We start from the raw sequence: 135374 nt of genomic DNA on the forward strand, positions 1-135374 counted from the left end.
GCGCCGGTTGAGCTCCTCCGTGGCGGCCGCTTCCTCGACACCCTTTAAGGCCACTTATTTTGGTGAAGCACCCCCACCTCCGGTCGAACATCTCTGCCGGCTCGATGTCTCCAATGGTCTCCATTTCTTGAGGTGCCGAATAGCCTCGACCTGATGCGTCGACGAAGCCGGCGGGCGAGGCGTGGTATAGCGGCTATTACTGGCGAGGCTGAGCTCACCCGTCGGTGTGGCAAAGTCTTCTTGTGGCAATAAATGACATTCCGATGGCCTAAAAGGTTCCAGTGAGTCCTTGCACCTTGCCCATTCACCTAGAACACTAATTACTGCTTGACAAACGAAAATTCGTTCATTTAAAACGTAGAAACACCGAGCGGATAAAAAACGCGTCGGCGTCCTTCGGCTCCCTAACGGCTCTTTGTTCACTCAGGGAAAAACTGGTCCTACACCGGCGGGTCTCCTTCCAAACAATTCTCGTCGCCCAGACATGTGTCGTTGTTCGGCTGTACGCCGCTTACCGAAAGAACGACGTATAACCCGAGACCTTACGTAGGCTGGTCTCCTCTTGAACACCGGTTGCCAAAAATTCTGCGGCCGTTCGCTTGCCGTAATTCGGCCGATGACCGCTAACCGAATGAAAAATGCACATTCTGGGGCCGTCCGTCGGCCGGTCTCCTGTGTAACACCGTTTGCCCGAAGAAAACAAATATTCTGACGCCGGACGCGCGGTTCCCCATTGAAAGACCGAATGCAAGGCAGCCGCGCTCCGGCCGGTCTCCTTTCGAACGCCAATTGCCACAAGAATACGCATATGCTGTGGCCGGTCGCTTGCCGTGCTTCGGCTGAACACCGCTTCCCGAAGGAAAAACGGATGGCCTAAAGCCGTACTTCGGCCGTTCTCTTTCTCAACATCGGCAGCCGGAAGTGAACTGAATATCTGGCAGCCGGGTAGCTCCCGTTGTGCGTCTGAACACGGGCGGCCGGAGAAATACCGAAGCACTGGTTGCCGAATGTTGGCCGTTCATCCTATGATCAGTGGCGGCCAGAACCTGGATGCTGGCCGGACATGCCAGAAAGCGGCCATAGACGGGCCGGTCTTAGGACACACTTTCTGTGCCACCTGGGATGATATGCTGCCCGATAAAGATCGAAGGAGCTGTTATTCCATGTGTCACGCATCATAAATTTCTCGGCGTGACAATTGATAGAGATCTGTCATGGTCAAAACATGTATCGGCCCTAAGAAGGAAATTACAAAGTTTCACCCACGTCCTTCAACATATGACAGGGAAATCATGGGGCCCATCGGTTTCATCGCTGTTGCGCCTTTACCAGGCGCTCTTTATTGGCTATTTGCAATACAGTTCCCCTATACTGTGTAACCTTCGGCGATCGTCATTACGCGTGCTTCAAAGTGCACAGGCACAAGCCCTACGAATCTGTTTGGGGTTGCCTCGATGCACATCAACACGTGGAACGATCGCAGAAGCGCGAGTCTGCCCAATTCAAGTCTACCACGCGCAAGAACCTCTTCGCGTGCACCTCCGACATGTGACAAGACATGAGTGCCATCCACTGTGGAGTGTTTTCAGGGACCGGCCGAATGCAAAGTACTCCCGAAGTATTTCGGCGCAGCAACATTTGATTCCCTTCAGATTTGCAGTCGCCAAAATATCAGAAGTGCCTCTATGGGTTGTACCTGATCTACAGGTGCGGTTGTCGATTCCTGGAATCGGAAAAAATCCCACATGGCGTCTTCGGTCTTAAGACAACTTTCACTATTTTACATCAGTGAAATGTACGGAGAGGCGTCGCATGTTTTTGTTGACGGCTCGGTCACGGCGTCTTCGTCGGCAGCGGCAGTGGTTATGCCTGGGAAGGACCTACCCAACGTTTCAAGATTGCTTACAGGACGTCGTCTACCGCAGCAGAACTGGTCGGTTTACGCGAAGCGATCCGCACTATTTCTTGTGAAAGGCCACAGCAGTGGATTATCTTTTGCGACTGCAAACCAGCGCTGCAGGTACTAAGGTACCCAATGAAGCGAAGCGCGTACGATCAGCTGACCACTGATGTCGCTATCCTGTTTAAAGAGCTGAATGAAAAGGGCCACACGGTGGTGTTTCAGTGGATACCATTCACTGTGGCATCGCTGGAATTGAGTTTGCGGATGCAGAAGCACAGCAGGCACACCACAATGGAACTCTCCTGTCTATACCGATCACAAGGCAGGATGCTAACGCGATACTCTACGGAGCACGTAAACAAGCTGCAGCCTTGCATTCATTGGACCCGCAGAATCGACATGAACGCCTTCACAAGCTCGATCCAGAGCTGAAGTTGTGGGTCAGTCATGCTCCTCGTCTTCGCCGAAGTCAAGAGACATTGCTACACAGGCTGCGTCTTCGAGTAGCATTGACTCGGAAGTATCTTCACACAATCGGACGAGAGGACAGCACAGACTGCCTTCTGTGCGGTTATCCTGAGACTATCGAGCATTTGCTTAGTGCTTGTCCCAAGTACTCTCATGAGCGGATGAACCTTGAGATAGCTTTACTACGCTTGGACACTCGCCCTCTGTCCGAACAAAAGATTTGGGGCACGTGGGCTGACAACAGGAAGCAAAGCCTAGCCGTTTAAGCCCTGCTTACATTTTTTGGTGACTCCTCTTTGGATTCTCGTCTCTAGGTTGCAACAAAATTGAACAGACTGCGAAATAATGTCTCAGCAGTTTCTTTTTTTTTCATGGATGATAGTTATGTGCTGAAAAGTGAACTGTAGTCATCTGATTCAGCGCCCCGTTGTACGTGAAACGTTTATTGGTTTTACTGCTTGTACATAGTTCATTTGTCGCTTTCATTGTCATTTCCCATACCTTCCATATTCATTCCTTTCTCTTTCTGTCCCCAGTACCCTCCCCCCAGCGGGAAGTAGCAGGCCCAAGATCAATTTCTCAGGCCGACCTCTTCTCCTTTTCAATAAACATTCACTCTCTCTCTCTCAAATAAAATCATTTCCTCCCTTCTCAAAATATGGCAAAAAATTATTTCAGCAGCTGTCACCGTTACTTTGGTGGCAAAAAACGACGTTTTTCTCAATTTCACCGAAGGGGTCTTGGCTAATTTTGAAAAAAAAACATATGATAGAAACTTTGTCTTAACTGTTTTTCTTTTATTGCCATAGCATACGAGTGTAATAGCCTTTCTTCCACGGTAACAGCAGCGTCAGACGTCCATAAGTATTGTGATCCAAAAGAAGTAATACAACGGATCATTTAGGAATCATTCGCAATTCATTGTGAGCCAAAATAAGCTCTAGGATGGACCATTGAGGGATCATTTACGATATCTAATCCTGTGGATGTCCCCTGGACACCCAGAATAGGATCCAGGACGTTTGGACCATTTGAAGACGTCCTTAGGACGTTTTGCGTTATCTGGCCAGTGTAGAAGGCACGGCAAATGGTAACCCAGCGTTCCCCGCGCGCAGGTTCCTGCTCACGTCGGCGGGCTCTTCAGCGGTACTGCTTTGTCGTCTGCTTTAGCGACGGTTCTTTTGAGCCTGTTTAGACGCAGCTTCACGTCCATTGCGCGTTCCTTCGCACAGCTTGATTAACTTGTTCGACAGTACCTCCTGGGTAACTCAGACCCGACAGAATTAAGCGGTCGTATGGGATAGATACATTAAGGATTGGTTTGCAGGGCGGGAAACAAAATGTAGAGACCATGTGCACGTACAGACACCTGGCCACTGGAGAAACGCAACCTTTCGCGCACTGCCTGCAACGAATGGAACTCCGTTTTCTAAATTAATGAATACCAATTCGGTTGTGCTTTAATAGGTACTACAAAAGAGGAATGTAGAAACTGGTTCTGATAAATAGCTAGTATAACAGTTCCGTCAGCTTTCTCGCAATTCTCAAACTTACTAAACTAACTAGTTTTAATCAGTATGAATGGGAATCACTAAGCTCACATGCTGGATTGTTTCGGTGTGCGCGCTTGTGTCGCGCGCTGGTTTAGCCCCGACCCAGCAGATCAAGATTTGCTAGGTTCCGCTGTCGCACCCTTCGAAAGACGCTCCCCCGTTTTTCTTTCTGCCGAGGAACGGCCGGCTTACAGTGGCGGCGTCCGCCTCTCTAGCCCGGCCGTGGCCTACGCTGCTGCTGCGCTCAAGACGCCGCCCCCGCGAATTCCAGGTAACGGCTGGCAGAATCTCTGGTTTCAGTTTTAGATGCGACGCTGAGAGCATCTCTTGTCGGCGGCCCTGTCCTTCCTGCGTGCGTCCGTCGTCGTCGTCGGCGTCCGCACTCTCCTCCGCTCACCCCCTCTCCTCTCCGATAGCGAACACTCTCTCGCGAGGGGCATTGGATTGGATTGGCTTGGATTTTAATTTGATTGGATTAAAGTGGATTGTGTTTCGTCACAGCCGCGGCAGACGCACTGGCGCCGGCGCGTGCCCAGGTGAGAGCGAACGCTCTCTCTCAACATCTGCGGGTGTGCGGCCCAGCGCGCTCTCACTCCGCCGGTGGGCGGCGCTGCGCGCGGTGCTGCGCATGTGCAGTACTCTCTCTCTCTGCGGTCTCCTCTCCTTCGGGCGCGCTGCGCATATAACCGGTGTGCCGCTGTCCTGCGGCCTTTCGGTCGACAGTTGCTCTCCACTTGCGCTTGAACCCCCCTCAGCGTCGCATCACACCAGGGTTCCCGCGAGGGGAGGTGGGCGTAATTTTTTTGTAGAGCCACGTGTGTGAATGCAAGTGACGTCGCATGGGCAATTGTTGTGGGTGTTGTTTAAAGCTTTGCTTTTCAACCACCTTCACAGCGTGGATTGGAGCAAATTCTTTGTGGACTCGGAACAAGAATTCACGGAACCCTAGCCATAAACAGCTTTGCTTTAAAGCATACGCTTACGCTGTGCCGCACATCTATCTAGAGGGTACTGGACCAGCAATTGATAAAACGTGTGCTGCCTAAAGAATTAGGTGGATGCGAATAAATTCCGCGATATGTTATCGCGGCGGACAAAGTTCTTTAAGCTATTGTTGAACTATAACACTGCCGTTTATGTGTCTGAAAAGATAACACAGATAGCGGGACTGTGCGCGGTCCTTTGCACCGCGGCCCCGGGTCTTTATTTGCGCAGAGCAGTGTCCAACCATTTATCATTCCCGTACCTGAGCAGGAGACGACGAAGCATGAAGATAAGATAACACAAGACAATAAAAACTGGATTACAATTAAAAGGTGCCGCAGTGCACAAAAAGGGTATCGCGGCATGATCTCTGATGGGGTTCCGGGGGCCAAAAAGGGTGCCGAACCGCCGCGCGGTTGACAAGAAATTCGTGGAGCTCTGGCGCCCAGAAACTGCCACGAGAGCAAGTCTTCATGCGACCGCTCTTGGCCGCAGCTCCGGACAAACTCGGCAAAATTGCGCATGCACTCGCAAGCGAAGCCGTCCCCGCACAGCAACACACGTACCAATAAGGATTTTGACCCCCTTTCCCCCCTGTCCGCCGCCCCCGAAAGTCGGAAGGAAACGAGTCTTCCCAAAAGCCGCGTATAAGGTCGCCGGCAAGACCGTCCCAGAGGGCTGCCACTCCGCCGACGGCTTGGGGGACACGTCAAAGCGACGAGAAGGGAGGAGGGTCACCGTCCCGACTGGGTCCACCGGCGCTAGCATCACTACACCGCCGTTGTGCATAGCTGCCATTAATCACAATGGCTGTCAATAAACAGTGCCGCTGTCACTGCCTTTAGTTTTCCAAAGGAATGCCGCCGGTGTCTCTTGCCGCGGTACAACTGCGATGCGCGCCTTCGCTTTGTCACCCTGCTGTCGTCGGGCTTGGTAACGTTCTTGAGCTTCCTTTTAAGTGCGATGCACTTTATAAGCGACCCTGAATCCGCCGTCCGCATTGCTCCTCCTCCTCTCCCCTAGCAACGGCGCGAGGAGCGGAGAGGAGCGTCTGTAGCAACGGCGCAGCGACGTCACACCCCACGTGACCCGCGCGCGCTCTGCCTCCCGCGCCGTGGCTGCGCGCGCCCGCGCCGGCTCCCGCACCGCTCCTCGCGCCGTGACGTCACACTCCCACGTGACCGGGCGCTGGCGCCTTTGCGTCTGCTCCCCCTCTCCTCGCGCCGTGACGTCACATGCTCTGCAGCTGGCGCGCCTCTCCCCCCGTTAGGTTTGCACTCACCCTCGGCGCGCGCCTCTCCCCTCGCCTGACAGCTCCCCCTCGCCGGTACTGCGCCTCTCAAGGCGATGGCAGAATTACTACGCCGTGTACTCTCGGCGCAAGAAATGCATTCGCACTTCCTCACGATTCCCTTCGGGGAGGTGGGGGCAATTTTTGAGCGATCCTTCTTGTCCAGACGGACGCACCGATTGTGGAACAGGGCTTTTGTACTCCCACGGTAGCTTTTCCTAAGCGGGCGTAATGTTAGAGGCGCCGGGCGATGGGGTCAAGCATCCCCTCGCGCCACTCCGCTTGTCGCCATCCGGTTCCAAGCCCTTGTGTCGCCCTGGCTTGTTCGGCGGACGCTGCACACGTACGCGAGCCGGACATTGGAAGGCATTGCGTAAAGAAACCCTACAGCAGGTTTTTCTGCAGCAAGCAGACTTCTTACCATTCTTACCGAAAAACGCAAAAGTAGCATTTCCACGAAAACTAGTGAAAAACGCGCTGTGAGTTCGACTCAGATAAAGAAACGGTTGAGGCACAAACACCAGGCATGGGCAACAGTATCCGCCGACACCACGGCGCACTAGGATGTACGGATTTGTTGAATGTTTAAAACAAAAATTTCTTCCCCACCAAAACATATGCGATCCGAGCCGCTGAAACCGCAACCCGGGCGAAACAAGCGATAAGTTAGTGCTGCCCGAGAGAATAGTAGAAGCACCGATTGCAGACAGACAGGGTAAAGGAAGTGCAGCGAATTGCAAGTGGCAGCAGAGCACGAAGCCACTGTACAGCGGTACTGGCTTCCGTGTAAACGGAGCAAATAAACCCCGCCTGTTTTTTTTTAATCTCACGTTTACCGCCAAATGAGGCATCTTTTTTTTCGAAATAAACCTAATTCACAAACCAAAACTAAGTCAGATAAAACTGCACTGCCAAGAAAATCCCGGCAACATTCCCCTAAAAAAATGTGGCAGGTAAATTGTTGAGACAATTCCCTGCAAACGTGTACGCAGATCTTACTTCGTGTGGTAAATGAGCCAGACGCTGCTGTGGCACGGATCAAAATGAGCCAAATTCATTTGCCCAATGGGATTTCGCGTTTGGTGTGACGTTTCAGGTTTTTTTTTGTGCGTTTTTTCATCAATTTTTGTTTCTTTTGAGAGCTGGCTTATCATAAGTTCAGATAGCAATGAGGAGATCGGCAAATGGTCTGCCGCCACACGTCTACAATAACGTGAACTGAAGTGAACGCAATGAAACTGAGAGGTGTGATACTATCATTACCTCGTCTCCCTCGCCCTTACGGAGTAAATCTGGTTATTAGTGTGTAACAGGAAGAGGAAGAGGTTGGCGAGGAGCCGGGCAGCAGCCAGAGAAGGAAGAAGAAGAGGAGGCGAAACGAGAACCGGACTGTTGTTTGTCTACTTAGTGAACTCGACCCAATAAAGGGGAACGTTACATTTGGCGCAGCCGACTATTCCGGACAATGTGGGTGTTGTTCAATCTGACCCAGCGTGAAGATGGTCGTCTGGTGGTCAACGGTTACCAAGAGGGCGGGAATGATGCGGCTGTGATCCTCCCGGAAAAGGTCAGCACACCTGACTTCATATCTTTCCTTGCCACGAAAGCTAAACTGACGCTAGACGAGTTAGCATTGAAGAGTAACATCAGGGTGAACATGCGCGCTGCTGATTTTAAAGCTTGGGTGATTAAGCCAAGTGAATCAGTGAACGCAAGGTCAGACCATCCAGAGGAACTCACGCGTATCATGGAACACATTTTCCGTTTGCAAGAACAACTTCAACAGAAACAGCAATTTATGTCTTTCATGGAATTGAGTCGTGATCCGTCCCGGTACAGACAGGAAGTTAAGCCTGATTGTTTTGACGGTACCACCTCAAGTCCAGCGGCATGGATTCAGTTCTACGAATACGCGTGCTACAACAATCACTGGATAACAGACTCTGATCGGATAAATAACCCACGAGTATACCTTTCGGGGAACGCGAAGTGGTATGAGTTGCGGATGGCAGGAAACGCTGACAAGCCCTGGGCCGACTGGCGAGCCAGCTTCATCCGCGCATTCGACTTGAACCCCGTTGAGCGTTGGGATCAGGCCATTTTCTTCAAACACAAGGAGGGGACGTTGGTGGATTACTTCTACGAGAAGCGAAGACTCCTGCAGCTTGCCGAGCCTAACCTCCCCGAGTCGTCCATTGTACCACTCATCATCCATGGTATGACGAAAGCCGTTCAACGCCAGGTTCTTCGAAGGGCTCCTACCACAGCGGAAGGACTCCTCCATGCGCTGAGGGACGTCTGCGCCGACCTGCTGCCACCAATAGGCCAGACCCGACAGTACGACACTTCTCGGAGGGCCATACTATCGGTCGGCACGCCTAGTGGTGCTCAACAGCCAAAAAACGACTAAAAGAGGGTGATCGGTCCCACCCAAAGACCCCAAGCGAGACTGTGTACTTAATTAAATCTGAATCCAGTTTGCTGTATGCACCAATGTATGTCAGCGGGCGACTAGAAAACGTCTTAGTGGACACCGGAGCATCAGTGGGCATCATAAGTACAGGACTTGCCTCGCCAGACGACATATTTCCTGGTAGGGTTGTCCAGGTACATGGCTACGATGGGACTGCTAGGGTGCTTGATAAATGGACGCGCGTCGAAGTCGAGTACCAGGGAAGTAAAGTGCTCGTAGAAGCATTACTAATAGACGACGCGAAGTTTAATTTCATCCTCGCCCGTCCTGACATGAAGAGATTGAGGCTCAACCTTTCTTGGAAGGATGAGGTGCTCGTTGACCACCTCACTGAGACAATATGCGCGCAGCCAAAGGCGTTCATCAAGCTGGTCACGAATAGCGAGAACGTCTGTTCACAATATCCCGAACTTTTGTGTGTAGGCACTTATCCGCCAGCCGCAGCAGTCATGGAAGTGCCGTTTCAACTGCGCGATGTTACTGCGGTACGAAAAAAACCATATGGCATGTCCTACGAAAAAATGAACGGCTAAAAACTGAACTGCAAAGTCTGCTGGAGTATCGTAACATCCGACCTTCCGTATCAACATCTGCGTCACCTATCACAACGGTTCTCAAGGAAGATGGTACATATAGGCTGTGCACAGACTACAGGCTTGTGAATCGCCAGACTGACCTGTTCCCGTACCCAATGCCAAGAATAGACGACATCATCAATGAAACCGGCGGTTGCTCTTGGTTCTCTCAAGTCGATCTGTGCAAAGGGTATTGGAAAGTACCACTTCAGGAGGAATACAAGCACTTCACTGCATTCGCGACTCCTTTTGGTACATATGAGTACAACAGACTCCCCTTAGGATGGAAGAATTCTGGAGCATGGTTCCAGAAAATGATGGATACCATCCTACAAGAGTTCACTGGACAATTTTGTGGAGTGTACGTCGACGACATAATAATCTATTCCAGGAGCAGAGATGAGCACATATCACATCTCTCACAGGTGCTAGACGCCCTTAGTAAAGCCAGAGTCCTTCAATGCTTTTCATTGAAGGACTCTGGTAAAGCTAAACTGAAGAATAATTTCAAAAAGAGTGAGTTTTTTTTTTAATTTTGTTGTCTTTCTGGGAATAGTTTTTGATGGCAAGACGAAAAGCACGAAAGAGGAATCCGTCAAGCGAATTTTACAGCTATGCAAGCCCCATGACGTGCATTCTCTAAGCGTCTTCCTAGGACTCGCCGGCCACTTCAGGGCATTCAAGGATTACGCCACTAAGTCGAAATGCCTCACAGCATTGACGCAGAAAGATGTTCCCTTTGAATGGACCAAGGAATGCAACAGCGCATATCAGGAGCTTACAAAGATAATATCGTCAGACGCAGTGTGGCGCTCGCAGATTTCACCAAACCGTTTGAACTGACCACAGATGCATCGCATTACGGAGCCGGGGCGATTTTGTACCAAAGAGATGACAAGGAATCACCGAGAAGACAGCTCAGGGCCATTGGTTATTATTCTTACACATTTACTAAGGCAGAGATTAATTATTCTACGACCGGAAAAGAGGCCCTGGCGGTAGTGATGGCGCTACGTTACTTCTGAACGTACTTGGAGGGCCGACGCTTCAGATTATTCACAAACAATCAAGCCTTGACCTATATACTGAATTTGTCCAATCCAAAAGGGCGGCTGGCCAGGTGGGTCAGTGAACTGCAGCAGTTCGCATTTGACATTGCTCACAGACCGACAAGCTACCGGACGCCGATGCCATGTCACGACTTCACATAACTGCCCCACGTGATGATCACCACGTGAGCGCGCTCTTATGGGACGGCACAGAGGCGATGTTGCTGAAAGATGGTCGTTTACAGGTACCGAAGACTAGTGTACCAAAAATCTTGGCTCTTTACCATGATTCACCTCACTCTGGCGGACGTGACGGATTTTGGCGCACATACTGGAAAATCAAGCAAAGATTTCATTGGAACACCATGAAGCAAGACATCTCTGAATACGTACGGATCTGTCACCAGTGTCAAATCTGCAAGGCCAAGTTCAAACCCAGAGGTAGTGCAATGATCATCGCAGAACATTCCAAAGAACCATTCGCAACGATCCACCTTGATTTCGCAGAGCTCAGAAAAAAAGGCGGGGGAAGAGGCAGCACGCAAGCGTTCCTACTGGCAATTGATGAGCGCACGCGAATGGTCGCGTGTAAAGCCGGAAAGGAAGATGCAAGGAGCGTCATCTCTCTCTTGAACCGGGATATGTTTAAGGACACCAAAACAATTGTGGCCGACAACGCACCAGCCTTTCGGAGCGAGCAGTTGAAGAATTGGGCTCTCCAGCGTATGTGAAGTTGTGTTTCTCAGCGCCGTGCCACCCTGAAGCCAACGGGTTAGCTGAGAGAGCTATACGTGACATCAAGCAGTTCATTTCCCTCTATCCAGATTTTAAAGGGGGCTGGAAATGTGCTCTAGAAGCCGCTGTTACACACCACAACCACTCTCACACAGAAGCTTTAGGATGCAGTCCATACTTTGCATATCATGGGAAATCTGAGTGGCTGCATGCCAATCACCTCCTGGCGATTACCGATTCAATAGTACTCCGTGAACAAGAAAGGTCCGAGAGGGAAAATGAAGGGTACCGGATCGCAATGAAGAAGCATTACGACCGTCTTCGCACGGGCAAGGTTCCGGAAATCAACGTTGGGGATTGTCCTTATCCGGAAAGGCTTGCAAGGTTCAAAGGCACCTTTTTCAGGGCCTTACATGGTTGTGAAGACTGCTCGCAAACAAGGAATTTTGACGTACTTATGCTACAATGGACCTAACAACATGTGGAAGCTGCGTCTATGTGCAACGTAGTACCGTATCAACCCAGGAGAGTTGACAACAGAGGGGCGGCCTGTGTAACTGGAAGAGGAAGAGGTCGACGAGGAGCCGGGCAGCAGCCAGAGGAGGAAGAAGAAGAGGAGGCGAAAGGACGAAAACCGGACTGTTGTTTGTCTACTTAGTGAACTCGATCCAATAAAGGGGAACGTTACATTAGATGCGACTGCATCTCATTCACTCGCCTTGTCCCTGCATCCGGCGTCGACGGCGTCCGCCCCTCCCCCATTCTCCTCGCCGCGCGAGCTGCGCTCTCCGCCGCTCACCCCCTATCCTCTCCGATAGCGAACACTCTCTCGCGAGGGGCATTGGCTTGGCTTGGATTAAAGTGGATTGTGTTGCGCCGGCGCATTTCCTCACCGTTATGCGCGCTATAAAACAGAGTGCCTGCGCCGCTCCGCTCAATCGTTCCAGCGCCGTTCCTCCGCTGTCCAACGCTGCAACGTGAACCCCCTATGCGTCGCATCTACACAGGGGTTCCCGCGAGGGGAGGTAGGAGTTTTAAATGCCGAGCATTTCTTAGCCTCGCCTGTTCCTGCGTCGGACGGTGTCAACAGTTTCGCGTCCGCAGCAGGTGCGCCTCTCCTTCCCTCCTCTCTCTCAACAGCAGCTGGCGCGCGCATGCGTCGTAGTCAGCCCGTTCGTGATAGCAGCGCGGTGGGTCGTGGAAGGGCGCGCGCTGCTTGCGCATGCGCGCTCTCCCCCCCCCGTACTGCTCTCCCTCTACTGCACGCGCTGCAAATATAGCGGCTAGCGGTCGCTCGTGTTTCAGTCACTGCGTTGCTCCTTCCTTCCTTGGTTGACGCTCGTGCCCACGTTTACTCGTGTCTGCTACTCCAGCACCACGGAAGAAGCGATGGAAGCAACACTGCCTTCAATCAGTACTGAGGCCCCAATGCTCTGCATTTACTCGTGTTCCCCTCGCGGGAAGGCGCGGGAATTTTTTATTATTGTTATTACTCCCATATTTCCCATTTACCTAAAAAATTAGGTACCGCTTACAAGCCATGGCAAACCATGAAAGATGATATGAGTGTCACGATTTAGCTCCGCGTTCGTGAACCTGGGCGGGTAGGGGTACCCTCCAGCCGAGAGGCGACCTGCAGCGTGCTGGTGGTGACGGTGACTGACCCCCGAGCAGCCGTGCTCGGCGGTGTTTATTGCCCGGCCACACACAATGTTGCCCACCGAGCCTGGTGGGGCCACTGAACTTAGCGGCCAACAAATATCAGGGATGGCGGGCGCCACACACTTGTCACACCCCTCACCCAGTGCCGGATTAGGAAACTTTGGGGCCCGGGGCTACTGCGTCTTTGGGGCCCTAATGATGATGATGATGATGGTGATGAAAATTATTCCGCGTTAATATGCGAAAATTTTTCAAGCCCATGTTATGCTCTCTGATCAGTGATAAATTATACATAATTTTACGCTTTTCGGGAACTAATTTCTTGGCTTTATGTCTAGTATTATATAACGGATTTTAACAGGCGTAAAAGTTAGTATGGTTTGATTGCCGGTCCGTCACAGATTCACAATTAATCGAAGCGCCGTGCCGGCCTGCACACGCCATGGTACAGAAGAGTATTTTCTTACAAGAAGCATATTTTAATTACCCTGTAAAGTTTTAATTTTATTGTAAAGTTCTCCACCTGCATATATGGGAGGACTTAAAGTCCGCGCAGGCAGCTGTCACTCACAGACATCACAGCCAAACAGTTAGCCGCAACGGCTTACGGGCCAAAATCCTGTAGGTTACCCGCGCAGACGAAAAAGCACGCGGCGGTTAGAACACGCGCAACCTTCCTATCGGAGCACGATTAGCACAAAAAAATGTCGCTTTTTTGGGCTGGGGAGCGGTCGGGTTCATGCGTGGGTTTGCGCATGGCCGTCGAACTTTCAGCGGCGAGAAACTCTTGTTGCGCGCGCAGCTTTGATGGTCTTGCTAGTCGGCAAGCCGTTGCACATTAACGGGTCCCCTTTGGGTTGGAGACGACAGGTGAGCACGAGGAGAGATGGCATCAGACAACAGTTTAATAAGGATAGAATGTCTCTGCTCCTCCCCCCCCCCCCCCCCCCCCGCGCTGCTGCTCCCGTCGGTGCCGCGCAACAATTCCAGCAGTCCGTAGTTCGTTGTCGACCGGTCAGGTCGTTGTTCGGTCGTAACTGGCAGTGGAAACACGCTGAAGCTTCTCGTCTAGATTCGGGGTCTACGACGGAGGCGAGTATGGGTGAACCTCTCGTTTTCGACTCCTCAACACGTCGGCCGCGTCCAATGTTTTTCCCGCGCTCCTTCGGAGGTTCCTCTCCTCCTGTCACCACGCCCAAGCGCGACCAGAACTGCGGGCGGCCCTTTGGTCCGCGCTGCGCCGTCCGGCGGCTCATTCCAAAGCGAAAAGCGCCCACGGGGACAAGGAGCTTAACATCCCCGAGTCGCGGCGGAGGTCCGTTTTCAAAACGGCATCGAAAGGGCCGCACGCAGGATGCGTTTTTAAGTGGGCACAGCTTTCGTCATCCCGAACGGAAACAGACGTTGTTGTTGCTTTGTTTGGCGTCCACGCCTGAGCTCTTCACACCGGCTAGGCCTGGGTCGGGCTGGCCCGGCGGCCTCTGCGTCCACACAGAGTGGCGCCTAGAGAATTAGCTCGAATGGAGTCGCGCGGACGTATAGCTTCAGCAACGCTTGTTGCTCAGACAGCCTGCAGAGGCTACAGCACAAAGGCACGGGCTGAAGCCGAACGACCCCACGAGTGACCTACACAACCTTTGAACATTTAAATAACCATACGCTGACCATTGAGCGAGAAATATCGAGTCGATGTCAATCACGCTTGTACGATTCAACTAATCCACTAGCTTTATTGAACGGGTCGTCGTCGCAATGAACTTCCTTGTCAAGCGCTATACATTGAAATTTCTGGCAGAAATTGTGTATGAGAGGGCATTGCTTAAGTTGTCAATTATGACATATAACGACCCTAAGGTTTAAACAATTTACAATGTTCTTCAGACATTATTTTATTATTCGCATGCCTGACCCTTTCTTATACCGAAAAGTGCGCGTGCCGAAACGTCCGCGTACTTAGATGTCCGTGTACCGAAAAGACTACCGAACCGACCTGTGTCGCGAAAAAGACCGGAGCCGAGCTCGGGGCCTTTTTTATGTGGCTTCTTAGGCCCGGTCAAGATGTGTACCCACGAGTTTTGGTCAAAGAAGTATTCTCATAAACCTCGGGAAAACAAGAAAGAGGAGTAGGAATAACTAATTTAAATTGAAATGGACTCGAAGGTTGTCAACCATAACGTGAGCCCCCCCCCCCCCCCTACCTCCTTCACACCTGTAGTCAGCTCCGGTGTGAAGGTGAGGTTGAAGCTCCTACCTTCAACTTTCAATGCGGGCAGCGAGCACACTCAACAACTTTTTGATATGGTCGAGCGGGGCCCCTGACAGCTGTGGGCCCGGGGCTGCAGCCCCCGTAGCCCCCACCTTAAAGGGACACTGAAGTGATATGTAAACATTGCGGGATTACTTGCGCAAATTGTAGTCCGGGGTCCCCAGGCCATGTTACGATCACTCTGGGCGCGTTTACGCGCTTTTATTTAGTAGAAAACTTAATTCGAAAATGCTGTCCTCCTCTCTTTACGCTCGCCCATTTTCTGCGGCGTTTTCGTGTGACGTCGAGAGGAGCCGAGCTCGCAATTGGCTGCGCTATCTGCACGGCTCCCCGGCCTTCAGACAGAGTCAGTCGGCCCAGCGTTTGGTCCGCCGGACGCCGACGGGTCGTCGCAATTCGTTCGCTCAGTTGAAACGAAGCCAGGACACGTTTGTGAATGGAAGAATGCGCCTTTCTTTACTTCGTTAGTTTGTACTCTGTATCTAGCTCCAAGTCAAGGTCGCTTCACTCAAGCGCTGCACAAGCGCACATGCGACGCTTCGCTGACTGGTACGCCAGTAGGAAAATATAAGGCCTCTTGAAGGAGGGAGAAGAGTCAGCGAAGTCAATATAGGTACTAAGGAAATAAAATCAACTGATATTTTTACCGTACAGCGTAAAAATAGGGTGCGGGAAGCACTTTTTTTGCGCTGGGCGAACAAGCACAGCGGTCAGCAGCACGACTACGCATCTGCGAACGCTTTTCCGTCTACGAAATGCAATTGCTAGACGTGAGCTAGTGTGGAAACTCGGGGGACGCTTACTGCACGAGCACAATACAACAAATAGTCACCTAAGCTGCTTGAAATGCCAAAACTAAATAAAAATGTAAACTTGTTGTACAATATATACCTTATATTACCATGGTCGGCGCAGCCCGTCTCGTGGCCTAGTTGTCTAAGGCTACAGGTATGTCGCCGCTGAGTGTTTTGCAAGTCACGAGTTCGAGTCCCCGTAGGTACGTGTTTTTTTTTTTTTTTTTTTTAAGATAACTTTTTTGTTTTCTGCCGATATTTTCTACATTGAGTTCACCTTTGTTTGGGCCGCAACGTTCATGGCTCCACGAACTAGTTCACAGAACGCGCGCAGGCTGGCACTGGCGCGCTAGCGAGTTCTCGTTGGCGTGCTGTCCATAAGCACCGACTGCTTGCGGGCAGTGGGCACAGGCCAGAATGAACAGACCCTTGGCCTGGTGCGAACACGCATTTTACGGTACAGGCATGAGTGAGGCAAGCTCCAAATAGGGGGGGGAAAGCGCGTGACATTTGTGCGTCTGCGGGTACGCGGACGGCGTCCATGCACTGCGTAGGCCTCGGCTAGTGAATGCTACGATTCCAAGCCGTCCTGGGAGGCTTATCTTTATGCATTTTTACAGCTGACAACATGGGAGAAGCGCGGTACGATGATTACTGAGTTATTGAGAATGCCCATCCAACAACGCCACAGGTTGTGTCTTACAGAACCGAAACCGAAACTTGTTTGGTTGCTCACCGTGGGCATCGTCCAATCACGGTCCCGCTCCTCCCAACGTCACAGCTTTAGTTGGTGCGGCCGCCGCAAACCGCGCATGGTAGTTTTTCTTCTTTGGCGCTTTGTAAAATAATTACCGATTTGTCAACCGGATAAACGATGAAAAGTGGGCTAATTTGAGCCAGTCTACGCAGTGCAAGCAAAAACGGGAGCTTGACAAATTCACTTCAGTGTCCCTTTAATCCGGCCCTGCCCTCACCCCCAAGTTTCTTTGTCCTACGCAAACACAAAACAACACTTGTCACCCCAGCGAGTAACGGTCTGGCGGTTTCCGTAGTCTCGCACTCTGCCTGGGCACTTAAGGTTGCAGTTGTGGCAGCATTGGGTGCCACCTGTGTCACTCTCGCACCAGCTGTCAGCCTTCCCGGTGTTGCAGGACTTGCACGTGGCGCCACAGTGGCGCGAGTAGCACCAGCCCCTGGTGCTGTGCTGGCAGAGGTCGGTGAAGCTGGCTCCACTGCCTGCTGGCTTCCTGAAGGGGCGGCTGAGGTCGCCAGGCGAGGTCTCCCATGGTCGGTGTGCCGGTGCCAAGTGGTCTCGTCCGACATGCGGATGAGCAGCGACGACGCACTGGCAGGACAGACCACGTGCCCCGCAGACCAGGTTGGACCCGGCCGGAAGTTCCTGGAAAAGACCGGAGCCCCAGACTCCGGCAAGGCCCAGGAAGGAGTCCAGGCTGAGGCAGTGCGGCGGGCCCGTGGCCAGGCAGTCCGGCTGCGCCAGCAGGGGCGCAAGCACCTGCTCGGGCGCATACGGGTCCCCGCACAGCATGCACAGCATCAGCCGCAGGTCCGGCCGGGGCCCCGCGGCGGCGGGCAGCGGCGGGCAGATGTGCAGCCGGCCCGCCCGCCGCTCGATGCTCTCCGCCAGCGCGCACAGCGCCTGCTCCAGCCGCACGGGGTCCAGGCCGCCGCCGTCGTCCACGAAGGGGCACTGCAGGCTCTTGGCCCGGTTGATGCCCTCCTCGCACATGAAGTCCCCCTGGCCCGCAAACACCATGACCAGGGGCAGGCCGTGGAAGGGCAGCCGGTCCTCCTGCTCCAGGTTGGCCAGCAGGGTCTTCTCGAGGCTCTCGCGGATGTACTCCAGTCCCCGCTGGCTGGCGTACACGCACAGGCAGCTGTGGGGCAGGGGCTCCGGGTGGAACGAGTTGTGCGGCAGGCCCACGTCGCCAGCGATGATCCTGAAGTTCAGCGCGTACTGGACCTTGTCGTCGAGCCGGAAACCCTGCGGGTGCGCCTGCCGCATGGCCTGCGCCACCTGCTGGGCGCTGCCCCCGGCGACCAGTACCACCAGGTGCAGCAGGCGGCCGTTGGCGCCCAGCACCCCGCCGCCGTTGGTGCCGGCCCCCCGCCGGTGCAGCAGCTGCTCGAAGCCGTCCATGCAGTCGGGCTGGGCGGGGTAGTGCTCTCTCCGGCACCTGAATGCTTGCCGCCGTGCCGGTGAATGTCCCCACCCCGGGCTGGAACAGGGCCTCGAACTTGATCAGGAGGCTCGGGACGTCTTCCACCGCATGCACTGCTTCCTGGAACTCCGGCAGCCGCACACCCAAAGCCTGGATCCAGTTCCGGCCCAGCAGCGTCGGTGACGGCCCCTTGGTCAGGTACAGGGGCAGGGTTGCCTCCCTGTCGCCAAGGCGGACGCTGACCTGGGCTTGACCCTCGACTTGGGCGAGCTGTCCGGAGTAGCTGCGCAGCATGACGGCCGACGCCCACGCCAGGGAAGGTGCGCTTGAAGGCTTTCCCGGCCATGACCGACACACTGGCCCCTGTGTCCAGCTCCATGGAGATGGGGCGCCCGCACATTTCGACGGTCAGCCAGTATGGTGGCACCGGCGGCTGCACTGTGGCCGCGTGCCACATGTAGAAAATCTGCGGGTCTTCGGCCACGACGTGAAGCCTAGCCGCTGCACCGGAAGCCAGCTGCTGCCGCACGCCCCCGTCGCCTACCCTTGTGCCGACTCCCTTGGCCGTGGGCTGGCGCGGAACCTGTGCTCGACGCCGGCTGCTGCTTCCGTCCGTCCGCCGTCGTCCCACCTCGGCACGCCCGAGCAATGGGCCCAGTTCTTCCGCACGCAAAGCACTCCGCTTGCGCGAACTGGCACTGTGAAGGGGGGTGGTCACCACCGCAGCGAACGCACCTGCTTCCTCCATGGCACCTGCCATGCCGTGCCGCCATCTTGTTCACCGCCGCCTCCGCCGACGGCGAGCCGGCTGCACGCGCTAGCTCGCCCGCGTCCTTGGCCGCAGCCACCATCGCCAGCGCTGCCTTCACGGCGTCGTCCAGCGAGGGGTCGGGAAGCTCCAGGAGTCGCGTCTGCATGGCGGGGTCGTTGATGCCGCAGACGAAACGGCCCCGGAGCAGCGAGTCGAGCTGCTCTCCGAAGGCGCAGCCGCTCGCCAACCCTCACAGCGCTGCGACGAACTGCCCGAGCGTCTCTCCGTCTCGGCGGCTCCGGTTATTGAAGCGAAAACGCTCCATTAGCGTCGACGGAGCCGGGCTGTAGTGTGAGCGTAGCGTCGCGAGCAGCTCACCCAGCGGCTTCTCGTGCGGCGTGGCCGGCTTGGGCAGGTCGAGCAGGAGAGCGAAGACGCGGGTCCCGCAGCTGGCCAGGAAGATGTGGCGCTGTTTTGCCTCGGGTGTGTCGTTCGCCCGGAAAAACACGCCGACTTGTTCCTCGTAGACCGGCCAGGCGGACCCTTCACCCTCGAACGGCTCGAGCCTCCCGTACAGCTAGAGTGTACTAGAACTCTAGTACAGCGGCATGGCGCAATGGCGGCTGGCTTGAGGGGGCGGTGTCTCGGCGTTGTCGGTGGCGGCGCTCTCGGTGGCTTCGGCCGCTCCGCTGGCTTCTTCCCTCGTCGCCAGTGTCACGATTTAGCTCCGCGTTCGAGAACCTGGGCGGGTAGGGGTACCCTTCAGCCGAGAGACGACCTGCAGCGTGCTGATGGTGACGGTGACTGACCCCCGAGCAGCCGTGCTCGGCGGTGTTTATTGCCCGGCCACACACAATGTTGCCCACCGAGCCTGGTGGGGCCACTGAACTTAGCGGCCAACAAATATCAGGGATGGGGGGCGCCACACACTTGTCACAATGAGCAGGCTTCTTGTGAAGCGTTTTGGAAATTTATGGCAAGGCAATGAAGAGCTTCACGAGTGTTTTCAGGCGTGCCCAAAAAAGTACTCTACGGAGCCATTCGAAAAGAGCGGCTAATGCTGTCAAGAGGACACACCGGCTCTTCATGTAACGTTTTGCTGTTCTTGAAGCTGGGTTGCATGTTTATTGCCTTTTTGGCTTAAACCTCTATCGTAATGTTCTTGAAAGTCGATTGCAATAAAGTTTTCATAAGAATGCCACAACTTGTCTGTTTCAACTGAGTACGACAAAATCTGAACTTATCCCAATATTGCTCAAATTCTACACATAATTATTAATTACTTGTCGCTATAGATTTCCCCTAGCTGACATGTGAAACATGCCATTTAATAGCTTTGACAGCACTGCATTTAGGTCCGGTTCCAAACTTTCGTTTTCTTTCCCCTCAAATTCCCCTTACTCCACATAAGGAAATTTTGAGGGGAAAATGGGAAGAAAAAACGCCTCAGGGGGAAAAAAGGGAAAAAATAAGGGGAAATAAAATGCCTCAAATAGATATCAAGCCCAGGATTCATATGGCAGCGCTTTAGAATGTATGCGAGGGGGCAGGAGACGTGGCGCGTGGAAGGGGGCTATGGCCCCCAAAAAATGACCACATCTTTCCGCGGGGGAAACAATGGGGTGATGCAACGCATCTAGGCGGTGCTTGTTACGGTTGCGCCGACCATCGCGGTAGCAGACCTGTTAGTCTCCATTCAAATCATCGGTGGTCATCGGAGCGGCGGCGGTGGAGCGACTGAGCTGAGCGGCGCAGTTATCGCGTTTATATGTACCGCGCGTTAACGGTGAGGGGAATGAGAGAGTAGCGCATGCGCATATGTTAACCGAGCGCTAACGCTCGCTGACGCACAGCTGGCATGGCGAGGGGAGCGAGCGCTAACGCAAGATGGCGCTGCGGTGAGAGCGGCGTTGCCGCGCAGCTGGCGTGGCGAGGAGAATGGGGGAGAGGCGTGCGAACTACGGATGGATGGAGGGACAAGGCGAGCCAGAGATGCGTCGCATCTAAAATTTCAGGGGGGGCCCGAGCCCCCCCTCTGGATACGTCCCTGGTTGGTTGACCACGAGGACAAAAACGAGATGGAAAAAAGGTATTAGGGATATGATGCAAGGAAATACTAGAAACTAAATACGAGGAGATAGCACTAGAAAAAAACTGACACAAAATAGGAAGGAAGCAACGCAAAGAGAGTGGATAATTCCAAACCAATACAAAAGAAAACTATAGCCAGGACAACGCAAATGAATATATATATGAAGCCCCTTCCACTGTTGTTTTTCTAGACGAAAGTCCTGTTGAAAACTAACCGTCACTGCGGTAACCCTAACCCCAGGGAGTGGCAGAGTGATCAATCCAACACTATTCACATTCCGCCTTTCTATTCTGCTTTAAAGAAAAGACAAAGCCTTAAACCAATCTTTATGAAAATTTTAAAGGAGATTATGCACGCGGAAACCATCGGTGCATTTGCGTTGCTGAATGATATCCTAATGGATGGGCGCTAGCTATAACGCAAATTCTTCTTCGTGGATATGCTATATGTGGCGAAGCCCGAAGACAAGGAAAGAGCAATGACCTCCCACGAGCGCAGTGTATGTCAGAGCACACTTTGCCCTCGCTAACTCCGGTTTCGCCGCTACTTATCGGTCCTATCAACTTCTCTTCAAAAGGAATTATTCATAACAGTATGTTTATTTTTTGCATTTAAGCAAGACTCCCCTACCCTTCCAAACAATGCGAACTTGCTTCAATGCACGAGATATCATTCAGAAATGCAAAGGCAGTGACCATATTTGTGTTATCAGCTACGCCCGGAGAGTTGTATTGGCCATAGCAGCATAGCATTTAATTCAGTGCCACACCTTGCCTGCTGTGCACATGTTAATCGTTCACTGCGGGCCCAGTCGTCCCGTGGTCGTGCAGCAATGCCCAACGGCCACTGGCACCTTCTAAGCGACGGGACAGCCGCAGTCAGTCTTGGTTGCATTCAAAGCGAAAATATCAACCTCGGCAGTAGGGGAATGCCGCAAGGGTCAGTGTTATCTCCCTACCTTTTAAAGGGGTCCTGAAATACCTTCCGCCGATGCGTGGATGTACATGTAACCAAATAAAGCAATGTATTGGCAATCTCCTCCTGCAAGAATTTTGTTAAAGCGATGAGTATTAGCTGAGAAATCGTAAATCAAAAACCGCGCATTATCGCCGAGCCGCGTTTCCTCCTCGTTTCAACGTACTCTCCGCTGTTGACGGCGCGCGAGGCCTCCCTCCCATGATGCTGCGCTCCTCGGCGGAGACGTACTTCCGCTATTGCGCTGCTCACACTGCATGCCGTCTGCTACGGGCAAGCTTTGTTGACACCATGAATACCGCACTACGCTAAAGGCTGGAAAAGCGAACGAAAAATCTACCCCCATGTGTGCGGCGGCCTGGCCTTGCCCTTTCGCGGTGTACGTTGCTGCAGAACTTTGCTATCGGCGGCACGCGACTTATTATCGGCGGCGAACTCGCAGCCGCACGGGGAGGATCGTGCGCTCGCTCCCTTGGATGCACAGCGCACTGTTTATCCAAAAAGCGCCGTATCAGATGTGGCCCCGCTGGTTCCGGGTCTTATTTTGTGGCGGTGGTAATTCCTGCCGGCGGCATGTGAAAAAGACATTTTAAACCGATACAGAACCCGTGCACAAAATGCCAGTTCAGCTTGGGGCGACGCGTGGTGGAGAGCGGCAACGTTGGCAAAACATGCTCCACCGCGGCTCTGAGCTTTCTAGCGCTAAAGCGAGCACCATTTCTTTGACAATATCAAACATCGGTTGCCCTGGCAACAAGGCACAAACCGGTCTAGAAGTCAGTTACGGTTGCGTGATCCCGGTTCAGCTTGGGGCACCACCTCACGGCATATGGGCACTGCAGGCATACTACTCACTCTCATTTGGAAGTGCGAGATGCGTTTGGCATTACAGGAGGCGATGGTGTGTGTGTTGTGGACGCCTTTGTTTCGCGATGAAATGCGACGTTGTGCTTCTGCGGGTGGATAGTGCTTCCCATGGTTTGGATTATCTTTCTCGAGCGGCGTACGACTCAACCTCGCATGGGGTATGTGCAGTGTGCGTGGCTAAAAGCCATCTCGGCTTGCGCGCCAGAGTTAAGTGACTTGCTGTTCGTCCCCGCAAACCGTGCGCGAGGAGAGTGCCGAATTTACGACGGGCAGGAGGAGGCAACCTATCGTCTGTCAATCGCGGTTCAGACTTGCAACGCATGTTGTGACGTTGTGTTCGTTCGAAACACATCTCTGGATTGTTTTGAAGTGGAATAAAATGTATCCGTCAAACCCGGGCATTCGGCTCAGGGCGTTCTCTGCGATTGCACGAAAGAAGTGCCACGGGGCTTCAACGCTTTCTTTACGGAACGTACTCAGGTAAGAGAATATCCATGTCGTGTTATGGCCGTGTTGCATTCAATACGAACGGTTAAGCGTTTGTTTACACTTGTTTCGTTTGTCGTAAAATGCCCAAGCACTCCGACACTCCGCTGGCAGATCAGCCGGCGAGCCGACGCTGAGCAGACGACTCATCTCTTTGCCGGAAGTGTGTGAAAAAGCCGCCCAATAGCAGGATGTCTAGCTCATGACGGACATCTGGGAATCGATGATGTAGACATGTGAAGATGGCGGCGTCTGAAAACACGAAGGAAAGGGTGAGAAAAAAGCGACAAACTTTGCAACAAAAGTGTGAGCTTTCCGCTGCGCGTAAAAGAGTAATACTTGGCCCAGATGACCTTGACGACCCAATCTAACGATTGCGCTACTTCATTTAGTGTGCTCAAAATGCCTTTCAGGGCCCCTTTAAATATAACTCTATTGGAGCTACCTAAGAAACTAGAGGAGATAAAGGACCCGAAATTCAGTTTTTATGCAGACGATATCACGCTCTCGACTAATAAAGGCACTGACGGAGAAATACAAGAACGGCTACAACGCGTCACAGTCGCATTTCAGCTGTCTCAGTCAATTAAGTCAACTGAAAGAGAAAGACATAAGAGGCGAAGTTTCACCCTTGCTGCAAGTATGGGGCACAAGATTTATTATTAAAACTTGCAAGGGACACAGGAACACTCATTCGAGTAAAGATTAGAGATTAGATTATTGGGTGTAATACACCACAGCTACACCTGGGATATGAGACACAATGTAAAGAAGGCCTCCAGACTAATTCTGATCCCTGGGGATCATTAAGGTGTGCCAAAACCTCCACACATAGACGTTAACACATTTCGCCTCCATGTGAAAAGCTGCCACCACGGCTGGGAATCGAATCCGTGTCCTTGGGCTCAGAAGCACAAAGCCTTAGCCACTGAGCCATCGCGGCAGGCTTGTTCGAGCAAAAAGAAGTCCTAATTATACAATGCCTGGGAATCGAATCCGTTTCCTTGGGCTCAGAAGCACAAAGCCTTAGCCACTGAGCCATCGCGGCAGGCTTGTTCGAGCAAAAAGAAGTCCTAATTATACAATGCCACGTGCACATTATTGCATTTAGCGACGTGCACCAGTTAGAATGATCCGACGACCTAAATTGGGCATTTTCAGGAGTGAGACAGCTGAATCAGATTTGGGAGCAGTTTTTGGAGCAGCAAAATCTCGATTTCGGAGCAGAAGAACCTTGATTTGGAGCAGAAGGACATTTCTTCTGTCACCTTAGGAGCATAAAAAGTCAAATTACTCACGTGCACTTCTTAGTCGGTTTTGAACGTACCTAATACTGAAACAGCCTTTCAATAAAGTTTTTTCTACCAGCGTACCACAAGGTACGAACTGCACCACATTTTTACAAAGCATTTTTAAATTCTCAGACTCTATGCACACATAGCGTGGAGCGCTGCTGAGAATATCGAATTGAAAAACTAAGCAATTGTACGGCATTTTTATCATGCGAATGTTGAAATTGTTATTTTTTTATTCCCAGACTGGGCTTTATGCACAAGTGTAGATCCAAGGCAAAAGTTGTGCAAAGTGAGGTGACAGTCCGCCCAACGTCGGTATGTTTAACAACCTCCCTCTTGTCACTAAATTTCACGTCAGATAGATGAACCATTATTACCACCGTGCATTATTAGCCCGTCCTGCTATCGGACACTGCTTGAACATTTTGCGGCGATGTAGCCTGCGCCGCCACTTCTGCAGTGTCGATCGTCCTATTCCCACCGCTCGCAAGCTCGCTGTCAAAGGCAGCAATAACTCAGCGCTTTATAACACCGCAATGAGTCCGAAATTTCACTTCAAGCACGCACAGCGCCTCACACTCAATGCCGAAACCCGGCGAATTAGCGGGCACCATGTTGTTTTTGAACTCCTGTCTTTCGAGTCACGCAAACCCAGCCACTCCCATCACCAAAACCACGGTAGAAATCGGCGAAAAGCACTCTGCCTGAACCCCAAGCAACTGCTTCACCCCCCGGCCATGTTTTCCAATCTTCAACCCATCAAGATGGCGGCGCCCAGTGATGTCGTTCCGGAGTTAGGGTGCTCCAAAAATTGCCATTTTTTCATCAACCTGCACAAGTAGTTGGTCGCCTCAGTACACAAGTGTTTTTTCTACAAAACTTTGGATTGGTTTTTGCTGGGAAAACTTTAAAAACTCACAGAATATAACATGTGCAACCCGACATTGTGACTGTTTTATTGAATAATCAATCAATTAAACCTTTACAAACAGCATCACCTCGGGGGCACTGGAAAATTATGCCGTCAGTAAGCATTTTTCCCCACTGAAACTGACGGGAGCGTTAAAATCCTTGGCTGTCACTGTTTTGGAGCGTTTGGCACAATTTTTGCAATGTTCAAGCTTTTGGAGCAGCCTGGCGCAGGAAAACAAATTCGTATCAAAACTGCGCAATATGCGCAGCTGTCTCACCCCTGTCTCGTCGAGATTCCACTAAGCAATGCTCTTAATAAAGGGAACGAGTGAATTCCATAGATGATAGGTGGATGTAGGCATCTGAACAAGGATGCCAAAAAGAACTGTACAGATTTTTTATTAAAACTTGACACACCCTGAAACAGCACAGCACTAGAATGAGAACCATGGCCTGAAGGCTTCACTTCTTACATTGGTAACTGCCAAAAAGAGCTTGCCCCTGCACTTAATATGCATTTTGTGCTCAAGTAGTACACAAATCAGTAAGGAAAGGTTGAAAGTGACAGATTAGCATCAAAAGATTGTGGGATAGTGTGGAAATAGACTATCAATCTATAAAAGCATGCAAAGCCTTCCTCTTTGCAACAGCACTGACAGGGGTAAGTGTACACCCTAGATGGAGCAACTTTACTCCTAAGGTGACCAAGGCCAACAGCCGTTCCTTGTTCTTGGCCATTAACATACAGAGACCAAACTCCATTTTTACTATCATTACTGTGAAACACAACTGTGAGAAAATACATTCAATGAACAAGATATTCTTTCTACAAAGCCAGAAAACTGTATGTGGCACACCCATTCAGTTTGCTGAAAGCAGGAAACAACTTATCATGAACTCAACACATGGTCACGAAAGGAAATAAACATGTTTTCAATGCCTGAAGACAAAAACACACACTAAATTTAGGTTGACAGTTCTTAACGCTGATTATTTTGATATTATTACAACAAAGAGAACATCTCATATTTGGTCTTAAGAGCATTGAATGTGACCAGCAAAGTGACGCACACAAGCGAATCCTACACGGTAACTAACCACACAGACGGTGCAAGATGCTTTGAACTTTAAAAGAAGCCACAATATACTTTACAGGCCTAAAAAAAAGAAAAGTGCTCAATAGTGCATTCCTTGCTAAGATGTGCAGAAGTAGTCGGCATTTTAGCCGATGTTCTTTAGGCGGTAAAAGCAATTACAAGACGTGCACACAGGACAGAAAAATGTGAAAATTGGGATGCTTGGGGTGTGTGACAGTTCCACATTTCCCCTTGCAACACACTTCCACTATGAGAAATGCACCCGTTTGTGCAAAACACTAAAAATTCCAACAAAAACCATAAAAAAAAAAAACGTGACAAGCGAAAAAACTATCGTGAGAGCAAGTTCCTAACAAGGCACTGCAACTGGCTTTTTCTGTGTTGGCAACAATGCAGGCACATTTTGTTACAAATGTACTGATGTTGACCGCACACGATGCGAAATTAAAAAGAAAGTGTAAGCACAAAGGTGCCACCTTGGGGAATGCCATGCTTGCAAAAGTGAAGACGACGAGGCAAACATATCTGGGTCACTAGAATCATACACAGCCGTCACCACTCAGGCAGGCCAAAGCGACGAACCACTTTTTCCTGGTCTGTGAGGTCCTTCTGCACCTTCTTTCGCATGTAGAAAATGGGGCAGTCACGGCTGAAACAGAACATTCAGAAGACACTGGAGTTAGAAGATGACCAATTTTGTATGAGCATGCTACAGACTTGCAGTCCTTTGCTAGCATCATATTCATGCGACCCTCTAGGGGCATCGTCCTTTCAATGACGAAATGAGTTTTTGACCGAGCAGACCATATCAATGAAAATCCTGCAAAAGGCTCAGACAAAGTTTAGGAGAGAGGAAGGGTAACAGTGTATCCTGGATGAATAAAGCACACTTGTTTTTCACCACAATTATCAAGTTATCGCTTCACCAAATGAAGTATGAAAAAGTGCAGCTGTTTTTCTGCTTGTTCCTTTTTACTGTCGTAGTCTACAAAGGCTTAACTCTGGAAACTAACGCACAATCTTGAGGAGCTGTTATGTCACAAATTTTTAAATATTTTCAATGTTTTTGTTAACCTTTATCTCCACACAGTGCATTCCCTTGGGAAAGAAGAAAACTCGCTTTTTAATTATTATTGTTTATAAAAGTGCGCTACACATACCAAGATGTACCTACACAATTTCCATCCCTGAAAGTATAAACATTTGACAGAGGTCTGTCTCGTTAAGAAGTTAAAACTGAGAAATTTAATTTACAGACTAACAAAAGGTACAGTGTAGACCATTTATAACGTAATCGCTTATAGTGCGGGACGGGATATAACGCGGGTTTTTGTGACCACCGCTTTGGCTCCCATAGAACTCAATGCATAAGCATACCGTTTATAGTGCGGTTTTTCGGCGGGTCTGCTGATCGACCAGCGCAGCTGGGGCATCGTTTTAGGGCAGCAAAAGAAAAAAGAAAGAATGAAATCGGCCATCTGGCGCAGCGCGCACCCCTTGCTCTCCTCTAACTTCAACACACAAGAAACGAATAGGCACCCTTTAGTTCGCGCATATGTGATAACCACAACAGTCCTTGGTTGACGCACCTCAGAAGACAGCAACCCCTTTCCCCGTCCGCGCGCGGCAAGTTGTTTCTATTAAGCGTGAACCGCATGACCTGTTTTGGCACACACTTCGTGCATGTTGGCGTTGCGCGTGCATTTTTTTCATACTCGTGTCGACGATTCCGCGCTCGCAGCGGATTCTGCACGTGGCAGTGGGAGGAGCCTGACGACTTGCACCAATGGGGAGACGCGCAACTAATGGCGGGAGATTCAACGCGCTCTGAGCTGGCTGGCCGCGCCAGAGATGTTTAGGCTTAGAACTGTGGTATTTCTTGATGGGCGCTTTCACAAGCAACGTGGATGGCAGTTTATATTACACTTTCCACCCAGATTATCAGCTCTTTTTCTTGCACGAGCATCTTCGTTTGCACCTCATGCAGCATTTCAGCGAGCAGTTAGAAGCGGTTGCTGGAGCTGCCGGCACCACTTCGCGGCCAGTACCGACGCCATGTTACCACCTCTTACTGCGCCGCAAACACCACGCCAGTTGTACCCGTGCTGGCGTCGCTGCGCATGCGGCGTGCACTGCACGTTTTCGAGGGAAGAAATCGCTCCCAGCGGTTCACGCTTTACAACGTTGGTTGTGCAGATAAGGAATCGCTCTTTCATTTTCCGAACAAGCGAGCGGTGCGAAGCTGAAGATTTCCACTACCAGTACATTGCGCTGATAAGCAGCTGCCTTCGGCATCGTGAACACAAGGTGGGGTAAAAAAAAATCCTGGTGGCGTTCTTACCACGTCCTGCGCCATCTGTTCATCGACGCTAAAAACGCAGCCATGGTCTTTCAAAACACAAACACAACGGAAGAAGTAAAGCCGCGCTCGCCATTTTGTAGGACTGCGCTTTCAATGTGTAAGACCCTGCAGCAGCGGCTGACGTGGGAAAAAAAAAAAAAAACCCGCAATAAAGCTTTGTTTTTAAGTGCTGTGCATTTGAGTGAGGATAAATATAGGGTGACTGCAGAGGTAGGTGGCGATGTGGTTGAATTCGCGCATGTTTCGGTTATAGTGCGGTAACGCTTATAGTGCGGATTTTCGTGGCTCCTGCGACATACTTTATGAGTGGTCTACACTGTAGAAGAAATGGAGAACCCGATGTTTCAGAATCAGCTCTGTTTCGATAGGCCACCTCCTTCCCTACCTCAAAAACCTGTGTGACAACAGAAAAGCGCCCAAGTGCCACCTCTGCATGTATTGGCGAGAGCAAAAATCTACCTGAATGAATTAGGCAACACAATAACGACGTCCACATACAAAACAGAGAGTGCAGCACCGTCACCCAGCACTGCGAGGAGGCTAACCCCAAAACTGACTTTGCTGGAACAGCCATCCTTGGGAATGAAACAAACGGGAGAAAGACGCTTCTCCTTGAGTTTTGGCACATTCGATGAACTGAATCCACAAAAGCTTAATCCATCCTTTGGAACTCTCCTGCCCGCACACGCACGGGCTGTGCTCCGCAGCGAACAGCTTTGTGAGAGACCGCGCTGAAAGACTACAAGGCACCGCTGCAGCGTGGGCCCGGTCACCGCTGAGGAACGAACCGAGCTGGTTCCAAAATGCCAGGTTCTTTATTTGCTCTACCTATGGTTGGAGTCCGTAATTATATTTCTCAATTTCCATCCCGGACTCAACAGTTACAATGGCAGAAAAAAATTACGGACAACCACATGCATTTTTGTGAGTGAACTTTGCACGTTTCAAAGGTACACTAGGCAGAGCGTGCAATGTTCACTCCTCCACTGTCATGGGAAATTTCCTAAGACTTTCCTGACAGCCCTTGTAGACACGATTAGGACACAAGAAAGAGACAAAGTCGATAGACAGAGAATTTCAGACCACGAAAAATGGAATGCAAGTCACTTCCTTGTTCACGGACCACTGGTTCTTAAGGGGAGACGTGGGTCTTGAAATGAACTTTTTTATTAATTGGTCTGTGATAATGAAAATCACTGTGCATATGTGTTTTGTCTTCCTCATTTCAAATATGTAATTAGTTTTCAAGTGGTAGAATTATTTTTTGAGTTATAAAGAAAACACTGGAGCCTAATTAAGTAATTTCTTACGGGCCTTTAAGGAACTTTTTATTCAATTTTTTTTTGAATAAATGGTATGGATGTGTAGCTTAAGACCTGCCATGCATGCTGAAGCTATTTATATTCCTGTAAAGATAGTTGATTGGATAGAATTAATCTAATTATGCCAAGTACAGTTTTCTGAAAACTTAATGACCTCTAATTATTACTCATAACATATATTTGAGGCAAAATGAGCCAATTAAAATAGCTTCAGCATGCAGTTCATTTTATCCCGAATTCAACGGTATAACGCTTGTAGAAATCCTTTGAAAAAAACTACCTCAAAACCCCTGTAAGGCTAGGCACATATGCAAAAAAAGGGAAGCTGAGAAAATCGCAGTTGAAGTTTTACTACAAGTGACAGTTTTATCTATTGAGCATATGAAAAAAAGAAAGGTTCTAGAATGTAGCTCGCATTTCGCTCAACACGAGCATACCAAGTTTGCTGAAATCAGTTGGTGGGAAAATTATGAAATCCTCTGTCTACAGATGGCACCTGGCAGAAAAACTGAACAAAAGCAAAGACAGAACGTTGCTTCAATTTTTATGCTGTTGGCATCGCGCCGTCTCTCTTTGGCGACTAGGGCTGAGGTGCCGATCGTGCACCACAGTTGTAAACGCTATTTTGTTATGTTACTGCTTCATTTGTAGCAATCAAATCGGATTTGCATCGCGTGAAGTGAGTTGCAGCGAAGGGGCTGGTAACGGAATGCCCGCCACTGTTCTGTAACGTGCATGCGCTTGGCTAGGTGGGATAACCACGTTTTCGGTTTAATCTACTCGTTTATCACGTCACCAACGCACATTGTGCACAGTGCGAACATTTATAATTCTCAAATCGCTCATCTATATGGTAACCTGCCGACGAGTAAGCGCGCGCCGGAGTGCGGGCCGAACCGCCGCAGCATCGTTGATAACAGAATGAACACACTTCCCTTGCGACGTCGGCATGCGGCATCCTCCACTTTATAATTTCTTTTCTTTCTATTTGCTGCTGATCGAAAGATAGACGCACCTTAGTGCCCCCGCAGGCGTAATCATATCGCTACGCTATCGTCTCAGCAGCCCGCGCGGGCGCTAAGCCTACCTCCGTCTCGGCGCCGTTCTCGCGATAAGTCGTCGTCACAGGAGCAGAAAATCGTATTTCAGGCGCTTTTAATAATGCCTGTTCTTCCTTTCGGTTATCGATAGACATCTTTACTTTATTTTTACGCCATGCGGGGCTTTTGCCGGTCCTCGCATAGACGAATACATGAGCCGTTGCACTGTGATGAGAGTGCCGAGCAGACGACCCACGGCGCCCAGCCAATAAGGTTGCTCCCTGCGGTCACGTGCAGTCAGTAACCAATTAGGCGGCGTGATCCGTCTCTTTTCTACCCCGGTTTTACTCGCAACCAACGGACGAAACGGAGTGGTTCTGGCGGGGAATTGAAAACGAAAAGACGCGCTTTCGAACGAGACCAAGATGGACGCCGTGGCGCATGTAGAACCCGAGGGGCGAGTCGTCGAAAAAATGCTATTTTCGCGTCGAATCTTGGCCGATTTTAGCGGGCGTCGGTGCTATAGATTGATATTATGGCTCAAATACGTACTCCTGGGTCTGGATATTTTGCTAACCGGTAGAAAAATAGCTCTACTTTCCGAAAATGGCGATTTCTAAAAATCGATTTTTTGGCCAAATTTCGGGATTCCAAGACCCGCGTCTCCCCTTAAAGGAGCACTGAAGCGAACTTTCCATAGCACTCGTTCATGCCGGCATGGATGAACTCGCGTAATGCTGGTCTCTATCATTTGGTAGGAGTGCGACTATCATTTGGTAGGAGTGCAAACCTTATTTACGCATGCTAGCCATGTGCGGCACACCATTCCTGTGGTACACATGACTCATGCTCAGCCATGCACAGGTGCTTGGACGAGCGTGTGGTTGTTTGGATTCCACCACAGGGCTAGTACAGCTTGGCAGTTTCTGCTTCAGGGCAAATACCTCGGGTTCCACTGAGATCCCATATGCCGGCCCACAAAGGCCATAAATGTGGTAAAAGGAAAAATGTAGCTGCCTTTCACTCGAGGAAGTCGTCCAGTACATGAAATGCAAAACTGAGCCTGTCGATGCAGAAAGCACGGAAGGGAAACCCGCTTCAAAAGGCACGTGGCACAAAACTCCTCCGCACGGAAGTTTGCAACGTGTGGGGAACGTGTTAATCAGCCTGAGGCAGTTTATTTTCTCTACACGGGACAAACCTAGAGATCAACGTGGCAAAGGGCTTGCCTGTTCACAAATGGCATACCTGCCAACCTGGTGACATGGAAATTCGGAATATCTGCGGACTGGGGGAAGTGGCGGGCAGCGCACTAATTTTTAAGTCTAAAAGGATTCACGTTTTCTGACATGCGTTCTCATGTTTTCCGAACCATACGTGAAAACCGTCAGTGTTGAAGAGTAATGAGCAGCAACTCCATTGGGAAGAGCAGCAAATTCGGATATGTACGATTTTGAGAACACTTGGTAGTGCTTTCGCGGCTTCGAGCCCGCCATTGCACAGCAAAGCAACTACATGGGTCTTACTGCACAGGACGCAGCAGTCATACAAAGAGCGCCATGAACACGGAATTCGTAACCAGCCCATGAACAACATGCTAAAAGCAGGCTTGCCAAGGTAGCCGCGAGTTCTGGATATGGATGCGTAGCCCACCCCGAGAAGACGACAGAAATCGCAGCTTCGCAGATGGTGATAACAACACTACGTATTGCTTTCTCGTGGCGGCGCAGGTACCACAGTGTCGTTTAAATAGATGGTCCCATTTTTTTTTTTTCAAAAATTCGTATAATTTCAAGCAAGATTCGTAAAATCGTAAGACGCGTCAAATTTCGTACATTTTACGTAAAATTCGGAAGGGTTGGCAGGTATGCAAATGGTCACTCCCCTATGTCAGGTGCGGGTATAGGCACTACAAAGAACTGGAGGACAACGTGGAGACTTTTGCCCGCAAGCATCAGGCAAGGTCTCCAGGAGTGGATGGCTGTCGACAATCCCAGGATGCCTGCTGGCTGTCTGTCTACACAGACCGCTTCTCACAACAGTCTGCACAAGAGTGTCCCATGCTTGGCGCTTGCTACATGATGACATGGTTTTGCGAGCATTTAAGTGCTGCTCGAGTCCTGGACAGCACTTGGAACAACGTGCTGTGGGAGACAGCTAGTCGAGAGCACTCATTCGACGAGAGCTCAGACAAGTGATTGAGTGGAGACAGTAGATTTCCTTTTGTAGAAGACAGTAGATTTCCTTTGATTGTCCTATTGGACTGCTCCAAACTGCTCCAAAGCTGCTCCGTATTTTATTTGCCAAGAGCAGTTCTGGGCTACCCAGTAACTGCTCAAAGCTTCTCTGAGCAAGTGAATGAGAAAGACCAAATGTTTTGAGCCAAATTTTTCTTACTCGGATTTCTCGACCACAAGATAAAGGGGTTGGCCTACATTTCAGCTCGACCTACACTACGGTTTGTGGAGTGTGTCCTACCTTACGTGTAGCATTAAGGTCAGCGAGTTAAATGAAACTTTCCTGCTGCTACCACCCCCGCCCACCCTTAGCCACTGTTCAGACCGACTTGGCAACTTTCCAGTGCACTGTGCACTGGGGGCGCACTGCCCCTGCACTGACCTGGTGCAGAGCACCTCCTCGTGCAGGCTGCCCGAGCACCGCTGACACTGAGTCCAGAGCTCGGCAAACTTGCTCTCCAGGCTGCCCAAGTGGTTCACCTGAAGAAGAAAAGAAGGCACACACTCACAAATTTTAAGGGAGGTCATGCCATTTGCAGGGGTGAGACAGCTGAATCACATTTGGGAGCAATTTTTGGAGCAGTGAAATCTCGATTTTGGAGCAGAAGAACCTTGATTTGGAGCGAATAACGACATTTATTATGTCACCTTAGGAGCCTAAAAAACAAATTTTTGGCGACTTGGTGGGGAAAAGTGCACGTTTTAATCGGTTTTGAACGTACATAATACTTAAACAGCCTTTCAATTGAGTTTTTTTCAACCAGAGTATCACAAGGTACGAACTGCACAACCTTTTTACAAACCATTTTTAAATTCTTAGGATTTGTGCACAGATAGCGTGCATAGATAGCGTGCATAGACAGTGCCCTTGAAAATATCGAATTGAAAAACTAAGCAATCGTAAGGCATTTTTACTATCATGGGAATGCCCAAATTATTATTTTTGTAATCCCAGACGCGGCTTTACGCACAAGTGTAAAGACAGGGCAAAAGTTGCGCAAAGCGAGCTGACAGTCATCACACCCCCCCTCCCATTTCAATCCCCAAGTGCACGTTCACTACGATCGTAATTTGAGTTACTTTGGTATGTTTAGCCACTTCACTTTCGGCATTAAATTTCCCGTCAGATAGATCAACCATTATTACTAGCGTGCAATAATAGCCTGTCCCTCTATTGGACACTGCTTAAACATTTTGCGGCGATATAGTTTGCGCCGCCACATCTTCAGTGTCGGTCTTCTAGTTCCTGCCGCTCGCAAGCTTGCTGTCAAAGGCAGCAATAATTCGGCATTTTATAACACTGCAATGAACCCGAAATTTCACTGCAAGCATGCACTGCGCCTCACACTCAAGGCCCAAACACGGCGAATTCGCGAGTACAGTCTAATCCCGCTGCAACGAAGTCCGCTTCAACGAAATTTCCGCTCCAACGAAATATTTCCAATTTCCCGTCAGCTAGCCATAGAAGTCAATGCAACAAAGTCTTCGCCACAACAAACCATTTGTCTGGCTTGCTTTCGCTTCAACGAAAATTTCGATGATTTGGGCTGGGTTTGAACAATTATTTTACAATAAAATGAGCATAGTGCCAGCTATCTGTAAAATCTGTAACTTTTTATACATTCAGGACGCTTAGTTCCGCCGAAAACATGCACGGCGCACCCACACGGCCACCCAATACAAAAACAAATTCATAGGTGGACACCATTGTTTGCTGGTGATAACCATGTAGCTGGCTATCTCTGCGCGAGGCACAGCACCGGTTCGCCAAGCCGGAGCTACAGCCAATCAGTATCCAGTTGAAATTGTGCAAATGTGCTCTGCTGCTGGCACAGCGCGGTCATGTATGTGTTGTGAGTAGCTGTGCCTGCAGTTTTCCCTTCTACAATTCTTCAAAGTCCAAAGCAAAATTAATGTTTTCGTGTTTAGTCTTGATCCCGCGTCATCCTATCATAGTCGCGAGCGGGCGGTCGCTTTAAATACTAGCACACTCAGCTTGCCTGCCAAGGTCAGTTGCTGCCGTGCCTAGTCAGAGGATAAGATAATGGCGCCGTTCCTGCCACAAGCGAGAGGGGGGCTTCCAACCGCCTAGCAGCTATCAGCTGCAAGTAATCAGCTCGGTGGAAACGCCTTGCGGAACAGCAATACACTTTTTTTTTAACCTACATTTTGTCATTTCTTCACCTCTCCCCTCCTCCTCAGTATCGCGCTCCTTGCGTGCTGTTAAAAAAAACATAACCATTGGTGTGTTTATCTTAATAAACTCGATGTTACTGCGCGTCACGCCTTTTACTAAAAATTGTATTATGCTGCCAATGATGCGGAAATATCTGGGGCTGTTCTTTTGCCCTTCCGTCCTCTATTGGGGCAGATTTCGCCTCAACGAATTTTCGCTTCAGCGAAATTTTTTGCACGTCCCATCAATTTCGTTGTAGTGGAATTCAACTGTACCACAAATCAAACGACTATGTGCGAACCCAGCCCCCTCCATTACCAAAACTGCGGTAGAAATTGGCGGAGAGCACTCTGCCTGAACCACGAGCAAGTGATTTGCCCGGCGGCCATGTTTTCCAATCTTCACCACACCAACTTGGCGGCACCCACTCATGTGGTTTTGGAGATACGGCGCTCCGAAAATTTCCGTTTTTTCATCAACTTGCACAAGTAGTTCGTCGCCTCAGTACCCATAAGCGTATTTTTCTACAGGACTTTGCAATGGTTTTCTCACAGAATATAGCACGCGCAACTCGGGATTGTGACTTTCGAAAAACTATATCAATCAATTAAACCTTTACAAACAGCATCACCTTGAAGATGCTGGAAAGGTATGCCACCAGCAAGCATTTTTCCCCACTGAAGCTGACGGGAGCGTTAAAATCCTTGGATGTTTTGGAGCAGTTTGGTGCAATTTTTGCAATTTTCAAGCTTTGGGAGCAGCCTGGCGCAGGAAAACACATTTGTATCAAAACTGCGCAATAGGCGCAGCTGTCTCACCCCTGCATTTAACACCACTTTCCTCATTTCTTCACTGATTTTGATGAAGATTCACACAGCTGCTGCAAATGCATCAGCGATACCATCTGAAGCCAGAAAGGCGGTTGGCATTTTCAAAACCCAGCTAATTGGCCAGACCATTTATTGAGGGAATCACCATCATCATCATCAGCCTATCTACGCCCACTGCAGGGCAAAGGCCTCTCCTATTAATCTCCAGTTATCCTGGTCTTGTGCTAACTACGACCAATTCATCCCTGCAAACTTTGTGATCTCATCTTCCCATCTAATTTTTTGCCGCCGCCTGCCACGCTTGCCTTCTCTAGGGATCCACTCTGTTACCCTCAATGGTTATCTTGCCTTCGCATTACATGCCCTGCCCTTGTCCATTTCTTCTTCTTAATTTCTACTATTATGTCCTTAACACGCGTTTGTTCCCTGACCCGTTCTCTTCTTGTCACTTAAGGGGGGACGTGGCTTTCAAAATCAACTTTTTTATTTCTTTGTGGATTTTGATGAAAATTGGCACAGCAACTGGAAATGCTTCCGTGATAACACCATAAAAATTTTAAACTAATATCTTGAAAACTTTTTTATGTATTAAATTTTCTTTCTGTTCCGCTTGTACCGAGCTTGAGCGGCTTATAAAGCATGATAGAAAATTTGTTCGAAGTGCTTTGCATTCCCAAATGAATGGACGAGGTCGTGACAGTTTTAGAATTTTTTTTTTTACAACACAATGTTTTTTAGTTTTCATTTTTCTAGAGGTTAATGTGCAATAGGCATGTTGACTGTGAACGATTATTTGAATAAAAAAATCACAAAAAACAAATCTGGAAAACCAAGAGTGTCACGACCTGAACTGTTCATCAAGGAATGTAATGCAAGAAACGGAATCAAAATAGACCCAGCGGTCACAAAGAAATCCCTGGTACAAGCGACACAGTTGGCAAAAAAAAACTGTTTTGAGAAAACGGCTTCCAAAGTTGCAACATAGGTTTCACTTATCAAAAGTCGTCCCGGTTGTAGCCTTTCATGTCCTTTTGAACATGGGGCTTCTGGAATGCCTTGCCTTGAAATTGGAGTGCCTTTTACAGCCTTTCTCTTTCCAGAAAACATCATTTTCAGCTCCTCTGTGAAGAGTACATACCCCACTTTGCAGACCAAATGAAGGGGGAGATGGGTTTCAATGGGCTTTCAATGCAAAGTAGGTTAGCTGGTTGGCTGTATCGCACTGAACAGCCTCCTTTTGCAGTGTTGTCACCATGGCAACAAGTTAAGCATTTTTTTTACTTAAATTTGAACATTTTTGGCTTTTTTTTATGTTTTATCATCTTGCCTGGCACAGCAACTTAGTACTCATACGTGCAGGTGTTCATTGCCAAAAGTTTGCATACCACAAGGATGAAAATGAGCTACTTTGAAGCTTGGTAGAGTATTCTGCATAACTCCCAACTTCAATGCAAGAGCATATTTTTTTACTACTTTTGACCTTCAAGGCATCCAATATTTCTCGCAGCAAAGCCAGTATGCCCTAAGCAATGGAATCAATAATTTCACTAAAAAATCACTGTTAAATGCTGCGACAAACGTACATTTTTAATGCAGAGAACATATTTTTATTCCTATATTACTAACTCAAACTTGTTTGAATAAAAATTACGAGTGCCCGGGAAACGTTGCGCAAGAAAGGCGATATGGCTCGCGCGCATCGCAGCGCACGCTTACCGCGACATATCGAACTTTGATTATAGCTGATATGGCTGGTCAGGTCGCTTTTAAGATTAAATCTAACGTCGCAGGCATTAATTACAACTACTGGCGTTCAATCGTAACCGGTTGCCCAGTCATGTGCTGCTCCAATGCGCGTCGGCTATGCCTTGCGCGCCGCAGCGTTTGACGCGTCGACCGTTTCTTTCTCAAGGCTAGCGAGCCCACAGTCAAAACACAGCAATAACTAAGCGTGTAAACATCGCAAACCCGACCAAAAGTTCACTTTACGAACCGCTATCGCAAGCGCGCACACCGCGTCACCCTCCGGGGTCTGGCGACGGTAGAGTCACGCGCACCACGAAGCGTTCGATGACCTCCGCCTTTCGAGCCACACAACTTCCCGTAATCTGGCTCGTTATCTCCGGCATTCCCACCGCGATAACGTCCGTGTTGAATGCCATAGATTGAACAGAAACTCGGCCGAGCGAAGCGGCGAAAATGAACTCAAACCGCTCGCTACGCAGCTCAGGCGGTCGCCATCTTGCATTGCGCCCGTGACATCCAATCAGGAGGGTCGTTGTTCTGTGCCCCGACCGAGGACCAATAGCGCTTCAGCATCTATTTCTAGCTTCGTTTGTGCGTCGTTTCTTTTCTGCCGTTTGTGCGTTTGTGAATGAACGAAGATAAAAGAGACGAGCAGAAGCGGAAAGGCGATCGCTCGGCCGATCTAACCATATCAAAATGGCCGCGCCCGGTGGCACCGTTGCGAAGATAGAGCGCTCCGAAAATTGCCGTTTTTTTCGCCCTTTGGCGCTGATAGTTTGTCACCGCGCCTGACAAAAGTATTTTTTTATGCCACTTTGCGACGCTTTTCAGCCTAAAAACTTTGCAGACGCATAGAATAGGAAACATAGAAGCCGAATATGTGGGTTTCAAAAAAACGATGTTTTGGTCATTTTTCCGAAGTTGAAAGCCGCGTCCCCCCTTAACGTTACACCTATCATATTCCGTTCCATTGCTTGCTGAGTTGTCCTCAATTTAAGTTGAACCCTCTTAGTGAGCCTCCCCGAACAACACCAATTGGCTTTAACACACAATCGTCACACCTGTGCAACCAGCCGCTAAAAAGCATAAAATAAAGCTCAGTGATTATTTGGGATTCGGACAACAGTTTCGGTGCCTAAATCTTCTGTTCTCGGAGCAGTAAAAGAGAGGCAGGTCCACTTAGGAAAAATAAAGGAGGTGAGATATACCTGTAGCAATATTTGGACTCACTACTAAAAATGCCTCTCGCATTAGCCTCTTGCAGCTCTTGAAAATGTCGGCACCAAAGTAGGTGGCGCACAAGCACAGTGTTTATTCCTTATTGCATCTAGGCTCGCTACTGTGAAACTTTGGCCCTCTTTATTGTTTATCAGTCCATCCACAAGGCAAGCAGACACCACTATGCAAGAAAATGAAAGATAAGCAGACACCACTATGCAAGAAAATGAAAGATCAACATAATAGCATCAGCCTGCTAAGGTCCACTGCAGGACGAAGGCCTCTCCCATCCAACTGCTCCTGTCCTGTGCTGCCTGAGCCCATTCCTTGCCTCGGAATTTTCTAATTTCGCCCCTCCACTGAGCCACCCCGTCTTCCAGTCCCGTCTCTAGGCATCCCTTCTGATACCTTGATGGTCCATTTCGTTGCATCACATGGCCAGCCCAAGTCCACTTCCTTTTCTTAATTCAAGCTATATTGCCCTCCACCTCAGATTGTTTCCTAGTCCAAGATGCTCAAACTAAGTTTGGTTTCCAGTTGTTTAGTAGGGTGCCAAGTTTTTACCCGGCAGAACGCATTGGTTGTGCATGTTTTTCTTAGCGAGAGAGGGCATTTAACAAGGGCACACATCTCGCAGGCAATCTATTCTATTGCAGCAAGAAACTGCACTGAATAGAGAAATCCAGGAATTCTTCGATTACCCCTCACGAATGCACAAGACATTCGTTGATTCAAACTTCACAATTCCGCGCTTCCCCACATGTAGCGCTCATTTTAAGCCGCGGCGCACTTGCCTCGACGTAGTAGATTTCCGCCTCCCGTGACTTGCAGTGCTTGCAGACCGCAGCGTCTGAAAATAAAAGTCAGTAACGAAACGTCAATTTAAGAAGCGCTGATACATAACAGTTGGCTTTTAAAAGGCTTAACTGTACTGTCACAACTTCAGTCTAGTCGCCTTATAACATTATCCAAGTGCCAAGAAAATCCCATCGTTACAACTGATCATTGTTATAAGCAGGTCGCAAAAAAAAAAAAGAAAAAAAAAAAGAAGAAGACGAAACAGAGACCAAACATTTTATTCACACACAAGCAAGGTCGTGCTACTCCTTATTTGCAGAAAAGGAGCCATAGACGGCCAGCTGTGTTTGCTGCACGCAAAGCTAGCGTCCATCTTTTCAAGAGCATCTGTAGGTGCTTCACCTAGCGGACCGAAAGGTCCTTGGCGGAAACGAAGTCCCTGAATGACTGTACCATGCGTTGGGCCTCCTGCAAAGACCCTACCCGAGTAGGCTGTGCAACCATGTCGTCAGAGTTTTCACTGTCACTGCTGTCCGCAGCACTGGAGCATTGTAACACAGTAAAACCTTGTTACAAGAGACACTCAAGGGACCTGGGAAACGTGTCTCTTGTAACCAAGGTCTCTTGTGTGCAATGTTTCTAACATGGCAAACATAGGAAAACCAACCAAACCATTTTCATTCAAATGTCTCTTATAACCAAGTGTCTCTTGGAACAGTGCCTCTTGTAACGCGGTCTTGCTGTAGTTGGTTTATTCTACCATAGAGTGCATACGAAAGTGGACGTTGCCGCAGTTGTTTATCGTATTGTTATAAGTGGCTCGACTGTAATGGCGCTGGGGCAAAAACAATCACATGTTCGAAATATCAGTGCTGCCAAGATGACGAAGCACAGCTTTCCTTTTCCTCCCCGCTCTGTTTCTTTTGTTTGTTCTTGGTGTAGGACGCCAAGGAAAGGTGGCAAAAGAAACTGTCCGCATATCTGCTCCCTTCCCCACAAATGTTGTCGAAAGACGATGCTAGTTTACTACCCCCCTGCCATGTAAACGCCTCTCTTGCCTCTTCTGCCCCCTCTCACGCTCTATGCCTCCAGTCTCCTTCCTACCACAATAAGCACAGAGGATGTTTGCTCAACTAAATTCAACTTTGCCATATCCCACTGCTCGGGCTGTCTACTGGAGCCTTTTGTGACTGTTTAACTTGAAACACTGCCACGAGGGCACACCACAAGCAAGGTTTGTATTTTGAGGTCAAAAAGATTTTTTCTAGGCACATTTTTTTTATTTGCTACCGCAAATATGAAGCACAGATGTATGTTCAGTGAAAAGAACATTGCCTAGCTCCAGTTATGTACTCACGTTCTGCCTCAAATATGGCTAATGTCATCTTTCTTGCCTAACATTGTTGACAAAAAAGAAGTGTGCTTCCAGATTTCGTGGTGTGGAAATGTTTTTGCTTCCATAAACTTCTTGTCCTAGAAGTCATTGTAAGTTCTGGCCAACAGAACAAGGGACCGACAGACAGAACAAAATTTTCACGTTTAAAGGGACCATGAAGACAAAACACACGTTTGGTTCATTTGAAAGATTGCCTCGTTAGAATCATACTGACGCCACTTTTAACGTACACTTCGCTCCAATTAGCTGTATAATTATGAAAAAAGGGAAGGGCCATGCGACCCACTCGCTCATTTCCCGCAACATTACCTATGATGTCATGCCAGCCAGCTCTGTGATTGGTGGAGGCCAAAAAAAAGCAAACACAAATGAGGCAGAGCTTATAAGCTTGCCGAACGAGCTATTTGCGCTTAAATTTAGGGCACATTCTTTTTTTAGCAGTAAGAATGGTGGGATAAACAGTGGAAGTTACGAAAGCACTTGTAAATATAGAAGTGCGGATGCGTACTGTTCTTGGCACTGCGCACACTGTTTCAGCTGCACAACAGTCCGCCGCTTTCGAGTTGTCTTATATGACGTTGGCCGATTGGCGTAAGCAACGTTGTCTTACAAGACCCTGTTTGTCGAGGAGATTCCATGTTTCACGAAACGACTACTTTCTACAGTAACAAAAATAAGCCAGGTGCAAATACGGTCAAAAAACAAAGCAACGGCAGACAACAGTCCGTGCATGAGTACAATAGCGCCACCTGGGAAGACTGACGGCAAGCAGCGCTACAGCCGAATCACGCAGTTCGTTTGTATACGCACGCTTATGATTTCATTGCTGACATCCTAAAAACGCACGATTTGGCGGGAGAATCAAAGCTTTAACCTAAATTGATTAATTTCTCAGTGAATAAGGCATCACTTGCTGTCGGACAAGCGCTAGGAGCTCAATAAAGCCCGAAATCTTTCGAATAAAACAAACTTGTATTTTGTCCTCATGGTCCCTTAAGGAGCCTGAGAGAGACCAGAGTCTTTAAACGAAGAAAAATATTCCATCCTGAACAGCTGGTCCATAAATCGATCGAAACCCCCACCCCTTCCTCGCCTCCCACACAGCAGCACCCACCCTGGTGTTCAAGGACGGCCCGGCAGCCGATGCAGGTGCTCTTCTTGGTGGTGAAGGCAGCCAGGGCGCCCACCTTGGAGTGCACCACCGTCTTGGTGCGCGTGTGGTCGCCCCCTGCACCGTTGGCCACCCGGGTGGACAGGGGGAGAGACATGACAGAAAGCGGGCACGCAGTCAGTCGGAACAGCGTAGGCTTGCAAAGAGGCAATTACCCCACAAGAGGACGGAAAACTTAAGAATGGGCCAAGATTTGCAGTCAGGGGTGAACGCTGAAGGTGAACAAATTACAAATGCATCCCAGACTAGAGAGAGATAGAGGTAGATAGTAGGGGAAGTGGGCAGAGAAGGGGGGAATGCAAGCCATGTTAAACATTTCAAGCCAACACATTATTAACTAGACTCGAAAGCCGAGTGAGCTAGTTTGGTTTAATGGCTCAAAGAGGAGGACTTTAGAACAAAGGTAAAAGGAACAAAGACTGGGGCACCCTCAGCACTGAGTTTCAGCAGATTTTTTAATTGCAAGTTCCACAGCCAGATAAGCTGCATGTGCACAAGCCTCCTTCCATACGCTTGCATTTGTTACATGCACACCTGAGTCCTTCGTTTTATTTTTCCAAGCGATCAGAATCTCCTGCTCTCGTCTTCAACACCTACAGTGTGACTAGCCTCTGTCCAAGAACAAATTAAAGTTGTTTGTTCTAATGTACAGGAAGAATCCCATCACGGCTTAGTGCTACCACCTGAGGCCCCTAAGGCAGGTGAGAGTAGCCTTGACATCAAGATGGCGCTACTAAAACGACACCTGTGGGCTTCGAGCAAGCTGCAAAGCCCTTGGTGAAACTTCATCCCAAATTTTTTTCCCCTCGTTTCCCCTACAACTTCCCAGTAAAGCAAAAAGGTGGATTTGCCGAATCCCACGCACATCCGCCATTCTGCCTAATTAAGCAGGCGCCTTGAGGCTGGCTTTGTGCACTGCACTGTTCTTGTCATGCGGCAAAGCCAAGGCAGACAAGTGTGCAAAAAGAAAAAAGAAAAAAAAAATAATCATAGAATGCAAGCTATCCACTTTGCTTTAAAAACAAACTGAGTGCACAACGTCACAAGCCTATCTCAATCATGCAGACACGGCTCCCTTTCGAAAGCTCACAGGAGATTACCCCAACACACGGTTTAAAAAAGCACGGTATAAAAGCCACAACTCCCAAGCAATGAGAGAGAGAGATAGGGGAAGAGAGAGAGGGGAGATAGAAATACAGAGAGGGAGGAGAGATATATATATAGAGAGAGAGGCGGGGAGATAGGGATAGAGATAGGGAGGACAGAGAGATAAAGAAAAGGGGAGAGAGGGATAGAGAGTAAGGCAAGAGGCAGAGATGGGAGAAGGGAAAGAGGGGGTGTAGGGATAGAGAGAACGACGGGAGAGATGGGAGAACAGAGAGAGAGGGGGGAGAACTCACGGAGCAGCACGGACTCGGCCCTGGCCTCGCCCAGGATGGGCTCGAAGATGCGCAGCAGGGGCTTGCTCAGCTGGTTGTCCAGGTAGTACTGCGTGTCGATGGGGATGCTGTGCTCAAGCACGTACATGGGGTCCTCCGACTTGAGGTAGGCCGCCATGCCCTTGGAGCCCGCCACGATCACGTACGGCACCCGGTCCCCGAGGTTGGGTGCACTGCCCGCGTCGCGCTTGCGCATGCTGCGGGGAATGGACGTTGCCGTTAGTGCTCCCTCAAAACATGCAAAGCCAGAGCCAAGGCCATCCATACATACTACGGGAGGGAACCAACCACAGCATACACGCACGTGTCTTCTTATCCCGGCATAAGAGCAATGACAGCCGTGGTTATCCAGCGCAATAAGCACGCCACCAGCCTAACCAGCCTTTACAAGAGGAAGAAGTGGCCATTGTTCTCGTTATAACGCAAACTACAGTCAAAGTAATCATCACAGATTCGCAGCAAGCGTGCCGTAACTTGCCGTACCTTCTGCCTCTGCCTCTGCCTCAGCAAGAAACAGCAGAACAAAGCAAGTGAAGATACCGATACGAAATTCGCGGTAAAGGTGTGCATTTCACTTTGTGACTAAGCCAAAGCCAAAGCCAAGCCATTAGCCAGGCATTGTGGCCAACTGAGAGCTTGATGAAAAAGCAAACAAGATGTTCGAGCCATGTTTCGAGGCTTCCTGCGCAATCGCAGTCATGCAAAGCGGTCGAATTCTGTCCTTGCAATACAGTCGAATTCCATCGATTTGGCGACAGGTACAAGTTTGGTGCAAAATGGCGCAGCAGTTCTACACTGTTGTTTGACTGCAGAGCATTCTCTGGCATTGTTAAGCATGTTATACCCACCAACGAATGGAGCAGTGCCTTTAGTAATGCATTAGTGAAGCAGCAGAACTTTTCACATCTGACCGAAACTAGTGCAATCATTACGGAAGTGCATTTGTCACAGTTTAATTGGCTGCAAAGCTGAAAAACGATGAAGAAATAGAGTCCTTACTGCTCAGATGGCCCCACCTGAACTTTACAGTGAAACAGCAACTTGTCTGAAAGGAGGATGTACCGTAATTACACGATTGTAAGTCGACTCGAATGTAGGTCGACCCCCAAAAATTACATCTCTCAAAAAAAAAAAAAAAAAAATGCGAGCACCGCGTAGGAAATCGTATCACAAGGAAAAGCTCTTCCGTTAACCCACACGGCAGCTCTCCACAAAACCGTGCGCTCGTGGTATTCGCGGTAGATGTTAAAAAAGAAAAGCTTTTGTATAAGCACCCGGAATAACAATGCGCTGTAGGTTGAGCGGGAAGAATACATTCGCTGCGAGATGACAACCATCGAAGCAACCGGCAGCGGCCACTGCTGCGCGATACCAAAACAAACATGGCGGCTACGTTACCGCCGCGCATTGAATCAAGGGATTCGCTAATGCTCAGTTTGTTTGTTTTTTTATACGAATAAAACACTTCTTGAAGCGTTTTTGCATGCGATTCGTGCGCGTCGGCGTTGCGCGGGCGACTTTTTGACGCCCGCGTCAACGACTCCGCGCGCGGCAGCTTCTACTGCTTCTAAAGGCCGAACCTCATAGAGCGTTTTTTCATGCGATTCGTGCGCGTCGGGCGCGGCAGTGGGAGGAGCCTGACGACTTGCCTTAATGGGGAGGTGCGCTCTTCAAGCCGGCAGTTTGAAAGCACTTGGGACAACTGGCTGGCGCCGCCGCAGACGTTTAGGCTTACCACGGTGGCGGATATTTGATTGGCGCTTTCCCTGGCGGCGCGGATGATGCTTTATAGTGACGTTTTCGACCACATTATCAGCTCCTATCCTGCACAAACGCCTTCGTTTGTGCCTTCAGTGATATCTTAAAGAGCGGTTAGAAGCAGTAGCTGGAGCTATGCGGACCTCTTCGCGGCTGGTGACGCCACCATGTTGCCGCCGCCGATCGCGTAGCGCACGCGTGTGGCATTCGCTGCAGTGTCAGTGGCGCATTTTCGCGAGCAGAAAACGCCCCATGCGGTTCACACTTTCGACCATAACAATGGGAACGAGGGTGCAAAGCTGTCCCCACCTCGTAGCAGCCCTGATTTCTCGTTTCTCTTGCCGTGACTAGCGGTAGATGGTCCGATTTCGATTCTAAGTCGACCCCCCAACATTGGATTGTCAAATTTGAAAAAAAGGGTCGACCTATAATCGTGTAAATATGGTACGCCTGTCTATGCCCTTTCAGTAAGACACTCCCCTTGTTTTAAAAAAGAACCGAATCAACACTAGGTCGAGGTGACACACACACGGAAGATGAGTCAGAGACTGACCGGTTGGCGAGCTCGACGTGAGCCTGCTTGGCGGCGTACTCGCCGTCGTTCTTGGTGAGCTCCTTGGTGATGACCAGCTGCGAGATGTCCACCCGGTTGCACAGCAGGTCCGCTATCGTCTCCTTGGCAAACTCCACCGCCCCGTCAGGGTCCCTGATGCATCAGGATGGACAAACAGAAGAGGCAAAGGGGTTGCTGAAACTGTGGACACCATGGCGAGTTGCTTCTGAACACAGGCAGGTGCCAAGACTAATTTGTGGTGGGCTAACCTCCCCCCCACGCCCGCCCGCCCGCCCCCCCCCCACCTTTTTTCTTTTTAGCCTTTGTCACCCCCTCACTGGTAGCCATGTGCTCACAGCATGGTTAGCCTCAAAGGTGTTCGCCCGTTGCCTCTGTAAGCTTTTGAAGCGAGAGCTTTCTTAGTAGAACTGAAGGCGTCCTGTCAAAAAAAAAACTAAATCGTCACATGGGTTCGCACTTCGTTTGCAATTTGGGCCTTTGAGAGTTTGACGATCAATTGGACACGCTTTCAACGACGGTTGGGTGCACTTTTAGCGAAGGTTTCGACACAGTCTTGAAGCAGTTTTGGTGTGAGAAAGCTTTCACGCTTATCTCAACTTTCTTTAGGGAGAAATGGTAACACTTTTTTGTGTGTGCTGACGTGCGAAGTCACCACCATTGTTGAAAAAGCGGGAATAAAAACATGGAGTGCTAGAAAGCATAATTGCTCTTCAAGTAGGAGGCTGAGGACACCGCCGCGATGCGCCCTTTTGCTATACACCACACTCCTTTGAAAGCTGCCTTTTATTAAATGTTTTAAAGCTGCTTTTATTAAATACCTCCAGAACATTCCATGCATCCTTTAACTTTTTTTTTTTAATAATGAAGTTAGGAGGCTGAAATTTTCACATCTTGTAGAGATTGAGCTCCTCTGGTCATATATGCAATCAGATTTTGAATAGCTGCCCGGATAAAATGTTATGTAGCATGACTTGCAGAAAAATGGCTTTTTTGTGCACACTTTCTTTTATAGTAAAAATTTTTCCAGAAACTTTTAAAATAGCCTAAATGGATCCTTAGAATCTGCAGAGTGCACAAAACTACCTGAAAAAGCCTCATATTCATTTTCCTCACCACGAAAAAAAAATGACTGGTAGTGTGCCTTTTCTTGTTCTGTATATTTTTGTTTTATGACAGTCAGAAATATCTAAGGACACAAATTGCATAATGAACAAGATTTGTGCACTCTACGTGTTATAATGAACATCTGTGCAAAATTTCATCGTGATACAACAACTTTAAGTGGGAAAATACCGTATTTATTCGAAAATAGGTCGAGCACGAATATAGGTCGACCCCCTAAAAATTGAAGTCGCCGAAAAAAAAAATAATATATTCGATTATAGGTCGACCCACACTTTTAAGAAAAAACTTGAGGAAACTTTTTAAAACTCCCATTTATTTACAACGCGGTCACCTCACTGGTCGGACACTGCGTCGTCATCGGAACTTGCGCCGCATGCGCCGCAGTTCATTACCCACCCCCGCCCCCGACTGGCTTTGAAGGCTGAACGGCCAATCCCGCCTCGCAGCGCTAACTGTTGAGCTTTGGTCTGAATATCTTCGCAGGACACTCCGTGTCCTTTCGCACGCTCCTCTTCCACGTGCAGCCGGAGTTTTTTCTCGAGAGCCACGAAACGCACGACGCAGTCCCCTACAAGCAAAAAGTTCGTCCCGCTGTTTCCGCCATCCCCTGATCAGCTTTTCATTAACAACTAACTCTCGCTGAGCGGCGCAGTTGTTCAAGTTCTCAGCAAACAGGATCACCCGCCGCTTAAAGTCCGACGTGACATCGCGAAATGCGCAGAAAAACGTTGTGTGCGGAAATCACAACGAAGCAAACACAAAGAAAGCGCATGAAACGGAGAACGGGAGATAGTAGAGACAGCGAGCGAAGCAGGCAACGCCGTTCCGTTCATGAGGTGGCTACGCTAGGTGGCGAAAGTCACCTTTACCCCCACCTCGCGCTACGGCTCAGAAGACACCAAGCCAAGCCAATCTGGCTCTCTAGCCAGTACGTCAGCTCGCTCGTGTCCGATTCGGACGCAGGTAATGCGCGATAGCCGGCAGTGAGACTGTGGGTGGTTTTCTTACGCTGATTGTTTTGTTATTTTTTCCTTTATTTTCTTGCCAGTCTTTGTTCTAGATGCTCCGCGCTGCCGCCTGAAATTGAGGAGCGCCGGGCGCGACGGAGAAACGGATCGCTCGGTGCGCTCGCCATTTTTGATCACGACTATAGGTCGAGGTTCTTCGGTCATGATTATAGGTCGACCCTCAATTTTTAAGCACATTTTCGGAAAAAAAAAGGTCGACCTATATTCGAATAAATACGGTAAGTGTGCACAAACTCAGAAAACGGACAAAAACATCAAACTGAGAAAAACGCAATTGAAAGTTTATTTCTTTGGCAGATTCAGAAATTCTTGCTCACACAACATGCAACTTGGTGGGGATATAGTCTGAAATGTCCACATCGAGGTACTAAAACTAGAACGCTCCTGCTGCATAAGTTGCACCCTCACGGTTCTTGCGGGTGGAGTCCTCGGTACAGGCCCATTTCACTAGGCTGTGGCGATGGGACCTAGCCGCAGCAGTCAGCCTGGAAGACATCTGCCTGATCCTCCGCTGGTCACTTGCACAGCTTAGTCTAACCGGTTCTTCTGAAGTGAAGATTCCCAGTTCTTGGAGAACTTGCTCAAAGCTAGTGTGGTCCCTGTTGAACCACAACACCGTGAGAGCAGTGGCAGTCTCCACTACAGTGAACTGCAGGTTGTACGATACCGTCTTGTGCCATATGCACAGTGCTGCTTCTGTCTCCATGGATGAGTAGTCGACATTTTTTTCACACACAGGGGCATGAAAGGCTTGCCACACTTCCTCCTCTTGCTAATCAAGCTTTTGGGGGTGGCTGCAATCTTGACAGTAGTCTGACAGCACCTCAAAATCCAGGCAGAGACCAGTGTCGAGAGAAATGGCAGTGCCAACACAGTTCTGGCTTTTGTGTCCTCATTTCTGCCAAGTACAATAAAACATCACACTGACGTCAGTCTGACCAGTTTGCAACACAGTTACTTGCCTTGCTTCAGCATGGTTGTCAGAGACGACTTCTGTGGCCGCGGCATGAACTTTACTTTCTTGGCAATGTTGTGGAACGTCTTTTGGTGCAGTGGTTTTGGTATACCAAGAATAGCACAAAACCTGCACAGCTGATCATGTCCGATGCCAACCGCGCGTGCAGCGAGTACCGCTTTCACATTGATGGCGAAACTATCACGGGGACTTCCCCTGCAGAGTTCCGGGTTGCGGCCTCCGCGGCCGATGGCGGCAGCGCGCTGCGACGAGTAGATAGAAGAAACCACTCCTGCAGGGCACTCCACGTTTTTGCAAATGAGTTCCAGTACCAATGCGAGGCCCTTCCGCTTGTATGCGACCTCAACTACGACGAGTTCGTACTTCCCGCACATCGCGCACACGACGCCGCTCACAAGGTCACTCAGACCGTCGACTTCGGAGATAACTGCGCTTGCACCATTCCCGTTGCTGACTGTCTCCCCGACTTGGAAGGCTGAAACTTCTTCTCCAATGCGCTTACAAAGCTGATAGTGTCACTGATAAAACCAGCCTCACCTGGTTGAGCCGCGCTCGCAACGCTTGAAGGCGGGTCGCCGTTAGGCCTCGCCGTGCTGGTCGTGCCGGCGTTGGCCGTAATCATTGCAAGGCCGCGCCGCTTCCGCTTTCCCTTGTACGGGCGTGATGTCTGGGACTTGCGGCGATAAAAGTCATGCTTCTTCCCACCGTTCATGATTAACAACACACGATAGAAAAGATTGCGCGAAGTAGCGAATGGAACGACACGGGCGATGGCGGCTCACAAGCGGCGAGAGCCAATGGCGGTCCGATTTCACGTCACGTGATTTAAATACCCAGTGGGAGCTCCCAAAACAAGCGGGAAGAAATATTATTTTTTTATTTTTTTACGCGGAGATACGAAGCTGGCGAGCGGTTTGATTGAGAGAAGAAGGCCTTGTCTACCTCTCTCAAGTGACTGAAATGGCGGCCAGCCGCGCTGCCGTGCAGCAAAAACTCTCCAAGACGGGCGAAATTCGGCTTGATTGCGTGATTTCTAGGCTCAACGCGAGTCATTCAGACACGATTTTCACTAAGTTCTCGTTCGTATTTCGTTTTCATTTTTTTTACCATGAAAGAGGGATAGTCAAAGATGATAATGCAAGTGAAAACAAAAAAACAACGTATTTCGAAAAAATGGTGATTTTTCGCCCCGCGTGTCCCCTTAAAGGGGCCCTGAAAGGCATTTTGAGCACACTAAATGAACTAGCGCAATCGCTAGATTGGGTCGCCAACGTCACCTGTGCCAAGTATTACTCTTTTACGCGCAGCGGAAAGCTCACACTTTTGTTGCAAAGTTTGTCGCTTTTTTCTCACCCTTTCCTTCGTGTTTTTGGACGCCGCCATCTTCACATGTCTACATCATCGATTCCCAGATGTTTGTCATGAGCTAGACATCCTGCTATTGGGCGGCTTTTTCACGCACTTCCGGCAAAGAGATGAGTCGTCTGCTCAGCGTCGGCTCGCCGGCTGATCTGCCAGCGGAGTGCCGGAGTGCTTTGACATTTTACGACAAACAAAACAAGTGTAAACAAACGCTTAACCGTTTGTATTGAATGCAACACGGCCATAACACGACGTGGATTTTATCTCACGTGAGTACGTACCATAAAGAAAGTCCCGTGGCACTTCTTTGGTGCAATCGCAGAGAACGCCCTGAGCCGAATGCCCGGGTTTGACGCGTACATTTTATTCAACTTCAAAACAATCCAGAGATGCGTTTCGAACGAACGCAACGTCACAACATGCGTTGCAAGTCTGAACCGCGATTGACAGACGATGAGTTGCCTCCTCCTGCCCGTCGTAAATTCGGCACTCACCTCACACCCGGTTTGCGGGGACGAGCAGCAAGTCACAACTCTGGCGCGCAAGCAAGAAGGCTTTTGCCAGGCACACTGCACATACCCCATGCGAGGTTGAGTGGTACGTCGTTCGAGAAAGATAATCCAGACCATGGGAAGCACTATCCACCCGCAGAAGTACAATGTCGCATTTCATCGCGAAACGAACGCGTCCACAACACACAGGAGGCGATGCACACACACACACACACAGCTTCGGTCGCTGCATTGGCTTAGCTGCAAGCTTCGTTCGGACAATCAGCGATGCTACGACAATACAGAGCTGCGTGAGGACGACGTGCTAACCACTTCACGTATTTAAAAACACAGGGGCAAAGAACTAGGTTCATCGGAAGCGAAAAATCTTTCCTCCATTATAGTGCCTGAAATATACTGGCTAGTGTGCCGAGGGCGAGCTCCAGGCGGGCGCCGGGAGCGATGTACGCGGCCGTCTGCCGCTTGGGGCGCTGCCGTGCGGGAGTGTGCGCGTTCATCCGGCCCGAGCAGATCGCGCGGTTACCTCCGAGCTGCGTAGCAGACGGCAGCGGCAGAACTTTCCATTCCCGCTTGCGACGAAAGCGAGCGAAAGCGACGGGAATTCTGTCGCGCAACCAAAATTTGTCCCGACCATTCGACAAAAGCGATCGTCGCGCGACAAAGCGACGGAATTCCTGCCGCTCTCACTCGCTTTCGTCGCAAGTGCGAAGGGGCCTTTATGCGCAATTTCCGCCCCACATAAAACAAGCTCTTGCTTGTCGCCTGAGCATACGGTTGATATCGAACTACGTTACACTGTGCTTGCCAGTTTATTTAAACGATGTCACTAGGTTTGAAACGTACGCGCTCGGCGTGCAGCTTTGTAAACGCAAGCGGTTTCACATACGCACGCTATTTTGCTGCTAATAGAGTTTTAGTACAGCGTTTGTGGCCTTTGCATACGCTAAACGCTAAATCTTTGCGTCCCGCTACGTGACACCTCGATGGGAGTTTTAGTAGAGCGTCTCATCAGTTTTGCGTAGCGACACACTAATGCATACGGCGCCATCTGTCAAATGTTTTCTGAAATGTCTCGCCGGCTGATCCGCTAGCAGAGTGCCGGAGTGTTTGGACATTTTACGACTATCCAAACAAGTGCAAACAAACGCTTTCCCGTGAGTGTTGAATGCAACACACGGGTGCAGCTTGTCAGAACACGGGTTCTCGCTGATCGAGTGCAGCGTTGGTTTGCTCTTCGCCTTCACGTTCATCGCCGCTGATAAAGCGATCCGATCCGGCGCGTTTTGTGCACGGGTTCTGTGTCGGTTGAAAATGTCTTTTTTCACATGCCGCCGGTAGTAGGAATTACAACCACCGCAAAATAACACCCGGCACCAGCGGGGCCACATCTGAGACCGCTCTGTTTGGATAAACAGTGCGCGGTGCACCAAAGGGAACGAGCGCACGATTCTCCACACGCGGCTGCGAGTTCGCCGCCGATACCAACCGCACCTACGTACACCGCGAAAGGGCAAGGCCAGGCCGCACACATGCGGCCAGGTCATTCGTTCGCTTTTCCAGCCTGTGTCCATGGTGTCTACAGAGATGAAAAAGCCGAAAGAGCTGGCCCGTAGCAGACGGCAGTCTGTGGGAGCGCAATAGCGGAAGTACGTCACCGCTGAGGAGCGGAGCATCATGGGAGGGGAGGCCAACAGCGAAGAAACAGTTGAAAGGAGGAGGAAATACGGCGCGACGATAATTCGCGGTTTTTGATTTACGATTTCTCAGCTAATACTCATCGCTTTAACAAAATTCTTGCAGGAGGAGATTGCTAATACATTGCTTTATTTGGTTACATGTACATCCATGCATCGGCGGAAGGCATTTCAGGACCCCTTTAAAGCTCACACGTTCAAAAGATGCACTCGTTCAAGCGATACAAGACACCAGTTGAGCAACGGGCACTGCTGTAACCCCTGCAGAGACACCGTTGCTACCAAAAAGCCAGAAGAGGCCCCCCTCCAGAAGAAACCACCACTTGAGGGGAGCTGAATCCACCACCACCACCGGGCAACGAGAGCAGACGCACCGGTTGATGAGGATGCGCTCGAGGCAGGTGTTGATGAGGTTGGCCACCAGGGGGCAGTTGTCCCGGCGGACGGTCTCGATGCCCTTGCAGTCCATCTTGTCGTACGTCTCGGGGCGCGTGTACAGCAGGCCTGCGTACCGCTTCTTGTTGATCAGCAGGTACGGGTAGTACACCTGCGAGCACCGCGAGGGTGTTTGAAGAGGGCATCCTGTAATGTCGTTTCTACGACAAGGCTCTTGAATCGACAGGTTAAGGGGTGGACGTGGCTTTCAAAATCAACTTTTTTATTTCTTTGTGGCTTTCGATGAAAATTGGCACAGCAACTGAAAATGCTTCTGTGATAACACCATAAACATTTCAAAGTAATATTTTGAAAACTTTTTTATTTATTAATTTTTCTTTCTGTTCTGCTTGTACCGAGCTTGAGTGGCTTATAAAACATGATAGAAAACTTGTTCGAAGTGCTTTGCATTCCCAAATGAATGGACGAGGTCGTGACAGTCGTAGAATTTTTTTTTTACAACACAATGCTTTTTACTTTTCATTTTTTTAGAGGTTAATGTACAACAGGCATGTCGACTGTGAACAACTAGTTGAATAAAAAAATTTCAAAAAACAAATCTGGGAAACCAAGAGTGTCACAACCTGAACTGCTCATCAAGGAATGTAATGCAAGAAACGGAATCAAAATAGACCCAGCGGTCACGAAGAAATCCCCGGAACAAGCGACACAGGTGCCAAAAAAAAACTTTTGATGAAACAGCTTCCGAAGTTACAACATAGGTCTCACTTATCAAAAGTCGTCAGGGTCTTTTTGAACATGGGCTTCTGGAAGGCCTTGCCTTGAAATTGGAGTGCCTTTTACAGCCTTTCTCTTTCCACAAAACATCATTTTAAGCTCCTCCGTGAACAGTACATAGCCCAGTTTGCACACCAAATGGAGGGGGAGATAGTTTTCAGTGCAAAGTAGGTTAGCTGGATGGCTGTATTGCACTGGATTGTACTGGACAGCTTTCCTTTGCAGTGTTGTCACCATGACAAGTGAAGCACTCTTTTTTTATTTAAATTTGAAAATGACTCAGCTTTTTTATGTTTTATACTCTTGCCTGGAGCAGCAACTTAGTACTCATATGTACACGTGTTCATAGCCAAAAGTTTGCATACCACAAGGATGCAAAGGAGCTATTAGAAGGCTGGTATCCAACTTCAATGCAAGAGCATTTTTTACTACTTTGGACATTCAAGGCATCCAATATTTCTCGCAGCACAGTCAGTATGCCCTAACCCATAGATGTATGCATCAGTATTAATAATTTTCCTAAAAATTCACCATTGAATTGCAACAGAAAGAAAAATTTTTAAAGCAGAGAACATATTTTTATTCCCATAGTCCTAATTGAAACCTGTTTGCATGATTATAGAAGTGCACGGGAAACGTTGCACAAGAAAGGCGATATGGCTCGCGCGCATCGCAGCGCACGCTTACCACGACATATCGTACTTTGATTTTCCCTGATAAGGCTGGTCAGGTCGCTTTTAAGATTAAATCGAACCTCGCAGGCATTAATTACAACTAGTGGCGTTCAATAATAACTGGTTTCGCAGACATGTCATGCTCCAATGCGCGTCGGCTATGCCGTGCGCACCGCAGCGTTTGGCGCGTCGACCGTTTCTTCCCCAAGGCTAGCGAGCCCACAATCAAAACACAGCAATAACTAAGCACGTAAACATCGCAAATACGACTAAAAGTTCACTTCACGAACCGCTATCGCAAGCGCGCACATTGCGTGCCACTTTTCGGGGGTCGAGCGACGGTAGAGTCATGCGCACCACAAAGCGTTCGATGACCTCCGCCTTTCGAGCCGCACATCTTCCCGTAATCTGGCTCGTGATCTCAGGCATTCCCATCGCAATAACGTCTGTGTTGAATACCACATATTGAACAGAAACTTGGCCCAGCGAAGCAGCGAAAATTAACTCAAAACACGCAGTACGGAGTTCACGCGGCCGCCTTCTTGCGTTGCCGCCGCGACACCCAATCAGGAGGGTGGTCTTAGCCCGCCCTGACCGGAGGACGAATAGCACTTCAGCATCTATTTCTAGCTTCGTTTGTGCGTCATTTCTTTTCTGTCGTTTGTGCTTTTTTGAATGAATGAAGATAAAAGAGACGAGCGGAACCGGAAAGACGATCGCTTGGCCGATCTAACGATATCAAAATGGCCGCGCCCACTGGCACCGTTGCGAAGATACATGCACTCCGAAAATTGCCTTTTTTTGCCCTTTTGCGCAGATATTTTGTCACCGTGCCTGGCAGAAGTATTTTTTTATGCCACTTTGTGACGCTTTTCACTGGAAAAATTTTGCAGACGCACAGAATAGGAAACATAGAAGCCAAATATGTGGCTTTCAAAAAAACGATGTTTTGATCATTTTTCCGAAGTTGAAAGCCACGTCCCCCCTTAACGCTGTCGAACATGGGAAAAAACAGGCCGACATCGGCAGAAGTACAGGCCTGTCTAAGCAGATGGTTCGCTCTACCGTCAAGAACAAGGCCACTTCCGATGAACGCAACTCCGGTGAGATTGAAAACAGGGCTATCGAATACTCGAAGTGGTGCACCCGGAGGCGAGTCTGCCCTCATCAGTTTTTTTTATGTAATAAAAACTCTGGTTAAGTGAATTTCGGGTTTTATTATTCCCACGCATGCATCGTTCCCGTTCCGTTCAGTGAAAAATGTAAGAAATTCCTCAATAGCGGGTTGGTTCCTGTCCGAATTTCCGCCCAAAGTTCCGCCTTGGTTCCCATCCATTGTGTGCAATCGGCCGGTAACCGTGCGCAGTTGACTGGTCTAACTTTCGATTTCACAGCTGGCTGTCATCAGATTATTTCATAACAGCAGACTAAAATTGTTAAAAATGTGGAAGCTGCTTTGGGGGAACGTCAGGCAGCGATCCGATTTGTTTGACGAACGGTTTCGGGAAAACCTGCCTCGTCGTGAAGGGATTTAAAAGAGCCTAGCTAATTCAGATGGCCACGACTGATTTTTTTATAGCTGGTTAATAATTGCGCCTAGTTATATTCTTGCTTTATTTTCTCAGCTCATCATGCGTCTTTACACGCTTGACCACATGCGCTAGGCCTTTTCCAAGTGCCGGTGCTAAGCTTTGGAAACGGTGTTTAGGCGATTCTTTGGCCTCACAAGAACACTGTGCAGAGGTGCTGCAGGCGTGTAGAAAGAACAAAATGTAGGCACTATGCATATGCAATATCGTTAAAAGTACCCACTTTAGGGATTAAACCCCCCTCCCCCCCCTCACATTGTCAGATACTGCATACTTCAGCTACAGCGAACGTTTTTTTCCTTATTAAGAGGGTCCGTTGTAACGGGCGTCGACAGTAGAACAAAAATATTTTGCTTGCTCAATGCGCGCACTGCCTAGTTTATTGTCCGCTAGACACAGCTGGAAAGAAGTCCGTGATGCTCCTTTGTTTTGGACATCGCAAGCTGTGAGGACATCCATCAATGAGGGATGGTGGAGTAGGTGGCGCCCTCTGGGCGCGGTGCGGTGTGTGCGCACGGGGGAACTCGGGACTCGGGGGGAGTCGTGGAGTGGTCGAGGATGTGAGCGGTTGTATAGTGTGTTTGAATAAACCCTAACAAAGCAAAAGACTTCCTTTTCAGCGATGGCCACCACGTTCATGCCGTTTTCGCCGTCGCCATTGGCACCGAAGAAACAATGTCAACTGCATCGAGTGCAAGCGACGACCCCGGCACGTAGAACCCGTCTACATGGTAAACCACGGCGTCTTTGTCACCACTTGCATCAGTTTGTCCGGTAACATCTGTGACAGTAGCCCGTTGGCATCGACGTTGAGAAAGCCATGCTCCTTGCTCGGCCCCGCCGACTAAGCGAGAAGGATGGTTCGCTCGCCCACCCGTGCCGACGCGGGAATTTTAAAGTAGCGTCGCCGAACGCGTGTGGAGCTCTGCGAAGCACTTCACGCACCGCGGTGGGGTTTTTTCTGGGAGGGGAGACTAATATTGTTCGTTATATCCATTTGCAGGTCTACTTTACTAAGTTACAACGAGGCCTCAAATGCACGGTTGTCTATGGAGACTTCAAGGGGAATTTCATTTACATTGTTATATCCATTATTTCGTTATATCCCGTTACGTTATAACGAGGCTTGAGTGTAGTGCCGTAATATGGGCATGCACTTAAACTGCAGTTGTCAGTGTGTTAACTGAATGTCAGCATTCAAGTGATACAATGAACAGAAATACACCAAGTCATGCATCTTGGTCGTGACTTAGGTCGGTGGCCAGCAATCACAAAAACAAGCTTCTGCAACGTCATAGAGGAATTGCCAGAAGGTGGCTGGGCAGTTGCCACTACTTTTTCTCTTTTCTGCATTCATCATCATCATCATCATCAGCCTTACACACCCACTGCAGGGCAAAGGCCTCTCCCATGGATCTCCAATTGTCCCGGTCCTGTGCTAACTGCAACCAATTTTCCCCGCAAACTTTTTGATATCTCCCCATCTAACTTTCTGCCGCCCACTGCAACGCTTGCCTTCGATCCACTCTGTTACCCTTAATGACCAGCGGTTATCTTCCCTTCGCATTACATGCCCTGCCCACGTCCATTTCTTCTTCTTAATCTCTACTAATATGTCCTTAACACGTGTTTGTTCCCTGACCCACTCCGCTCTCTTCTTGTCCCTTAATGTTACACGTATCCCCTTCCGCTCCATTGCTCGCTCAGTCGTTCTCAATTTAAGTTGAACCCTCTTAGTGAGCCTCCAAGTTTCTGCCCCGTAGGTGAGTACTGGTGAGATGCCACTTTTCTTCAATATCTAGATCTTTTGTTGAAAACTTGCAATAAAACTGACCTCATTGTTATCAAGGAAAAGCAGTGTTCTCAGTAAACCAAACTTGTATTTTGTCTTCAGAGCCCTTTTAACTGTATAAGCAGGCAGACTGCCTTATTCAAACAAACAAGACCTGTCATCCCATATAAGGAACAGTTACGGGTGCCTGCAATGAAACAGACACTAGGGCCCCTTAGACAGACAACTCGAACTCAACGAAACATGCAGTCGCCCCCTTACCTTTTCGAACTCGAGGTTGATGGGTCGCACAAACTTGGCAGTGACGTAGGCGGCCGCCTCCCGGCCCAGCTCCATGGCCTTCTCCAGGGAGTCCGTGCCGAAGCGGATCATGACGGAGTCTGTGTCGCCGTAGATGACCTTGGCGTCGTGCTCGTACCCGTTGGAGCGAAGGTAGCGGGCCTCCACTTCCTGCTTCGTTTGCTCAATCATGGCACGCCCGAAGGCTGTCACACTCTGCCGGGGATGGGAGGGACAAACAGCAGTGAGAGAGAGAGAGAGAGAGAGAGAGAAATAGAAATAAAGAGAGAGAGAGAGAGATGTGTGGAATTCATATATATATGCAGGTATTATGCAAATGTGAACAGTGATTTTTGTCTTCAAAACGAATAGATGTTTGCTTCCAATAAATTTGAATAACGCCGATTCCCACTGCAACAAAGTCTGCTTCAGGGGGGACGTGGCTTTCAAAATCAACTTTTTTATTTCTTTGTGGATTTTGATGAAAATTGGCACAGCAGCTGTAAATGCTTCCGTGATAACACCATAAAAATTTCAAACTAATATTTTGAAAACTTTTTTATGTATTAAATTTTCTTTCTGTTCCGCTTGTACCGAGCTTGAGCGGCTTATAAAACATGATAGAAAACTTGTTCGAAGTGCTTTGCATTCCCAAATGAATGGACGAGGTCGTGACAGTTTAAGATTTTTTTTTTACAACACAGTGTTTTTTAGTTTTCATTTTTTTAGAGGTTAATGTGGAATAGGCATGTCGACTGTGAACGATTATTTGAATAAAAAAATCACAAAAACAAATCTGGAAAACCAAAAGTGTCACGACCTGAACTGTTCATCAAGGAATGCAATGCAAGAAACGGAATCAAAATAGACCCAGCGGTCACAAAGAAATCCCTGGTACAAGCGACACAGGTGGCAAAAAAAATTGTTTTGAGAAAACGGCTTCCGAAGTTGCAACATAGGTTTCACTTATCAAAAGTCGTCACGGTTGTAGCCTTTCATGTCCTTTTGAACATGGGGCTTCTGGAATGCTTTTCCTTGAAATTGGAGTGCCTTTTACAGCCTTTCTCTTTCCAGAAAACATCATTTTCAGCTCCTCTGTGAAGAGTACATACCCCACTTTGCAGACCAAACGAAGGGGGAGATGGGTTTCAATGGGCTTTCAATGCAAAGTAGATTACCTGGTTGGCTGTATCACACTGAACAGCCTCCTTTTGCAGTGTTGTCACCATGGCAACAAGTTAAGCATTTTTTTACTTAAATTTGAACATTTTTAGCTTTTTTTTATGTTTTATCATCTTGCCTGGCACAACAACTTAGTACTCATACGTGCAGGTGTTCATGGCCAAAAGTTTGCATACCACAAGGATGAAAATGAGCTACTCTGAAGCTTCGTAGAGTATTCTGCATAACTCCCAACTTCAATGCAAGAGCATATTTTTTTACTACTTTTGACATTCAAGGCATCCAATATTTCTCGCAGCAAAGCCAGTATGCCCTAAGCAATGGTATCAATAATTTCACTAAAAAATCACTGTTAAATGCTGCGACAGTAACGTACATTTTTAATGCAGAGAAAATATTTTTATTCCTATATTACTAACTCAAACCTGTTTGCAGGAAAATTACAAGTGCACGGGAAACGTTGCGCAAGAAAGGCGATATGGCTCGCGCGCATTGCAGCGCACGCTTACCGCGACATATCGAACTTTGATTATACCTGATATGGCTGGTCAGGTCGCTTTTAAGATTAAATCTAACGTCGCAGGCATTAATTACAACTACTGGCGTTCAATCGTAACCGGTTGCCCAGTCATGTGCTGCTCCAATGCGCGTCGGCTATGCCGTGCGCGCCGCAGCGTTTGACGCGTCGACCGTTTCTTTCTCAAGGCTAGCGAGCCCACAGTCAAAACACAGCAATAACTAAGCGTGTAAACATCGCAAACCCGACTAAAAGTTCACTTCACGAACCGCTATCGCAAGCGCGCACACCGCGTCACCCTCCGGGGTCTGGCGACGGTAGAGTCACGCGCACCATGAAGCGTTCGATGACCTCCTCCTTTCGAGCCACACAACTTCCCGTAATCTGGCTCGTTATCTCCGGCATTCCCACCGCGATAACGTCCGTGTTGAATACCATAGATTGAACAGAAACTCGGCCGAGCGAAGCGGCGAAAATGAACTCGAACCGCTCGCTACACAGCTCAGGCGGCCGCCATCTTGCGTTGCGCCCGTGACATCCAATCAGGAGGGTCGTTGTTCTGCGCCCCGACCGGAGGACCAATAGCGCTTCAGCATCTATTTCTAGCTTCGTTTGTGCGTCGTTTCTTTTCTGCCGTTTGTGCGTTTGTGAATGAACGAAGATAAAAGAGACGAGCGGAACAGGAAAGACGATCGCTCGGCCGATCTAACCATATCAAAATGGCCGCGCCCGGTGGCACCGTTGCGGAGATAGAGCGCTCCGAAAATTGCCGTTTTTTCGCCCTTTTGCGCTGATAGTTTGTCACCGCGTCTGACAAAAGTATTTTTTTATGCCACTTTGCGACGCTTTTCAGCCTAAAAACTTTGCAGACGCATAGAATAGGAAACATAGAAGCCGGATATGTGGGTTTCAAAAAAACGATGTTTTGGTCATTTTTCCGAAGTTGAAAGCCGCGTCCCCCCTTCAACAAAATGCCCGCTACAACAACAGGGTTTTGACTCCCCTCCCCGTGAGTTGCTCATAGAATGCAATGCTCACGGGTTCTCAGTCAACGGGCAACTTTCTCAGAGGCACCTAATAAAGATTGGAATTGCCTGCGAATTGGGCAAGTAAAGCTTTCCAAACTGTACATTTGTGACACTGTGACCGTGTGCACATTTCGAGATTTTTTTTTTACGCACCCATAAAACCGCTCCCCAAAGCAAGCTGCTGCAGAGGAGATATGTGATGGCAATGACGATGATGTAGCTAAAGTCTACCTGTAAAGGAGCTCACTTAATATCCAGTTACAGCCAAGCCACATCAAGCCACTTGATCTCAAGCCCTGGCATAGGCACAGTCCTTGATAGTGATGCTTTCACGGGTTTGTGCAGAAGTACTTTGATTTGTACGTACAGCAAAAGGAAGTGCGAAAAAAAAAAGAAGAAAAAGAAAAAGCCCCCATGGTTTAAATTTCCACACAGAACAAAGACCCGAATATGCATTATCTTGTCACAATAATGCAAAAAATAAAAATACCGTATTTACTCGCGTAATGAACGCACTTTTTTCCCCGCAAAACGGAAGCAAAGTTGGGGGTGCGTTTATTATGCGGGGTAATTTTCCGGAAACTTTTTGGGAGTGATGAAAGAAGGGCACAACGAAACAAAGTAATCCACGATATAAGCTATGTCTCGCAGTAAATACACGCGTACACAATTGACAAACATGCAGCGTTTTTGTTGAACTACACTAGTCATCGTTTTTCAAGATTTCACTTCATACTTCATAACCTTTAACCTAAAACTGGCCGTATAACTGACATTTCGACCCATCGCCGACTGAAAAGTGGAAGACGAGCATAAGAGCAAGCAAGTAATAAAACTATCCCGAAAGAAAGTAGGGCTGAGACGCTCAGCTGACTCCACCGACTGAGCGTCGTTGTGATAGCTGTCCAACGACGCCACGCCGTAGTGTTTGTTCGTTTTTACTCCGAGAGACAACTCTAGGTTTCATGCGCGATCATCATCAGAGGGAGCGAGTACAGTTGGAAAGCTCCAGTACGGCCTTTCGTGGGACCTCTTGGTTGGAATGCTGGGGGTGCGTTTATTACACGGGGAAAAACGGAAACCTAATTTTGACGTATAAATTTGGGGGTGCGTCCATTACGCGAGAAAATACGGTAATAAAAACTTATACAGAAAGTGAGAAACTTTCTGGTAGCTGTGGGTGTGCGAGGCCCAATTCGCATCCAGTCTGACCGAGTGGCTCCGCATCACAGATGCTTTCTGCATGTACCAAAACCAAAAAATAAAACTCTCGCAGATAGCGGGCGTCCCTGGTTCGCTCAAGCCATTACAGTCTACGCTCGTTACAGCGGATCCGGCAACAACAGACTTTCGGTTACAACAGACCATTTATGTTGGTTTGTCTGGTCCCATGCATTTTAAATGAAGCCCGCTCTGCTCACAACGGGCCCGGCTAGAGCAGACTATCGGCTACAACAGACTAAATTTTAGGCGAAAATTGTCTCGACTGAAAGTTTATAGCGGACTTCCGTGATGCTGGCACCCGATGTGCTTTTTCTTTGTTTATTTTGGCAAGAAAACTGTTATGTCTGGCAACATTGCTGGCAGCCGGGTCATTGGCGCAGCCAAGTCAAGCCAGTGCCAGTGGCTTTTTTCTGTGCGACTAGCGGCATGAGCAGCAGGGTAGCTGATTTCACTGTCGGATAAATTAAGCGTAATTAATGCTGTCGAACATGGGGAAAAACAGGCCGACATCGCCAGAAGTACAGGCCTGTCTAAGCAGACAGTCCGCGCTACCGTCGAGAACAAGGCCGCTGCCGATAAACGCGACTCCGGTGAGATTGAAAACAGGTCTATCGAATACTCGAAGTGGTGCACTCAGAGGCGAGTCTGCCCTCGTCAGTTTTTTTATGTACAGTGTAGACCATTTATAACGTAACCGCTTATAGTGCGGGACCGGATATAACGCGGGTTTTTGCAACCACCGGTTTGCCTCCCATAGAACTCAATGCATAAGCATACCGCTTAAGATGCGGTTGGCCGGAGCACAATACCGTTTATAGTGCGGTTTTTCGGCGGGTCTGCTGATCGACCGGCGCAGCTGAGGCATCGTTTTAGGGTAGCTAAAGAAAAAAGAAAGGATGAAATCGGCCATCTGACGCAGCGTGCACCCCTTGCCCTCCACTAACGTAGACACCCAAAGAAAAAAAAAAAATAGGCACCCTTTAGTTCGTGCGTACCTGATAACCACAACTGACCTTGCTTGATGCACCTCGGAAGATAGCGACAGTCTCCCCATCCGGGCGCGGCAAGTTGATTTTATTAATCGTGAACCGCATGGCCCGTTTTCGCGCACGAATCGTGCACATCGGCGTTGCGCAAGTTTTTTTTTTTTTTTTTTTTCTCGTGCTTGTGTCGACGATTCCGCGCTCGCGGTGGCTTCTTCGCGTGGCGGTGGGAGGAGCCTGACGACTTGCACCAATGGGGAGACGAGTAACTAATGGCGGGAGATTCTCAGCGCTCCGAGCCGGCTAGCCGCGCCAGAGATGTTTAGGCTTACCACCGCGGTATTTTTTGATGGGCGCTTTCACAAGCAGCGTGGATGGCAGTTTATATTCCACTTTTCGCCAACATTATTAGCTCTTTTCTTGCATGAGCACTTTCGCTTGCGCCCCGTGCGGCATGTCAGCGAGCGGTTAGAAGCGGTCACTGAAACTTACTGGAACTGCCTGCACCGCTTCACAGCCAGTGCCGACACCATGTTGCCGCCTCTTACCGCGCCGCCCACACCACGCCAGTTGTATCCGCGCTGGCGTGCACTGCACGTTTTCGCGATACCAAATCTACCACGCGGTTCACGCTTTAGAACGTTGTTGCAGATAAGCCACCGCTCTTTCCCTTTCCGAACATTTGAGCCGCGCGAAGCCGAAGATTTCCACCACCAGTACGTTGCGCTGATAAGCAGCCGCCTTCGGCATCGTGAACACAAGGTGGGGTTAAAAAAAAAAAATCCCGCTGGCGTTTTTATCACGTCTTGCGGCATCTCTTCATAGACGCTAAAAACGCAGCCACGGTCTTTCAAAACAAACACAACGGAAGTTAAAGCCGCGCTCGCCGTTTGTGAGACTGCGCTTTTGCCCTGCAGCAGCGGCTGATGTTAAAAATAATACGAAATATAGACCGTGCCTTCGTTTTTAAGTGCTGTGCGTTTGAGTGATGATAAATATAGGTTGACTTGAGAGATAGGTGGCGATGTGGTTGAGTTAGCGCGTGTTTTGGTTATAGTGCGGTACCGCTTATAGTGCGGATTTTTGCGGCTCCCGCGACATACGTTATAAGCGGTCTACACTGTAATAAAAAACTCGGGTTCAGTGAAGTTCGGCTTTTATTATTCCCACGCATGCATCGTTCCCATTCCGTTCGGTGAAAAAGGTAAGAAATGCCTCAAGTAGGAGGGTTGGTTCCCATCCATTGTGTGCAATCTGCTGGTAACTGGGCGCAGTCCAACTGGTCTAACTTTCGATTTTACAGCTGACCGTCATCAGATTATTTCATTACAGCTGTTTCAATGACCAAACTAAAATCGCTAAAAATGTGGAAGCTGCCTTGAGGGAACGTCAGGCAGCGATCCGATTTGTTTGACAAACGGTTTCGGGAAAACCTGCCTCGTCGTGAGGGGATTTAAAAGAGCCTAGCTAATGCTGATGGGCACGACTGATGTTTTATAGCTGGTTTATAATTGCGCCTAGTTATATTCTTGCTTTATTTGCTCAACTTATCTTGCGCCTTTACACGCTTGACTGCACGCGCTAGGCCTTTTCGAAGTGCCGGTGGTAAGCTTTGGAAACGGTGTTTACGCAATTCTTTGCCCTCGCGCGAACACTGTGCAGAGGTGCTGCAGGCGTGTAGAAAGAACAAAGCCCCCCCCCCTTCCCGCCCCGTTGGATACTGCATACTTCGGCTACAGCGGACGTTTTTTTCTGGATTCAGAGGGTCCGTTGTAACGCGCGTAGACTGTACCTACTCACGCTACTTTGCCCCACTGAAGAAGGCAAGATTTTGTGGATCGGTGTGCGTTTTCACCAAATAAGTTTCAGTCGTGCGTGTAGCCCCAAAGTGGGTCCCCTGGTCCCCACTTTCTGTTGTCTGTTGTCACAACAAAGTTACATCACAACAAATTTTTCTGCACGCACTGTGAATTTCGTCATCTTCGGGTTTACAGAGTTCCAACAAAATATCCAGGACTACCGTACTTACCAGATTCTAACGCGCCCTTTTTTTCAGGAAAAATAGGTCGAAAAATCGCACGCGCGTTAGAATCGGATACGAAACCGAAACTGCCCAAACAGCGGAAATTTCATCCCACCCATCGCCATCGCCATCTCAAGATGGCACCAAAGCCTTTAGCAACAATTTTTCAGACTCGGGAAGCCTAGGCGCCTAGGCTTTTCTATCAACGTTCACACAAATCGTGAAATCGTTCCAGTTGCACGCTCGATAACAGCAATGGCAGCAGCGGCTCTCACGCGCTAAAAACGAGCAGTCGGCTTAAGTGTGCGCCTCCAGAGAAGCTCGTGGGATGGACGTGCGAGGCGTGGGCCACGATCCCATCGACCATGGCTGAACATTCGTTCAGAAGTGCGGCATCGCGAACGCACTTGACGGCACCGAGGACGAAATGTTGTGGTCAGTGGAGAGCGACGAGGAGTGAGATGAGTGAGATTACTTCCGGAAATAAATCGCCTGTTTCGCTCGAATTCTTTTCTTTTTTGGTCACAAAGTTCCGTGCGTGTTACAATCGGGTGCGCGTTAGAATCGGGTAAGTACGGTAACCAGGCCTGGTTAGGAGGGAGCCCAGATCTTGCCAGAATGCGAACGGCATATCAAGGATTATCGGAGGCACATCAGGTGTGTTGTAAGAGAATAAAGTTTTGGGAGGATAAGAAGGGCAGTGTCTCCCCCCCTTGCCCCTGGTACCTTTGAGATGGCCAGGCAGGGCAGCTTGCCCACCTGGGCGCCTGTGAAGCCATACACGGAGTTGGCGCTGATCTTGAGCGCCAACTGCCGACCGTCCAGCACCTTCTTGCGGAACGGGTCCGTCTCGTTCTTCAAGTCCGTCTTGGCCCTGCAAGGGTTAGCGGTAACCATTAGCAGGGCAGGATGTGTAGAAAAGGAGGGGGGGGGGGGGGGGGTTGCATAATTCCTGGGTCCATAATCCCTCACCCCACAAGAACTAAAGAGAGGAAGCGAGTTACGGAGTGAGTGAGTGACAGAGTAAGAGTGAGCGAGTGAGTGCATGAGTGAGTGAGCGAGTGGGTTGAACGAGAGAGTGGGTTGAATGAGTCAGCGAGTGTACTGAGTGAGTGAGGGAGCAAACGAGCGAGCGGATTGAGTCAGTGACTGAGTGAGTGAGCGAGCGAGCAAGACTCGCCTCTTGCGGGCACTCAGCAAGTCCTCGAGGATCTCCGGCAGCAGCCCCCTGCGCACAGAGGCCTTGACGAAGTGGTCCCCCGACGGGGTGCGGATGAACTGGTCCGGCCGGAGCTGCTCCCGCTGCTTGTTGTCCAGCACGGTGGTGTAGCACAGGTTGTGGGCCATCATGATGGAGGGGTACAGCGAGGAGAAGTCCAGCGTCGCTATGGGCACGCTGTAGAAGCCCTTGGCCGGCTCGATCACCGTGGCGCCCTCGAAGTCGTCGCCGGGCTCCGAGTGCACCGTCGGCATCAGCAGGTCCTGCTCGGCGGCCTGCGTGCACGCAATGGTGACAAAAAGGTCGGGAACAACTCGCTTGACGACGTCACCAACTAACAGAACACCACACCCTGAATACCTCGATGAATGTAAAGTGCACCACCAGGAGTGAAAACAGGGAAAAGCGAATTTTTAAACCTCATGCTACTGAGAAACAGTCCTCCTTTATTTTTGTAGTTACGGCTGTATGAAATTTGCCGCAGAGACATTGGTTCTGCCTGCTTACAAAACTGTTACGACTTTTTATACAGCCTTATAAGTTTTCTAATTACAAATAAACCTGGATATAACGAAGTTGTAAAAAAGAAAGGCAGCATAGTTTGTTACACCAAAATTTCACCTCATCGAAAATCTGCATCGAGCATGCACAAATACTACCCATGTACTTGCAAGCTTATAGAACTCATTGAGGAAAAAAACCCTTCATTTCCTCTGAAAGTAACATAGTAATACAGGGAAACTTCGGTGTAACAAAACCCCCGATCTAATGAACTTCGCAACTTTTGTTAACTTCAAATGTACGCACACCATGTATTCTTAACCTCTGTGTAACAAAGTCCCATTTGCTGAAATTTCAATGCAAGATTGATTGATTGTAGGGTTTAGCGTACACAACACAGGCAATGAGGTGCGCCATAGTGGAGGGCTCTAGCCCTCAATTTCAACGTAACGAAGTTTCATGGACCAGTAGGCACGAAATTTTGCTCGTAGAAGTAGATTTTCGGAGACGCAAGCGGTGAAATGGGGTTTCAATAAAATGCGAACGGTGACACGGGCCGTGCAATGCTGCGGATGCAGCGAGCCACGGAGACCGTGAGTGAGTGTAGTGCCTACAAACTCCTTGCCCGCAAACTGCGTGTGGTGCTACCTGTGAAGGAGTCTCCGAGTCTGGCAAGTACGGTTTAAAGAACGGCCACTAGAAACACCTGCGCCCCCGCCGCGTTCCGCTGGTCACTGTGTACTTCGTTTGTGTTCGCTCGTGCTTGTTGGGTACTGTTGTTCAAGCAAGCGCGCACAGTGCAGCGAAGCATTCGTGGTTTTTAAGTGCAGAGCACTTTAGGGGATCGCCTTGTCGTCGTAGCTCGCTCGCTGCACCAAAGTAGAGCTACACGGCATTCCGTCATAGCGCCTGTCGCCGCAGCATAACCCTGAGGCTTAGAAAGCAAAGCGGTGTATATAGCCATAAGCGTTCGAAACTCGTGAACCGCTGGCACTTGTCATACATCTCCCGTTGTTTAGCACAAAAAAAACTGCAGGTACATTTGAGGCAAAATGTACATGTAATTAACCAGCAGCACCAGCGTTCATTTAGTTAGGAGCTTTGATTGGGTTGATTTTTACGATAGTAAGCGAAAAAATAGTTGCAGTGCAACACCGGCACGTGCGGGAGGAGAAGCAAGCACAAAAAGAACAGAACTCCCGCTGGCGCAGTTTCAGGCAGGGGACGCGCGAGCACTGTGGAGGGGGGAAATTTGAATTGCATTGGGTGGTAGCAATGAGCGGATAACGGCGCTGCAGCCCATTATGGCGAAGCACTGCTCTGCAATTCCGACAGCTTGCACAATGAGTAACAGCTTCAATTTTATTTTCCCACTTGTGTCCATGACTCTGCACTGTTGGCAGCTTCTGCATCAGCTAGAAAACAACGCACATCGTACAAGGCAGTCCGGGGAGCTTCACAACTTGCGCCCATGGGGAAGCGCGCTCCCTAAGGCAGGCGCTTGAAAGCACTCGGGAGAGACAGCCGGACCCGCGAGAGACCACTAGGCTCACCACTGCAGCGGATATTTGATCGTGCTTTCCTAAGTGGAGCGTAGGATATTTTACAACGCAGTCTTCACCCACATTATCAGCTTCTTTCCCACATGAACAACTTCGTTGGCCCCTGGTGTTCCGTTTCCGCAAGCAGTTAGAAGTGGTTGCTGAAGCTAGCAGCATGTCAACTCTTCTTATTTTTTTAAGCGAAGAGTTTCATTCTGGCAATTGATAAATAGTTTGAGCTACCTGCTTTTCCTCACGGCTGCCACATCATCGGGCGGGTAGTACCCGCGGTGGCGTCAGTGCACCAGCCGTGCGTGCGCGCTGTTTTCACTTGCAGGAACTGCTTCACGCGGTTAACCCTTAAGGGTCTTGGAATCCAGAAATTTGGCCAAAAAATCGATTTTTAGAAATCGCCATTTTCGGAAAGTAGAGCTATTTTTCTACCACTTAGCAAAATATCCAGACCCGGGAGTACGTATTTGAGCCATAATATCAATTTATAGTGCAAGCTGCACCAATTTCTTTTCCATTTTATTAGCCGAAGTAAGACTATCACATTTAGAATGGTATTGTAAGAGGTGTGCATACACATATGCCCCTTGTGCTCAAGCTCGAGCAGGCTCAAAAGCTGACTTCACTGCTATAATACTTTATCTGCAGTGGTGCCCCCTTTATAGGCGGTGCAGTTTTTTCTTGGTATTTTTTTTTGCTAACGCCAACGGAACAAACTCAAGCTCAAATAACTCCGCCGTTAAAAGCAACTTCTTGTTCTAAGCACAGTGACAGTTCATCTGTAGGAACACCTCTAACCTCCCTGGCTCCTTTTATTAGAGACCATCTCCCAAAGTCCAAACCAGATTACATAACGTGCAAGCGTGTATGATCTCTGTTTCCTGCCCTTCGTGGCAGACCCGAGCATTTCCTGCCAAAACAAGACCACAGTCCCAATGTCAGACCGTTGCAACAGTCACCGACGGTGTCCTTGTGACGCCAGTTTCTAAGTTAGAGGAACTTCTATTTGTAATACTGCTACTTTTTTCTACAGTAACTGTAATAGGAAATACCCTTTCAGTTGCTTCTCTTTTTATAAAAAGAAATATCCAGCAGCAATGCTTGTTAAAGACCGACGTGCAGTTTAGGCTTTGCACTTTTTCGAACTTCTTTCTTCGCATGTCCTCTCCAACTTTCACCTTTCCACAACACGGCTTCCCTCACAGTTTCGGAGAAGAGGTCGCTAGGAGGATTATGTTCCCTGCAGAAGAGCGAAGTTGGAGGTCAATCTTTGAGGTGATTTCTTAAAAATTTTCCTTCGTCATGAGTCGAGCGGAGGCAAGAAAAAAATACTGACAACTGGACCTCCACTGAAGAGGAAACTGGTGTACCCTTGTAAAGAAAGACAACCGCAGAGCAGCCCACCAAGATCGGCACACCCCTAATGACACCAAGCGTGCATGAACAAAAAATGCAACAAAATGAGGTGAACACAACAGGGGTGGAAGCAGGGTCTAGCTTTTTGGAGCAGGCACGGGAGCAGCAAAAGTCTTATTTTGGAGCAGCTTTGGAGCAGCAAAAATCCCATTTTGGAGCAGGTTTGGAGCAGTTTAGGGGCTATTTCGGAGCACTTTTGGAGCACACTGACAGCTTTAAATAATGCGGCTGAGCGCACTTTTAAGAGCAACTAATCCAAAAACTGCATGAAAAATAGAATTGGCCAGAATTATTTAGCAGGAGCGCAATAAATCAGATAGGAGCTGGCCCCTTGATATTACCCTTTACTCGGGACTGAAACCTGCTTTTTGCCAATTCCTTTAAATGTAGCGACTTTTTGGCTTTTATTTGTATAATAATCAACACTATGTTACTAACGGTGGCTGCTCTTTTTAATTTTTTGGTAAAGTAGTTTCGAGCTAAAACAATCGCGTGCAGTGCGCCGCCCCGCTGCCGCCGTCACCGCAACCGCGAAATCGGGCGTCGCGAACGTGCCCTACTCGCGCGGCACTCGCCAAGCGCGCATCGTCTCCCATCGATAGGCCCCAACACGAAGACGGGCGCCGTACAATATGATGCCGTATTCGCAGCAAGCTGCCGCCGCCGCGTCGACCGAGAAGGCAGGCAGGCAGGTAGACGCGAAGGCGAAAGCGGGCATCCCATCAAGACGCCCGTTTTCGCGGTCGAGTCGGGCAAGTATTTCAGGAGGGGAATCCGCTGGGCTGGGACAGCGCGGGCGGGCTGCACGTTAATGTCACTGTCTGGCGCGGGGGAAACGCAGCTTGCGGAGCAGCACAACAGATGGCGCGTCAAGCGCGTTGCCATAGTTTACATGTTCTTCTACGGGCGCGACTCACAAAATTCGTAATATCATCGAAACTATTGTGAAAATTGCCAGATTTCTTCCTGTAAAATAAATAAATAGAAGTGCTCGACATTTTAGCACCAGTTAATAATAAATACTGCCCTAGTTACAAGCCGTACTGTGCTTGAAAAGAACCACTGGAAGGAATCCCGGAGCAGACGACGTCTGCCGACACTGCCTTCCCGCCACGAGTGGTTCACTCTCGCCGCTCTCTCCTCTCACAGGCGGCTTCTCAGATTTGCGCGCGCTTTTCATGTTGCGCAGACAGGGCGGCGAAGTTAGGGCAGTCTAAATATGAACTAATTGCATTGAAGATAAGAACCATCATTCACTGGAACAAATCTCACCTAGATTCACAACCAGGTTTTTTTTTATTGTAGGCTCATGTTCTAAAAAAAAAAATCAAAGCCCCTTCGTCCTACGAAAACTGTTTGAAACGCGATGACTTCATCCGCAGTAAACCGACTCCAATGAAAGTCTAGTCGCGCGAGGGATTCGTCGGCGTCGTCTGCCCACGGCGGTGGCCGGCTATGCACTGACTGACCTTGAACCGGCGAGCCTTCTTCCTTTGGCGCCTCGCGACAGAGCGCACGTCGGTGCCGTGCCCGGCGCCTAGACTTTATCGCGCCGCCGGAGCAAGCCCAGTTGCGCCTCCTGAATAATTCTTGCTCCGCGAGTCGGGCCTCGTCGGCGCGCAAACGAGTACAGCGGCTGTGTGGCGCGCTGCACGCAACTGTTTTAGCTCCACACCACTTCTTTCATTAAAGCAGCGCGAAAAATTCGGCTTCAAATGAACTTCTGATGCAAAAGGGCCGTTATTAACAGCGGAGCTGTGGTTACTGGCCGCAAGTTCGGGGTTCGTGCGCGCCGAAAACTCCCACCGAGGAACGCTAACGCGCACGTGTCCCGCAGCTCTCAACCCGACTCGACAGCGGAAAGTAAAGTGATAGTGGTAGCGGCCGCCGCAACACGCTCAGTATCGTAGAAGAGCCCTTCGCGCGGAACCTCGCGTCGTCGTGCGCATGCGCTCAGTATCGTACAATAGCCCACGCGCGCACCGGCTTCGCAGTTCTCGGTTCGTGCAGGTCCCGAAAAATTAGACTTCAATCACCATCACCAAAAACTACTGATTGATTGATTGATTGATTGTAGGGTTTAACGCGCCGACGCAACGCAGGCGATGAGGCGCACCGTAGTGGAGGGCTCCGGATTAATTTTGACCGCCTGGGGATCTTTAACGTGTGCCGAAATCTCGTACACACGGGCGTTTTTGCTTGTCGCCTCCATCAGAAAAGCGGCCGCCGCGGCCGGACCAAAAACTACCGATGCGAAGGATGTGCGAAGGGGTCGTTCGTCTTACTTCGAGCAGCTGCAAATTCCAGAGGCCATGCCTCAAGTTATAACACTAGATAACTGTTCAAAGTGCTTTTACTCATGCTGGTGACAGCCTTCCGGTAAAGCCGGTAACTCCACGAGGGAACCACGAGCACGAGTGCACTGAACTGCCGTGGCTATGGATGCGGCGTGGATGCGGCTGCGTCTATTGTGATAGATAGATAGATAGATATGATAGATATACTGTTGCCGTTCCCTTTTAAACGGGTGATCGACGGGAAATCCGGCGCTCCGGAAAGCCAGCGCTCAGTGTTGCCCGGACGACGACAAGACTCGGCTAAATTTGGCGTTGTATGCTCTCAATGGACAATAATCGCGCAAATTGCCGTTTCTGCGCAGCTTGGCGCAGCAGGGCAAATTGGCGCACAATGGCGCAATTGGCGCAGCAGTTCCACCCCTGAGTCACAATGATGATTAGCATTGGCCTTGAGTGTGCCCCTTTTAGGTTCCCTCCATCTAGGGTTTTACCCCGTGCAATTGGGGTCACCCGCATGCCTTCGTACATTTCTAGTCAATAGACTCTATAATTTTGTTTTGTATAGTAACAAAAAAGTAAAGACGTTACTTTTTTTCACAGTAACTGTAACTGTAACAAGTTACTTTTGGAGACTCTATAACTGTAACTGTAACAGAGTTACTTTTTTGGCTTGGGTAACTGTAACTGCAACACTGTTACTTTTTATACTGGTAACGTTCCATGACTGCGCAAGATGAACAGGTGGATGGCGCAGTGAGTGAGTACCTTGCGCAGCAGCTGCGAGACGACCTTGATCTGCTGTCCGCGCGAGAGAAGGTATGTCATGGGCACGCCTGTGACACGCGCCATCTCCATGTAGTTGATGACGCTCATCAGCTTGTCCAGCAGGCGCAGGGGAAGCATGGCGTCCTTCAGGCAGTACACCGCCAGGCGACGGCGTGTCTGGTCCGTGCCGTTCTTTTGGGAAAAAAACAAGGAGGAGCACATGGGGTCAAGGGTCAAATGAGGATGTAGTTGACTATGTTCAGACAATGGGATCAAGAACCGATGCATGCACACGACACAAAACTCATCATACCTTACACATCTACAGAATGAAACCACCTTATATCCTTTCCTAATCATTGTTTTTTTTTTTCTCCATACCTTGTCCGCATTATTGCAATGTTATAATCATGGGTGCTTTTGTATGATGTGCTTGTTACTATTGTTTACATATGTGATAGGGCACTGTTTTTTGATCAATTCATAAATGATTATTGTGTATTTTGGAACAATTTCGTACATACAGAAAAACATTGTTACAAGTGACACTTGATTATCAGAGACATCTGAATGAAAACGGTTTGGTTAGTTTTCGCATGTTCACCATGTTAACAACATTGCATACAAGAAAGCTTGGTTAAAAGAGACATGTTTCCTGGATCCCTTGAGAGTGTCTTGCAACGAGGTTTTAACTGTATCTGCGCAGAGTACATTTAAATTTTGATAATGTGCTTTGTTTTGTATCTCGCAGTCAAAAATGTTGTTTTGCTTTCACGTGACATTTCAACCTACATTGCATTGTTTTGCCCCCTCTCCTCTACAATGCCTTGGCACTCAGGAGTAGTATGTGATGATGATGGCTGGAGTTTTTTGGCGCAAGGCCAGCTGGGGCAAAGAGCGCCAAACAAAAGTATCTAAAAGAAAATAGTGGCTACTAAAGCCAGAACAGAAATAAAATCAATTAACGGCAATGGTGATGGCTGGTGTATAGGGCCAGATTTGATTATGCGTGATAGGAAATGAGGTTTAAAAACTTAATGTCTGACAAATACTCAAACACACATTTCACAGAAACTATGGCATCGTCACCTAGAAACAGCAATGGATGTAATGGGATATGTTGTCTGTAGATTTCTCTGAAGTGTTTGTGTCGTGTTGTGTGAAGTGCCTTGCATGTGATTAGTATGTGCACCACGGATAGGGCCTCTCCGCACCTGCTGCACTGGGGTCTAGAGGATCCCGTCAGCAGATACGAGTGCGTTGCATGGGTGTGCCCTATCCGCAGCCGACCCAAGGCGACTTCCGTGTGTCTGTTGTGTGAGTCAGCTGTGTACCGTCCCAAGTGTGGCTTTATTACATGTAGTTTGTTGTCTGTCTGTTCATCCCAGTGTGTTTGCCATGTTCTGCGCAGGTGTTTTCTTATGTGTGGCTTGAGGTCTGTGTAGGGTATCATTGTAATATCTACAGTGTTCCTGAGTGCAGCTGTAGCGGCCCTCTCGTCTGCCAACTCGTTCCCAGCGATCCCTGCGTGTCCTGGGACCCAGCAGAGGAGCAGCTCATGCTTTTGTGCATACACGGACATAATAGTGTTGAATGCAAGATTAACTATGTGGTTTTTGGGGGGCTTGTGCGATGACAGTGCGCGAACAACACTCAAAGAATCTGTATAGATGATGGAATTGGGAATTTGATTTTCAAGAATGTGTCATACAATCAGTAAAATTCAATACGCTTCTGCTGAAAAAATTGTTGTGTGCACGCTCATGGTTCTGGCTGCATTGAAATTTGGACCATGAGCAGTGCACGACACCATAGTGGAGGTTTTAGAAGCGTCACTGTAGAATTCTGCACGTGGGTATTTAAACTGCAAAGAAAGAAAGTGCTGCAGTATTGGAGCTCGCGGTACCCGATTTTTGTCAATTTTTGTAAGAGAAAGGTCACAGGACACAGGGCGAACTTGCCAAGGCAGTAAATTGTTTAAAAAGGATGACCTGTACACGTCTAAAAACGAAGCGCTGAGATCCGAGGCTCGCTCTCTCACTCGAAGTGAAAAGGGCAGAGGACTAGCAAGGGTGTTAAACATATTACCAGAAACACCCAATGATTTGAGGTCAGTAAGGATCCCATAACGCCAAGCGGTGTCATAGGCCTTTTCTAGGTCGAAAAACACAGTTAAACAGAACTGTTTATGCACGAAGGCATCCTTAATATACGACTCTAGTGCCACAAGTTGATCATTCGTGGATCGCCCCGCCCTGAAGCCTGCCTGGCAGCTCTCGAGAAGGCCGTTATACTCCAAAAAGTACACGAGCCTCCGGTTTATCATCTCCTCGAGAAGCTTGCACAGGCAGCTGGTCAGGGCAATGGGTCGATAGCTAGCAGGAGAAGAAGGGTCCTTCCCTTCTTTCAAGAATGCTACAACTATGGCATCCCTCCAAGACTTTGGAATGTGCCCCGAAAGCCATATCTTGTTGAAAAGGTGAAGAAGTGTTACAAGAGTGTCTGTGTGTAAGTTCTATATCATTGTATATGTAATGTTGTCTGGGCCTGGAGCTGAGGGTTTACACGTGCTCAGAGCACCCCTCAGCTCATTCAGTGTGAACTCAGAGTTATAAGAAGTGGCTGACCTGTCAGTGTCATGTAAGGGCTTCTTTTCGGCCACGAGTTTGTGTTTCATGAAAGTGTTTGTATAGTGTGCTGAACTGGACACGTGTTGGAAGTGTTGTGCGAGTGTGTCAGCCTGGTCTTCGAGTGTGTCCCCTGTTGTGCTGACCAGAGGCAGGCTGTGTGTTTGTTGTCCTTTGAGTTTGCGTATTCTCGTCCATACTTTCCGTATCTGTGTAGGAGTTTATTGATGTTATGAAGGAACGCCAACTCTCTCGTTTTGCCTCACGGCACACACGTTTTCCTAACGCCTTGGCCCGTTTGCACAAAATGAGGTTACCCGACGTGGGGTACCGACGAAAAATACCCCATGTCTTGTTCTGGGCCTCTCGCGCCCGCCTACAGTCCTCATTCCACCACGGCCTCCGCTGGTTGCGCTGGGCACCAGAGGCGTGGGGCATAGACTTTTCGGCGGCGTCGAGGATGTGCGCCGTGAGGAGTTGGGTAGCTTCTTCAACGTGTAGGTGTACTATGGATGTGTGGTGTAGTTTGGATGTCTCTGTAAATGTATTCCAGTTAGCTCGTGCTTCATTGAACCTATTATGGGAAGATGAACTGCTTGGGCCTTTACCTATATATGTAAGTGAGGTGGGGAAGTGGTCACTGCCATATGGGTCAGTTCCCACACCCCACTTGAGAAGAGGAAAGAGAACTGCAGATCCAATAGCCAAGTCAAGAGATGAGTATGTGTTGTGTCCTATGTTATGATATGTAGGCTGTTTATTGTTGAAAAGTCATGCTCCAGAGGATGTAAGAAACCTCTCTATCAGGCGACCCCGGGCATTCGTACAAGAAAAGCCCCAAAGAGAATTATGAGCATTAAGGTCGCCTGTTAGAATGTACGGTTCGGGCAGCTGGTCAACCAGCGCCTCGAAGTCAGAGCTCAAAAGTGTAACATCAGGAGGAATGTATATGGAGCATACCGTTATCAACCTATTAAATATTATTAAGCGTATTGCTACAGCCTCAAGGACGGTGTTCAAGGTGACAGGGTGGCAGGCTAAGGATTTGCGGGCGATCATGGCCACACCGCCAGAAGAGTGTGTGCAGCCAACCCTGTCCTTTCTGTATACCACGTAACTATTCAAGAAATTAGTGTGCTTGGAATTCAGATGTGTTTCCTGGACACACATTAAACTTGGCTGATTGGCATGCAGAATCTCATGCACGTCGTCAAGATTATTCAGAAGGCCTCTGCAGTTCCATTGAACTATGCTTTCTCTTCCCATTATTTAGTGTGAGAGCTACTGGAATGTGTATGTTTATGTGTTGTCTTTCGGGGCTGTGACTCTTGGATTGGGCTTTCTGGGCCTTTCTGTAGGCTTGGATGTCGGAGGTCGATCCTTGCGCTGCGTTGCAGGCAAGAATGGCACGACGTCCATCTCGTCGTCCGATGTCCTGGGTGTACCCGTCGAACCGGGCCCCCCGGACTTGGGCCCCCTTCGAGGGCCCTTCGTTTGACCCGCCACCGCCGCAGGTATTGGAGGCACCAGAAGTGGCACGGGCGGTGCGGTGGCGGTGTGAGCCGGTGCAGAGCCTGTGGTGTCCATGGCACCCTCCAACGCACTGGAGGATGGGGAGGCAGGAACGGGAGCGGCACCGGTCCCGACAGAAGAGGTTGCCACCACAGCCGCTGCTGGCTCAGCGAGCGGTGCGGAGGCGGATTGGGCTGCCAGAGGCAACCCAGGGAGGGGCGGGGGCGGGACCAAGTCCAACTAGCGGTACTGGGTCCCCGCCGAAACCAGATGCCGCTCCGCCCCCCGGCGAGCTGCGTTGGCGTACCTCCCCAGGGGGAAAGAGGCGAACCTCTTTCGCGCCTCTGGGAAGGTGATGTTTTCAGTGACCTTGATGTTTATTATTTTTTTCTCAAGCTTGAACCGCTCGCAGGTTCGCGAATATGCAGCGTGAGGTCCTTGGCAATTGGCACAGAGCAATTGATTGGATGAACAGTCATCAGTGAGATGGTGTTGGCACATTTAGCACAGGTTGGCTGGCCCTGGCACAAGTTAGTGCCGTGCCCGAACCGCTGGCACTTGTAGCAGCGACGCGGATTCGTGATGTACGCTCGGACGGAGCACGAGATGAAGCCTGCCTTAATGGATTCAGGAAGTGTGGAGCGGTTGAAAGTTAAGATTATATGCTTTTTGGGGATTTTCTGCTTGTCTCGTCTGATGGTGATACGCCTCACTGCAGTTACACCCTGATCTTTCAGGCCTTCTAACAGATCAGCTTCGGTCTCATTCAACAAATCGGTCTCCGAAATCACACCCTGAGAGCTGTTGAGGCTACGATGAGGAGTGACTCTGATGGCCAGATCTGCCATGCAGGTTTGCGACAGGAGGTTAGCGGCTTGTTGCTGCATCTTGACATTGACTAGAACTTCACCGGTGCGGAGTTTCTCAGCATCGAACGATTTTCCGAGGATGCCTTCCAGGAACTTAGTGATCAAGAATACGGACATGGAAGAAACAGGGTTTGTTTTGTCAACTGCCTCGATAACCAAGAATCGAGGATAGTTGTCAGGTTTCGGAATGTGGATTGTTGGAGGGATGGAAAGGAAACTTCGGTGCGGCCCCTTTTCGGGGGCCGATCACGTCTGGGGGGGGGGGGGGGGGGGGGGGGTTTGAATTATCTATATGGCATTGGAAAAAGCAGAGAGACGGGAGTACTTTCTTCTTTGACCTTACCCTGGCAGTCAAAGAGGTCCCGGAGCTCCCTGCCTGGTAGACAGGCAGGGAGCCCATCGGCCGGAGCTTGACCAAGGCTCCAACGGCCACCGTTTACGGCTTCTACCCTTCACCTTTAAACACCTCGCCACGGTTGGACACGGCTTATGTTGGGAGCTCGGGGTCCGCGGTGTCGCTGCTCACCGTCACCATGAATACTCAAGGTGCCCCGTGCGGGGCAGGAGTAGTATGTGAAATAAATGAAATAAATACAAGCCATAAACAGACTTTGCCATAATTTTCTAGGCCCCCACAAAACTTTCTAAGCCACAAACAATTCAACACACAAGCTTAAAATTTAAGTGCAACCGAATTATTTTGTAAGGGTACGAAAGATATATGCTCTCATCAACTTCCTGTCACGAAGCATCCCAGTCTTATTCAAGAGGTAAGCTCGCATGTTTAATCCTCTGTGGCCTAGAAACCTTTGATAAGGACTGTACACTTAAAAATTACTGGAGCTCCTTCAAAACTTGGCAAAAATGATTATGAGTGATGCATTTTGTGTTGAATTTAAGTACACGAAACATACAATTTCTGACCACAGATCGATCAAAGCTAAATGTGAACCAAATTGAATGTTTAAGATATAATTATTTTCTGTTCAATGCATGCCAACATTATATAGTACATGGACAAATGAATTCCTTCAATAAGATGTATTAATACACAAACATGCTGATGAAGATGATTTTGATGGAAATGATGATGATACAAGAAAAAGGACAAATTAGTGAACTAGAGCAGCTTTTGCAGGCTTGGCTTTTTGCCTACACACATCGTCAAAAGCAGTGAAAAAGTTTAGGACAACATAAAGAACAGAATTTAAAGAAAATAGTTTGCAAAACCACATCATGCAAGTGCTTTCCTGCATTTTGAATGCCAACAGGCTCTATCATAAACTGCTGATAAACGACGGCATTGCAAATACTGTCAAAAGATTGACGAAAAAAGAAAAAAGAGCCTGGGTTGACAAGGCTAAGCTAACCTCACCAGTCCTCATAAGCCTAACGCTAGCCTAAAAGCCAAAATCCTCAGAACCCTGTTCACTCTCCAACGAAATTCGCAGGGTTGTCAACCGCTATACAGAAAAAAAAAAAATATTTCCCCAGTACTTCACATAACCTTCACTATGAACATTTGCTTTTCACTTCAGTTTACTCCACTTATGAACATCATTTATGTACAGTCACACCTCGTTTTAGCGAAATAATATCAGGACAGAAAATTAGTTTGTTGCAACAGTAGAGGCAAAAATCGGCTCTAACAAATCGACAATCAGGCTGGCGCAAAAGTAGTTGACACAAAGATGCCTTTTTTGAGGCTTTGAATCTACTGAAGCAAAATGAAGAGACGAGCTAGTTGGTGAACATCCATGAGTGAAACTTAAGTGCAAACAGACTAATCCACTATAAACAAGGTAACCGTTACCTTTCGCCTTGTTGCATACCAACCGAAATGAACCGGAACATGATTATGTAAAATTACAACAGAACAAGGTTCACTTGACAGAACAGGCCTGAGTCCTTGTTTATTTGATGAAGAATGTGATCTTTGTCTGGTGGCTACTCACAGCTCTGAAAAGGATGGAGTTTTCCACAATGTCCACGAACAAAAGGACCTTTATACGTCTGCAGTTTCAGACGACGGGGGTTTTTTTCAAGTAGCTTCCAACACTCCTGGACAAATATTTCTTCACTATATCCGATATCGTGCACGGCTATCACGGTTTCAGTTTCGTTATAAAAGAATACGTGTCATTGAAATGACCAACCAAAGTTTGTATTTAGTTCGCTATAGCCGATAATTCGCTATACCAGTGTTCGTTATAACGAGGTCAAGCTGTACTTCACTTATGAACACTTGTTTTTTTCTTGCACAGCTTCAATGCCACGAGGAAAAGCCACCTGAAAGGCAACAAGCCAAGTGTAATGCTGGACCACTGTCCCTTCATTCCAACAATGGCAACTTCTATTCACATTTATTATTAATTCTTCATAAAACCCTTCATAGGCACGAATACCTTGAACTGCAAAGTACCACTGTGGTAGCAAGAACCATTCATGAGGTTCCTGAAGCTTCGAATGTTTGCACACTTCCACAACCAGCCAAGCTCACAGGCTGATAAGCCCTAGTTTACTGCTGCTTGTTTACATCTTTCAAGAAAACAAGCATAAAAAAAAAGACAGAGGGAACAGCGCCATTGGTTCAAACCTGGAGGTCAGTGATGATGCTGTGCTGGACGTCCTCCTTCTGTTCTTGCAAGAAGTGGTAACTGACTGCATTGAGGGTGTACGACCGCAGCTTGTAGTCTCGCAACAGCACCTGCATAGGCAGGCACACGGGTAAGTATGATGCAAGTACAGCACTTACGCATTGACCATTAACTCCATCGAAAAGATCGCAGTTGGCCAAAGACCTCACAATAGCACCAGTCGGTTAGAATTTCGCGTAAACACTTGGGATGAGAGGTGTGTAGCGGCCCGCCGCGGTGGCTCAGTGGCTAAGGTGTTGTGCTACTCAGCCCAAGAATGCTGGTCCGATAGCCGCCATGTTGTCCGCTTTTCCGACGGAAAGCCAAAACATCCGTGTGTCAAGATTGTGGCACACATTACATGCCCCCATGAGGTTGAGATTAATCCGGAGTTCTCCACTACGGTGCACCTCACAGCCCAGGCGTGGCTTCGGTGCACTAAACCCCACAACCAATCAGATGTACAGAGCCCCTTTACTGGCACTATCAAAAAAGGAACTCTATTATCTGGAGAAATGCGCATACTAATGCGGTGTGGTCAGAAGCATGTGTTTCTTTGCTGTAACGATTTCACAATTATCATCTTGTTTAGTAATAACCAGCTGATGTTGAGCGCCTGTCCCATCTACACTCTTCTCCTGTGCCCCTGACTGCTGTCAACTAGGAAGTACTGTATTTTCACACATAAAACCCGCACCAAAAATGTGAAAATTTCAGCGGCTAAGTAGGGGTGCGGATAATACTTGGGGTTTGTCCTTTACTGCAGCTTCACGGCAATGCGCATTGTGCCATGAAGCTCCTACGCAGTAACACTAAGCCTTCCATAGCTCTAGCGAGAGCAGGGAACTGTGACTTTCGCCGTGCAGTCAATGTATTGTACTTGCTAAATATACGCTTTTTCTGTCGACATGGTATGTCATGTGTTGCTTGAGCAGTAGGTTTGCTGCAGCCTTTCTTGCATCGAATCTGTGGGCAATACACGAGGGTTTTATTTTCTTTTCCGTCTGGCTGAAAGTGGGGGTGTGCATTATAGACAGGGGCAGGTTATACGCGTGAAAATACGGTATGCATCAGTTACCCCAGTATTAACTTGCCCAACTCTCCGTTGAAATTAACAGGACGTAGAGATTGTACGACTTTGCACCATTCCTCAGTGGAGACCGAATTCCAAAACGGGTGCTTTTTTTTTTTTTCCCTCGCCAAACTGTGACAGTCAAACCAGTCGCAGAGACCAAGCAGCTATTGTAGTGTTGCATGCACTCAGCACTTTTAACACATAGATGGCATGACCTTCCTTGAAACTTTTTGTGAAAAAAAAAAGAAATTAAGGGTGCGCAGAAAAAAAAAGGGAATTTGTCAGGTCAATTCAGGAGGCTGTAGTACACAAGCTACCCCTTACAAATGCAGGTGCGTCAGCTTGTTAAGTTACACTAGACATCACTAGGCGGGATTGCTTGGAGGAACTGCAAGGCTAACCAGTTAATTGGCACACGTCCATGTAAATCTTCCCGCAAGAAAAACATGACACAGAAGGAATAAAGCTCTCTTCTGCGTCACGCCTTTGTGTTGGACAGTTTCCCGCAAAGAAGATTGTACACCCCATAACTCAAATTTGCGCCATCTGGCCTGCACAAGTGAAGGACAAAGGATTTTTTTTCCCCCATTAAAATTTAGGTCCGCCTCGGCCCAAACACAACTTAAGCATAACACTCTTCATTTATGTTTTGTTGAGACTGTTTTAAGCAGCCCACACACACAAGCCACCCCACTCCCCCGCTCCGAATTTGCGGAAACAAGGCTCATTATTAAATTTAAAGGTGTGACGAAGACACAACAGAACCTTGTTGGATTTGAAAGAACTAGACTTTGGTAACTCCCTCAACTCAGTTTCAGGCTTGAAAGAAACTCTTGAAAAGCCACTACAGCTGCATAGCTCTGCATTTTGGCAGTGGCTTTGGTCAGTAGCCACCAATCACGCGAGCAAGTCTTCGTGACATTGTAAGGACCTGGCCAAAATTTGTCTAACGACATGCCAGTGGTTCATCTGTTTTCCTGAATACAGTCCAGTCACAACAATATTCAAGTGCCAAGAAAGTTCGATCACTATACAGTCTAGTCAACTTATAGCAATATCCAAGTGCCAAGGAAATCCCATCGTTATAACCAATAATTGCTATAAGCGGGTAGCGAAATAAAAAGACGGAACAGAGCTCAAAACCTTTTATTCGCATGCCAGCAAAGTTGTACTACTACTAATTTGCGGAAAAGAAGCCACAGTCGATCACCTTTGTTTGCTGCGTGTGAAGCTAGCGGGAATAATTTACAAGACCATCTATAGGTGCTTCACCTAGCTGAGGAAAATGTCCTTAGTCGAAACAAAGTCCCCGATGGACTGTGTCACACATTGTGCCTCCTACGAAGACACTACCTGAATAGGCTGCGCAACTGCGTCGTTAGAGTCCTCACTGTTACACTTTCGGTGCACAATATCACCGGATTCAATCGTTATATCCGATATCGTGGCACTGGAGCATTGTAATAAGCGGCTTATTTTACCATAGAAAGAATACAAAAGTTGACGGTGCCATAGCTGTTCATCGTTATATCCGAAATATTGTTATAAACGGTACCGTTATAAGTGAACTCGACTGTAATCGGCAATTGTTATAGGTGGTTTGCGAAGAAAAAAAAAAGACAAAACAGAGCTCAAAAAAATTTTACAGTAGAATCTCGATGATACGAATCTCGCGGGACCGCGAAAAATAATCGTATCATCCGAAATTTGTATGAACCAACACAGAGCAAAAAACTGAGCACTAAAAAAAAGTTCGTTTATTTCTTTTTTTACTTTCGCGTGAAGAAATTTTGCTGCTTTTTTTAAACTCCATGTCGCCGACCATTCCTTTCTGGAGCGTGTAAAACTTTGCACTTGTCTCCCAACTCGCGGTGGCCAAGCTCACTATACACCGCAACAGTCAAGGCATGAACCGCATGGAGCATTTCTGCATGCGATTCGGGCGCGTTGACGATTTCGCACCTGCGGCAGCTGCCACCTCGGTCGGAAAATGAAGCTCGACGCAGTTGAAGGAGCCTGATGACTAGTGCCGATGGGGCGGCGCGTGCCTTGTGGCGGCACTTTCAAAGCGCTCGAGACAGCCAGCTGGCTCCACCGGAGATGTTTAGGCTTACCACCCCGTCAGATATTTCACGGGCGCTTTCACTAGGCGCAGATGACGTTTTGTAGTACCGTTTTAGCCCACATTATCAGTATCTTTACCGCACAAGCAACTTTGTGTGAGCGTTGAGCAGCATTTTAAAAAGTAGTTAGAAGCGGTCGCTCGAGCGCCCCGCACCACTTCGCGGCCGGAGCCGCCGCCATGTTCTTCCCCGCCGGCCAGCCGCGCAGCGTGCGGGTGGTTTCGCGGCGGCGTCAGCGCGCTTGTGGAGTTCGCAGCCATTCCTGGAGAAACAGTGACAAAGAGGAGAGAGATAGCCCGTACGTCGCCGTCGCTGCTCGCTCAACTGGCCCAGCAGTCGGGTGCCTCGCCGGCTCATTCGTATCATCCGCCAGGCAGCGCAAGTCCGTTTGTAACAGCCGAAATTTTTCCCATTGCAACCAATGCAATTTTGTCAGGACTTCTCAGAAATTGATATCATCCCAAAATTCGTATTACCCAGAATCGTATCATCGAGACTCCACTGTAGTCACGTGCAAGCAAGGTTGTCCTGCTACTAATTTGCAGAAAAGATATCATAGTCGGTCAGCTTCACTTGCTTCACGCGAAGCAGCTGGTGTACACCCTTTTCAAGAGCATCTATTGGTGCTTCCCCTAGCTACACTGTAACCTAGCTGAGAGAAAGGTCCTTGGCGGAAACATCGGGACTTCTATGAAGACACTACCCGAGTGGGCTGCGCAACCGCGTCGTCAGCGTCATCACTGTCACTGCTGTCCCCAGCATGCATCCGCACATTGACCGCCTCTTCAGTGACGCATTCGGACGTTTCCAAAACATTGGGCCTGACGTCCCCTCTGCGGAAAAACAGAGGCAGTTCGAGGGGCACCCAGTCAAAATCAAAGCAGTGCACACGTGACACAATATGCGAATGCATGAGGCAAGCGAGCTCTCGAGCGGGCGCGTGGACGATGCTAAAGCGGTGGCAAAGGGAGGGGGGGGGGGGTTTCACGCTCCCTTCCTCCTTTCACTTCCTCGTAAGCGGCACAGTTTACTCATTTTCTGAGAGGATGCGAGGTGCATTGCGGCTCGCGGTGTGTGCTGTCGGCGTGGACAGCCAGTGGCAGCTCGAATTTTCAGTGCGCACTGTAACTGGATTCAATCATTATATCCAATACCACTACACTGGAGCATTGTAATAAGCATTTTATTTTACCATAGGACGAATATCAAAGTGAACGGTGACGTAGTTGTTCATCGTTACATCCGACATATTGTTATGAATAGTATCATTATAAGTGGGCTTGACTGTATCTAGCTTAGTTGATGGAAGTTTGGTTGGAACCAGTATCACGTTTAAAGCGCGGACAGACAATACACAAGAAGAGGACAACACGAGCGCTTGTGTATCGTCTGTCCGCGCTTTAAACATGAATTAGATACAACTAGCTCAACTTTCCGTTCTACTGAACCAGTATCGTTGTTATGAGGTTTTTTTCAATAAAACAAATTTGGAAATAGTCTTCATGACCCCTTTAAAGTCGGCCAGTGAACGTCAGACGCGGTCTGAGCCTAAATGTTGGCCTGAGCTGCCACACTGTGCGAGCTCCTCACTGTTCTAGTAATCGGAACGTGCCATTCCAATCTCCTAACAGTGGGATGAACCTCCTCTGCCTTTTGAGATGATGCCTCTCCCCTTTCCCTCCGGACACACACACACACAAAAGGAAAGGTCACCCAAAAAGCCACCCCAACAATTTCAGGAAAGCTTGCACTAACACGCAAGACTTCAATGGCGAACCTGTCGTAAATGATCACTGACGAACAACACACAGTGGAGTTTTAGTATCATTGCGGTGCCGTGGTTTATGTCGGCAGCATGGCATCTCAATGACCTTATGTTGGGCAAGGCCACAGTGAGGTCGTCGTTTTGGTCGACGTTTTCGTGCGCCACTCTGCAAGCGGCACTTATCGCCTCTGGCGGATGCTTTGCACACCGAGCCTCAACAAGCGCAGCCTCTTCTTAGGTCATACAAACTATCCGCGGCTGGGCCGTGTGGACTCAATGACCACCTACAGCAGCTTCAACATTCAAGTTGTGGCTCTTCTAGGGTGGAGAACGCAAGTGAACGACGACACGAGGACGAAGGGACGAGGGCCGTACACTATGACGTGTCTTCCTCGTTCGAAGCAAGTGTTGCGACGATGCAGCGAACGCTGGAGTTCTTTTTTTTTTGGCCAATATTGGCCAACCTCCCTAAGGGCATCCTTAGCTTGACAAACGTGCGCTCAAAGCATTTCCTTGGTATTTTTAACTGCGGACACCATACACCAACGATTTGCTCAAGAGCTTCGCTGTTCAAAGTAAGAAGGCCACCCTGGTGGGTGGGTAGGGGGGGTGGGGGGGGTGTTACCTGCAGCAGGTCGAACTGCACGCGTCCCTCGATGGTGACGACCTTGTTCTCGCGGCGGCCCATCTGCTTGGACTGCATGACGGCGTCCTTGAGCAGAGTGCGGCAGTTTCGGATGCGGCCCAGGAAAGGGAAGGTGTCCACTCGCAGAGCCTTGGAGCGGTTCATCAGGTACGGGAAGTCGAAGTTCTGGATGTTGTAGCCCGTGATCACGTCGGGGTCCACCTCGCGCACAAAGTCTGCCCACTTCTGCAGAAGGAAACAGAAGGAGAGGAAACAAACAACAGGGACTGAGCCTGGTGGACAGGTCACCGCTCACACACTATCCCATTAGTTTGAATTCGAGGCAAGGTCGCAAAGTACAGCCCTTCCTCTGATTTGACGAAAACCGCTTCGATGCTTGCTTTAACAAAGGTATTCAGAGCAATTGTAAAAAGGCAACGACGAACCTGGCATGAACGGATCAGATGCAGGGAACAAAAGGACGCATGCTATCATCATTAGTGCTTTTGGAACGAGTCTTGCCACTGATGATGCAATAAAGTAGCCCTCTTTCTACCTTGCCCGCTCCTCTGTTTTCAACGGTAGGGAAACGTAGGGTGAAAGCCGGGCTATCGTTTCGCATCGACACGCAACTATACGGAGACGGTGAGCTTTTGGAGCGTTAAAGCACCAAGGTAAGCATCGATGCATCAGAAGTTGATAGCTAGTGATTGCAGGAATGGCTTCAAACAACGATATACGATTATGCAGTTAGCTTTTGCACTTTTTTCAAGTTGGCAATTGAAATAAATTTTCCGCGTGGTTCTTTTGTCTTGTGTTAGTGGGCAATCTTTTTCTTTCTCTTGGGTCCATCAACTTCCCCTCGCCTTATAATGGAATAAATGCAGTGCAGTCGAACCCCACAATAACAAATCCGCCGGAAAAAGCCAAAGCATTCACTTCTGTGAGAATTTCATTAGCATGGGAATGAAACCTAAATGACAGGAAAATCGCCTGCAAACCGAAAATTTATTTCCAAGAGTTGGCTATGCTATTTTGCGAGCCTTACCCTGCAGTAACTTCACAGCTCAGCTCTCACACTACCAGAAGTGCTTCATATATGGTCGTGTACGCCCAAGAACGACCAAATCGTGTCAAACGCATCCTTCTGTGCCCGTTTTTCGCCCTGGTTCTTGGCGCTGAGTATGTCCAAGCATGCAAGTGAAGTCCAGCTTCTTTCGTTGACCAACTTTGCAGAGAGTGGCACCTCGTTGTTCCGATGCTGTTCACAAAACCAAGTGAGCACTGCTTTGTTGACGTCCAGAAAGGCCACAGCCGACACTGCTTTGTTTTGCACACGTGCACTGTTACAGAGTATGATCCTTGCTTTTCAAAATGGTACAGTGAGCTCGAGGCAGTTCCAAACTCATCGGCACTACCCTCCCCACATTCGTTGTGTGTGCGGCAATCGGCAGGTTTGCTCTCAATCAAAAGCGGACGTTTTTGCCAAGATCAGTGGTGCCACTGATGAACGGTGATTTGGAGCAATTTTTGTATCAGCAAATTATTAATTTTGGAGCAATTTGGAGCACCAAAATGCCAGTTTTGGAGCACATTGGAGCAAATAAACATCAACTGCTAGATATGTCCAAAGCAACTCTCAACACTAAACATTTACCAGTATCGTCCAGTAATTGATGTAGAGGTCGCCATGGAATGGGCTTCAAGATGCTTTTCACACGTGCGATCAAAAATGGATGGCACAGCTGAAGAATAATGGCCTTCTTGTCCTTACTAGGGAAGACTTTTTCAAGGAGTCACCTAAAACGCTCCATAGCTGGCAGGCTCGAACATGCATTAAAAATAGCTTTCACAGACAGCTCACCCAATAGCCCAAGAATAGCCAAATAGCCAATAAAAATTCCACCAACCACAAAAAAGTAGCCATATTTGGCTATTTATAGCCCCAACCTGGCATCCCTGGGGCAATGGGATTTTTTTCCCACTTATTTCGAAACAGTCGCTAGAAGTAGCCAGAAGTTTGATGCAATTAAATCCCCTAAGTATCCACGCATTAGCAAAAAATGCCACAAAACATAATTTGCAAGGTATTTTGCTCCTTTCTGGTGCGAATAAAAGGCAAAAAGGCAAGCTGGAAATGCGCACGAAAAATGCGCATGGAGCATTTTTGCATGCGATTCGTGCGCGTCGGCGTTGCGCGTGCAATTTTTTCACGCCCGCGTCGACGATTCCACGCACGCGGCAGCTTCTGCCTCGCTCAGAAAATGACGCGCGTCGCGCGCGGCAGTCGGAGGAGCCTGGCGACTTGCGCCAATGGGGAGGCGCGCGCCTCATGGCGGCGGTTTTGAAGCGCTCGAGACAGCCCGGTCACGGCCGGTTGGCTCCGTCCGAGGGGGTTTAGGCTCATCACCCTGGCAGGTATTGCATGGACGCTTTCACTGGCGACGCGGATGATGTTTTATAATGACGATTTTGCCCACATTATAAGCTCATTTACCACACAAGCAACTTCGTGTGTGCATTGAGCGGTATTTTAGAGAGTGCTTAAAAGTGGTCGCTCGAGCTCCCCACACCACTTCGCGGCCGAAGCCGCCACCATGTTGCCGCGCCGCTAGCAGCGTGCAGGTGGTTACGCGACAGCGGCAGCGCGCCTGTGGCGTGCGCGGCGCATTTTCGCAAGCAGAAAACGCTCCACGAGGTTCATGCTTTAGAGACTGGTCATTTTTCACGGCCCGTTTCACTTGCGATGGTCCACTCCGCGAGCCCAACAATCGAAGCGGGAGCTTGCAGCCAAGCGCGTCATGCATGCCGCGAAACGGCGCTCCCGCTGGCTCTCGGGGCGGAGAGAGCCGGCAATAAACGCCACCTAAAACCACCTATTGTTCATAGCAGGAACCATTGGAAACTACAGCAAGAAGGAAAGTTTTGAACCGCGGTACGCCAGCGCTACAGTTGCTAGACGAAAACACTGTATCGGCGGTACAGTGACGGCGCCAACCAAACTCACCGCGGCAAAGCCATGCAAATACGATGACGGGTGCTAGGGAGTTCAAGTTATCACGCCGAATCAGTTACACGTGTCTAGAGACCACTGAAGTAGTGCTTGTAACAGGCTGCACGCGATTTGTGCGACACAAATTTTGGCGCACTTGCTTGCAAAATCGTGGTTTTTTTATCAGGATGGCGCAGGATACCTCATTTGGCACAGGAGTGGCAGCACTGCAAGATAAAGCAGCGATCATTGCCTCAGTCAGCGGCCCAAGTGGAGCTTGTGTGCAGCTCACTCTCTACCATTTTGAAAAGCAAGGTCGTAACCCTTTAATGGTGCCCGTGTGCAAAGAAAAACAGTGACGGCTGCCGCCTTTCCAGACATCAACAAACCGGCCATCAAAGATGTCAACAAAGTGCTCACTTCTTTTTTGTGAACGGCTTTAAAACAACGAGGTGCCACTGTCTGGCAAAATTCGTCAACAGAAAAAGCTGGACTTCGTTTGCATGCTCGGTGCCCGGGCCAAGGAGAAAAACATACCCGCGGGATGTTTTGGAGGTGGTTAGCACGATCCAGTCGTTCTTGGGCGCGCACGACGATAAACAGCTATGAACCAATTCTTGTAGAGTGATATTGAGTAGTGAGGTTGCTGCAAGCAAGGTAAGGAAGCTAATACAACCAACTTTCGGAAATAAATATTCAGTTTGTGGACGACTCTCGTGTAGGTCATGTTTCAATCTCGCAGCAACGGAATTCTCGCAAAAGCAAATTTTTTGGCTTTGCTTGGCGGTTTCGTTGTTGCGGAATTCCACTGTACGTTGCCACAGGACACACCATCATAGTTGCCGGCATCTGTCCTCGCAGCCTACAAAAGGCTGGTAGAACTAAAAATTCCGCTTTCAAACATTCCGGGGCCCTATTAGGGAAACCATATCAGTTCAAGGTGCTTTAAGTGATGCCCTTTCATTTGGGATAGAGAAGTTGATCGTCTGACCCTCGACAGATTCGCCATCATCCCCAACAGCACTGCAAATGCGAGGGATGCTGAGAGAAGGATTCAGTGAATGAAGAAATGAATCAACAGAAGCAGACAAATGAAAGAACAAAAAGCAACAAACGCAGCAGGACGGAAGCAACCACATCCCCCACTTCCCGACTGGGTGGGTGCCTTGCCTTGAGCAGCTCCTGCTCCTTCTGGTAGCAGAGCACCTCACAGCCCGCGATGGGGGCGCACGTGTTGAGGGTGAACACGTTGCGGATGAAGGGGTCCCGCTCCCCCTGCCGCACCACCATGTTGGCAATCTGGATCACGCTGTCCTTGTCCGCCTCCGGAAACACCCCTGCAGAGGGAAGGGAGGGGGGGCATTATGGACAAGAGCCTTTCTCGGGTTCTCCAAAACACAAAAATCTCATCGGTCCATCTCTCCATCACTCAATTCAGCCAACAAGCCACAAAAAAATCCTCCAACACAAAATACAGTAGAACCCCGATAATACGACTTTCCTGGGAGAGTGAAAAAAACGCCATAAAATACAGACATCTTAAAATCGGAACAATTACACCTATAAATACAGTTTGGCGTGACAGATTTGCAAGAAATTTCGGTGTAAACTACTGACTAATGCTATGCAGGGCTGCGAAACCGAAATCACTAAAAACAGTAATAACGAAAAGATGCAGTGCTGGTGACAATCACACTGTACTAAAACAGACCTTGCACCACAGTCCACTGCCGCAATTTCTGCCAGCCAGAGCAGATTATGGCACACACGATCCCGACAAACCCATGTGGAAGCTTAAACCTGTTAACATAACGTCACTTGCCTGTTAACGAAACGCAAAGTGAGTGCAATCGAACGTCAAATTTTCAAAGACCCAAATTGCAAACGAAGATCAAACCCATGCAACGCTTTTTCGTGCACTAAGGGAACACATCTACGAACAATCGAAATGTACACCGATACATGGTTTATGAGATAAAGGCATACTCTCCATGATCGATGCGTGTATTGTCTTATCTAGAACCGTTCGTTTTTCCCGATTTCCAAGTAACCATTTTGACACAATACAGTGGAATCTCGATGATACGATTCTGGATGATACAAACTTCTGATAAGTTTCAGCGAAAATGCACTGCTTGCAATGGGAAAAATTTTGGCTGTTACGAAAGGACCTGCGCAGTCTGGCGGGTGCTACAAATGAGCCGGCGAGGTGCCCGACTGCCAAGTGAGCAAGCCACGGCGATGTACGGGCTCTCTCTCCCCTCTTTGTCACTCTTTCTCCTGGAATGGCCCGGCTGTTGTGTGAGCACGAGCAGCACACCTCGTCTACCACGGCCGTGCCGTTGAGAAGAAAACGCTGTGACGACCTTGGGCAGGCAGTGACATTTCTCTCTTGGTGGGGTCTCATTGGTCTTGTGTGGGGGACTGCACCCTACAGAACCTTTCGCTCCTTGCCGTTGCCGCCACCTGCTCAAGGTGGATGTTCAGTTGCTGAGACACGTGTGAGAAATACTGTTGCTGCAAACGGGCTTCTCCCAACCAAATCAACAAGACTGCCAGCTATGTCGCACAGAAGGAAAGCCCTTTCCTTCAAGGAGACTCAGCTGGACATTCTGAATAAAATCAACAGTGAACTGAAAAGGAAGCACAGCGACTTGGCAAAACAGCTCGGCCTGCAGCCGTCAACGTTGTGCACAATGATTCAGACTGATCTTGTCTACATATATTTCGTGTGCAGGTATTTTTAGATCTGTTTTTCGCTGCGCGGTTGGATCGAGCAACAGACAGGCAGAGAGCCCAAGATTTTCGCGTTTGTGTAGCCCAAGAAAGGCTGCCGTCTAACGGGACGTGATTTTGCAAAACGTGCAGCACTTTGGTGTGAATGTCAAGCAGGCCAAGACAGCCCAGCATGTCAAGCTTGAAGACATCCTCCTGACATGGTTCAAGGAAGTAACTGCGGCTGGAGTGAACATCGACGGAAAAGTTCTCCGGAATAAACCCGACGACGTCGCCTTTTCCCTTGTAATTAAAAACTTTAAGGCCTCTGGTGGGTGGGTTCACCATTCCAAGCAGCCGCATGGTCTTGTATACAAAACTGTGTGCGGCAATGGAAAGAAGGTGTGTGACTCAGTGGTGAGCGACTGGATGACTGACTCTCGGCCGGCACTTCTATCAGAGTACGAAGCACAGGATGTATTTAATGCGGACAAAGCGGGGGCTTTCTTTAAATTTACAACCAAACAAAGCTTGCACCTAAGAGGTGAAGCTTCTAAAGGTGGACAAAACAGCAGCAAAGAGTAACTGTGCTCTTCTGCTGTAATGCCAACAAGTCGGAGAAGCTGAAGCTAAGGTCATTCTGAGGTCGCAAAAGCTGAGGTGCTTTAAAAACGTAAACAGTTTGCCTTGCCTGTACAAGGCAAACAAGAAAGCAAGGATGACCGCCCAATTGTTCAGGGAATTCCTGACACAGTTCGATCGCAAGATGCAAGTAAACATAGAAAGGTTTAGCTTTTCATTAACCAGTGCTTGGCTTACCCGAAAGAGGTAGTTCTGCCTTATGTGAAAGTAGTTTTTTTAGCGGTCAACACTGCCAGCCACTTGTAGCCACTTGGTGCCGGAATTACTGTAAACATAAAGCACCACTTCAAAGGCGAAAAATCAGTCACAAGGACGAAGACCTCCAGGTCAGTCTGCTGAACACTGCACATCCTCGCCATGCCGTGGAACCGAGCTACTGCGGACACGATGTCCAACTGCTTCCGCAAGTGCGGGTTTTTCAGCCCCACTATGACAGCGTCTCCACAGTTTGAAGAGCCGCTGCCTATTGAAGAGTGGGAACAGCTGGGCGTGCAATGCTCGGCGCACGATTTCAACATTGTCGACGATGATCTCGGCACTTGCGGTGTCCGGACAATTGCGGACATCGTCGAAGAGATGGAAGAGCCGGAGCAGCAGTCGGACAGTGACGGCAAGGACTGAGGCGGAAGTGAACTAGCACCATTGACACGCGAAACCCTGCATGCCCTTGACGTGTTGCTGCTTGCAGTGAGCTTGTGAACTGTGAGGAGACGAGTGCCAAATTTTACGCGCTCCAGAAAGGACTGCTTGGTGACATGGAGCTTAAAAAAAGCAGAAAAACATCATGGATTTCTTCACGCAAAAGTAAGAAAAGAAATAAACGAAAATTTTTGTTTAGTGCTCAATTTTTTGTTTGGTCTGTGTTGGTTCATACGAATTTCGGATGATACGAATATTTTTCGTCGTCCCACGAGATTTGTACCATCGAGAGTCCACTGTGGAAGCTCTGTTTCACACCGCACAGTGTGAAACAGAGTGGACTTTTCAGGGCTTTTTAATTTAATCAGGGCTTTTCGATCAACCAACCAGTCTATGGGGAAATGTGTTAGTTTTTTGGCAGGACGCCATCAGTCCCACTAAAAAAGCTTTCGCTTTAGAAAGATACCAACTCAAGGCAGAGGTTGGAGCTCAAGCTACAAGAACAGCCTCACACCCATTGTGAGGGCTCAATGGCTAAGGCGTTGTTGTGCGACTGAGCCCAGAGTTTGATCTGAGCGGCCGTGAATGTTTATCAGACAGAGGGGAAAAGTGAAAATGCCCACGTGCCAAAATTTGAGCACATGTTAACTCTTTCGTGACAACGGAGAAAATGGCCGATTTTGAGTGCTTCCAGAAATTTCTTTTTTCTCTTCAGCTACTGGACACATTTAGCATTGCTATTCATGAAATTGTAGCATGTAGATTTCTCTTTGCAACACATAACAGCAGTCTTGCGAAAGGTGTACTTTTGAAAGGTGTGGAGATGTTTTTGATACACAGAGCTATCAAGAGTTTTGCAACTCATGTGTATAGAATAACCCTGCATCAAATGTTCACCGTCTTCCATAGAACGAACAGCTGGGCCAGTTGGTTCTTGTACACATCGTTAAACAGTGCCAAACCTATTGCTATCCTATCGAAGGCGATAACATAGCTTGTTGGGTTTGCTTGTGCATGTGCATCATACCTTCTTTATATTGCACCGCAATATCGAGGTGACGCCCTCGACATGTTTCTTGTGGTAGTGTATACAGTAAAACCTTGGTGTAATGAACTTCAATGGAACAAAACCCCGATGTAATGAACCACGTAATATTTTGAACTTTTAAATTGTACGCCCACCATGTATTTTCACCCTCCGTGCAACAAAAGCCCGTTTACCGAAATATCAATGCAACAATGTTTCATGGACGGCTACGCGCGAAATTTTGGTTGTAGAAGTTGAAGTAGCCCGCGCAGACAATTAAGCTCCACCATAAACAAAAACAGTGCACCAGCCTTGTATGCGCACCACATTTTTGCTTGCAGAAACCGCTTCACACGGTTAACACTTCATGTAACCGCGAATTTCAATGTAGCGAAATTTCAGTGTCACGAATTAGATAACAAATTTTACCGACTTCATTACATCCAGGTTTGACTGTATTTGTGCTTACGCCTGATAAAAATCAGTCCTGAGTGAGCACCGTCGTGTAGTTAAACCTCGATGTAACAAAGTCGGTAAAATTCGCAATTTACTTCGTTACATTGAAATTCGCAGTTTTAATGAAGTGTCCGTTAAGCATTTCCTGCAAAAGAAAACGTGGCGTGCATGCACGGCTGGCGCACTCTTTCTGTTTTTATTGGAGCTTAATCGTCTACGCGGGCATCAGAGTGAACCGCATGGAGCGTTTTCTCCCCGCAAAAGCGCACCCCGCAAGCCACAGGCGCGCTGACGCAGCCGCGGAGACAACCCGCGCGATGTGAGTAGCTCCAGCGACCGCTTCCGCTCGCTGAAACGGAACTCGAGGGGCAAACGAGAGGGGCATGCGAGAAAAAAAGCGGATAACGTGGGCGAAATTTTCACTGTAAAGCGTCATACGCGCCGCTTACGAAAGCGCCCATCAAATATCCTCGGCATGCCCGAGCGTTTCGAAGCTCCCGCCGTAGGGTGCGCGCCTCCCCATTGGCGAAACTGGTCAGGCTCCTCCCACTGCCGCGTGCAGCGCGAGTCACTTCCTGGCGCAGAAGCCGCCGCCGGCGCGCAAACGCGGACGCGGGTGTGAAAAAAACGCGCGCACAAGGCTCATAAAGATTCACAAATGCTTGCTGTAACGATGAAACCCAACAAGCATGAGCGAACTCGAACGAAGGGCAAAACGGCGGCATGCGGCGGCGGCGGCCCCGCAAGAGGCGATTAGGCTTACCACCGCGGAGGATGTTTGATGGACGCTTTCGTAAGCGGCGCGCATGACGTTTTACTGTGAAAATTTCGCCAACGTTATCCGCTTTTTTTTTCTCGCGGGCCCCTCTCATTTGCCCCTTGAGTTGCGTTTCAGCGAGCGGTTGGAAGCGGTCGCTGGAGCTACCCATAGCGCGGGTGGTCTCCGTGGCTGTGTCAGCGCGCCTGTGGCTTGCGGGGCGCGTTTTGAGTTTTTGCGGGGAGAAAACGCTCCATGCGGTTCACGCTGATGCCCGCGTAGACGATTAAGCTCCGACAGAAACAGAAACACTGCGCCAGCCGTGTATGCACGCCACACAGTTTGTAGGCAAGGGGCTCGCTGCATCCGCGGCATTGGGCGGCCAGTGTTGCCGTTCGCGTTTTATTGAGACCCCATTTTGGCGCTTGCGTCTCCCAAAATATACCTCTACAATTTAAATTTCGTGCCTAGTTCTCCATGAAACTTTGTTACATTGAAATTCCGGCAAACGGGACTTCGTTACAGAGAGGGTGAAAATACATGGTGTGCATACACTTGAAGTTACGAAAAATTCCGTGCTCGTTACATCGAGGGTTTCGTTACATTGAAGTTCGTTACATCGAGGTTTAACTGTACCTCTTCTTCTATCGTGCTCATCTTCAAACGCTGTTTAACCATGTCACCATTTTCCAACCACTGCCACTCGGTTCAAAGTGAATGTCAAACGTTCGATCAGCCCCCGTAATGAAGAGACAACACACCCTTGCGTCCGGCGCACTCGATGTCGAAGCTGAGGATGCGCAGGGGTGCGACGCGCGCCCAGGTGCCCTCGGGTGCGTGCGCCACCAGGTCGTCCCAGGCCACGTCCACCTCGAGCTGCACCCGCGACGTCCGCCCGGGACACCGGCCACCCTTGCTGTCTGCCGTGTCCCGCACGGTGTACTTGCCCTTGGGCAGCTCGATCCAGCAGCAACCCACCACGTGCGAGTCCACCATGAACCTGGACACGGGAAAGGCATTGCTTGTATTCACTGGCGAGGTGCGCATGCAGGCAACCGTGTGAGTGCGTCGCCACTCATTACATCGGGCTCCGCAGGATGGCGGCACTTGTCCATGCTAAGCATGGCTGTGGAAGACATGACTGTGTTTCACGTTACAAACTCTACCTCAACGAACGCAAAGTATTGCCTCAAGTCCAATGTGAGTGCGATTATAACATCTCTGTTTTCACAACCGTTGAGAATCGGGTTCAAACGTAGTAGACGGTGCATGCCGGCATTTTTTTCTCCGGCGTGCGGTCGCAGTGGCCCAAGCCACGCCATGTCCGTGGTGCATCGGCCATGTCTGTGGTCGTTTCCAGTGTTGCCAGGCGAAGAAATTGACCGTTAAACTTTTCAACGAATACCACCTATATGGTGGAATGTCGGTGATACAGACTCCTCGTGCTAGCAAAAAGACACTCAGATCATTCAAAACTAAATAGGCACACGTATTCAAAGAAAATGCAAAGCCAGTCATTCATGTCATTCCCTCGCACCACAAGAGGTCTGTTACACTTTTCAGGAAACGCGTACACCGAAATCTCGCGGATATTGACTCCAGTGGTGCCACTGATGAACGGTGGTTTGGAGCAATTTTTGTATCAGTAAATTATTAATTTTGGAGCAATTTGGAGCACCTAAATGTCAGTTTTGGAGCATCTTGGAGCAACTAAACATCAACTGCTAGATGTGTCCAAAGCATCTCTCAGCACTAAAAATTGACCAGTATCGTCCAGTAATTGATGTGGAGGTCGCCATTGAATGGGCTTCAAGGTGATTTTCACACATGCAGGGGTGAGACAGCCCAAACAGATTTGTGAGCAGTTTTCGGAGCAGCAAAATTTCGATTTTGGAGCAGAAGAATCTTGATTTGGAGCAGTTAGGGACATTTAATACATCGTCTTGTGAGCTTAAAAAATCATTATTTCAGCAATTTGCAGGGTCAAGTGCACATTTCAATCAGTTTTGAATACGCAGAACACTCAAACAGCCTTACCTGAAACAGTTTTTAAGAGTATCACAAAGTACTAACTGCACTACCTTTTTCCTAAATGGTGATATTGTGTTGCGCCTGCACTCAACACTGACAACAAAACTGCCGTTAACATTAGAGAGTTTTAGCAGTCCGTCTGTTCTGTTGGTTACTTTGTTACCGGGTTGACCGCACCGGTCTGCGCCTGCGCGCGCGGAAGGGCGAGGAGGCGCGGGCAACTAATCCCCCTACGGCTACGAATGCCCAAGTGCCCAGACGAGTCCCGGTGAGCACGGTAACTACGTACACGACGGAACAGACAGACTGCTAAAACTCTTATCAAATTTAAGGGCTCCGCAATTGTGGCGTTTTTTTTTTGCTGTTTTAATGCTAAAATTATAATTTTTGTAATCCCAGGCTGTGTTGTACGAACGACTGTAGTCACGGCAACAGTTGAGCAGCTTCGAGCTAACTGTCGCATAGCCCAACCAGCCTACCCGTTTCAGTCCCCGGGGCGCAGGTTCACCCTATGGTCATTTGAGTAGCGTTAATGTTTAGCCACCTAGATTTTGGCATTAAATATCATTTTGCATACATCAAGTGTTATAGTCGCGTTCTTGCACCGTGTAGTTTTTCAGCTATTGGGCGCTGCCTGAACAGGTCGCGGCGCCGCACCACAGCCCGCAACTTTCGTGTCGACCGTTCCATCTGCGAGGCTCGCGATCGCGCTTCGAAGCACAGCAACACCTCAACATTTTACAACAGCACAACAAGCCAAAAAATTCACTTCACGAACCCGATTATAGACGCGCGCACCGCGTTTCTCACTCAAAGACAAACCACGCCGAACTTTTTGAACGTAGGCAATGAACTTTTCAATGAACTTTTTTTCGAGCCGCCCAACTTCCCGTAAACTGGCACCAATCTCAAACCATATCCTTGCGTTAACGTCACTGTTCAGAGCCACAACAGATAGAATGAATAGACTGGAACTCAGCTGATAGCGTAAAATAAACCAGGGAAAATATCGGCGATACGCACTGGGCGCATTGGTAGCAGCCAGATCAGGCGGCGGCCATGTTTGTTACCACAGCGATGCCTAATCGACAAGGCCGTTTCTGCGAACCCGGACGGAAAGCGAATCGAGTTTTAGAAGTTATCGCTTGCTTCGTTTCAGTCTTTCTATTTGTGCCATTTCTGTGTTTGCGATTGACCTACGATAAAAGCGGTGACCGAGATGCGGGAGGCTTTTGTCCCCGCCGAAACTGACATGAGCATCAAAATCGGTGCCCTTGAGGCTCTTCTGGAGCAGTTTGGCGCAATTTTCGCCATTTTCGTGCTTTTGGAGCAGCTTGGCGCAGGAAAATGGAATTGTATCAGAAAGGCGCAATATGCGCAGCTGTCTCACCCCTGCACATGCGATCACAAATGGACGACACAGCTGAAGAATAATGGTCTCCTTGTCCCTACCAGGGAAAGACTTTTTCAAGAAGTCACTGAAAACGCTTCATAGTTGGCAGGCTCGAACATGCATTAAAAATAGCTTTCACAGTCAGCTCTCCCTATAGCCCAAGAATAGCCAAATAGCCAATAAAGAAAATTTCTACAACCAAAAAAAAAACGTAGCCAAATTAGGCTCTTTATAGCCCAACCTGGCATTCCTGGGGAAATGGGATTTTTTTTCCACTTACTTCGAAACAGTCGCTAGAAGTCGCCAGAAGTTTGATGCAATTAAATCCCCTAAGTATCCACGCAATCGCAAAAATGCAACAAAACATAATTTGCAAGGTATTTAGTTACTTTCTGGTGTGGATAAAAGACAACCTGCAACACGATAATGAATTTTGAAAGGCTTCGACAAACCTGCCTAGCAAAAAAACAACGCGCCTCTAGTTTATTAATTGTTGAGGCAAGCCCTCATGTTTTACTTTTTCATTTTATTAGATGCAGGCGCTTGCTATCAGTCCTCGTGCGTATTTCCACGCTAGCTGGAAATGTTCACGAGAAACGTGCATGGAGCTTTTGCATGCGATTCATGCGCTTCGGCGTTGCGCGTGCGATTTTTTCACGCCCGCGTCGACGATTCCATGCACGCGGCAGTTTCTGCCACGCTCAGAAAATGGGGCGCGTCGCGCGCGGCAGTGGGAGGAGCCTGGCGACTTGCCCCAATGGGGAGGCGCGTGCCTCATGGCGGCGGTTTTGAAGCGCTCGAGACAGCCTGGTCACGGCCGGCTGGCTCCGTCGGCGGTTTTTAGGCTTACCACCCCGGCAGGTATTGCATGGACGCTTTCACTAGCGACGCGGATGATGTTTTAAAGTACCGATTTCGCCCACATTATAAGCTCCTTTACCACACAAGCAACTTCGTGCGTGCCTTGAGCGATGTTTTAGACAGCGCTTAAAAGTGGTCGCTCGAGCTCCCACACCACTTCGCGGCCGAAGCCGCCGCCATGTTGCCGCGCCGCGCGCAGCGTATGGGTGCTTACACGGCGCGTTTTCGCGAGCAGAAAACGCTCCATGAGGTTCATGCTTTTGAGGGACTGGCCGTTCTTCACAGCCCGCTTCACTTGCGGCAGTCCCCTCCGCGAGCCCAACAAGCGAAGCGAGAGCTTGCAGCCGAGCGCGTCACGCATGCCGCGAAACGGCGCTCCCATTGGCTCCCGGAGCGGAGAGGGCCGGCAATAAACGCCACCTAAAACTACCTATTGTTTATAGCAGGAATTATTGGAAACTACAGCAAGAAGGAAAGTTTTTAACTGCGGTACGCCAGCGCTGCAATGACATGCTAGACGAAAACACTGTATCGGCGGTACAGTGACGGCGCCAACCAAACTCGCCGCGGCAAACACGATGACGGGTGCTAGGGAGTTCAAGTTATCAACCCGAATTAGTTATACATGTCTAGAGACCACTGTGAAGTAGTGCTTGTAACAGGCTGCACGCGATTTGCGCAACACAAATTTTGGCGCACTTTTGGCGCACTTGCTTGCAAAATCGTGGTTTTTGTATCAGGATGGCGCAGGATACCTCATTTGGCGCAAATTGGCGCATTTGGCGCAGGAGTGGCAGCACTGTGACTCCTACAAAACTGAACTGTAAACAAGCAAAGGTATCCAAGAAAATGCAATGCTAGTCATTCATTTTGTTTACTTGCGTCTGAAGAAGTGCGTTAAGCTTGTAACATTTTCTTCACATTTTGGTTTTAAATGTCAAAGCTACATGTTGGCTATGACATGCGTTGTAGTGCCAGGCATATTTCAAATAACTTTGAGCTTCACAGGAATCTTTAACTTGCACAGATATTTTGACACAGAGGCATCCCCCCCCCCCCCCCCCCACACACACACACACAGTTTTCTTTTTTTCTTTTTTTTGCAGCCAAGGAAAAGCAAGTGCCACGGCCAAGACCAAAGCCCCATCCTTGGGTTCGACAGCACAACACCTTGACCACCAAGTCACTGCAGCGGGCTTTGACCATTCTCTTAGCTCAGAGTCGTTGAGCATGCCCAATGGAAGGTGAAAAAAACTTGCAGCAGTTTCTCCACATACAGTACTAGCCGTTCAATAAGTGTGATTCAACTACAGTTAAACCTCGATATAACGAACTTCAATATAACGAAATTCTTAATATAACGAAGTTACAAGGCACACACAACTTACTTCCCATTGGAAACCATGTATATTTTATCTTGATACAGTTAAACCTCGATGTAACGAACTTCAATGTAACGAAACCCTCGATGTAACGAACCACGGAATTTTTTGTAACTTCAAGTGTATGCACACCATGTATTTTCACCCTCTGTGTAACGAAGTCCCGTTTGCCGGAATTTCAATGTAACTTAGTTTCATAGAGAACTAGGAACGAAATTTAAGTTGTAGAAGTAGATTTGGGGAGACGCAAGCGCCGAAATGGGGTCCCAATAAAACGCGAACGGCGACACGGGTCGCCCAATGCCGCGGATGCAGCCAGCCACGGAGTCTGAGTAAGCCCCTTGCCTACAAACTGCGTGACGTGCATACACGGCTGGCGCACTGTTTCTGTCGAAGCTTAATCGGCATCAGCGTGAACCGCACGCAGCGTTTTCTCCCTGAAAAAACGCAAAACGCGCCCCACAAGCCACAGGCGCGCTGACGCAGCCGCAGAGACCACCCGCGCGATGCGGGTAGCTCCAGCGACCGCTTCTAACCGCTCGCTGAAACGCAACTCGAGGGGCAAATGAGAGGGGCAGGCGAGAAAAAAAGCGGATAACGTGGGCGAACTTTTCATTGTAAAACCTGACACGCGCCGCTTGCGAAAGCGCCCATCAAATATCCTCCGCGGTGGTAAGCCTAATCGCCTCTGGCGTTGCCGCCGCCGCCGCCGCCGCATACCGCCGCTTTGCACTTCGTTCGAGTTCGCTCATGCTTGTTGGGTTTCATCGTCCCAGCAAGCATTTGTGAATCTTTATAAGCCTTGCACGCGCGTTTTTTTTTTTTCCACACCGGCGTCCGCGATTGCGTGCCGGCGGCGGGAAGCGACTCGCGCTGCGCGCGGCAGTGGGAGGAGCGGACCAGTTTTGCCATGGTTTCGTCAATGGGGAGGCGCGCACCCTATGGCGGGAGCTTCGAAGCGCCCGGGGATGCCGGCTGGCTAGACGACAAGGCTTACCGCCGCGGAGGATATTTGATGGGCGCTCTCGTAAGCGGCGCGTATGACGTTTTACAGTGAAAATATCGTCCACGTTATCCGTTTTTTTTCTCGCATGCCCCTCTCGTTTGCCCCTCGAGTTGCGTTTGAGCGAGCGGTTAGAATCGGTCACTGGAGCTACCCGCATCGCGCGGGTGGTCTCCGCGGCTGCGTCAGCGCGCCTGTGGCTTGCGGGGCGCGTTTTTGAAGGAAGAAAACGCTCCATGCGGATCACGCTGATGCCCACGTAGACGATTAAGCACCGATAGAAACAGAAACAGTGCGCCGGTCGTGTATGCGCGCCACGTTTTCTTTTTCAGGAAACGCTTCACGGGATGAATTCTTCATTATAACCGCGAATTTCAATGTAGCGAAATTTCAATGTAACGAAGTAAATTACGAATTTTACCGACTTCGTTACATCGAGGTTTAACTGTATAACGAAGCAAATGTTGCTGTAATTTCATTACAACGAAGTCTCTGAACTGGAAGAAAATTTGTCCACAAGGACAATTTCCCCGTGACGACGTTTGAGTGGAAAGCGTTGGCAGCGCGAGCGACTTGGGTAACGCACGCGGCTGGGCCTCCCGGGGCGCGCGGCAAGCAAAGGAGAAGCAGCGAAGTCCTCCTGCTGTTGCAAATGGGCATCCCACCGCAGCCACCAAGGTTGCCACTCACATCCCAGCTTGTCTCCGATGTTGGTTATGTATCAGCCATCCTGACACTGTCTCCGCTGTTAGGACTGGGCCCGCCCACCGCAGCCACTACTCTTGCGACTGGCCATCCGAGCGCAGCCACCGGTGTAGCGACGTTGCCTTGATCCGTCTGCTATCGACGCGGCATAGAGCAGAGCAAGGAAGTTCTCGAGTCGACGAAAAGTTGAAGCAACATTTATATGCAGTATGTACAAGGGTAAGCAAACGTTATGTGGCTCGCACAAAGGCGACAGCACCTCTCCACTCAGTGCCTCCGAAAAGTGTTGCCGAAGAATGCCGACGATAAGTCATAAGTGCCTCCGGGCGGGTTTCTATACCCCCGCAAGTTCGTTTGAGCCCCGAGAAGTTTCAATCGCTCCAATCAGGACTCTCGATGGCTGAAGTTTCAAATCTAACGAATCGTAGCGAAGCAACGCCTACGCCGTCTCCGCGAGTCGATCATTCACCCGGTGCAGGATCCGGCCGAGCCGCCGCGACGCTGCATACCTCCTCCCCCCATGCTCCTTTGCTGCGACCCAAAGACCCAAAGTGGCCTCCCTCTTTCTCGTGCCTTCGCATCGCCTGGTGCGTTCTCTCGCCGCTTTTGTTTCCCGCGTGCAACGCCGCCATGAGGGGCTGTAAGCGGAAAGCTATTTCGCTTGAGCAAAAAGCGGCGATCCTGGAAGCCGTTTCGAAAGGGAAAAAGAAGAGAGACGTTGCAGCTCGTTTCGCGATATCACAAAGTACGCTGTCAACAATTTTAAAAGCTAAGGACGTGATTCTCAGCTCTGCAAAATGTGGCCGGTCAACATCGGCCGACACGCCTGAAGCCGCTACTTGGCTGGAGAAGGAAATGCCGAAAATATTCACGCGATACCAGCCATCGGAAGTCTAAAATGCGGACGAAACAGGTTTTTTTTATCAGATGCTGCCGAATAGGACGCTAGCACTGAAAGGGGATCGGTGCCATGGCGGTAAGCAGAGTAAGCTGCGTATCCCGGCTCTTCTGTGCATCAACATGGATGCCAGTGACAAGCGGGTGCGGGTGAAAGAAGGTCACGGACTACTTCCAGAGGAAATAAAGGAGTGATTGCTTTGGTAGGTACCAAATTTCAATGCAACGAAATTTCATAACGAAGCATAGTGCCGATTTTTACGACTTCGTTATATCGAGGTTTAACACTACCACATGCTATCTATGCAACCTTTTCTTTATTTTTTATTTTTTTTTTTGCTGCCTATATGGCGTTAGTATACATTGCAGATACTCAAGTGTAGATGATTGAGTTGCCTTTCCATTAACATTTGATAAACTTGCTTCACCAACAATTCCAGCAAAAGACTGTACAAAATCAAAATTTGCATCCAGATTTAAAAAAAAATGGATAAAATCTCGCTATACCTTGGGAAAAAACAAACAAAGGGTAACGGCAAAAGAACTCGAGAGCATGCTTTTTGTACATGAACCCTTCAAAGACCACTTCTGAAGCAATAAATGATAATCTGTGCACAAAAGTTACTCAAATAGAAAAAAAAAAGTGCCACCACTCGTGGTGCCTTCACAACGCGATAGAGCAGCCTTTCGGCTTTAGGCGGCACATTTTCTTGGATGGTCCTGCCACACAACTGTGAGGTTTTTTTACTTTTAGTGGCAACAAATCTTTCCCACGGAGTGATGAAACCCGGTCAAATGATTAATTTCGCATTTACAACCACCCGAAGATTCCATGACAAGCATAAAAGGGTGAGAAATTCCCTTTGGGCTGAAAAATACCCCATTAGAATACTATAGCGCGAAGAACGGGAACGAAGACGAGAAAGATGACGGGACGAGCGCTAACTTCCAACTGAAATTTTAATCCGGAAAACTTGCACCTTTTATATGTACCACCACAAAACCAAAACATTCACCTCAGACACAAAAAGATACAAATAAGTTACAACACTCTGCCACCTCACACACATCACGCACGTGTCCTAATCTATACAGATACTTCTTCATGTCACACCCGAAGTACATGTGTTGGAAAGGAACCTAATTTCTTTTTGTGACAACGTTATTGAAGTCTTGCTGACACATTTACTGCCCAACCGCCCAATTTCAAGTGCTTCAATTATCTCCCGCGTAGTTTCATTGCCACTTCTTCCTATCACTGTGCACTTGTCAAGCTGTGGTTTGCACTTACGTGGGCAATCCTTGCAATGAAGGGCCAGAAAACCCTCCTTGCCATTTCGAACATTGTTATTGTGCTCCCTCAACCGGTCATTCAAACACCTGCCGGCTTGACCGACGTAGGATGACCCGCAAGTTAGTGGTATATGATACATGACACGCTCAGTGCACGGAACGTACGGCACACGGTGGTTTGTATGGCACCCCAAGTTATTCACACCTGTCTTAGTTGTCGCCTTAGCGATGTTCACAAGCTTGTGGGGAGCACTAAGGTTTACCCTCATGTTCACATGGTTAGCAATCTTCTTTAATCCGTGCAACAAGCCGTGAATGTACGGTACAACCGCTACCTTTTTCTTTTCGCTCTCACGGGGAGGCTGTTCAGTTGGAAGTTAGCGCTCGTCCCGTCGTCTTTCTTGTCTTCGTTCCCGTTCTTTGCGCTATAGTATTCTAATGATGTCCTACCAACTTGCCCAACAGTACTCCTTGCTAAGTGAAAAATACACATTTTGGAAAACACCTGCTAATGTTCAGTGTCACTACTATGCTTCAGCTGCCACAACTTATACCGGCAATCCACTGCCCCCTCCTGATTCGCAATAACTGTGGCTGGCAAGCTTTGACTGACAAGGAGCCATCAAGCAGCAAAGACATTTCGAGAAGCAAAGCCTCCTTGAGACCAATCTTGCATAGATTTCTCAAAAAAAAAAAAAAAAGTGACAACAAAACAGCAACATACTTCGTCAGAACAGACGGCTGAAAAGAGATACACCTCTGGACCTCCAACATTCCCACTAAGTGAGAATTGAAAACAAACTTTGCTGGCAAACAGTTTGTTATATGCTGGCCAATTTGAGATACTCTACAAACTGACATCCAGTGGCCAGCCATTCGCTTTTAGCTCACAGCTGAAGCCCCCTATCAACAGAAATCAGGCATTGCCGTTTTATAAATGTGACTGGAATGTCTTTTCGGTGTGCGACCGCTGGCACCTGCTATGTACTGTGACTAAGAGCAAAGCTCCTCAAAAATGTTGGCTCATAAAAAAACACCAGAGCTAAAAAAAAACACTTGCTTTTTGAACATCTAAGGCCCGCAAATGTTTTGTGCTCCAGGACCAATTTCACCTTTCCTACACTAGCCAAGCTCTCAACAGACAGAACAAGGAAAAAAGTTCCTTAAGCAGCCCCAAAGAATCATCTTAGCAACGGCAGCGGTGTGGTCAACAGAAAATATTGGTGCAAACTCGCAAGCTGAACGCAACATAGGCCGATTTTAAAATTTTTTTAAAAGCAAAAACTTTAATAGAGGGACCAGTGGTATCCTGTCAAAAAAATTACGCCCACCTCCCCTCGCGGGAACCCTGGTGTGATGCAATGCTGAGGGGGGTTCAAGCGCAAGCGGAGAGCAACCGTCGACCGAAAGGCCGCCGGAGAACGGCACACCGGTTATATGCGCAGCATGCCCGAAGGAGAGGAGACCGCGGAGAGAGAGAGTACTGCACATGCGCAGCACCGCGCGCAGCGCCGCCCACCGGCGGAGTGAGAGTGCGCTGGGCCGCACGCCTGCAGATGTTGAGAGGGAGTGTTCGTTCTCAGCTGGGCACGCGCCGGCGCCAGTGCGTCTGCCGCGGCTATGACGCAACACAATCCAACACAATCCACTTTAATCCAATCCAAATCCAAATCCAATCCAAGCCAAGCCAATCCAATCCAATCCAATGCCCCTCGCAAGAGAATGGAAAGGCTGCGGACAACAACGGATGCACGCAGGAAGGACAGGGCCGCCGACAAGAGATGCTCTGAGCGTCGCATCTAAAAACTTATCGTTTCCTCATAGACCTGTTGGTCAACCAGCTCTACACATGATGAAACCGCGCTTCCATTGTGTCAAAATGCTTACCGTATTTATTCGAAAATAGGTCGAGCACGAATATAGGTCGACCCCCTAAAAATTGAAGTCGCCGAAAAAAAAAATAATATATTCGATTATAGGTCGACCCATACTTTTAAGAAAAAAACTTGAGGAAACTTTTTAAAACTCCCATTTATTTACAACGCGGTCACCTCACTGGTCGGAGCCACACAATGCGTCGTCGTCAGAACTTGCGCCGCATGCGCCGCAGTTAATTACCCACCCCCGCCCCCGACTGGCTTTGAAGGCTGAACGGCCAATCCCGCCTCGCAGCGCTAACTGTTGAGCTTTGGTCTGAATATCTTCGCAGGACACTCGGTGTCCTTTCGCACGCTTCTCTTCCACGTGCAGCCGGAGTTTTTTCTCGAGAGCATCGTGCCTCCCACCACGAAACGCACGACGCAGTCCCCTACAAGCAAAAAGTTCGTCCCGCTGTTTCCGCCATCCCCTGATCAGCGCAGTTGTTCAAGTTCTCAGCAAACAGGATCACCCGCCGCTTAAAGTCCGACGTGACATCGCGAAATGCGCACGAGAAAAACGTTGTGTGCGGAAATCACAACGAAGCAAACACAAAGAAAGCGCATGAAACGGAGAACGGGAGATAGTAGAGACAGCGAGCGAAGCAGGCAACGCCGTTCCGTTCACGAGGTGGCTACGCTAGGTGGCGAAAGTCACCTAGCCAAGCCAAAGACACCAAGCCAAGCCAATCTGGCTCTCTAGCCAGTACGTAAGCTCGCTCGTGTCCGGTTCGGCCGCAGGTAATGCGCGATAGCCGGCAGTGACTGTGGGTGGTTTTCTTACGCTGATTGTTTTGTTATTTTTTCCTTTATTTTCTTGCCTGTCTTTGTTCTAGATGCTCCGCGCTGCCGCCTCAAATTGAGGAGCGCCGGGCGCGACGGAGAAACGGATCGCTCGTTGCGCCCGCCATTTTTGATCATGACGAGGTTCTTCGGTCACGATTATAGGTCGACCCTCAATTTTTAAGCACATTTTCGGAAAAAAAAGGTCGACCTATATTCGAATAAATACGGTACTTGAAAATTGCAAAAAAAAAAAGAAGAAACAGTTCTAGATAAAACAATACACGCATCCAACATGAAGAAGGAGTGCAATAGTAAGGAGTACAATCCCATAAGCCACGTATCAGTATACAGTTAGACTGTTTGTAGATGCGTTTAGTTGGTGCACAAAAAATTGTCGCATGGGTTCGTTTTTCGTTTGCGATTTGAGTTTTTGAAGGTTTGATGATTGAGTGGGTGCACTTTCAGCAAACGTTGGACATACTTTTAGCTTTCGCACTTCTCTACACTTTCTTGAAAAAGCGATGGTAAATTTTTTTTCTATTCTCCACATCCCCCTGCCCCCCGAAACCTTTCTGACCTGATCTCGAAGTCGACGTTGCTCTCGAAGATGCGGTAGCTGGGCGACCCGTAGGGATCCACCGACACGCTGCCCGTCTCCAGGAGCCGCTTCGCCGGGGCGATCAGCCGAGGGAGCACCATGGTCACCTTGAGGAAAGGCGTCTTGCCTTTGCTGTTGTAGCCGTAGATGCCTGCACAGTGGAAGAGGGGATTGTGGCAAGCGGAACAGTGTACAGTAAGTGGGACGGTTTACAGTCAGCAGAATAGCTTGCAGCAAGCAGAGCAGTTTATGTTATAGCAGTTTACAGTAGACAGAACAGTTCACCTTAAGTGATCAGATTACAGTAAGCAGAATAGTTTGGAGTAAGCCGAGCAGTTTATATCAAATGGAACAGTTTACAGTAAACAGAAGTGCTGAAACATCCGTTAGATAACCAGAACGAACAGAAAAGAACGGGGCAGTTACATTTGAGGGATTTTTTTTTTATTATTATTTCCTGGCCTTCTGACTTCTGGGGTTCAGCTCAGAACCTGGGTTGGCCTAGATTAGACTAAACACAGTATTTTCACTACCATGTTGGTTGTTGAACTTGTACTTGTATCCTTCTTCTGCCCTTTCCTTTTGCACGACAGCGTGCTCCCCTTCCCCTTTCTAGTTGAATAGTCCTTCAAGGAACCAAGTAACGAACCATGTCACTGTAGACTGAAGTTTCTGCCCCCCACTTCCCTTGGGCGAGCCAATTTTATCAGCTAGTTAAACCACAGAGGCACTCTCTCGTCAACAGTAGAACAAGAGACCACCTTCAATCCTTCTTACAAAGCACAGGTGAAACAAGACTGGAAGGACCGGCTGGGAGGACAACTGGAAGGCGGTCACCCTGGGACAAGTCAGGAGTACAAAAGAAAAGGTCCCCTATCTAACACGAGACGAGAGTGAAAGCAATGACTATGCACACACTGTTTCTTGAAAGTTTGCCTTTTCCTGGGATTTGCCGCCCGCTGTCCAGCTATGTCTACTATGAGATTGGATTCATCCTTCGCTTGCGTTGAATGGCGCACGTAGACAGCCCAGGCAGAAGTGGCCGATGAAGAGCAGGCGAAGCCGCTGCTTTATTCTCACCCAGTCATTAGGTACCACAGCCAGGGGGCTCCAAAAGAGCGAAGCAATAAGAAACAAAGGTACAGCTGAAGGTCACTTGTTACGCAATCAACAACCTCGCAAGATGTATCCTAGTAGAGAGAAACACGAGACCCACTCTGCTTCATGACCATGTCGACGCCGACGACCGTGTCTGCCAGGCTGTTCTTGTTCGACCGCATGTCCTTCAACACGGCCCTGTTCAGGGCGTCCTGCAGAGGGGGGAGAGAACCACGGGGTAAATGCCTCAGGGAATGCCTACGAGAATCGCCACGGGTATCAAACGCGGACACAGGCGTGTGGTGAAACAGCCCCACTGCCTCATTCCTGCACAGGGCAGCTATTTGTCATGCAAGAGTTGTTTCCATGGCCCACATTGTTGCTCCTTTGTGTTCAGCTCTCACCAGGCGAGGGCTCGCAGCTGAAATGAAGCGAGTCAGACCTGTCCTTACGAGAAAAGAAATGTTTGGCCAACGTATCTGCTTGATTGTCTGCAAGTGTTAATGAAAAACGTTAGTCTGTTGCTGCCTCTGGCACACAACCTCCTCTCTCCCCTCCCCCCATCGCACTGCTGCCCTCCCCTCCCACCTTCGCTTCCCAATATAAATGCCAAGCAGGCATCTTCAGTATCTTCACAAAGATCTGACAGCCGACCGCTGCCTGGCAATTTCCGGACACGACCAAGTGTTTGCCTTGAGATTAGTTTTTTATTTTTCAGTAACCCATTGGCTTTACTTCAAAAAGATTTCGAAGCCTCAGCTTTTTGTTGTTTTATTTTTCTAATCAGCATTAACCTGCTATAGCCTAGCTGGTGCAGGGTTGTTCCTGTTTTTTATTTAGGTTGTTTTCATTCTTTAGGAAACATATATTCTTTTCCCTTTTTTTTTCCCCCTTACACTAGTGCTCCCCCCCCCCCACTCCCTCCTCCCCACTTCCAATGTAAATGCGAAAGAAATACATTAAGTCTTATTCAATTTTCCTGAGTTTGAACTGCTTGCATGCCACCTGTTGGTATAGTATGCATTTTTTGTAGAGTTTTTTATTATGCTTGAAGACGCTCAAGCTAAGACCTCTTGTTTTAATGCTTGTCTTTATCACTCCTCTCTTTGGCACGAGTTGTAGCACATTGTCTTTTTTTTTTTTTTTTCGATCAGCTGTCGTAATATATAAAAGAAAGCTGGTGCTATCAGTCATGTGCCCGTGCTTTGCCTCGCACATGTGAGTTTTCATAACCTCGCTTCATAACCTTTCATCATTTGAGCTGAGTAACGTGGACACGTCTAAGCCGTGCCAAGAGTTTCAGCAATTTGGAATGGCCGTGCCTGAATATAGTTCACGTTAAAGCATTCTCTCAGCTGTCTTTTGCACAGGCAGTCAAATTGAGCGGCATACAGACAGAGAGACAAAAATTTTCACATTTAGGGGTAGCCCAAAAAAAGATTGCTGCCTCCAAAACAAAAACAAAAAAATTAGTGCCCTTCCACTCTGTGAAGGTGAATGATTAGCAAAGCTGGCGCAGTGCAAAAAGTGCACGAAACAAAACACGGTTGTTTGCCATTAGTGATTGAGCTGAATGGAACTTTGAAGGACTCCACCTTATTCTAGCGGACAAACACAACGGCTGTCCTCTTGCGCCCCACCTCCCACGCGAATTACTGTCCGTGTAACACACCAACCCAAACCGCTTGACCCCTGAGGACATCAGTGAAGTTGCACCAGTGCGCAAGACGTCCGCGTTTAAATCTCCCACCAGCACAACGGGCATGACATCAACGAGCCTATGAAGCTTGCCTGCGTATTCACAGCCACTCCCTCCACCCCCACAAATCCATGCACACGTAACCGGCAACCAGTGATGAGCGTGCTCAGACGTGAAAGACACTGGCCAAAATGCCGCTCCGAGAGCTTTTCAAGCTGGATGGGAACAACACCGGCAAAAACTTTGACCCTTCAAGAAGAAAACACGATACACTAAAACTCTCGGGTGCAAAAAATTTTCAGTCTACCCTGATTTATCTGCCCACGCCACGCGCAGAAACCATGCACAGCTTCGCTGTCAAAAGCAGCGTGGAGGGGTGCTCCCTCACCCGAAAGGCCCAGCAGTGCTCCCGGCGGAATCCGGAGGGTGCCTCTACGTAGAAGTAGGGCAGGAAGCCGTGCACGTGGCATAGCACGCTGTGGCCACTGTCCGTGACACCAAACATGCGTACGATGGGGATGGGGCCCCGGCTCATGCCGGGCATGCCCGGCAGCGGTTCGCCCAGGTAGTGGTCCAGGTCCAGCTGCTGGAACTCCAGGCTCTGGGACTTGGCGTCCCATGGGGGAAGAGGCGGACGGGCCCACCGAACACTCGTGCACACGTCGTCAGGCCCTGCTGTGTCAGCAGCAACAAAGGAGAGATAACGTATCACACTGGACTCTCCGAGACATAAAGATAGTCGTAAACACGCTAAAAGTGAAGTGACATCAACACAGAACCAGAATTCTTCAATATACACCAGTTGTGACGATCTGCTTCACAATCTGGGTGGCACAAGCACCACTGCTTCGTTTATACCCACGGGCAAGTGCACTCGGCATCTAGGGGGCAAGAACTGAACTTCGCTAAACATTTACTTAGCAACACCACATAATAAAATGAAGCTGGCTCTTCAAATTAGGAAACATTAAGTATATTTGCTTATGGTTCCACAGTTTCTCTTTTGTGCCTTATGGCAGCAAACACTATGGCAGCACACTACAGTAGAACCTTGTTACAAGAGACACTGTTACAAGAGGCACTCACTTTTAAGATATTTGAGAATGGTTTGGTTGGTTCTCCTATGTTCACCATGTTAGCAACATTGCATACAAGAGACATGGTTACAATAAACACTCTGTTACTAAGCAACTTTTTTGTGTCCCTGGAGTAAATTATTCACTAATTAGAAGACACACAATGAAATGGGGGTTTTATATGAAGGACCTCATGGAAAAGTGCCCTGAAGATGAAGCTTAGGCCTGCATCCAGGAGACCGCAGAGGTTCCAGAAACGAGTTTGTGTCTGCAGATGTGGACCTTGTGTGTTCGGGGAGCCTACAGATAATGTGACCCGCATGCAAGTAAATGGTGCCCTAGAGGATGACCCAGAGGAGTAGGATGACGAGGGTACTGTAGGACAGAAAGCGTCGGCAGTTGAGGCTGACAATTGTCTAAGAGCACTTTAACGGTACTGTGAGAACAGGAACACTTGCAAAGTGAAGTGCTTTACCTACAAATGTTGGGGAGGAAGCTAATACAATCTGCAGTCCCTAAAACTACTATGAATCACTTTCTGAGGCCACAGTGAGGATTTTATAGTCGACCCGTCTGAATACGCTTTGATACTGACGTATAACAAAGTGCTCATGTTCTACCCCGCACTGTTTTTGGAATTCTTGGTTACAAGAGACATGTTTCCTGGGTCCCTTGAGCGTCTCTTGTAACGACGTTTTACTGTACTCCAACTTTTTGATAACAGATTGCAGGCTAGTCAATTTGCCCCTTGCTTGTCCCCAGCACAGGGCCGGCCAACTGCAGACTGGTTTTTGATACATGGGGCCCCTACATGGAGTTTTCGAAGTGGTGCATATTGAGTACCTGTAGCTAGAAGGATTCCTCTCCTATTTAGCTTCGCTAGCCACGCGGCTTCTTTTCGCTCCGGAAGCCAAAATTGCAGTTTCCTGTTTTCCAGAACCCCAACTAGACCACTTATTAAGACTACCCAAGTGCTGGCTTAGCACCTAGAGTTTCTGATCAAGCTGCTAATTACACTGAATTATAAATCAAATAAATGCACGTGCAAAATAATCAGAGAGCCAGTCTTACGTGCGGTGCATACATGCTTTAAACCATGCAAAAGCAACTTCCGCTTTTGCAAACACCATGCAACGATGCAAGCACTATGAGAGTGAAGAACATCTAAGAAAATCTTCCAAATCCATCCTCACGAGACCAGTGGAAAACTGCGACTCCCACGGGTTGTGGCTGCCGCGAAACCATCTTGCCGTTTCTCGTGCCAACTGTCGGACAGTGGACCACATAACCACATAGCAGGGAAATTGGCCACAGCCTGGAGTTAATCGACGATAATATAGTGGAATGCACAAAAAAGAGAGAAAGAGATAAGAACGTGATAAGAAGAAAACAGGGCAAGAAAATGGGAAAACGAAAAGGAGGAAAACAGGAAGCAGTGATTTTGTTGTGTCCTTCTAGTAGTGCAATCTGATGTTGAGTACTTGTATAGAGGCATAACCCAGGCTTGGCCAGCTTACTGGAAAAAGAATACGGCAAGCCAACAGAAAGCACTCAGGGTAATTCTGCCTTTCTAAGCTTCACGGAAAAGTCTAATTAATTTCCACTATAATTGGTTTCAATTATCCTCACAACTTATAGAATTCCTTTTTATTCGAGTACATTACTCAATTTTTTCCCCTCTTTTATTTCATTTCAACAAAATGCTTTCTATGCTATAGACCTTCTTTACACAGTGCACTATAGTTAGGTGAGACTCCCCCCCCCCCCCCCCCCTTTTTTTTTGTCGAAACACTGATGATAGGCCAATCTTCTGATGGGGCATGTGACACTCACCATGAAACCAGACATCAAAAAGGAAGAACAAGACAACCTGCCTCTGAGAAACCAGGTTAGACTGATAAGTATGCACAGCTAAAAGCCCCGTCCAAAAAATATTTTCTTGTTCAGGAAGTCGGGAGAAAAATAAGAAAAAAAAAATGATGCACCCCTCGGTCTAACAACGACGATGGTTGGATACGAAGCTTTCTTGCAAGGGATTCTTTGGTCGGCCAATCCCACACTGCGAGTATGTGCTGCTCTGGATCGAGGTACGCACCACTTTTCTGGAAAACCAACAGCAACTCTCTGGTGTGCGCTCCGTAGGCCGAACGTTCCGGTTTGGAGTGAACGGTGCAAATCGTTACCTTCTGCTTGGCGTCCGGTTCGACCGTGTCCAAATGGAGTAATCAGATATTCGCCCACTTCATAACGCGAGCGACCCAGGTTCGATTCCGGCAGTTTTTCCTTTCACTTCATGCACAATCATTCATCACCATCGTCAGAGAAAGTCGGCTTTCCTGCAGGGTGTATTGGTGTACAACCGCATCAGTGGGGACACTAAAGGTTTGCTTTAAAAAGTCTGCTTGCCGCACATGATGATGTGGGCAACAGACACAGGTGATGCAACAGAAATCGGTCCACGACAGAACACTTCGACCACAGAGCGAAAAAATTACGTGGCTGAGCTAAGACACGCCCATTGCTTTAATCCCTTCTGATGCGCACATCTTGTCTGAATAGGCATTCAGGCGAAATGTGCTCACATCAGAAGGATTTCCGTATATGGTGTTATCAGAAACCATCCACTGACTACCTCTGGTACCAGTTATCTCAGATTTTGGCTCAAGCAGGTTCAGCTTAACAGAGCCTATGAAGTTTGAAAACTTAAAATGAGGGGTCTTCAGGGCCTCAGCAATGTTTCGATCAATTCAGCAGCCCAATTTGAACCCTGGGTTTGAATACACAGGCACAACTAAGCAAAATTGAGTTTGAAGATTTGTTGTGTCACCCAAAGAGCAACAGTTTTCAAAAGAATTCAATTAAAGTAAACCAATACCTTTTAATGATCTCCTACCGTTGGATGACATTCTGAAAATGCTTTGCGGCAGTTTACAGAACACCAGAGATGATAGGCTCTGACACTAAGCAAACAGCAAATTATTTATTTTCTCAAATGTGAACAAACCACAGCCTCTAAAGTAACAATCTCACGCATCCTACAAAATTGCTTAAATGTGGTAGCCGCAGTTATGAAGCTGTGTAAGAAATCTTATAATGCAGTACAAATATCTTAGTTTTTTTCCCCCTTCCTTTTGTCAAAGTTACGTGTTAACGAGGACATATTGGTAGTGCTGACAGACAAGACACAACATAGCAACAGACAGGACAAACACAAGTCCTGAACAACACTAGTTGACGTCAAATGCTTGTCCTGTCTATTCCAATCTTGCCTTCTGTCCTTCAGTGCTAACAATATCACCCCATTATCACGTAATGAACTAGTTCAAATTTCCTCCTTAGCCTCGCTTAAAAATGTTTCGTTTTCTTCCATTAGCTACTTCTGCACTACACATGATTTAAGCAACCACCAACGAGGGAATGATACATGTCCCCAAAGGCAAGTCCACCCCCATGTCAAAGCAGAACATTGTGCAGACGACGGCACCACCCCCCAACAACACTGCACCACAACCCACCAACAGACTCCTGGGAGTCGTAGTCCGGATCCGTGGCCTGCTCCTCGCTCAGCTGCTGCTCCATGAGTGCCAGCTCCGCCTCAAAGTCCATCGGCTCGTCATCGTCGTCGTACTGGCGGCGCGGCTTCTTCGACGATCCCCCCGCCTGCTGCGACGAGGAGAGGCCTGGCCGGCCCTTCTGCTGCTGCTTGCGCTTGTAGTCCATCGCGGACTCACTGCTGCGATCCCGGCGCTCCGAGAATAGGGAACCCTGCAAGGTGTGAGCAAGGAAACGACACTGAGTATGCCCTGATTGTGCGTAGGTGCATCTATAGAACGCCAAATTTGATTGATTGTGGGGTTTAACGTGCCAAGGCTCCACCTGGGCTACCAGGCATGCCATAGGGGACGGCTCCGGATTAATTTTTGACCACCTGGGGATCTTTAACCTGCCCCAAAATCTCAACACATGAGCATTTTCACTTTTCGCCTCCGTCTGAAAAGCAGCCACCACATCCTTAGCCAAAGAGCCAGCGTGGCAGGTAGACTGTTAAATTACGTGATTTTGTTGCACTGAACGACGTGCGTGTAGACGAAAGATACAGGTCATCTTATCTACCTTATGTTTATCTAGCACCCCTTTATCTACCAATCACTTATATGGTGTAACTTCATCTAGGACAACTTTATCAATGCTGTAATTAAAGAGGCACTGAAGTGAATTTGTCAAGCTACTGTTCTGGCTCGCACTGTGTCACTGGCTTAAATACACACACTTTTCATTGTTTATCCAGGACATAAGGCGGTAATTATTACATAAAGCCACCAAGAAGAAAAACTACCATGTGCGGTCTGTGACGGCCGCACCAACTAAAAGCTGTGACAACAGGTAAAGGTGCTACGTGATTGGGCGATGGCCAAGATTGGCATTCAAACAAGTTTCGGTTTCGGTTCTGTGAAACAATAAGCTCAACATCGACATTATCGTTGGATGGGCATTCTCGATATCTCAATAAACGCCATACCGTGCTTCTGCCATGTTGTCAGCTGTAAAATGTGTCAGATAAGCCTACCAGGATGGCTTGGAATCGTAGCAATCACCATAGAGTTTCTCAATATGTGAGCAACTCTATGGCAATCACTAGCCGAGGCCTACGCAGTGAATGAACGCCCTCCGCGCCACCGCAGACGCTCAAACCTCATGCGCTTTTCCCCCATATATAGGAGCTTGCCTCACGCATGCCTGTATCGTAAAAAGCGTGTTCGCACCAGGCCAAGGATCTGCTGATTCTGGCCTGTGCCCACTGCCCGCAAGCAGCCGGTGCTTGTGGCAACAGCACGCCAACGAGAACTCGCTAGCCCATCAGTGTCGGTCGGCGTGCGTACCGCGAACTCACTCGTAGAGCAATGAACGTTACAGCGCAAAAGTGGTGAATTCAGCATAGGAAACATCGACCGAAAATGAATAAATCAACTAAAAAAATAAAAACACACACTACCAGGTACCTAGCCCTCCAGACCACTCGGCCAGAAGCCAGCACTGTCAGCGGCAGAAATATAAAGTATATATTGTATAGCCTGTTTACATTTCAATTAGTTTCAGCATTTCAAGCAGCTTAGATGACTATTTCTTGTACAGCGCTCCTGCAGCAAGCTTACCCCGAATTTCCACCATATCTCACGTCTAGCAATTGCATTTCTTAGACGGAAAAGCGTTCGCAGATGTGTGGCCGTGCTGCTGACCGCTGTGCTTGTTCGCCTAGCGCAAAAAAGTGCTTCCTGCACCCTAGTTTTACGCTGTGGGGTAAAAGTTTTGGTTGATTTTATTTCCTTAGTACCTATATTGACTTCGCTGACTTTTCTCCCGCCTTCAAGTGGCCTAGATTTTCCTACAAGCATACCAGTCAGCGAAGCGTCGCATGTGCACTTGTGGAGAGCTTATGCGGAGCGACCTGGACTTCGAGCTTGATACAGTGTACAAACTAACGAACTAAAGAAAGGCAAAATTATTCCATTCACAAACATGTCCTGGCTTAGTTTCAACTGAGTGAACGAATTGCGACGACCCGTCGGCGGCCGGCGGACTAAACGCTGGGCCGACTGACTGTCGGCCCGTCGGCGAGCCGTACAGTAGCGCAGTCAAGCCAAGTCATTTTCTCCTGACGTCACACGAAAATGCCACATAAAATGGGCGAAGATGCAGAGATGAGGACAGCTTTCGAATTGATTTTTCTACTGAATAAAGTCGCGTAAACGCAGTGAAGGGTAGTCAAAACATGGCCTCCAGACTACGATTTGCACTTGTAATCCCGCAATGTTTATAACTCACTTGTGTCCCTTTAACAAGCCTTTAGGGAGCCCAAACCTTGGATTGCATAAGCACTGTTATTAGCTAAACCACTGCTCCTTACACATAGTTCTTTGTCATTATTATGCTAACAAGAACGAAACTGCCTTCGTGAGGTGGGCTGTGCACTTTGTGGACCACAGCACTCCAACTTTGATTTTAACAATAAGTCCACAAAATTTGTGACAACAGGAAATAGCGTGGCACGTATAACACAGATTATGTGCCCCTAAATGCATATATACAGTATAGCCCCCTTATAGTGAACCCAGTTTTAACAAAATTCCGGCTAAAACAAACAAACCTTCGTTTCCTGTTACTGTACACATACACTTTATGTCCAGATATAGCAAAAAAATGGATCTAATGAATTGATTTGTTTCCCGAAATGTTCGTTATAAGCGGGTTGGACTGTACCACTAAATGCATGTATAGTCACATCTCATCCAAGACTATACCACTTGGCATAGCTTGGTACCTTCTCTTGCATGCACAAGCCTTCTGTGGGTGTTACGACAACAGGCTAGCCAAATGTTCCACATTCCCCACACAACATTCGTTGGCATCCCACACTCCACGCGTATTCCCTGCACTGACCTCTCACAAAAAGTCAAGAGCAAGTGGACATAAACAAGGGTGAACGAATCACACAAACAACGTGAAAGCAAACTTCTTTCTCAAACCTACGTTCCCGGCAGCCCTTAGAAATGGGTTTGTGGGCCCCAAAGAAAGCAAACGTTGCGGAACCTAAGAATGTCGCGTCAACAACCAAAATATTCCTTTCCGCATCCACTGGCGAGACCTATTTGAACTAGTAGAGGTAATTTTCACCACAACGCCAGAAATGCGTTAGTTTAGCAAGCCAAAGATCTTTTCCTCAAGGTGAAACTCATGCAGTGACTCATTATTAGCTTCAAACAGGCACCGTACGGATTTCCGCTCCGGATTCGAAAATTTCCGCAAGCGACAGTAAGACAGGCATTATTATTATTATTATTGCCAGCATATCTTTCATTTCATTCACCACCACGCCATTGATGCGATTGGTATTCAAAGCGTGCGTGCGGTCCAATGAGAGCAAATCGCTGGCTAATCGCGACACAGTTGGACAAGGACAGATTTTTCTGCACGGCCAAGCCACATCGGCCGCGAAACAAACAAGCCGATCGCTTACGAGCGCTCAAGATAGAGCAGTTTTCCACACAGACGTGGTTTCTAACTGTTAACGCGGCACCGCTACCATTTGAACCTTCACTTCCGAACACTGTGGCGAAAGATGTACGAACATTGGAAACACAAAATCGGCGCACACCTGTCTTTAAAATGAGCTTCTTTGCAGTGGAGTATGCAGCGAAACGCCAGCGCGGAGTTGCCGGCAACTTTTGATGCTGGTCACAACTGGAGATACATCGAGACCGTTTTTGCAGCCGTACGCGGCAAGCTAAAATACTAGGAAAACTTTTACGCGATACGGATGGATGATCTGCGTGAAATAAGGTTTATAACATAGTGTTTTCGGTAAAATATGCGGAGGCGAAGTGACAAGCGTACCTTTCAAGCGTAACGGCCCACTGATGGTAGGGGGAGGCTTGAGAAATCGTTGTTTTTAGGAGGTTTGACTGCCCCCCGGCGACGTTGATTGCGTGACGTTAGGTTATCCGATTCATTTGCGCTGTGTGAACAGGAAAATCACACCACTTTCACGTGGTTAAACAGTTCAAATCGACATGCAGGCACACGCACAGCGCGCAATATTTTGCGCGCGAAATTGCCCAGTGTTGCTGCTACACCGTACAGCCTCCCGCTAAGGACTGCAACTATTTTACTAGTTTTTGTTTTTGCACCTGCATAAACAAAATATATTACGCCCAGAATGATTTTTTGTTTAGAGTAATACAGCAAAACTTTTTGAAACTCGACACAATTTTCTAGCTGTATTTGTTTTTTGGCGCTCAGTTTGAATGCGAGATTGTGTTCAGGCTACTGATAGTGAGTGAGTGAGTGAGTGAGTGAGTGAGTGAGTGACATTTGTATGATTTAGTACTGTGAGCAAGCCAAGTGTCATTGGCTTTTCTTTGGTTCACTGCGCAACAAAGATGACAGGAAGGACAGAGGCACTGCTTTCAACTGAAGTTAATCGCTGAGACATCTGGCATATAAATAGAGCAGATATCAATTAAAATCGCTGAAAGTTGGAAAGTACCGTCTCCCTTTTCTTTGTGGTGAAACAGCGCGCAAAACCAGGACACAGGAGAGGAAAACAACAGCGCGAGCGCTGACTATCAACTGAAATGTTCATTACACAATAACAATCATGACGTATACACCACGTGATATATATGTAATACATTTACATCACGTTGCATACGCATCGGGAGATCTCCCGATGCGTATATACATCCCGTGGTACATATACATCCCGTGATACATCAACAATAAATTAGGGAGGCTTATGCCTAGAATTTACAATAAGCTGTACAGAAAAGGTGATTTGCAAAGAAAGGGTGTGGTGTGAAGCACCAGACTCAATTTGTCGATCGCCGATGCAATGTCGTGTACGGCATTCCTTTGAAATGCAAAATAATGTACAGGTGCCCCAACAAGTAAACGGAGCACGGGTTCGAGAAATTAGATTACTTTCTATTTTGTGCGGCTGCATGCATAAATGGAATATGTGCGGCCATAGGCGGAGAGCTTTCATTTTCCCAGGGGTGTCTCGGCGCCCCCCTTGACTTGCATCCCATGATGATGATGGTAAAATGTGCCCATCATTATGTGTATACATACATACATACATACATACATGCTTCAAGTGCGCTTGTCCTCCTATGGTAATAATTCCAAGGAATAAACGTAAAATATGAAAGCTGTCCGCGTCTGCGCCAATTAAATAATTCAGTAAGCGCTTAGCCCAAATAAAATGTTCAGGGAAAAGGTAGAGGCAACTGAAAAGAAATTTCAACTGGTAATGGCGCTTGGTGGAGTAGAGTGGGGGAAAGGATCAGCATCGCCGAGGGGGGGGGGGGGGGGGGGGGCAGAGCCCTCTCCGGGAAACACCGCAGGGGGCTCGGTGTTTCCGCCCCCCTCCCGTAGTCTCCGCCTATGTGTGCGACCCGATTTTATTTGTGGCGTGGGTGTGACTTGGACGGTCCACCGCACGCGGCGACCGTGTATACGGGCCGGCGTGAGGGGCAGACAACACAAATGCAACCGTCCAACACAAGCAATGGCGGGGTTTATTCCTCGAACCCCCGGTCCCCCTGCTTCTTGCTCCGATGGCGGCGGCCGGAGCCGTTCGGCTCGAGATGGCCGCGCCCGCTTGCTGCTTCGCCTGCGAAAAGGGAAGAGGAAATTACCTGGCCGGCGATCGTGTCGCTGTCCCGGGCTAGACCAACGTTACTAGATAGGTTCAGTTGTCAAACTCCGCCGCGTTTCGTGGGACTGCCACCTCACGCGGGAGCCAGTGGCGCTGCAGTCGCAAGCGGATCCGTCGCGGCAGCCGAGGCCTGGCTGCCGTCCGGTCGCATCAACGTTGGGTCGCATCGTCTGATTTCAGTGTCGGCAGTATCGTCTCGTCGCAAGTGCGGTGTGGTTCGTGAGCGATTGCTGTTTGGTGGTGTCGGGTGGTGTAGTTTATTATGGGAAAGTGCGTGCCATAACCATCTTTGTGAGAAACATGCCGACGTGCTGCGTGCCCGGCTGCACGAGTGGCTATCGAAATGACGCAAACCGCTCACAGTGGCATTTCTTTTGTGCACCGAGTGACGAAGGACTGCGCTCCACGTAGGATAGAGCGATTCCACGGGCGGACAAAAGACAAAAAAAAAAGGTCGATGGCATCGAACGCGTCATTGAGAAAACAGAAAAAAAGGAAGCTTTCGGTGACCTCTTTTGGGATATCCTGGAGGAGCTATCCCAGAACACTAGTAGTCCGGGTTGGATGCAGTGCCCACTTTGAAGAGCTGAGTGCCCGCGTCTTGAAGTTTTACCTAGTGATACGGATGCACTTTTACACAAAGTTCCTGCACCAGCCAGAGAATGCCAGCATTCAAGTGAAGGCGGCAAGAAAGCGTGCAAAGTTGATTTAGAGTGTGACGTCAACTGAGTGAAGTGCTAAAAGTATTGTGTTGTAAATGTCGAACAAGCCTTTGGGCAATACTATCATTTCATGTTGCAAGTGCATGGAATAAACTATGTTAACTGCAGATGAATTATTTGTTTTATTCTTCTTGAATGTACAAATTATTTACTTTATCCAATAATACTGCTTGGTGTAGTTAATGTCCAGTACCGATGTCACGGAGAAATTGTGGGATGGAAGGTTATGAAAAATAGCAATTATGTTTTTTCGCAGTCCTTTTCGTGAAAGATTTTCGTTTTTTTTTTTTCGTGCAGTCGTAAGTACGGAAGTGACAAGCCTCTCTTTCTTTAGGGGTATTTTTCAGATGCTATTGAGTACTGAAACTTGATTAGAAAAAAAAAACGCTAAGTTATGGATTGGCATTCACTGATGTACACACCTGCTTCATAAGAAAGCACTTCGATCTTAGCCGAAAGGCCGAGAAGCGATAAGACATTTACCTGCAATCAAATGGCGGTACAATGAATTGTTAAGTCTGAGACATCATCCTGCTCCTCATTAACGTCATTCTATCCTCGCGTCTTGGCGAGAGGTCTCACAAACCGTCCACGCAATGATATATTGTGGCACCAGCTTCTCGCAAACGTCTCGGCGAAAGCTTCGCTGCAAAGAAAAAAAAACGTTCGGATTGATAAAGCACTTGTAGTGTGTTATGTACGAAACTGGCCGCAATTATTGCTAGATTACCGGTGAATATGTACAGCTGAATCCAAAATGTGAATGCCGCAGGTATTGCATGCGTCAATCGCTAGAAATTACGGTTTTGGTCGTGGCCGAGCAAATAAAGGGAAAAAAAAACTGTGTTCTGTGTGTTTTACCGTCTGATATGGGCAGTCTTCTGACGCATAAGGCAAAAAATCGGTCATATTATAGTAAACAAGCCTCTACACGAAGTTTTAGTGCCCATAAACGCGCGAACAAGCGCCTGTGCTTAGCAGACGACGTGGAGCAAAGTGGAGCCGGGTGGAACGCTACCGCCACCTGGTGACACGTTCAAGAAACGGTGCCATTTTCAATGCATGGGACGAATGGGGAGTTTGACAACTGAACCTATCTAGTAACGTTGGGCTAGACTGTCTCCGGTGCGCGCGCCGTCCTTCTTCCCGCCCGGCCGTACGGCTCGTGACGTCACCGCGTTCTCCCCGCGCCCCATTGGGCCGGCTGGACTCACGTGGTGCATGACGTGGCGGAGACGACGTCACCTCCGGGCGAGGAGCGATCGCCCCTACCTGACCCGCGCCGGTGAGAGCGGGTTCCCGCCACTACCCTTTCCACATATTTCACAGTGATTTTCTTGAGAAGTCCCTCAGAGGTTGCTGGCTAGGCATGCACATGGCGGAGAGATCCCCTAAAAATCTCCAACCCGTGCCCCGTTCACTTTTTTAAGGCACCTGTATATCAGGCGAACGGGGCGATATGTCTATGAGCGCCTGCGCGGGCATCGAAACACCCTCAAGGGCACGCCCACTTCCCATTTATCGTCTCATTTGCAAAAAATGCGGCTGCTATCCGTTGCTTAACTGTACCACTGTTTTGATGCCCCCACAAAGACAGCAGAACAAGGGAGATAGCTGAAGCCTTTTATGTAAAAAATAAATCAGAAGACTGTATTAGTTCCCTGTTTATATCTCTACTGGACTGCGAAGTGGCCTATCTGGTTGTCTGCGGTTGTCATGCTGAGTCTGTGGTTGCTCTTTGCCCACGTGATATATACGTCATGACTGCTATGGTCCCGCCCGCTCTTATATACTTTTTTAACGTGCAATAAACACTTCAGTTGATGGTCAGAACTCGTGTTGTTGTCTTCTTCTCCTGTGTCCTGGTTTTGCGCGCTGTTTCACCACCACCTGGCCCAGCTGTCGGCTCTTTTGATCTTCCTTTTCTGTCCTCCACCGCGCAAATCCGCGGCATTCATTGGCCATTCTCGGTCACGTGGGTGGCAGCGACCACGTTCGGTCCAAACGCTCTGTTATCCCCGCAAGAACCGGCTGTGACCGTGTGTTGTACCAGTCGCATCGTCGCTTTCTCGGATGCTTTTTTTTTAAACAGCGGAGTATAGTTGTAGCTGGACTGAATATGTGGCGCTCAATGCGTTACAAATACCAAGAAAATTTTGCGCGCTCATGAGCGTGTTCCTCGCGGCGACAGCCCATTGTCCGTGGCTCACGCAGTGGCTTTAGCAAAAAAAGGGCGAAAACCCCGATGAATGTCTCGCGTTGCCCAGCAACATTCAACGCGGAAGCTGGCTGAACTGCTCCTCGCAACCTCAACGCGACTACAGGAACGCCGGGCATGCGTCGGGGTCGTACGCGCTGCCGCTGCGCCCCAGCTGTCTTCAAACGCTACCGCGCATGTAATGCTTGGCATGAGGAAGATGACGATATAAATGGAGACCACGATGACTACAACTTAGTCTAAATTCTTTCTTCTGCTCCACTTATTTGCATTATATGATTGATTATACCACGAAACAAAAGAACTCTTCTTGCCGATCCCCCAAATGGGTATGCGCCATTTTTTGGGCCGCCACCACCACCTACTAGCACAGTGCAACGCGACGTCGCAGCATGTAAATAAACAATTTCAAGCTTGTACAAATGCGTGGTGATGTGTCCTTCGGTTCTCACGTAGAAAGAAACCCTGCAGCTTCACTATGGTCCAAGCCTTGCGCGACTTAGTGCAAGCTTCACCATTTTCCTTTTTTTTTTTCACTTTAATTTGCCCGTACGATGTAATGTAAAGCAACACCGAATGCCAGGGCGATGTGCTCTTGGCTGCAGCACTAGAAGCAATTGGAAAAAAATTGTCACTGGCTTATACTTTGGCTATGCCAGGATATAGGTACGTAGCGTACGTGAGTTAAGGTTAAGCTGGTTATTCTTAGCTTTCCTGGTTGTCTAGGATTAGCTTGATTGTCATGCTTACTGCTGCTTCAATGACACATACACGGTATACGCATTATGGGACACATGTATATTTATCAAGCGGCTCCGCGCAGCGTCACCAATCGCCCCAGAGGTAAGCTGGTTCCACAGGCCCACGCCGGTGTTGCTGCGACGCACGAGCCATCGGTTCCACACCCGGCCACCCCTCGCATGATCAAGTGGACCGGGCCGCCACGTGCCGCGCTTGCGCAGCATGGCTCTCCAGGAGCTACGCGAAACCGCTCATCCTCGACCAGTGTAGCTCACGCTACAATAAATTGAAACTCTTTTCTCGATCCCAGCGCCGAGCGATGTGATCACGTTCATTCGAATCTACGGGGCACATTTTTCTCGCCACTAGATACAAGGCTGTGAACTTTGCGAGGGTGTAAAAATATTACCCCCTCAAAGCTTTTGATTGTTCTTTGGCAAGATGTTAACGCGCTTTAATTTTGCTTCGTCAAATAAAAGTGTACTCATTCACTTGCTTTGTTTGAGACCACTTTTTTTACCATTGTTCTGGGCGCAGGAAAGTTGCCATCCCCTGGCACACATTTCTCAAATTTTTGTATTTTTATAAGCTTCATATGCATTCGTCTACGTCCTTTTACCTTTTTGGCCCACTGGAGCTGTCTGTATTTTTCATAAAATAACTGAGGCGCATAAAGTTGCGGTGGGTGCATTTCTTCAATGTATTTGTTATACGCTCGAATATGCATGATAGGAAGGCGCTGTGCATTCGAAGGGAATGGCAGATCGGGAGGCCGCAATGGCAGCAGTGAACGAACTGCGTCTGCATTCTGAAAGTAATAAGAAAATAAACTCCTGTGACCTATACGATTCACCACAGCTACATTTGTGCGCTCAGCTATAACTCAGAGTCAGGAACGAGCCGGATCTTCTGAGCCGCTCAGTTCAGGTAAGGTGAGTTCAGGGGCGGTTCTCGGCTCCCGGCGGTTCTTTGGCAGAGCGGCTCTCCCACAGAACCGCCGCTCAACGGCTCCTCGCTCGATCAGAAAATCGTGCTGAGCATGGCTCTTGACGAGTAGCGTCGGCACGTTCCGGTAGAGCCAGTAGAGGCGTATCGGCCGACCCAGCCGGGTCTTGTGTGCAACGTTCGCGTCATCTATTATCGGTGTAAAAACGCGGACCCCTCTTGCTTCGAATAAACTGAGCAAAGTGTTGCTCATAAACCACAACTTACATTTCATGTATTCAAATTATATTCTTGTATCGCGTCTTCCAGAACCCTTTTATCTGGCGTCACAGTTCACTAATAAAGAACGTGTTTGTGAGGTAATAATGTTGACAAAAATACATTTTTTTCTTTTAAATCGACCGAGAGTGATCTTGAAATACCACAGATGCATAAAAACATTTGTAATGACGGGAAAGCCAATTGTTTTCTGCACAATTACACGAGATTCTGTGACAAAACAGACGTTTCCATAACAACGCGAACAGTTCCCGCACTTAAAGTAAGCAACAATTTAGATTATGCTTAACACAGCTTAATGATTAGAACCGTTGAGCTGTTAAAAGAACTGGTTCTCTTCAGTAAACGGAGTCGTTCTGAGCCGCTCACTGGAGTGAGCCGTTTCGCCTATCTCTATTTAACACCAAAAAATTGATGTGGTTTAGCTTTGGTTAACCCTAGTTGATAGCGAAAGCTTCACTGTACTGACTAGGCCTGTTGTCGAGGTGTGGTTTTTCAATGATATACCGACATGTTTGCAATGAATAAACCGCTTATTCATAACCATTTCTCGCCTCACGGCGTTTCGCCTCACGGCGAGCGACCGCAGATGGATGTTCGCCTTCCTCCATCGCACACGGTTCTGCGCTGCACGTGGCCTCCTCGCCTTCCTTTTTAGCGCGCGCTTATCCCTGCGAGAGCGGCCTCCTCGCCTTCCTCCGCCAGGGGGCGTCACGGGTTCCGCGCACGTCTCCGTTCCCTTCTCGCCTATCTCACCCCTACCAATCCCCGCCATAGGGCCGCTGCTCCGTGCCTGGCTCTCCGCGAGGTGGCGACACGGGTACCGCGCACGCCTCCGTTCCCCCCTCGCCTATCTCTTGCCAGAAGGGTTGCGAGCTGGGCTATTTGGAAAGCCGTCTCCTTGGATGAAACCAGCGCGAACTTTATTAAACAAAGACAAAGGAAGTGGAACACCCATCCAAGCCCTCCTCATCAGTCATCTCAATACACCTGCCCTTTGGACGCTGTGATCCGCAAGACCTACAATGCAGCCTTGGGCGTCCCTACCTACACCTCCAACACACGCCTCCTCCAGCTTGGCCTCACGTGCGTTTGGGAAAGCATGAATTGTCATTAAATGACCCGCCATCATGCCATCTTTCTTCACATTGTACTATGTGCCGCGGATGTAAACCCAATTTTCCTGCCACTGACATTTTACTTAGGCACCGTGAACAAACGCCTCGCGAAATTATGGAAGCGTTCCACACAGCAGTTAGAGTAGACAAGTGTGTCAGTCAAGCAAGCGTGCGTCTTCCTCCCAAAGAGATTGCATATCTGCGTGCGCCTTGACTGTACCCGATGTATATCTAGTTGCCTTATCACCGTGGATTTCATAAGCATGTTTTGCTCACGCGCAGTGTTTTTTATTTTTTTGTGTAAAGCGTTTATATTCACCCTTTTTGACGTTAAACTTTAGTTTTAAGACCACTGGATGTACTGGTATTCCGCTTCTTTTGTCTTTGTTTAAAGGAGCCATGAAGACAAAACACAAGTGTGGTTCATTCGAAAGATTGCCTCGTTAGAATTATGCTGACACCACTTTAACGTAAGCTTCGCTCAAATAAGCTGTATAATTATGAAAGAAGAGAATGGTCATGCGACTTACTATCTCATTTCCCGCAACAGAACCTATGATGTCATACCATCCAGCTCTGCTATTGGCGGAGGCCGGAAAAGCAAATGCGAGTTAGGCAGAGCTTACAAGCTTTCCGAACGAGATATTTGCGGTAAAATGTTTCATCATCATCATCATCATCATCACATCTTTATTTTACTTTTGTTACAGAGCATGAGCCAATCACAAAAAGCTGCGTTTCAAGCAGCTTGACGAGGTGGCTGGCCCATTACTGGCAGCAATGATCGGCGCAGAATTGAATAGAAAAGTAGAGTGACACATACACACAGTATACATTTTCATTCGTGTAACTTAATACAGCATACACATAATAAACGCAACGAATAACACAATTGAACTCGCACACACGAAAATAAAATGATAAGCGCTATCTGACTATTGGTGATAGCAAAAGAAAAGAAAACAGAACAAAAGGATCCCCTCTCTGCAATTCAATATGACAGTAAATTGAATTAGCGCCTCCACATTGAGCACATGCCAGCGAAAGGCTCCCGCATTGTCGCTCTTTTGAGGGGTCTTAGTCACAAGCTATCAGGTCTGAGAGCAGATACACGCTTAATGATTTACCGCATGTATGTTCGCCCAGTCTTAGAATTCGGGTGCGTTTTGTTTTCTGGCTCTGCTACCTATAAGCTCTCGCCTTTGGTGAAGCTCAAAACGTCAAGCATTGCGCTGCTGCTTGTGCCTGCCCGCTTACGTTCCGATTAGGGTGTTGTACTTAGAAGCCGGAGTCCCAACGCTGAACTCCAGATTCAAATACCTTACAGTCAATTCATTCGCAAAGTTCTTTGAGTCCCCGCTGGTTTTCCTCCTGTTTTCTCCTGTTTTCCTCCAACATGCAATGTCGTTTTTTGGTTCCTATTGCCTCGTCTCCGGCGCCCACATGTCATTTTTGCCAATTCGTTGCTTACTCCATTAAACATCACCCTCCTTTCAGTTCCCGCCTTGCAGTTACCATCCATAGTAGTAAGGATTTTGTTTGATAATATTTTCCCCCAAAACGCTAAGCTTCTCCCGCCTAACATCACCAATAACATTCTCCGGGCTCACCAGTCCGAATACCCATCCCACGTGGTCATTGCAACTGACGCTTCGAAAAAAGACGAAAAGGTTGGGGTGGGTATTCTCTCTCCGACATTGAACTGGTCTTTTTCATTGTGATTACCAGATTTCATCCCCATTTTTTATGCATAATTTCTTGCTCTACTCCTTGCAATCCTGAAACTTGATTCGGCGAATTCTTTCGTGATGTTACTCACCGACTCCTTGTCCGTGTGCATGGCTCGCTCCTCATAAACTTTACATCATATTCTCAAAACTTTCTATTCCTGCGTCTCCACTCATGTGCGGGAGATTCGGCTCGTTTGGCTGCCCGGCCACTGTGGGTTAACCCTCAATGAAACCGCTGACATGTTAGCTAAAACAGCTTTGGTTTTACCGGTCGTCGAGGTTCTTCTCCCGTTTTCTTGCGTGTTGTTGGCACGTTATCGCCAATACCTGTTCAATAAAGATGCCTCCGATCATGGTCTGAACACTTCTCCCGAACTTGACCACCTCAGGTACCGCTGGAAGAGAAGTTTATGCCAAACTCGCTTGTGCGAAGTATTGCTGACTTCTTTTCGTTGTGGTGTGCCGCCACTTAATCGGTATTTATATAGGGAAAATCTGACAACCTCCCCTTGTGCCACTTTTGCCAAGAAATTGAATCCGAAGAGCATTTATTTCTTTTTTTGCCGCCGATTTTTTAACCATCGGGAAAGGCTGCTAGAGATTCCCCTGCTACATCTTGGACTGCCTTTGACTGTACCGGTGCTTTTGTCGTTTGGGGGGACTAGGCTGGGCCGATGCCATAGGGACGTGTGCAACGCCCTCCACTCTTTCATTTCGGAGACAGCTCGTCTGCAGTGTTAAAACATTCCGATTAGGCTGACTTTACTATAGTTTTCCTACTCTTCTCTCTGTTGTTTTTTTTGTTTCTTTTCTCTCTCTCCCATTGACCTAGACCAAATTCTTTCTTCTGATCCATTATTTTGCCTCGCATGATTGATTGTAATGGAAACATAACTCTTCTCGGCCAATCCCCCTAAGTTTGTATGCGCCATTTTTCGGGCCACCACCACCACCAACTTCATCTTTTCCAGTTGTGAACATTAGTTGAAGAACAAAAGAAACCAAATATGAGATCGCATCAAAGAAACAGATCGTGAAGACGTCTTCTGGACAAAATAGCAATATGAATGTTTTGCGCTTCAAATTTGTTAAGTAGTTGTGGAAGAACATAACACAGTGATTGCATATAATGATTATTGCGTGGTATCGGTACAAACCATGCCTCGGTAAAGCGCGTATCATACAATCCCGTTTTCCTCTTTATAGGCCAGCCAAATATGGATCATTATTCTTCACTCGTAGGCAAAATGAACGCGCTAAATGGTAGTCATAAAAATTATTTGCTTTGATTATACGGTACTGGCGAAATAATTCAGCTGTAGGATGCAAAAACGGCACGTTTGCAATGATTCGCACAACTCTTTTCTGTAACAGATAAAGCGTGTTCAAATTCTTCATAGTAGTCGTTCCCCAGACTAAATGAGCATATCTGATATGGGGTAGAATTAAAGAATTATATAGAAAAAGCCTTATACGCTCTGGTAAGACAAACCTATGTTTGTTTGGCAAGCCTTTTTACTTATTTCTTCGACATGCTTATCCCAACCAAGATTACTGGAAAGATGAACCCCTTGGACCTCGATGTGTCCAGTACCAAGGGTTATTTTAGGCGAAGTGACAATTTTATTTATTGGACGAAAAATAATTGCTTTTGTTTTTGCTAGGTTAATTGTTAGGGCATTTTGTTTTGTCCAGTTTGAGAGCTGATATAGGCTGCGGTCGGAGATTGTTTCGATTTCGCTAGTACTCCTTCCTGTGACTAAGAGACTGGTGTCGTCTGCGTAACAAATTAAAGAAAGTTCGGGCTTTTGGAATAATGTGTGAAGATCGTTTATGTACACACTGAAAAGCAGCGGCCCTAAAATACTGCCTGGGGGACACCTGTGCTTATGGTTTTTAATTTTGAAGAAAACTCGTTTAGCGACACATATTCTTTACGGTTTTTTAGGCAAGACGCAATCAAATTAAGGGCCACGCCATGCACTCCGTAGAACTGCATTTTTCTAATCAAGATACCATGGCTAATTGAGTCGAATGCTTTTGACATGTCTATCAATTAACATGTCTATCGCATCAATTGATAATCTGTACTTTTTTGCATTCTGTGTTGTAGAAACCCCCCCCCCCCCTATGTAATGCCCTGACGGGCCCTTAGGGTACTGAAATAAATAAATAAATAAATAAATATAAATCCCTAGAGTCAAACTGTGGCATCTGAAGCTATGAACAATTATTTCCTTTTGTTTTAGGTTTCAGTTCAGCAATTTTTTCTAAAGCCATGTTGAAAGCTGTTGAGAATTGAGTGTTTAGTGAAGAATTCAGTGAACCGGCAGTGCGTCAATTTTTCTGCAACCTTTGAAAATAGGGGAAAGATTGATATGGGCCTGTAGTTTTCGAACGCGTTTTTATCACCTCCTTTTAAAATTAGAATTACTTTTGCTATTTGCATATTTATCGGGAATGATCGTGTGGAAAGGATTAAGTTTATTACATGTGTCAAAGGAGGAGCGATCAAGTCTGCCGCATACCTAATGGGCTTTATTTGTAGTGTGTCTACATCTGTAGCATTGCTATTTTTTAGATTGATAAGTGCGGACATAACGTCTTGCTCATCAGTGGGTGAAAGAAATATCGAGCTCTGGTTTCGCATGGGAGCTCCCACACACCCGACCTCCCTCCCAATCCCCACCCCTCCCCTTCACAGTGGGTAGCGCAGCTGTCCAGCTCTGAACCCGGCTCCCAGCTTAACCTGGTGAGACTGGCCCGGACTGCCAGCCAGAGCCAGGGATTCCTGGACTAAGGAGTCGCCCCACTGGTATGCCTCCACACACGGAGTCGGATTGGGCCTCAATAAAAGTTTCTTCCTCCTCCTCCTGGTTTCGTGTTAACTCTTCAATCCTTATAGTCGGCTGTTGAAATAGAAAATTGGCTTACGAAGAAATCATTAAGCAAGTTAGCTAGTTTGTCTTGGGATACCTTTTCACCCTCATAGCAGATGACCAGGTTTTCATTCTTATTTACGGAACGCGGTAGTATAGAGTTTATTAATTTTTCCACGTAAAGTCAGAGCGTCCTACATTGTCTGAAAATACGTCGTCGTAGTAAGAAATCTTAACTTTTCTAATAACTTTATTTAGGGCACAAATGTAGGGCACATTCTTTTTATGATCAGTGAGAATGGTGGTACAAACAGTGGGAGTAACGAAAGCACACGTAAACATCGAAGTACTGATGCGTACTTCTGTTGGTATTGCGCGCACTATGCTTGGTTGGGATGCACAGCACTGCGGGGCTTAATGTGGGGTTGTCTCAGACCACACTGGCCAATTGACGCAAGCGACGGTGTCTTACTTGACCATATTCGTCGAGCGAGCACTATGTTTCACGAAACGATTATCTTCTTCATCAACAAAAACAAGCCAGGTTTAAATACGGTCACACACAAACCAAATGCAGAAAACGGCTTGATGATTGATGATGATGATCGATGATTGCTAATGGGTTCCCCTTTGTAGCGGGGTGATGACGAGTCATCTTACCAAAAAGGACTCATACACCTATGTTTTATACTCTTGGTTTAATACTAGCGCTGCTTAGTGCAGGCACGAAAATCTTATTAGGCACAAAATACCTTTTTTCCCTGTTACAGGTAGTAGCTGTCGTAGGCTATATTCCCCTCTTTGCTTTTTGTCCACCAGCATTCTAATCGTCTTCTCGTCGCCTCGACAGCTTTGAAGCTAACTTCCTCTGTGCTACCCATAAATCCTAAGGTTTCTGGAAGTCGAAAATTTCCATCATGTAGATTTGGATGGATACCCTCGCATTCTAACACTATCTGCCGCATAGTTTCTGTTTCTTTACCGCAGACCACGCATATCCCATCATTTTGTGAATACTTCCCCACAAAGCTCTTCTTTCGCAAGCAACCTGCTCTAGCCTCAAAAAGCAAGGCACTGCCCTCGGAATTATCGTAGAAATTTTCCTTTCTAATGACCGATTTCTCAGCCCCCTACATCCCTAACGACGTTTTAGCTTCCATTTTTCTCTCCATTTATTGTTTTGAATTCTCCACTGTTCTTTCCGTATTTCATCGTTAGCATTGTAGCCTTTCTTACCCACTGCGTGTCTGCGCTTTTCAAGTATAGGTACCTAAAAACCTTGGCTGTCCACGTACGTTGTTTCATTGCTGTTAACATCCTCTCAAAACATATTTTACTCAGTGCTTCTCGAACTTCAAACGACGCCCAGCCCATATCTCCCTGCACTGCTTGGTTAGTTGTTTTTTTATGCGCTCCTAAGGTCAAATGGCCTACCGTTCTCTGGTTCAATTCAAGGCCTGATAGAACGTCTGATTTTAAGTAGAGTACAGCATTTGCAAATGTCAGACCCGGAACCATTACTCGTTTCCCCATTCCTCTCACTACCTCATATTTGTTGTACCCCCACAGAGCTCTATGCGTCATTGTAGCTGCGTTTCGCTTTCCCTTACCCTTAAGTTGCTCCTCGTGAGTTCTGAAGTAGTTATCCCCTACGTTTATCCACACTTCCAAGTATTATATTCCTTCACTATGGATAATTCGTCATGCTGGATAGACTTTGCGTCAGTGTTAGTCTCATTGAAAACCACTATTCCCGATTTTTCAGCGCTCAAATTTATTCCCGAGGTCGGTGGCTTCCTGGCCGCTAATATTTATGAGCCGTTGCATATCGATCTGGTTATCAGCTAAAAGAACAATGTCGTCTGCGTAGAACATTCCCGTAATACGCTGATGTACCACTTCGCATTGCAGCATATGCTTTAGGTTGAAACATACGTGACTTTCTTCCAGTTTCTTTTCTAACCCTGCCATGTAAACCATGAACAAGGCTCAAAGGGCATCCCTGTTTCTGTCCCCGATGGGTGTTGACCTGCTGGACGCATTTCTGTCCTTCCCATGTAAGGTGCACTCTATTATCTTTATAGATTGCTATACACTCTCAACTTTTTTTCCTTCCATATACTCCCTAGAGGTTCTTTTTCGCCTGTCCTCTAGTGATCCTCCTTGTAGGAGTTTTTTTTACTACATAGAACAGGGAGGTTTTGTTTACCTCCTCAAAACAGGGCGTTTTTAGGTGATAGAAAGGAGGTAGTTAGGGAGTGTTAAGAAATGTTTGGGAGAATTTCAGGAGATCAAAATGGAGTATTCTTTACTTCCTGAAGGCGTTTTTAAGTGATGTTTATGGACTTTTTAGGCGGTTGAATAGGAGCCTATTATGGCTCCCTTGGGAAGTACTTATGTTATTTTAGGGGCGTTTTTAGGAGGTTCAAGGGAAGCATTTACTTCTTTTGCATGGAGGTTTACGTTTTGTAGGCCGCGCGATGGGAGTTTTTAGGAGGTTCAAGGGAAGCATATATTTCTTTTGAATGGAGTTTTGCGAAAGTTGGGGCGGTTCTGTAGGCCTTCCGAATGGAGTTTTGCGAAAGTTGGGGCGGTTCTGTAGGCCTTCCGAAAGGAGTTTTTTCAAGGCCACAAGGGACAGTTTCTAGTTCCCTGCGGGAGTACTGATTTCACACGGTTTTTCTCGGTTTCAGGTTTATTTCAAACGAACTTTCGCATACAAGTTTACATGGTACATGGTGTACACAAGGAGGTTCCGAAATAAAAACTTAGGGCGACCTCCTATAAGAAAGCACGAATGGTACATTGCTAAATAACACGCCAGTTAAAAATGAAAGACAGCCATACAATGCTAGTTGCACAAACCGTAGAATTAATATTACTACAAGAACTGGAAATACGCGAAAAACAAAGATAGGCACAAACACAACCGCATGGTAA

The 135374-nt window shown here is 48.4% G+C and overlaps 1 protein-coding gene across 1 annotated transcript; it reads right to left on the reverse strand.

The window, feature by feature from the left end:
• Positions 1-25686: 25686 nt before the first annotated feature.
• Positions 25687-120211, reverse strand: Pold1 (DNA polymerase delta 1, catalytic subunit). The gene is made up of 20 exons (XM_077689335.1): positions 119978-120211; positions 116101-116350; positions 111898-112184; positions 109929-110022; positions 108692-108863; positions 96609-96847; positions 90782-90948; positions 86620-86865; positions 80992-81102; positions 73388-73579; positions 66817-67130; positions 66363-66510; positions 58662-58895; positions 53547-53719; positions 46455-46607; positions 44105-44340; positions 42648-42761; positions 40134-40189; positions 33752-33849; positions 25687-27057 (listed from the first exon to the last, which is right to left on the reverse strand). The coding sequence occupies exons 2-20, from the start codon at positions 116303-116305 to the stop codon at positions 26961-26963; spliced, it is 3336 nt and encodes a 1111-aa protein (XP_077545461.1). The 5' UTR covers positions 116306-116350; positions 119978-120211; the 3' UTR covers positions 25687-26960.
• Between the last annotated feature and the right edge of the window lie 15163 nt (positions 120212-135374).

Source organism: Haemaphysalis longicornis, unplaced genomic scaffold (genome assembly GCF_048455015.1).
Source record: "Haemaphysalis longicornis isolate Haplotype H1 unplaced genomic scaffold, Haemaphysalis longicornis Haplotype H1 scaffold_10, whole genome shotgun sequence".
NCBI lineage: Eukaryota > Metazoa > Arthropoda > Arachnida > Ixodida > Ixodidae > Haemaphysalis > Haemaphysalis longicornis.

What these genes read in the sequence shown, in the direction of transcription:
- Pold1 (XM_077689335.1), bottom strand. Translation starts at nt 116,305, where the DNA reads ATGGACTACAAGCGCAAGCAGCAGCAGAAGGGCCGGCCAGGCCTCTCC. An exon ending in CGACATGGTCATGAAGCAGA is followed by an intron (nt 108,864 to 109,928) that starts GTGGGTCTCGTG and finishes TCCACTGTGCAG; the next exon opens with GCATCTACGGCTACAACAGC. An exon ending in TGCAGTTCGACCTGCTGCAG is followed by an intron (nt 81,103 to 86,619) that starts GTAACACCCCCC and finishes CTGCCTATGCAG; the next exon opens with GTGCTGTTGCGAGACTACAA.